At 39.7% G+C, this 121,896-nt stretch overlaps 6 protein-coding genes across 9 annotated transcripts in view; 5 read left to right on the forward strand and 1 right to left on the reverse strand.

Moving 5' to 3' along the window:
* usp43a (ubiquitin specific peptidase 43a) overlaps positions 1-27,224 on the forward strand; it is a 112,191-nt gene extending 84,967 nt beyond the window's left edge. The window contains exons 13-16 of the mRNA XM_026303761.2: positions 1,191-1,440; positions 2,016-2,174; positions 21,242-21,403; positions 21,535-27,224. Of these exons, the coding sequence (XP_026159546.1) occupies positions 1,191-1,440; positions 2,016-2,174; positions 21,242-21,403; positions 21,535-22,703 (1,740 nt within the window). The 3' untranslated portion in view covers positions 22,704-27,224. The remainder of the gene's footprint in view (positions 1-1,190; positions 1,441-2,015; positions 2,175-21,241; positions 21,404-21,534) is intronic.
* A 5,497-nt stretch (positions 27,225-32,721) lies between these two features.
* Positions 32,722-34,601, reverse strand: mchr1a (melanin-concentrating hormone receptor 1a). Its single transcript, XM_026303209.1, has 2 exons — positions 34,553-34,601; positions 32,722-33,740 (listed from the first exon to the last, which is right to left on the reverse strand). The coding sequence occupies exons 1-2, from the start codon at positions 34,599-34,601 to the stop codon at positions 32,722-32,724; spliced, it is 1,068 nt and encodes a 355-aa protein (XP_026158994.1).
* Positions 34,602-81,633: 47,032 nt separating this feature from the next.
* Positions 81,634-90,824, forward strand: gga3a (golgi associated, gamma adaptin ear containing, ARF binding protein 3a). Of its 2 annotated transcripts, XM_026304065.1 has the most exons (17): positions 81,640-81,684; positions 83,130-83,214; positions 83,396-83,471; positions 83,558-83,656; positions 83,750-83,873; positions 84,057-84,160; positions 84,809-84,889; positions 85,028-85,165; positions 85,499-85,580; positions 85,796-85,921; positions 86,275-86,487; positions 86,576-86,658; positions 86,749-87,167; positions 87,781-87,989; positions 88,592-88,761; positions 88,923-89,033; positions 89,246-90,824. In XM_026304065.1, exons 1-17 carry the CDS (start codon positions 81,648-81,650, stop codon positions 89,354-89,356), a joined length of 2,268 nt encoding a protein of 755 aa, XP_026159850.1. In that variant the 5' UTR covers positions 81,640-81,647; the 3' UTR covers positions 89,357-90,824. The 2 variants fall into 2 exon arrangements, with proteins under 2 accessions (XP_026159851.1, XP_026159850.1); XM_026304066.1 differs by lacking the exon at positions 83,130-83,214 and having other exon boundaries at positions 81,634-81,684.
* Positions 90,825-91,115: 291 nt separating this feature from the next.
* sumo2a (small ubiquitin like modifier 2a) lies at positions 91,116-95,537 on the forward strand. The gene is made up of 4 exons (XM_026303301.1): positions 91,116-91,233; positions 92,121-92,252; positions 92,455-92,526; positions 95,019-95,537. The coding sequence occupies exons 1-4, from the start codon at positions 91,213-91,215 to the stop codon at positions 95,082-95,084; spliced, it is 291 nt and encodes a 96-aa protein (XP_026159086.1). The 5' UTR covers positions 91,116-91,212; the 3' UTR covers positions 95,085-95,537.
* Positions 95,538-96,334: 797 nt separating this feature from the next.
* On the forward strand, positions 96,335-111,099 carry jpt1a (Jupiter microtubule associated homolog 1a). Its single transcript, XM_026303300.1, has 5 exons — positions 96,335-96,523; positions 98,149-98,291; positions 107,901-107,998; positions 109,034-109,061; positions 109,629-111,099. The coding sequence occupies exons 1-5, from the start codon at positions 96,468-96,470 to the stop codon at positions 109,760-109,762; spliced, it is 459 nt and encodes a 152-aa protein (XP_026159085.1). The 5' UTR covers positions 96,335-96,467; the 3' UTR covers positions 109,763-111,099.
* A 2,100-nt stretch (positions 111,100-113,199) lies between these two features.
* On the forward strand, positions 113,200-121,505 carry LOC113128829 (uncharacterized). Of its 3 annotated transcripts, none has more exons than XM_026304419.1 (9): positions 113,200-113,327; positions 116,035-116,105; positions 116,203-116,541; positions 116,887-117,213; positions 118,046-118,156; positions 118,639-118,671; positions 119,624-119,668; positions 119,780-119,821; positions 119,941-121,505. In XM_026304419.1, exons 2-8 carry the CDS (start codon positions 116,039-116,041, stop codon positions 119,812-119,814), a joined length of 957 nt encoding a protein of 318 aa, XP_026160204.1. In that variant the 5' UTR covers positions 113,200-113,327; positions 116,035-116,038; the 3' UTR covers positions 119,815-119,821; positions 119,941-121,505. The 3 variants fall into 3 exon arrangements, with proteins under 3 accessions (XP_026160204.1, XP_026160203.1, XP_026160205.1); XM_026304418.1 differs by having other exon boundaries at positions 113,201-113,327; positions 119,932-121,505; XM_026304420.1 differs by lacking the exon at positions 118,639-118,671 and having other exon boundaries at positions 113,202-113,327.
* The last annotated feature ends 391 nt before the right edge of the window (positions 121,506-121,896 follow it).

Consider the following 121,896-nt stretch of genomic DNA (forward strand, 5'->3'; position numbering starts at 1 on the left):
GGGTTTGGGCTCGGGTTTAAAATCTGCAGATTGTTCATTAGATCTCCTTTCCTCTCGCCTAATTAAGGAGCCATGTAATATACTGAACCTTTGGATTTTGGATCTTATAAATAACTGCTTAGATGACATTAAGCTAAACGTCTTCTACAGACACCAGAAAATGTATTTGCCTGTTTCTGTGACATTCTGTGACAAACCTGAATGGATAATGTTTGGCCATGTTGGCAATGACACCATTGATTTGACTGTAACTTTGACTGAATTGTTTTGTATTTATTTGCTATTTTACTCTTTTACTAGTGAAGCATTTTGTGTTCACCTCTACATTGTATGAATAAATTTGGATTCGATTTGAATATTACTACAATGATTTTTGTGCCACAGCTGCTTGTAATGAAGCTCATGGTGGCACAATAGGAAAAGTTCAGACATTGTCTGTGGGTCATGAATATCAGTGCAAAATTTCATGACAGACTGACAGTTCATAAAATATTTCAGTCTGAATCATTAATTTTGACTGGTGGTGAGCTTAATATTGTGAGACAATACCAGTACAAGTTTGAAACCTCTAAAATGTTTTGTGTTTGCAGTGACACTGTACAGTTTCTATCAGTTTGTGTACAGTTGTACTGTACAGTTTGTGGTACAGCTGGCACTTTCAGTAAAAGTATCTCAACTTTGTTAAAGGAGCACCATTTACACTTCTTTGCCACCCAGTAAGATGGTGTTCCATCTACCAAAAGTCATTTTTGCAGCCAAGATTAAATCCAGTTACACCTTCATCCACTGTTTGATTGGCAACCGTGTGCCTCTGCAGAGGGGTGCCAATCTCACATGCAGGGGGCATGAGTCATGACCATAAGGCACTAAAACTCTCACCTCAGGCCACGGTTCCCCTCCCCAGACCAATTAGATTTTTCACAGCTTTTGCATTAGAATTCAGCCAATCACACTGTCAAAGACTGTGCCAAGGACCGGTTTTCCATATGCCTTCAATAGGTAACGAAAATTTGACGTGACGCTGTCGTTTATATGATGGTTTATTTTGTTTCAGTTGTACTTGTAGCAATTTTTATTTGATAGCTGTTTATCAATTCTGTTGTGAATGGAAATTCTAATCCTCATAGATTTCCACATAAAAATAAGTGATCCACTTGAACAAATACTGTGCATACTAAATTTTGAAACAGGTAGGTGAGCGGAGGAACAAGTTGTCAACGTTGGTGCGTTTTCCCCTGACTGGATTGGACATGGCTCCCCATGTAGTGAAGAGGAGTCAGAGTATGAGGAACCTGAATGTTGGGCCCTGGCCACCCTCATGGAAGCAGCCCTCAGGGCAACACCATCAACCTGCCGACATGATCCTCCCCCACGACTATCTCTACGACCTTTATGCTGTGTGTAACCATCATGGAGGAATGCACGGAGGACATTACACAGGTATACAACTGAGTGGTATAATATGCAGTATATTTGCTACTTGATAACCGTGTCTGGCCAGTCAGGGTTTTCTTTAGCGCACTGTTATATTAATGAACATGTGCCAAAACATTTATTTGATTATTTGATTTGTTGACAGAAAATGGATCAGTATTTGACAATACTAAATAGGCTATATAGCAGTGAAAGCTACTTACAGTATGAATTCATCTTCCTAAAAAGGATTTTTGAATAATCAAAATGTGATGTGCTATTTTTTATGCCCCAAAACCAATTCTAAGCATGAGATACCTTTGTATTTGGACCATATTCCTTCATTGCAATGAGTGTTTGTTTGTGAACTTCACCAGAGCATTATGTATCTTTTAGCATTAGAGTCCATTGACATATACAACACATAAATAATTTTTGGTTTTGCTCTATTAGGGATTTGATCATAATAAAAAGGTAAAATATCGACCACATTAATTTTTATTCAAATCTTGATTTGAGCATTGAGCATTAATGTGCACATATTGAAGTGCCCCTTCCTTCCTCATACAGCCCCTTCCTCATACATTCATTTGTAAATCCAGCTTACTGTAGGAACTCAGTGGATGGCCAGTGGTATAGCTATGATGACAGCAGCGTAGACCTGGTGCCAGAGGAAGACGTATGTACCAGAGGGGCCTACATCCTTTTCTACCAGAGACGCAACACCATTCCTCCTTGGTCTGCCAGTAGCTCTGTCAGAGGTATGCTATCAAACTCATAGAAAACACAAATGCATAAATTACATGATGAATTAATGACCTTGTAGTTTTATATTAGAGGAACAAAAGTGTTAAATATTGAATTAATACATGCGCATTAGCATTAAGGAGAAATTTAGATATAGTGTGTGTTGCTTTCTTTTTCAAAGAACTATGTGCTTCTACTTCTGTTGACTCTGTATGTTTTATTCATAAGAGATGTCAAACCACACAGGAATCAGAATGACAATTCAGGTGAGCAAGGCAGGTTTTAATAGTACAAAAGTCAAAACAACCACAATAATTGAATTCATGTTTCCTTTACTTGTGTATTTTTCTTGTATCGTAGTACCACACCTGCAAAATGCAAGGAAAATATGCAAGGGCAGAGGAGCCAGAGAAACATGTTTTAAAGAGAAATGAGCTTTTCTCCAATCCATCATCTCAGACAATAACTGCTTTCAGCATCTGTTATTCACATCTAGACTACAGAGTTCATTAAACCATAATGAATGGAATTGAAGAGTGACTGCATGTAATAAACCTAACCCTAAGTATGGCCATGATTAGGCACACTGTTTTGCATAAATATTATTGCTCTTTGACATCATTTAATATAGGCTTATCTTAATTATTGCAGAAACAAATTAATGCACACACAGTCCATCAGTTCCTCCACCAACTCATTCAAACCTGTCAGATTTTATCACAGCATTCATTTTTATTCATCAGATTATTTAGTCTGTTTCCAGTTGTCATGTAATCGTGAAATTTAACATTAGGTGTATTATGTTTCCCAGTTAAGATTAAAACATAACCAAAACTTTCATCAGTGCAATACAACTAAGTAACAAAACAGCACAAAATAATAAGCAAGCACCAAAAACTGCGTCAGTGTTTTTCTTTCTTTTTCCTCCTCAATGATAAAATGCATTAATGTTTACTTGACCAGCTTTTATACTGTATTATAGAGGGAGCACATGGCATGAACACATGGCTTGTTTTGAACTGTGCCTTTCCTTAAATTCACCGACTCACTCACTTTTCCTCCTTTGTGAGTTGCAATGACACTGGCACTTTCCATAGACAGAAATGCAGTCACAACATGTTTGTATAAAGTCTAAAGACTGGCCCATAAAATGACTCACTCTCTTAATCGTTATAATGTATAAAATAAATTATACACCAGGTGATAAAATCGTTAGGTTTTAGGATTTAGCTGTAAAAGCTCAAATGAGATTCTAAGGGGCGGTTTATAACTATTCTTGCTTTTAGATCAGCATACTGTTCTTTGGTCAATATTGTACTTCTCAAAATAAAACTTAATGTCTCTTATGGTAACTGCACAGGGTAGATGGAGCTCTTCTCCACACTTTAAATCATTGCTGACAAAGATTTTTGGCTTCAATACAGAATAGTACTAGCTTAATGCAGAAATTAAAAAGCAGAATTGATAGGCCTTTGACACCACTCTAAAAATGAAAATGGCTAAAGACTGAAAGGCAACTGTAGGAAACTGTGACAAATTCAATTCAGAAGCCTCATTATTAGATCTACCTCTTTAAAAATCAAAGTCTGCTGTAAGTGTGCAGAATGTGCTAACACAGTGGCTGTTTTATTTATGCAATAATTGCAACAAGCAAGGTGTATAAATGAAAGCCCTGATTTCTTCATAACATCAGTGATGCTTAATTCCAAGCTGTGCTTCAATACCCAAATGTCTGTCAGTGCAGAAAACTCTCTTCACATAAAATGTTAAAAAAAAAAAAAAACACCTGGACATAGCCTTGTCAGCGTCAGCATGAAAGACGAATTTAAAATACATTAGATACAAAATGTTAAAATGAAACTCTTGTCAGTGGGTTGCAGGGGGGGGGGGAGCCTCTGGTCTGGCATACAACTGAAGCATTAATAAAAATGGATGCTTTCAGAATTTACTCAGCTACGTTATGGGCAGGACGACAGGACGACGACAGCAAGAACAGAGGATGCATTAGAGCTATTAGTGTGAGAGAAACATTTTGCTCAACAGTAAATCAGAAACGTGATAGTAATGTCATGTTTGCCCACCTTACTAACTAATATCTGATCTTGAAGTACAACTGTATAACTGCTGTTTCAACAGGAAAGGCTGATACAGTCAAACCAATTGTTCAGTTTTATAAATTTTAATACAATAATGTCCTACAAGTGCTGTGAATATATTTTTTTTAACTAAGTGAAATGAATAACATGCCAACTACCACTGATAAGGCTATTTATAGTACAATGGGGCAAGTCAGGTACAGTTGTCACATGGACATGAACTTAAAACCTTTTGCCAGTGCTGCTCAAAGGAGGGCACATTAATATGGACATAGTAAATGTCAGAATATCTATGAAAGGCAAAATGTGAATTTGCATTGAACCACTGTGTGTGCCCAGTTGCATCTTTTTTGCATGTGTTTGTTTTGCATGTGAACTGCAAACCCACTTTGATCCACTTAAAAGCAAACAAGTCCAAGGCTGAAACTGTCAGGTCTCAGGAATGGACTGGATACAAGTGTAAGACAGGCAGGATGAGAGAGATAGACCAGACGGACTGGTTCAGGAGAAGGGAAGCATACAGATGGAGCTGAATTTCTGGTTGGAAGTAGGGAGACAACTGGAACTGAAGGTTTGCATTCAAAAAGACAGGCTGATGATGATGCGCTGCTGACCATGAGCTAGTGGCAGAGGTGGAAAGGTTCAAGGGCAGGAGTGAGCTGGAGATTGGGTTTGAGATGGACAGGTTTGGATGTAGAGGTGAGCTGTGCGCAGGAGTTCAGAGCTGAGACAGGCTGGCTATAATACCAGGAGACAGTCAGCGAGCAGAGTAACTAGCTGGGGAAGACAGGAGGTTAGAAGCTGGGACAAACATGCTCTGGTGCCTGTTTGAAAGATTAATAGCTGAAACAAACTTATTGTCAGCAAAACCGACAGGGAAAGAGCAGTAGATTTGATCAAACACTAGCAGACCCATATTTAGGGATACAAAAGTGTTCTGGTGGCTGAAAATCTCAGGGGTATGACGAGAGACGGTCTGCCAAGGACAAGTGACATGAAGTTTTTATAATGAGCCAGCAGAGCCTAACAGGACTAGGATAATGACTGAAAAAGAGCTAGGACCTAGGACACGGACCAGAAATTCACCAAAATAAAAGCACAGGACACTCGTTACCTCAGGAGAAAGCAAGAGTATTTTGGGAACTTAATAGTCAGGGTTGTGGGGGGCTGGAGCCAATCCCAGCTGACACTGGACAAGAGGCAGGATACACCGTAGTCTATCACTAATCCATCACAGGGCTAACAAATAGAAACAAACACACTCACATTCACACCTACTGTCCGCAATTCCAGGCAATGAGGACCAATTAGATGCCAACACCAAAACTCAGTTTTAAGATGTTTATTGCTTTCTTGAGGGACTCACCAGATCTACATGAAATCACATGGGAACAAGGGAAAACTCAAAAACAAGGTTATATGACTTCGCATGGGGATCTGGGTCTCCTAATTGGGACTCAGCAGACCTACATGGTAACTATGAAACTTAACACTGGGTAACGTGGCTTGACGTGGGGATTTGGGTCTCCTAATTGGGACTCAGCAGACCTACATGGAAACTATGAAACTTAACACTGGGTAAGGTGGTTTGACGTGGGGATCTGGATCTCCTAACTGGGACTCACCAGACCTTCATGGAAACTATGGAAACCTAACACGGGGTAACGTGGCTTGACGTGGGGATTTGGGTCTCCTAATTGGGACTCACCAGACCTACATGGAAACTATGAAACTTAACACTGGGTAACGTGGCTTGACGTGGGGATCTGGATCTCCTAACTGGGACTCACCAGACCTTCATGGAAACTATGGAAACCTAACACGGGGTAACGTGGCTTGACGTGAAGATCTCGGTGTCCTAATTGGGACTCACCAGACCGACATGGAAACTATGGAAACTTAACACTGGGTAACGACAAAGAGCAGGGTGAAACGTAGAATGTTAGCTGACCAGGAGATGGAGACAAAACCAGAGGTGCTATGGAGGATGGTGGTTTCTGCCTAAGCCCACACCCGGTACCTACGAGGGGGCATAGGCAGATGGTGGATTGGATCCAGAACTTGGCCCGCAGAGCAACATCTGACGGAATGTGTTAGCCTTGGCCAAGTCCAACTCCTATAGACTCAGTGGGTGGATACTTCTTCTTTTACATAATCCAACACAAAGTTATCCCTCTACTTAGCAACATGGAAACTCAAACATTGGCTTACTTGAAACAACGTGGTCTTCCTGAACAGAATAGAGTGGGCATGAATTCTTTGATCTGGATACACAGAGTAATTTTGAGCAGTGGTGTCAGACAATCCAGCAACTTGTCTATGGCTATGGAGAGGTATATAAACCATGAGTCGAAAACAGAACACAGGTGAAAACAATCATATAATCAGGGCACAAAACCAGATCCTGTATGATCCTTCAGAACAAAAGCATAACAGGAAGTAAAGTTGCTGGTCATGACACCTACAGGCAGTTTGGAGTCACAAGCAAAGAGGTATAATACAAAAACTCATAGCTTTGCATTATTTTCTACTCTCCTACCCTTCATCGATACTCGTGTGAGTGAAAGAGTAAAACAGACATGAGGGAGGTAATGACCACAGCCTCAAGTGCTTTAATCAGTCACATCAATAATCACCTTGTGAATGCTGCAGATGCTGTGAACCAAGATTACGTATTGAAACGTCATTACAGATATGATTCATCTAATGCATATTCCATAACATTACAAATAAGGAAAATGTGACTGTAATAATATGGTTTTTGTTGTTATTTAAGTCCAAAGTGTAGTTTGACACAATCACCTTCATTTTGTTTCCATGGCAACCGACTACTTTTACAGTCCCATTAAATCAGTTCTAGTGACCAATCGATAAGAGGAGTTTTTCCTGTCAGGATAAACCTTCTCTTCCACCTTTCAGATGGAGAAACTAGGCAGAGATGATAGATTTAAGGGACTGGAACAATGATGGTAAACATCCATCTATTACAGGTTATAAAGGTACAAATAATAAAACCAAAAGCATTTATTTTTCACATTTAATGATGCAGGGAAAAAGATGTTGTCATGATAGTAAGCCTGACTCAGAACACAAAGCAAGGACCCATGTCTCTCTTTCTACATGTTCACACATTCTAACACAAAAAGCTCTCAGTGGGATAAGGCATATTGTTAGTGTTTAGCCTTTTCCTTTGGGGAAGGGTGGGTTGTTGTTTTGTTTTTTTTTTGCCCCTACCCACCTGTAGTTTGTGCAGCTGCAGACAGAAAAAGGGGAGACAGAGGCAGAGAAAAGGGGGGAGGTCTGCAACACAGGTCAGACTGCAACCGCCAGCATCACGATTTGAGCTGCACATGGAGAGCCTGCCATAACCACTGGCCTCATTCTGGCATTATAGCACAATTTTGCTGTTCAAGGTAGTGAGAGGGGCAGTTATTGGGTACATGGTGGAAAACAGCATTTTACCCCAGTAATTTCATGCACTGTATTGTAAGTCAAGGCAAATTTATTTGTATAGCACCATTCATACACTACGCAATTCAAAGTGCTTTACAAGGCATATAGTTACATTAAAAGCATGGAAAAGAGCATTTAAAAACAAAGACATTTAAAATAAAATAAATTTAAATAAAATAGTAAATTAAAATAAGATGTATAAGCACATTAAGAAAATAAGGATGAACAATTATTTGAAGGCAGCAGTAAACAACTGAGTTTTCAGTCCTGATTTGAATGAGCTGACAGTTTGAGTAGACCTCAGGTGTTCAGGAAGTTTGCTCCACAAGTGAGGAGCATAGTAACTGAATGCTGCATCACTTTGTTTGCTTCTGGTTCTGGGAACACACAGTAGACCTGTCCCAGATCACCTGAGAGGTCTGGAAACCTCATAGAGGTTTCCAATACATCTTGAATATATTTAGGTCCACAACCATTTAGTGCTTTATAAACTAGCAATAAGATTTTGAAATCTATCCTTTGACTAACGGGAAGCCAGTGTAGTGATCTGAGAACTGGTGTGATATGGTCCAGTTTCTTGGTGTTTGTAAGGACTCTGGCAGCAGCATTCTGGATTAGCTGCAGCTGCCTGATTGACTTTTTGCTAAGACCTGTAAACAAGCCATTACAATAATCTAACCTAATGAAGATAAATGCATGAACAAGTTTTTCTGCATCTTGTTTAGACAGAAAACCTTTTTATTCTAGCAATGTTTCTCAGGTGGTAATAGGAAGATTTAGTGATGGATTTTATGTGGTTGTTAAAATTCAGGTCTGAGTCAATGATTACACCAAGGTTTCTGGCTTGATTTGTAACTTTCAATGACATGGAGTCAAGCTGGGCAATGACCTTTGACCTTTCATTTTTGGGGCCAAAAACAATCACTTCTGTCTTGTCTGTATTGAGCTGGAAAAAATTCTGGCACATCCATTCTTCTCCATTCACTCACATAATGAAATTAGAGGACTATAATCATGAGATGATACTGATATATAAAGTTGGGTGTCATCTGCATAGGCATGGTAGTCAATGTTGTAGTATTCCATAATCTGAGCAAGGGGCAGCATGTAGATATTGAATAAGAGAGGACCAAGAATGGAGCCTTGAGGAACCCCACATTTAATTTTTGTTCGCTCAGACTCGAAATTACCAAGTTTGACAAAATAGTCTCTATCTTGTAAGTAAGATTTTAACCAATTTAACACTGTGCCAGCAACTCCCACCCACGTTTCTAGTCTATCAAGCAGCACATCATGATAAACTGTGTCAAATGCAGCACTGAGATCCAGTAGTACTAAAACAGAGGTTTTGGATTCATCATTATTCAAATGTAAATCATTTAAAATTTTAATAAGTGCAGTCTCAGTGCTGTGGTGTGTGCAAAATCCAGACTGAAGTGCATTAAAAAGATTGTTTTGCACCATAAATCTGCGAATTTGTTGAGAAAATACTTTTTCAATTATTTTTCCCAAAAATGGAAGATTTGATATTGGCCTGTAGTTACTTACTGCTGAAGCATCTAGATTAGGCTTTTTAAGAAGAGGTTTTATAACAGCAGTTCTTAAGGCCTGGGGAAACAGCCCTGACTGAAGATAACTATTGACAATCTGCAATACATCTGGAGCTAAGCCGTTAAAAACATTTTAAAAAAATCTGTTTGTAAAATATCAAGGCAGCATGATGTAGATTTTAATTGTAGAAGCGTTTCTGCCAGAGCTCTGTGATCAAGGAGATCAAAATGTTCTAGATTCACTGGAGAACAAGGAGGCACAGGAGATATTGTCATGTTCCTTGGACTGCAGCTAGATATAGTTTGTCTTATCATTGATATATACTGTGAAAAAAGCTGCAAAATCATTGCATGACATTTTGGACGGCCGTTCAGAAGGAAGAGAGGGTGCTGGGTTTGTGAGTCTGTCTACAACAGAAAACAATGTGCGGGCATTATTGCTGTTTCTATTGATAACCTCTGAGAAAAATGATTGCCTTGCATTTTTTAATTTTTGGTTATAGTTGTGAAGACTCTCTTTGTACAACTTACTGCACATCCGTCTCACATCTTTTATAGCAGAGTCTCCCACAATCAGAGTCTGAGGCCCTGTTAACTTTCCTCTTAGCTTTCTGTCTTCTGATGTGCTTTCAGACCTTACCCCTCTCTGTGGATGTGGGGGATTGTCCAAGTCATCAATTCAATTCAAATCAATTCAATTTTATTTGTATAGCGCCAAATCACAATACAAATCATCTCAAGGCACTTTACAAAAACTAAAACTAAAAACCCAACAATTCCCTTATGAGCAAGCACTTCGCGACAGTGGAGAGGAAAAACTCCCTTTAACGGAAGAAAAAACCTCCAGCAGAACCGGGCTCAGTTTAGGCCATCTGCCTCGACCGGTTGGGGTGAGTGGATAGAGCAGAGAGAAAAGAACAACAAATAGACACTGCAGGTTGGTGGGACCAGTAACTGCACATCAGCGATATACAGCTCCAGGACCAGGGACACCTGCAGAAGGTACAGAGAGAACAGAGAGAGAGGGAGAGAGCACAAACTAGGGGAGAGAGAGAGCACAAGGTTAGTAACATTCAATGGTGGAATATACATGTTAGGGGGGAGGAGAGAAGAGAGGGGAGGGGAAGGGAAAGGGGGGGAAGGGAAGGGAGGGGAGGGGTAGGGGAGCTCAGTCCACTGATGGTCCTCGGGCAGTCTAGGCCTATAGCAGCATAACTAAGGGATGGTTCAGGGTTGCCTGAAGCCAGCCCTAACCATATGCTTTGTCAAAGATGAAGGTTTTAAGTCTAGCCTTAAAAGTATAGAGAGTGTCTGCTTCCTTAACCCAGGCAGGGAGCTGGTTCCATAGGAGAGGAGCTTGATAACTAAAGGCTCTGCCTCCCATTCTGCTTTTGGAAACTCTGGGAACCACAAGTAGACCTGCACTCTGAGAGCGAAGTGGTCTATTGGGATAATATGGTACTATGAGGTCTTTAAGGTATGAAGGAGCTTGATTATGAAGGGATTTATATGTGAGAAGAAGGATTTTAAATTCTGTTCTATATTTTTGAGGGAGCCAATGAAGAGAAGCCAATATAGGAGAAATATGATCTCTCTTGCTAGTTCCTGTCAGGACTCTGGCTGCAGCATTCTGGATTAATTGGAGGCTTTTTATGGAGATATTGGGACATCCAGATAGTAATGAGTTACAGTAATCTAGCCTTGAGGTAACAAATGCATGGACTAGTTTTTCTGCATCATTTTGAGACAGGATGTTCCTAATTTTGGAAATGTTGCGCAGGTGAAAGAATGCAGTTCTAGAGATTTGTTTTATGTGTGAGTTAAAGGACATGTCATGGTCAAAAATAACTCCAAGGTTTTTTACAGTAGTGCTAGAGGCCAGGGTTATGCCATCTAAAGTAGCTATAATTTGAGAAAAGTTATTTCTGAGATTTTTTGGCCCAAATATAATGACTTCTGTTTTCTCCGAGTTTAAAAGTAAAAAGTCATCCAGGCCTTTATGTCAGTTAGACAGGCTTGAAGTCTGGTTAACTGGTTTGTGTTAACAGGTTTAATAGATAGATATAACTGAGTGTCATCTGCATAGCAGTGGTAATTAATAGAGTGCTTCCTAATGACATATCCTAAAGGAAGCATGTACAGGGTGAACAGAATCGGTCCTAGCACGGAGCCTTGTGGAACTCCATAACTAAGTTTTGTTCGTGTGAAAGGTTCATCATGGACATGAACAACCTGGAATCTGTCCGATAAATAGGATTGGAACCACTTTAACGCTGTTCCTCTGATACCAATCACATGCTCCAGTCTCTATAATAAGATGTTGTGGTCAATGGTGTCGAATGCTGCACTAAGGTCTAGGAGGACAAGTATTGAAACAAGTCCATTATCTGAGGCTAAGAGAAGATCGTTGGTAACTTTCAACAGTGCTGTTTCTGTACTATGATGTGCTCTAAATCCTGATTGAAAATCTTCAAATAGTTCATTTCTGTGTAAGTGGTCTGATAGCTGCTTAGCAACAGCTTTTTCTAGGATTTTACAAATAAATGGCAGGTTGGATATTGGTCTATAATTAGCCAAGACTCCTGGATCAAGACTAGGCTTTTTTAGTAAAGGTTTGATTACTGCAGTCTTAAAGGCCTGTGGTACGTAGCCTGATACTAGAGATAAATTTACCAAGTCCAATAAAGATGAGTTCATTAATGGCAGGGTGCCTTTAAGCAGTCTAGTCGGGATGGGGTCTAAGAGACATGTTGATGATTTCGATGAAGCAACTACTGATGTAAATTCAGAGAGATCTATGGGAGAGAAGCAGTCTAAACATAACTGAGGTCTTACAGATGATTCAAGAGCTACTGTAGTAGAAGATTCATTTATTGCAGGTATAGGAAGTGTAACCGCTTTTGACAGCGTGTACTCAATGTCTGTTACGCTCTTTAACTGGGTGCTATGGTGTTTCTAATTATTTTTCCCAATAAACCCAATACCAGGAAATGATTGTGGGCCCAATCAGATTTATCTAGGTTCGTGGGAGCCGAAAGGTGAGCAACTGCAATGGAACAGTCAACACACAGAGGGGATAACTGTGACTTTTACTGTTGTCATTTCAATTGACATAAAATTCCAACATTCAACAAAAATAACACTCATGAGTTAGCGCGCATGTAAACAAAAAAAAATAAAAAAATTACTAAATTCAGTCCCTTTGTTGTTTTTCTTTTTGATAGAGTCAGTTAAGTATTCTCAGTCCAATGTCCGGTAACCTGGTTAGTCATTAGCTACCACTGTGTTCTTGTCCTTGGGCTGGGCTCGCCATCCAGTACTGGAGAGATGTCCATCCTTCGCTGTGCCGCGTAGTTTCAATTTGGATCCAAACACACAAAAAAAAACCTGACCAGTGCAAGGCAAATACGTTCTAGACAGACAATGGTGTAGGTTCCAAGCTTCGGTTGGCTCACAGCCTTCCTTCAGCTCAATTTTTCCGTCCACTAAATTCTCCGGCTCGGTGTGTCTCGACCGCATGAAGCTCGTAAATGTCTGACACCACGTAAGGCACGCAAAACCGGATGTTCCGGCTCAAGGGCGGGACAATTAACCTTATTGGTTAATATGAGATCACACACTAAATAACATCATTGGTTGCTCATAATGTTGCTAAAACACAATGCAGCTACTTCACAGGTTTTTACCATATTTTAACACTATTTACTAATACTAATGTTCTAATGAACTTGTGTTTACTAGTTTTTATCTATTTCTTTTTATCACTGGGTTACACTTTCCCCCCTTAGAATCATGCAAGTCCCTTTGCATGGGGTCGGTTGCACAGAAATAACAGGAGGGCTAGACCCTTCCTGCATGAATTCATCATTAGACTCTGATAAGGCATTGGTAAAAGCTAGGCTTAGCCCATGGAACAACGACTGGGCAATGGATACCAGAGGATTTCCCAGGTGAGTGTATCGGAGTCTGTCTGGTTGGACTTTAGCTCTTGCTGAGCGCCTTATAGTGTTAGTTGCCTCCTCCTCAAGATTCAGCGGATTTCCATCGTGTTTCTGGTTCATAAGGTCATCCTCAGGTTGATTTCCTTCCAAAAGGACAGCCCCCTGACGTCCTCCTGGTACATCAGGTGAGTTGGGTTCACTGCATGAACCATCTGCATCTGTCGACCGTACCTCATCCATTGAGGATTGTATGTCCACTCCAGCAGGGGCTACAGGTTCCTCTCCAGGTAAGTCGTCATTTCCAAGTAGGTTGTTTCCAGCAGGATTGACTACGGGTAGGTGAATTTCAGCTGGGCTTTGCGTGTGACGGTGAGTTTGTGATTTTGGGATCTCATAAACTTTGGTGACAATAGTTGGCTCTTGTGGGGGTGTCTCTTTGAACCAATAGACATTTTCGCTTTCTGGTTCAGAAAGGTGATGGTCATCATTTTGTTCAGAAGAGTGACGTGTTTGTGGCCTGCGGCCATGTTTTGGCAATTCGGGCTCCTCCTTGGTGGGTGCAAGGAAACCGCATGGGAGTAGAAGGTCACGATGGACAGTTCGCACTGGACCATCTTTGTTTTCAGGTTTTATAGTGTATACTGGTAGATCACCAGCTTTCTTCACTACAACATGAATGTCCGTCTCCCACTTATCAGCCAGTTTATGTTTGCCTCTCAGACGCACTGCACGAACCAAAACTCTGTCTCCAGGTTCTAGTTTCGAAGGTTTTACACAAATATCAAATCTAGCTTTATTTTTGTCGGCCATTTTATTCACACTCTCAGTTGCTAGTTTGTAACTTTCTTCCAGCGTAGACTTGAGTTTCTGCACATACTGTGAATGTGACTTGAAGCCACTGTCTCGGAAAGGCAAACCAAATGCCAAATCAACTGGCAATCTTGGTTGGCGGCCGAACATTAATACATAGGGTGCAAATCCAGTTGTGTCATTTCTCGTACAGTTGTACGCATGGACTAAGGGCTTAACAAAATTGCGCCACTGTGATTTGTCTTTATCCTCCAAGGTTCCAAGCATGCTCAGTAGAGTTCGATTGAAGCGTTCCACTGGATTTCCCCTGGGATGATAAGGTGTGGTGCGTGTTTTGTGGATGCCCATAATATTACATAATTCTTTTATGAGGTGGGACTCGAAGTCGGGTCCTTGGTCACTATGTAACCGTTCTGGGACTCCATAGTGCACTATGAAATTATCCCAGATGGCTTTTGCTACGGTCTGAGCTCGTTGATTAGCAGTGGGGATGGCTACTGCATATTTTGTGAAGTGATCGGTTAGGACGAGCACATCCTTTGTATTGCTTCGATCGGGCTCAATGGACAGAAAATCCATGCACACTAGTTCGAGGGGCCTGGTGGACTTTATATTAACCAGTGGAGCAGCTTTTTCTGGGGGAGACTTTCTTCTGACACAGCGGCTGCATGTTCTGATCTTAGTTTCAATGTCCACCGCCATGCGAGGCCAATAAAATCTGCTCCTGGCAAGGTCTATAGTGCGCTCAATACCTAAGTGGCCCATATCACTGTGAATACTCCGAAACACTGTATCACGAAGCTGTTCAGGCAATTCGAGCTGGTAAGTGACATTCCCACCCTCTTGGCGTGTTCTGTACAGAACGCTATTGTGGATTTCAAGGCGACTGAGCTCTCTCAACAACAGGTTGATATCAGGAAGCTCTGCTCTTACTGTAGGTGGAACTTTTCCTCCAGTTTCGATTTGGGCTATGACTTCTCGCAGACAGGTGTCAGATCGCTGTTCATTTTTAAGCTGCTCTGGGGACATATGAGGGATGATTGGGAGACCACCACACTCATTTTCATTGACAAAACCATCTGGAATGACAGTTACAGACATGGCTACTAATGGGATGGTGTCATCGTAGGAGCTATTGACAAGGTGCTTATCACATATGGCAGACACTACCTCGGGACTTAAACTACTTTCTAGCGGTGACAGGTGAGTCTGGGTGAACTGCTGTATGCGGTCGCACTCTTTTTGGGACACCGCGTCATTGAGTAACTCGCCATGTGGTCGCCTCGAAAGACCGTCAGCATCTGAGTTGAGTTTGCCTGCTCGGTATTGGAGCTTAAAGTTGAAAGTAGACAGAGCAGCTAGCCATCTATAACTCATAGCATCCATTTTAGCAGTAGTTAAGACATATGTAAGGGGATTACTATCTGTTATGACAGTAAACTGGTTTCCATATAAATAATCAGCAAATTTCTCCGTCACTGCCCACTTTAGAGCTAAAACTTCTAATATATGGGCGGGGTAACGGGACTCGCTTTTGGACAAACCCCGGCTTGCATAAGCTATAACCCTAGTCTGGCCATCTTGGATTTGATAGAGTGCAGCTCCTAGCCCTGTAGTGCTGGCGTCAGTGTGGAGCGTGTATGGCAACTTAGGGTCAGCAAAACCCAGGACAGGTGCCGTACTGAGCTTTTCAATTATTGCTTTGAAAGCATCATCACATGAGGAAGTCCATCGGTCACCAAATGGTGTTCTGGGGTCATGATACTTGACAGGCTTGGCTTTAAGCTTTGCACTTTTGCGTAAAGGTGGATAGCCTGCAGTTAAGTCGGTGAGGGGCTTGACAATACTTGAATAGTCCTTAATAAATCGCCTGTAGTACCCTGAGAAGCCTAAGAATGAACGGAGTTGTTTGAGGTCACAGGGTACAGGCCAGGTGCTTAGGGCTTTCACTTTCTCAGGGTCGGTCTCTACCCCCTTGTGAGATACTATGTGCCCGAGATATCTGACAGAAGTCTGGAAAAATGTACATTTCGTGGGGGAGAGTTTTAATCCGTATTCTCTTAAGCGATTAAGAACTTTCATTAAGCGGGACTCATGTTCTTCAGGCGTTTTGGAGAACACGATAATATCATCAAGAAACACAAGCACTTCTTTAAGGTTCATGTCCCCCATACATTTTTCCATAAGGCGCTGGAATGTGCTTGGGGCGTTTGTGATGCCTTGTGGCATTCTGTTGAATTCCCAGAAGCCGATAGGACATACGAATGCGGTCTTTGGTTTGTCCAGCTCCTCTACCTCGATCTGGTAGTAGCCTGATTTCAAATCGAGGACGGAAAACCACTGCGATCCGTTCAGGGTGGAAAACGTTTCCTCCAAGTTGGGGAGAGCATAAGCATCTTTTACAGTCTGCAGGTTAAGCTTTCTGTAGTCTATACAGAGGCGGACTTCACCATTTTTTTTCCGTACGACGACAATGGGCGAAGAAAAGGGAGAAGAGGATTCTCTGATCACACCTGCTTGTTGGAGCTCTTGTAGATGCTTACGGACGGCTTCCAAGTCATTTGGGTGTATGGGACGTGCCTTGTGCTTGAAAGGAGTTTCGTCTGACATTTTGATCTGATGTTTCACTTGATCTGTTCTGCCAAAGTCTAGATCAGTTTGCGCAAAAACCTCTGACATGCTGTTGAGTTTTTGGGTTATGCGCTCTTTCCATTCAGAGCTAATTGGAGAAGTGTCAAAGTTGTAATTCAAGCTGGGCTCTTGGCTGACATGAGGTGCCTGCGGTCTCACTGAATGTTCTTGTGAAAGAACTCGCTGAAATGCACTGATTTCTCCGATTCATTTGTCAATACGACTGGTACCAGATAAGGTGATCTTTCAGGTAAGTCTACAAGACATGGCTTTACTAGGATACCACCAGGTAAAACTGACACAGAAGGGTGTTCTAAGAGGACAGATTTCTCAGTATTATTGGCTGCAACAGCTACAGAACTTTCAAGGACAACAGTGTGGCCTGCTGGTACTAACTGGGGTTCTTTGCTGTGTATGGTTACTAAGCCAAGGTTACTGTCTTTGGACTGCCTGTGCCTCAACTCAAGAACTTTTAACACTGCCCTATAGCCATGTGCTGTATTTGGCTGCACTTCAGAGCATGCTTGACTATAAAGCTCATAAAGTACATCGAGTGTATTGGTCCCAATCAAAACTAGTGATTGGGAAGGTGCGCGTATGTCAGGAACAACTAAAGCAAGTGTCTGCACTTCAGCTTCGAGGCCTAGGAAATCTTTAGGAAAAACTACATCCATCTCGATGTAGCCCAAGTAGGGTACAGATTGACCATTGGCTCCCTCAACCTCTAGCAGCTCAAAAAGTGGTTTTATCTCTTGAGCGGACAGATGATGTTGATAGAACGACTGAGGAACTGTAGTTACTTGGGAGCCAGTATCTAATAAACAGTGCACAGATTCGCCATTAATCTGAACTTGTGCAGTACTTTTAGTACCAATCAATCCTTGAGGTAGTCTAAAACTGTCAGTTTTAGTATGTGCCTTTAACATGGCACGCTTTCTGATAGGCACACTAGGCTTAGACTCAGCGAGACGGGTTGGCTCAGCTGTTGCCCCTGTTTGTCCCACAACAGAGGCTGGTTTTAGTTTAAAGGGAAAGTGCTGCTATGCTGTCTCTCCCATATCTGCTGGCGCACTCTTAGTTCTTTACGTTTGGCTGCCACAAGTTCGGGGTTTGGCTCTGCCTCACAGGTGGCAACAATGTGCCCATCCTCTCCACAGCGGAAACAATACCAAGGCTTCGGCCTTGTAGTAGGATGACCGTATGAAGGTAAGCTAACTTCAGGGTTTGCATGGTCAGGTTTTATAGCTTCACTTTTCTTTGGCAGGTTTTTCTTAGGTGTGCTTGGTTTCACTTGTTTCAGGACTGCAGCCAATTGGCTTTTTAAGTCAGCTACCTGTTTTTTTAACTCATTTAGGCTGTGTGATTCTGGATCTGTTTGACTTTTATTGGTTTCGGTGGTAGTCTGTTCATGTGAGACTGCTTTCTGATTTGTGGCAACAAAATGTTTTCTCATTCTTGTGGTTTTTATTTCGTGGCGGTTTTCTGCAGTGCGAATAAGGAGCAATAATTCTGCAAATGTGGGTGGATCATTTTTCTTCAACTCCAACTGGAGCTCTGTTAACAAATTTTCATCCCAACAGCCCCTGCAAAACTGCTTAAGGAGCTGTTGGTTCATTTCATGGTGCTCGATACCACCTCTACGGACAGTAAGGTTCAACGCCACTTGCAGGCGATGCAGGTAAGCAGAGGGTTTCTCCCCAGGGTTTTGTAGAGTGTTCATAAATCGTACAAGCAGTTCCTCACCATCGTCCACAGTGTCATAAGCAGAGTCCAACAGGCTCAGATAATTAGAAGGTGTTGCGTCGGGCCCAAGCGGTCTAACCACGTCTGAAGCTGGAGCAAGAAGACTCTCAAGGATCTTCCGAGTTTTTTCCAAGTCAGAAAGCGAAGGGTCCCCTATCATTAGCTCAACATGAGAACGCCAAGTCTCATAATCTGCTTCATTGTAGGACCTGGGAATCTTCCCAGAAAAGGGTTTCAGCTTCAGTGGGGAATGAACATTAGAAAGCCTTTCTCCACTTCTAACAACATGCTCAACAACTATTCGTTGAATGTCTGGTGGGTTAAGATCAATTGGACCCAAAGTGAGGGGATTCTGATTTGGTCTTATAGCACTTGCAAGTGGAATCTGCACGAGTTTAGGAGGTTGAGGTGCATGAGCTGGGTGCGGAGGGGAAACTGTACTTTGTGTAGGCTCTGTGAGCGGCTCAGTAAATTCAGCAGTTTCTGCTTCAGGAACTGGATTGAGTTCAGCTGCCTCAACAGCCCCAATGGACTTCTCTATTTTTGACATGACCTCCCGCAGCACATCCTCAAAACCCTTCCCACTTAACTTGGCTAAACCCTTCAGTTCGGTAAGGTAAGTGTCAGTTACACTGCCCCCTACAGTTTGTGTGTAAACATCTGTTAAGGCTCTAACACAATATTTAAGATCAGGGTTTTCACTGGACGGGAAGAGGTAAGGCAATGTGGGCGCTAATGTCTGAACAGCTACACCGGAGTTAAACTCTACAATCTGACTGTTGTTGTACTCCGACGAGTCATCCTCAATGGTCAGTATCCTACTTACAGAACCATACTGCTGTAAGTACTGAAAAACCTCCTCATCTTTCTCTGATCCGGTGATGCCGCTAACGATCACAGCATTCGGTATTTTAACACCGAATTTTTCAACAAAATCCATTCTAACAAGGTGTCCACAGTTCTTCAGTGTGTAAATGTTGCTCCACCGCAGTTACTCCAGGCTCCTGGCTGGCTCGCCACTATTTGTAACCGCTTTTGACAGCGTGTACTCAATGTCTGTTATGCTCTTTAACTGGGTGCTATGGTGTTTCTAATTAGTTTTCCCAATAAACCCAATACCAGGAAATGATTGTGGGCCCAATCAGATTTATCTAGGTTCGTGGGAGCCGAAAGGTGAGCAACTGCAATGGAACAGTCAACACACAGAGGGGATAACTGTGACTTTTACTGTTGTCATTTCAATTGACATAAAATTCCAACATTCAACAAAAATAACACTCATGAGTTAGCGCGCATGTAAACAAAAAAAAATAAAAAAATTACTAAATTCAGTCCCTTTGTTGTTTTTCTTTTTGATAGAGTCAGTTAAGTATTCTCAGTCCAATGTCCGGTAACCTGGTTAGTCATTAGCTACCACTGTGTTCTTGTCCTTGGGCTGGGCTCGCCATCCAGTACTGGAGAGATGTCCATCCTTCGCTGTGCCGCGTAGTTTCAATTTGGATCCAAACACACAAAAAAAAACCTGACCAGTGCAAGGCAAATACGTTCTAGACAGACAATGGTGTAGGTTCCAAGCTTCGGTTGGCTCACAGCCTTCCTTCAGCTCAATTTTTCCGTCCACTAAATTCTCCGGCTCGGTGTGTCTCGACCGCATGAAGCTCGTAAATGTCTGACACCACGTAAGGCACGCAAAACCGGATGTTCCGGCTCAAGGGCGGGACAATTAACCTTATTGGTTAATATGAGATCACACACTAAATAACATCATTGGTTGCTCATAATGTTGCTAAAACACAATGCAGCTACTTCACAGGTTTTTACCATATTTTAACACTATTTACTAATACTAATGTTCTAATGAACTTGTGTTTACTAGTTTTTATCTATTTCTTTTTATCACTGGGTTACAGAAGCATCTGCTGAATTTTATCTCTAATAGTTGTGATTTTATTTGTAAAGAAACTCATAAATTTATCACTGCTGAGAGCTCAGATGACGATCCAGGGTCCTGCAGTAGTGGAGCGAGTCTATTTTGTAGCTGTACAGTTGGTTCCCTAGGAGTTTTGTTGCTCTTTTTCCCTTTAGTTGTTATCCATGGCTGTGCTTTCCTCTGCACAGGAGTTGAGGAGGATGATAACGCTGGCCAGCCTGTCGCATCACAGATCTCTGGGCGCTGAGTTCTGTCTGTTGCTTGTCCTCTCATGTCAGAGGGAAGTGATTTAGTCTTTGGCTTTGCTCCGAGAGCGTTCCAGGGAGGACTGATACCAGTAGTTTTATTTACCCGGACACAACCCTCCTGTTGCTCGGTCTTGTTAATTCTAGTTAGCTGTATACTAGCATGCTCTTGTCTGCTACTATGATAGAGTGGTAGAGTAGTGTCCTCTTTCCCAAATAGTCCATTTATCTCCACGTTCATCTCTAACCTTTGCACCTTAGTTTCCAGCATAGTAATTTTCTGTAGAGTTTGCTGTAATCGTCCTCAGAGAACGGAGGCATGGTCATGGAAGGTTGATCAAAAAGAAAAATAAAATCCTCACTAAAACTCCAAGTGCAGTTAAAAAAGGGGTAAAATAATGTTAAAAAGTGTATTATAGAATCATTGGGTAAGAATAAATGAAATGAAAAGAAATAAAAGCAAAGTAAAACTGGCAGAAGCAGGAGCAAGCAGAAGAGCGTCTACACTCTTCCCCATTGTTGTTGATGCAGAAACTAGATTGGAACTAGAATAATCATCTTACTGTATGTTTGTGGTTGTGCAAAATTCATTTTGAGTTTGGATATCAGAGCCAGATCTTTCAGGTTCTCTCAGGTTTTTAATTCTGCTATGATTTGTCTCCTCTCTCCGTGTGTCTCACAGGCTCCACAAGTTCATCACTGTCAGACCACTGGCTAATCCGGCTGACAGGGGACAGTAAGAGAGGCAGTCTGGTTTCTCGATCCTTCACCACATGTCCCTCTTCCTTACCCGACTCTCCAGAGTCTCCGGTCTTCCTTGACAATGGTTCTAAAGAGGAAAGAGGTAAGAGGCCACACCCAGGATATATCTTAATCATTTCGGTGGTTTATTTATTTCTTAATGACTTATTCTGTGTAAAGGTCTTGCATTTAAATGAAAAAATAAAAACACTTCACTTTCTACATAATTCTTAGGTGGTTTTGAGAGCAGACCATTTGTAAGGGGTCTTCAGGGGCGCAGCATGAGCATGAGAACCCCCAGCAAGAAGAAGGACACCCTGGGCAAGGTGTTTCCCCTGCGGTGGTCTTTAGGTTCAAAGGACAGACGAAAACCTGATCCAGTTCCTCCACCGGTCCAAGATCCTGCCCCTGTGGAGTTGGTGCAGTACTTGGAATCTGGCCGGCGGCCCCGGTGCACAAAGGACCCAATAGTAACATTGATGAATGAACCACGCAGCACAAAGGAGGCTGCTGAGGGCCAGGCTGCTGCCAATGTCCGTTCTTCCAGTGTAGGGAGTATAGGTTGTATGGGTAAAGCAGGAGAAGAGCAGTCACTCGAGTCTCCACACTTCCCAGAGGGCCAGAGGAGGCCATCAGATAAGACAGCATTCCTAAGACGAAGCAAGGGTGGTGGGACAAGAGACGAGAACGCGTCAAATATCAGCAGCAGCTCAAGCAGTAACACTCTTACCAGACGGAAAGAGGCCAGAAAGCAGAGCTCCTCAAAAGCTTCCCAGGATACTGATATAAGAAGGAGTTCCAGTGCTGGAGTTCAGCCTAGTTACAGCACAACTAGTCTTCATGATGGGACCCTGAGAAGACAAAAAGGTGAAAGGGCTGATAGAGAACGTCAAGGTGCATATGAAGGAAACTCTAAGGCTAAGAAAGGAGAAATCCCCAAGAGCCATGAGGGGCTGCTGTCCTTCTTTAAAGGTAACTTCTTGAAGAAGGATAAGGACTCTAGGAAGTCCAAGGACAGTGAGTCAAGGACAGGAGGAGATGAGGAAGGAAGTAGAAGGGCCCTCTCAAGGTTGTCACTATCCAATGGAGCAGCAGGAGGCAGGACTGGGGTGGAAGGAGGCAAGTCTAACGGCTCAGGTCATCTGGGCGATGATCTGGCAAACGGGAAGGTGGGACGAAGCACAGGTGACATCAAACGCTCCCAAAGCTCCTCCAACATCCCTACCAAGGCAGAGCAGAGCATGCGCAGGACAGCATCTTTGCATCGCAATGGGATGTCTACGGCCCCTGTGCCGTCACGCAGTCTGACAATGGACAAACCATCTTACGGGACCCTTCAGAGGACTCGTTACAGCACAACCTCACTAGGGCGCAAAAGGGCAGTCCCTGAGTCCAGCTTCTGATGTATTGGCGTAATGCATCCACACAAAAGTACAGAGCCTTTTACCTGATCGGTAGTGAATAGTCTCTGAGATCAAAGCAATAGAGCTCAGTTCACAGTGATACTTGTTATTGTTCACCGAAAATGAACTAGCTCAAGTGGTTTGCACCACGTAGTTCAGATGCAAGGAGCAAAAGAAGGTGTTTTAATGCTGGGATATAAAGAGCAGAATGAAGAATTTCAGAAGGAGTCCATTTCTGTTCTGTTTTTTTACTTAAAACAAGTGCCTGAGCAAGTAATATGCAGTTTAGACCAATGACTTTGTTTGTTTAGTACTGGAAGCATGAACTCCTTGATGCACATACAAACATAATATCTGCATTTGTTTCTTATTACTTTAGTGTGATTTTTGGAATCGATCACTTCATTTTGAAATTCCTGTGCTTCTTCTAACAATCAAGACAAACCGATTGTGTTCATTAATACGAATGTTATGTGTCTGTGTGGTTATTGGTGGTGCTGTAGGGCTGCAGATTCTTTGTAATGTTTATTTAAGGCTCATGGTGGGGTGGAACTCAAAGCGGTATTTTCATAAAACACTCATTTGCCACCTCTGAGTCAGTCCCCCTGTTGATCATTCTTTTTTAAACATGCAAGAGTAGGACCTCTAACTGTAATAATTAATGAGTGGTGTTTTGTACAGTCACTGTCCTGAGATTCTTAATTACTATGTGGCCAAGACTATGAATCCCAACAATACAAGGCTATGATTCCTAATTGTAAAATAGCACTTTATAGCTGAATCTGACTAAACTCCCTTTGATAGAAGGGAGTTTTAAAAATACATTTGTCTACTTGACAATGTAATACTACTGCAGTATCCACCCTTAGAACATATTTACAGTTGTTTTGTTTTGGTTTTTGTTCTTCTAATCACTTTATTTTCCTCAGTTTATGATTTCCTGACACAAACACCAAATGTTGAATATGGCTGTGAGCTCTTCAGCTCCATTGAATCTGTGTTTAGTGGAAAACTTTCACCTCTTCTGTAACATTATGTGCCCAAATTGGAAGCTGTAGAATATTAGACCTTGGTCTTTGACTGTGAGAAATTTTTTATCTGACTCTGACATTCCCTCATGTTCAACTTTTGAAGTTTCACTGCAAATATTGACTATATATAATCATTTAGGTAGAGAAATAAATAACCACAAAAATGAACAACCCAAGAAATATAGAATAAACTGAAACACAACATAGAAACTGAAACAAACACAAAACAGTCTTTTTATGTACAGTATGCATTGTTTACTGTAAGCTAACATTAATGACTGTAGCTGTCTGAGAATTGGTCTAAAGCATGTCTGAGCATCGCAAACCCAACAAATTACTGTTTTTAACCAAAGACTACATTATGATTTGGAAAGTCTAGAAATTTTTATTTCATCCCGTATATGTATGCAGGTAGCCAAAAGGAGGTCAGTCAACCCAGCTCGAGTAGTCATGGTCTGTAAGCCCAAAAACACAGAAGTGTACTGAATACCCAGGTAATATTTAAGAATTTTTGGTGTGCACCATTGAGCGTATGGAGGAATGAGCAGGGTGCCAGCTTGTAATCTGATATCCAGCTCTCATTCATTCCACCACAGATAAGATCCACTCTCGCTGCCCAGAGCTCGACCACACTGAAATGTGCCACACATGTTCACATCCTCAAATAATTTAGTTGTTATGGACAAAAAACAGAATAATCTTGTCATTACAGTAAATGCATGCATAAAAAGGAAATTGGATGGAACAATGTTGATTGTATTTCAGTTTGATATATTGTAAATGTCCCTTATTATTCAGTCAGAACTCAAATTTACTTTGCAGTTCCTTTATGAATCCTTTTGAAAGTTTTCCTTTTCATGATAAATCAATTTCTTGATTGAACCATGGGACCTTTTTATTTTCTGTAACTTGCTTCATCTTCAAATGATTACTCACACGCTGCAAAGTAGAATGATGCTCATCTGCTTTTAGTCACTGCACCACGTCACACAGATCCACTGGGGATACAGCACATAACTGGTGGAAAGAAAGAGTTAATTTAATTTTTCTGGCCTCCTGGCATTTCCTGGCTACTCTCAGACACTCCATTAATTCAGTGGTCACAAGTCTGCTTCAAATTGTCATTGTACTATGAAGAATAAGCCAGCTGGATTGTCTTATTTGCTACTGCGGTGACGTTTAGATATTGACATGTGAACAGAAATTTCCCAGTGATGTCTAGTGAGAATCTACACATATAAGACCTCACTTTTTATGAAGCTCAGTGTGGAGCTTTGCATCAATGTGTCAACATATACTAGAAGCTGAAGTTGAAATCCAAAGCAGTCCAAATTTGAAGTTGATCACCAATTATGAAAAAGTAGACAAACACATATGATGTGTAAGAACATGATTCGAAGCACATGCTCAGTTTTGTTTAAAACTTGTTATGAAACCACAGATAATACTTGATGGGAACAAAGCAGGATCACAGTTCACCTCACACACCACTTCATTTTTATTATTACCAAGCAGCACCTGTGTTAATATAAAAAAACATACTGTATTATGGAAGCCAGTTTTCTATGGAGATGATTATCGTTTAATTCAAATATTGAACAATTAACCTTGTCCCATGTTTATGCCAAGGACACAAGCTGCTGTTTTTTTTATGTTAGCAAGTTATTATGAGCTGAACTTGCTCTGCTACACTAAATATCTGTGTTATTTTTCCAGTCTAGTCATACTCCTTGCTTTAATTTTATTGTGTTAAATTTTACCAATTGAACAACAAGAATTGTCCAAAAAGTAATCAATGAAGAGAAGGGGCCTGTTGAATTCTCCTACTCATTGTTTGAATTTCCTCCCACTCCTGTATGTTTTCTTAAAAAGGTGCCTGGATAGCGTCATTGTTTAATTTAGATTACATGTCATGCACTTTGAATCACTCTGCAGAAGAGAATAACTATTTTTAGTATATAATAATATTTCTAATTGGTTTTAATGTCCCAAACCCCAAAAAAGAACTATTTAGCAAGTAATTAGTCCTAATTAGTCATGGCTTTGGTTCATGGTACACTGGAACATTACAATTTAGATTTTTATGCTTTTATTGAAAAGGAATCTTTATATTTATAAGGCAAATGAATACAAAATGTTTGTGCAGAAAGTCAACTAGTAAAACAATGTATTGTGTGATATACTGTGTCTGTGTACACAGCTAAACTCAAAAACAATCCTTGCAAGAAAATAAACCACATCTATTTTTACCAACATTTTTGTCCTACGTTGTCACTTTTGAGTGACTAAGCAATAGTAGTTGTGAATGTTCCTGATGGCTCTTTGCACAAGTTTTGTCTCTTAAGAAGCTGTTAAAACATATTTTTTAACAAAATGCATAAAAAAACTGAAGCACAACAGTTTTTCAAATAAATACTTAACACTAAAATATACAATCGACCTACACAGTTTTATAACTAGTTTTCTCTGTGAAGTTCATCATTTCATTCATTCATCCTTGAATTTTTAAAATAGCACACTTCAGCTGGAGATTTGTGCTCATAATAGCCAAGCTTCCCTCAACTGACAAAAATCACAGATTTGTGTCAAACTAAATGTGCTAATGTACTAAAACTAACTATGACTACCCTAAGGCTTTGTCTACATTGAAAATGTGTCCAAAAACACTTTTTCCCAAAAGCAAGATAAATCAGTGACACAAGGCTCAGAGCTACGATATATTTGAAACTTGTTGAATGGTTTTGTGCAGCGGCTGCAGCTGAGGACCTTTATTATCAGTATAATAGAGCAGAAAATGTTACCTGGGGTATAAGTCATTGCATATGCTGGACAGAACCAGTCATGTCCATCTTTTTCTGTACGTTGACCTTAGAGCTACTACCAATATCTGGTACAAAACACCGGGTTAAACTTCTGTGTCTCTCATTTCTAGCAGATTGAAATAAACTACATTGTATCTTCATTGTCATGGAAGACAAAGCAGTAGATTACTTATTACCTTAGAGATCAATGCTGTGTTTTAAGAGGGGATAGAGTTTAAATAAGGGCACAAAGTCTGTATTGTATTATGAATTTATATGTCTGTTTTTCTTTTCATGGCTAAACACACATATGGCCACATATACACAATGTTTACTCTGCCAAACTGAGCACTTCTGTTAACATGATATTCGTAAAATGTGGTTAAAGATGTTTTTATATGCAATTTTTCTACATTTTATAAAAATAATTATGTGTATATATGCGTTGATATACACAGACAGAATAGTGTTTATGGGAAAGCGAGAGAGGAGGAGTGAATTATTATTGACATTCAAGCTGTGTGGCGCTTTGGATTTTGGGATTGAGATCCCAAGATAGCCAACTAAACTCAAATTCATTGTAATCCATGTTTTGCATAGGAGTTTAACAAATATGCTGTGCAGTCTCCTGTACATGATGGGATGTTGCTTTATTTTTCAATACATTAAATAAAAATGCTATTTATGACTATGGCCTTCACTTAACAGTTTCTAGAATATTGATTGAAAATGTGCAAAATAATCACAGGGTCAGTTCAGGAATATTTTGAGGGATCTATTTCAGGAGCCTTCTTCTTCTTTTCCTTTCGGCTGCTCCCTTCAAGGGGTCGCCACAGTGACTCATCTGCCTCCATTTAACCCTATCCTCTGTATCCTCCTCACCCACACCAACTATCCTCGTGTCCTCTTTCACTACATCCAAGAATGTATGTAGTGTAGTGTTTTTAAAACTACTTGATTCTGAGTGGTGGAGTGACAGCCAAGTGATCCTGCACCAACTTAGTCCTGAGGCGTCTGCAGAGGTCAGCCGTAAATGTTGCAGAAAAGGCTCAGGTGAATTGAAATGTCCACATACTCTATGTCGAGAGACAGCTCTGAAACACACCCACATGTGAAGTTCTGCATGTTTTGTCAGGCTTTATTTTTCAATACAATAAATAAAAATACTATTTATGACTATGGCCTGACTATGTCAGGCTTGCAGCTTACTGCAAAAAAACCATTTAGTGTGTTTATCTCTAAAAGGCCACCCAGGGATAACTAAACAACAAACAGGAATGGGTGGAGGAATGATAGGCACATATCAACTGAATAGTGTCTCTTCCAAGCAGCTCTAAAGGAATTATCACTACAAAAGAGGATGACCTTACTTTGCAAATTCTGTAGACACACCCACAACTCTCTATTGTCAACAACAACATCTATAGCTTTCAGCATGGAAGAGAGGCCTTTATTAATGCTGTGGTTTGTGGGGAATTATGCTCATGTTGTGATGGAAACTGTAAAAGGGAAAGAGTCAGCTTTCATGAAAAGGGCTAAAAAGCTTTGTTGGAGGGTGGTCTTAGTTTTGCAGGGTAGGCCTATTTTTAGTTACAGCAGAGCTGGGAAAAGTAACGTGTTACAACAGTATGATCCATCTACTCCAGCAGAGTGTACATGTTCATGGAAACAGCATCCACAACTTTTGTTGGATAGTACTAGTAATTCATTCAGGAAGGCAGCAATAAGTATTAGATTATACTGATGTGTTTTAGACATTACTTTTCAAAGCATTTCGATGTTAATTCAATCTATGTTAATCCAATGCTCTGGCAGAATAATCACTTCTGTGTGTTTTTGACTCCAGGATCAGTCACAATGAGTTCTATAAGATTTTTATTTGTGTGAACTCACAAGGCAGACAAAAACAACCACAATACGATAATTTCCAGTTTCATACTTATTTTAAATACACCATTACCGTAGTCATATTGATTTATTAAGTTATCAATGTTCACAACAGTATAGACAGACTCACAGCCTACTGGTTTGTCATCTATTCAGAAAGGTTTTATGTTTTGACATGAAGCTTTTTTCTCTCTTTTGCTTAATAATAGACAAGAGCAACAGTTACGCCAGAGTTTCTCATCCTTGGTGCTGGGACCCTAAAACTACATGATTTCAGTGTACAGTAGTTTCAAAGTACTTTATTTAGCTTGACCAATCTTATTTCTGGCTTCAAAACCTGGTCAAACATCAGTAAAGGTTGAAAAACCCTGAGTTTAATATATTATATCAACATGAATGACCCATCCCAGTATATAGTGTCACCATCATGACTGAACATACCAAAATAATTTTACAACAACATTAATAATATCTAATAAACAAAATGACACAATTTTATAGATTTCACATTTTAGCCCATTCAGATCACAGCCTTTTATTTACAACCTTGGCTCTGAATTTCAAACTGAATAGACACTGAAAATGTTAAATACACATGAAAATGATACCAATGTTCACAGCTTGACTATTTTACTTATTCAAGAGTTTCCTCAGGAGGAAACACTGCAACCTTTGGACTTTTCTATTCTTTACACTTGTAAAAATGACATTCGCTGACATATTTTAAGTTCATTTTAAGCTTTGCTTCAATATGATGACTTTTCCAAAATTGCTTGTGTTGAATGGAAGTGAGAGCTTTATAATTTGGCAATTGATGCTATTAGATCCACCAATTACTTCTCATAGCAGGTGTCATGGAACAACTTCTGGAGATATCCTGGTAAGAGATACAAAGTGAATAAGCAGAATCATAACGTGATGAATGTCAAAAGCTTTTGGAAACAAAAAAGCAAAACACACCACATCTCTGTCTGTACATCTGTAAGCCTTTTGTTTTGCTGTTAAACGGAAAGACAACTGACTGTGCGTGGATTTGTTTAAATTAATCCTCCTGGATTTGAAGCTGCCTTTCAGAGCGGGATAATGGGTGTAGTCATGGCATTTACTTATGCTATAATCTTTTTTCCAAAAGAATAGGTGAGGTCTATGGCATATTGTAGCATAACTGTTCAAAACTGTGCTGTTAATTTGTTGCATAATAACAACTTGTCCTCCAAGACATCTTCTCCAGTTTCACTCTTCATCGTCTTCACTCTTCAGCAAAGAAAAAAAAAAAAAAACAAGCTAGAATAAAATATACATTTTCAGTAATAAACATTGAATGTTCCTAAAGGTCACAGCTCATTTCATACATCTCCCTCCTCAATGCAACAGTACAGTTCTGTTTTGGACTGGGTTATGCTTCTTCATTGCACAGCTGAAGCCTTGAGGTATAATGACTGCAGACAGTGATAATATATCGTGAAGTCACAAGTTAAATCTTTTGTATTTTCTGTACTTTATGTCCTACACAGTCTCTTGATGTGTCAGTTCATGTGTGTGTTCATAACATAACACTCACTATGACTTTTAATTTTGTATCGACACCCTGAGCAGCAGTTATTTCTTTTCACTCACATATACCATGCCAGCTATGATCTCGTGGTGTTGTGTAGTGCTGTGTAGTTATTATTTTTAAACATTTTGACCTGGTGGAAGAAAAGGTTGAAAAGAGGAATTTCAATTCAAGCATTGATATGACAGAAGATATGCTCAGACTGAACATAAAGCAAAGCCAATGGACAGATTTGAGTGGACACAAAAAGATGTGGATTCACTCTAGTTGGCATGATGAATTGTAGATACAGTGGTGTGAAAAACTGTTGACCCCCTTCCTGATTTCTAATTTTTTTCAGATCATCAAATAAATTTAAATATTAGTCAAAGATAATTCAAGTAAACACATCATACAGTTTTTAAATGAAGGTTCAAATCCAAAACTACATGGCCCTGTGTTAAAAAGTGTTTGCCCCCCCCCGTTAAAACATAACTTAACTGTTAATCACATCTGAGTTCAATTCCTCTAGCCACACCCAGGCCTGATTACTGCCACACCTGTTCACAATCAAGAAATCACTTAAATAGGACCTGCCTGACAAAGTGAAGTAGACCAAAAGATCCTCAAAAGCTAGACATCACGCCAAGATACAAAGAAATTCAAAAACAAATGAGAAAGAAAGTAACTGAGATCTATCAGTCTGGAAAAGGTTATAAAGCCATTTCTAAAGTTATAAAGCCATTCCTAAAGCTTTGGGACTGCAGCGAACCACAGTGAGAGCCATTATCTACAAATGGTGAAAACATGGAACAGTGGAGAACAGTGGAGAACCTTCCCAGGAGTGGCCGGCCAACCAAAATTACCCCAAGAGCGCAGCGACGACTCATCCAAGAGGTCACAAAAGACCCAACAACATCCAAAGAACTGCAGGCCTCACTTGCCTCAGTTAAGGTCACTGTTCATGACTCCACCACAAGAAAGACACTGGGCAAAAATGGTCTGCATGGCAGAGTTCCAAGACGAAAACCGCTGCTGAGCAAAAAGAACATAGAGGCTTGTCTCAGTTTTGCCAGAAAACAAGACTCCCCAAGACTTTTGAGAAAATACTTTGTGGACTGACGAGACAAAAGTTGAACTTTTTGGAAAGTCTGGTGTAAAAGTAACACTGCATTTCAGAAAAAGAACATCATACCAGCAGTAAAATATGGTGGTGGTAGTGTGATGGTCTGGGGCTGTTTTGCTGCTTCAGGACCTAGAAGACTTGCTGTGATAAATGGAACCATGAATTCTGCTGTCTACCAAAAAATCCTGAAGGAGAATGTCCAGTCATCTGTTTGTGACCTCAAGCTGAAGCAAACTTGGGTTCTGCAGCAGGACAATGATCCAAAACACACCAGCAAGTCCACCTCTGAATGGCTGAAGACAAACAAAATGAAGACTTTGGAGTGGCCTAGTCAAAGCCCTGACCTGAATCCGATTGAGATGCTGTAGCATGACTTTAAAAAGGTGGTTCATGCTCAAAAACCCTCCAATGTGGATGAATTACACCAATTCTGCAAAGATGTGTGGGCCAAAATTCCTCCACAGTGCTGTAACAGACTCATTGCAAGTTATCACAAACGCTTGATTGCAGTTGTTGCTGCTAAGGGTGGCCCAACCAGTTATTAGGTTTAGGGGTCAAACACTTTTACACACAGGGCCATGTAGTTTCATTTAAAAACTGCATGATGCGTTTACTTGAGTTATCTTTGACTAATATTTAAATTTGTTTGATGATCTGAAACATTAAAGTGTGACAAACATGCAAAAACATAAGAAATCAGGAAGAGGGCCAACACTTTTTCACACCACTGGATTTCAGCACAGGTGGAAAATGTTTCCCCTATACCCGTGCTGTATCAATCTATTTTATTAGTAAAGAGTGAGCTGACAGGAGGCAGCCTGGAGGAACATGTGCACTCAGTACATGTTGTTAGTGAGCACCAAATGTCCATACAGTCTTATACATTGGCTGCAAAATCCATTAGTTTTGCTTTATATTCAGTCTGAGTACAGTTTAGTATGTCCCAGTGAATCCTGGCACCACTGCAATCATGAATTCAGAACTAGATTTTTAATATTTCCCTGCAATTGAATGTCTCAGAATCAGAAATAGTGATAAATATATCTTCTTGCAGTCCTAGCAATATCTCATCTAGTCTGGGTGTTTTTATCTTACTGTGCATATTTAAAAAACTGTCTTAAACCAAGGTGTTAGTTCTGGCACTGTGCAATCCTGCTTTGTCCAACTGAGTTATTTAACCAAAATGGGCACATTCTTTTCATCCATAGATCATCCATGCTTTTATCTCCTGATACAAAAGGCTGCCACCATACATCTAACACATCTTAAGATAGCCGACTGCATTACAATAATCCCTTCCCAACAAGCCCTTTACTCGTGTCTGATTTGAAGATTTTACTGCTTATTCCTAAAGGCCTGGGTCTGCTAACTCCTGATCAGCTACTTGAGATCCTGTGGCAGGACTCAGCAATTTGAACCTGTCACTAAAAATGACTGAGCTGTTGCATCGTGGGCTGTCATGTGTTAGTACTCTGTCCTCCTTACATTTCTCCTGAAAAATCAAGTTTTATACTTTTTATTAAAAGAATACATTGTGAGAATTTGAAGAGATATAACAGATAGGCCTTTTGACCAGACTGTGAGCCTCCCATTTTTCACAGATAAAAGATCTTTAATCTTATCTGCTGTTCCTTATTCACTATGGGTCCACATTGTGTGGTACCATTTCCTCAGAGGCCGGCTCCCGCTGAGCTCCTTCAGGTACCATTCTCACGCTCACGCTGCCGCCTTCAGTGGTGCTCGGGTTCACGCGGATCTTTCTATTAACTGGGCAGACAGCTCTGAGAAACTGCCTCTTAAAGGTCTCACTGAGGGTGATGTAGAGAAATGGATTGATACAACTGTTAGTGTAACCCATACTAATGGCTATGTTGTAGGCATAGGAGAAAGCCACACTTGGCTTCTGCACCCCTAGGTGGACCAACTGGAGGATGTAGTAAGGAGCCCAGCAGATGAAGAAAGCCAGGCAGATGGCCACTGCCATCCGTGTCACCTTCTTCGTGCGAACCCTCAAACTGCGTGGAGGCAGTGGTGCCACACTGGTGAACATGTGTTGGAGTATCTTGAAGAACACCAGACAGATGATAACTAATGGCACAGCAAAGGCCAAGAAGAACTGGTAAAGTGTAAACCAGTATGTGTCAGTGACTGGGTCAGGCAAGAGGAGAGCACAGGCCACCAGACCATCTGAGAGAGGCATAAGGCCTGCATACAACCACACAGGGATGATGGTGAGTAAAGACATACTCCACACCAGGCCAATAACCAGCATGGCCACACAGGGCCTGCGGATGTAGTTGAAGCGGATGGGATGAACAGTAGCCAAATAACGGTCCAGTGTCATTGCCGTGAGGATGTATGTGCTCACGATCTGACTGTTGGAGTCCAGCGCGGTGATGACCGTACACATCGAGGCTCCAAAATGCCAAGTACCATTGCCCAACAGTTGGTGGATGAGGAATGGCATCCCAAGTAGAAACAGGAGATCAACAAATGACAAATTTAAGATAAAGATGTCTGGAACAGTTTGCTTAGCACGACACTTGGTCTTCTTCATGATCGTGTAAATGACAATACAGTTCCCCATGATGCCCAGAAAGCAGACGATGCCAAAGATGACAGGGAGGATGGCACTGTAATGAAGAGAACCATCTTCAGCTAGAGACAAGAAGAGAAGAGAGCAGCAGCTGAAATAGAAATGCTTAGAAGTACCACATATTATAATCACGGTGTATGATATAAAATCTTACACTGCATCAATATGTACAGTGTGTAATACAGTCACAATGTCACAATGTACAGTGAAGTAGAATAATAACAATAATACAATACAATAATAACAACAGCACTGGTCTGTCAGATAATTATTATAGTCAGTGCTTTTGTCTGACACTGCATCCAGCACTTGTCAATGTCTTCTTATTGATTTTAGACTGTTAGATAATTTCAGTGAGAAATTATTGCTTTGTGTGTGTGTGTGTGTGTGTGTGTGTGTGTGTGTGTGAGAGAGAGAGAGAGAGAGAGAGAGAATTGCCTCTTTTAACAACACAAAAACAAGAAATATGACATCAAAGATATTTATGTGACAAAAACATCGTAAAGAATCAGTCAGTGACTTCATAGTATGTATAAGTGTATATAAATAACAGTTTTTAACAGTGGAAAATGTAAATTATGTAGTGTTTTATAGGTATTTATATATACCAGTGATATATATTTATTACTTACCTTATACTACTCGCTAAAAAGCTGTTGAGGGAACTCAAGCCCGAATTTGTGCAACAGATTATAAAAGCTAATTAAAAAGACTGATAACTATATAAGGACAGAGAATTACTTTGTGAGACAGAGGAAATAGTTGCGTTATGTTGATTTAATGCTGAGAGCCAATATTGATGCTTCTAAACAAATTGTAAACCGATGTTGGTCTCACTGGATTACATAACTGCTGCGCTGGCTGATCAACCCACCTGCTGTAGTCTCCCCGAAGGAAAAATTTGAATCGTTAAAGAAATCCATTGGCAAAATCCAAAGTACATCAATAAGTATTACCAAGATGCATCTCAAGCAGCCTACACCCAAAAAGTCTTAGTCTGTAGGAGTGAATCCAGAGAACCTAAACAGTTAAATCCTTAGCAGCGTAATTTTGCTCCAGTATGAGCAGACCAGTGCGCTCTGCGCCTTCAGTCATTACAAAGCGGCTCCTTGGTCAGTGACTGAAGAGCCTGTGTGAGCATCCAACTCAGTGACGCTCTCTGCTCTCTGTGGAGCTGCGACCGCGCTAGAAAAAGAACCTTACGACAAATCAGAACAGAGGATGAAATATAGCTGATTTTCTTTCCATTCAAAATGCAAGTTTGTGTGCGCAAAGCTTCACTGCACATACTTGTTCCAGATTGTTTTATTGTGTTATTTTATTACAAGGTTGAAGAACAATAATTATGAAACATAGCAGTAAAATATGAACGAAAGGAGGCAGAAGATGTTTATTTATTCCTGCTGTTCCAATACTTTTTGCCATTAAATGGCGCTATAACGCACCGTGTCTTGGCTGGCTGTAGCCGTGGCGAGTTCACAGGCTTATGAGCAACAAGTGTTCCCACTTTACCACAAATTAATCCATCACTTCATCTTCAAATCAAGCGAAAAGTCGCAAACAGGTTGTTATCCCACAGCAAACCACTAGATGGTCCCAGTGTCCCTCATCTGGAGTCCTCTCACGCCTCATACAAATCCGATGTGACCATGACCAGGTTTGTGGATCTTAAATGGAAGCCCAAGGCGTGTATGCACTTTTATAATGCATGGTTTGGCAAATCAGCGCAATTAATACGGTGACAGAGTCTATTATGAAAACGTGGGATTTGTTGGATGAAGGTAAAGAAGACGAAAATATACTGCGTGTGTGTATATGTGTGTGTGTGTGTGTGTGTGTGTGTGTGTGTGTGTGTGTGCACAGTCACATTTCTCTTTGGGGACAACAAACAGGACCTCTTAAGATAAATTATTCCATTTGAGTGATGATTTGTTTTAACTTAAGGCTTTAACTTAAAGATTATGGTTGCACAAATTTTGGTTATGGTTAAGGTTAGTCAGTGTGATAGCAGCACAAATGCATGCTGGTTAATTGTAAACAACAGAAAATGTTTAAGCTGATAAATAACTGAGGCAACAACATCCTGATGTTAAACTATACACTGTACATTAATATACTCACCTATTAAACACTTTTAAGTAGGTTTGTTATGTAGCCTGTATCTAGAAAAGCATGTGACTTCATCCATTGCTCTGGCAGACTACACTAAAAATGGCATTGTTTGTGTTATGATCCTCCACCTTTTATTCATCAGTGGAGTTGGAAAACTAAAACATGTCTAAGTTCACAGTCTTGTTCATGCAAATATTTATTTTTTTTCCAGGCAATCTTTCTCACATCAAAAGAGCATGCGTCACACTCTCAGGATTTTTTCAGTCAGAAACCACAACAACATAATGCTTTGTTTTAGAGGCTCTATTGAGGCTCTGGTGATAAATGACTGCCTGAGACTGTGTGACCTTTTTATAATCTCTAATGCCTACAGGCAGGCATTATCTACTTTCTCTTTCCCTCTTCTGAGATTATTGGTCATATTATAAGAGAGTGAACAATAATCAGTGATCATGTCATTGAAGTAAAATTACAAAGATTAATGCTGTATCGTACACTTGATGTGTGCATCATTACTGTAGAATCCTTTGTGTGTGTGAAGGCAAGTTAGCTCTAATGGAAGAATGACATACTTCACTAACAGTGACATCCACTATATAGAGAGAGTTACAGTAATTACAAAACCATTTTTAACTGAATGTTATTTTATTTATGGTGGACTTTTATTCTTCAAGGCATGAAAGCAAATGTAATTAAACAGTAGAGATTGTATATAATTTTGTTAATCCAGGTTCCCTCTTATTTTATGTAACACTTGATTGGATGTCAAATATTACTTTCCAAAAAGTGACAAATTTGTCTTACACACACCTCAACTGCAAAAGATACAGCACCAACTTGAATTAGTTTAGTGGGACAACAGAAGTCTGAGACAAACTTGGGTATGTTTTTGCACAGAATGAAAGTTGTGCAGTTTGTCTCTCATTGTTTACAGAGTAGTGACTTTCTGATGGGAATCATTCAGGCTCAGTGTGAAGAGTAGGAGGAGACCTATAGTTATGTACATAAAGATACTTCAGGATTGTTTTAACACCAAATTGAAAAGTCCCAAGCTATTAAGGCCAGGAGGAGTGAGGAGGCTTTTGGCTGAGGTACTGAGTAGCTTTATGCTTATCACTCAGATCAGGAGAATGATCCTGAGGAGGTCAACCTCTGCCCAGTTCTGTGCAACACGAGCACCTGAGTCTCCTCATGTCCCAGCTACCTCGCCACCCAAGTCAAAGTCTTTGAGAAAACACCACCACCAGCACCTAAGCCTCCATCCATACCTCAGTTGCCTGCACACTTCTGCCTGCCCACCGCCAAGGTCGCCTCTCAAACAGTCCAAGCTTCTTGTTCATGCACACCACAGAGATCGCCTTTCTGAATGGTCCAAGCTTTTTGTTCCTGCATGTCACCAGGGCCTTTGTCCTGAATGGCCTCAACTGATTGTCCATGGCCAAGATTGACCACAGGAATGGCGTCGTATTTTTGCCCAGGGCTGCCCTTTTGAGAGGACCTGGAGTAGTTTCACTTTCCTCTCGGCTCTCAAGGCTGGACCATCCAAACACTGGCTCTAGACAGGGAATCGTGTTTTGTTTTGAAAGTCATGGCCGCCATACCTTCAATTCATAACACCTGTTTCTCATTTGTTGCTCTGAGTATGTTTGAGTATGTAAATGTGCCTGTTACATTACCTCTTTATCATCAGATATGCACCATGTTGATAAGGATGCTCTTGGTGGATTTAGGTCTCCTGATCCAGGTTTTCAGGTTTCTTGTTTTTATTTCTGTTCTGGGTTTTACTCTTCACTGTGAGGACTCATTTGGATTTTGCCTGCTGGTTTTGTTTGGCAATTAGTTTCAGCCATCGAAATACTTCACACTTGAATCTCTCTCGTTGTATGTCTGCACTCAGGTCCTAAAGATAATCATGATAACACTGACAAAATTAGATTTTCATACACATTTGATGCATTTTCACATCTTATTGTCTTCTGTAAATGATGCAGTTGCTATGAAACAATGGATAGATCTTGGGAAAAAGAAAAATACGATTTTCCCAGTCATAATTACAACTTGGATGTTGACAAGAATGCTTCTTACAAGTTGGAAACCTGTAATTACGATTACTTTGAAATGACAAGAATTGGACATGTTGTCATGTGACTCCCACTCACAGTAAAATAGCCCTGCATGTTTTCTGGAGTCATTATGTGCTCCAGTCCCAAATCAGACCAAGAATAAACAGAAATTAAAACATTTGTCCATTTCTTTTAAAAACGTTGCTTCTAGCAAGCGTGTAATAAGCACACAGGGGAGGAAAACAAGGTCTGCAATTAATCTGCATTCTTCAGTGCCATCATTCCCTCAGATCTATGTGGAAACCTGCAATGACTTAGCCATTATACAATTTGGAAATTCACTAGCAACTGAAGTGGCCATTGCATCTGTTAAAGTGGACAACTTGCAATTGCATCTGCTGTAAACAATTAATCCAGGCTCCAGTTGGATGTAATCATAAAAAAGCACATGAGCAAAAATAGGAGGAAATTTGGGAAGCTGTGTTTTAACTTATTGACAATTTAAAAAAATAATTCATGGCACAAAAAATCCTTTGTATCTATCCAGCAGAGACAAAACAAACAGCGGGGGTTGATTCATTGGACACCTGATTGCTTAGTATTCAATTTTCCACACAAACCAACAATATACTGAGCAGGCGTCATACAGGTTTTTTCCTGGTGCATTAGAGAGGTGCCATGCACTATGTGCATAGGAAGACCTAACAAATAAGCTAAAATTGACTAAAAGCTGTGTAAAGTAAAGGGTCGGTGGTAAGATAGTAATTCAAAATACCTTCCACTGAAAATGGCACAATGCACTGGAATAAAACATTAAAATTAGTGCTCTACTGCTGCTGGCCAGTAAAATTTCAAGTGCACCCTGAGCTGGTGTGGCTGTGCTGCTGAGTCTGACGGTGAGATTAGAGGAAAAACAACAGGAAAAATGATACCTCACAATACCTTGTTTTTCTTGGTTTACCCTACAGTGATATCAGATGGTCTCAGTTCTTTATACCCCTGTGACACATGAGTGAGCGTCACTGAATGGATCAACAGTATTTCTATTTTCTCTTTCTCTTCACAATATCCACAGTCAGTCATAGGCCTATGATACTAGTAGTATTTTGCACACTATAATAGTCGAGTTGTCTACTGTGACAATAAATATACAGAAATTCAAAAAATATAAAAAAAGATGGGTATAAAAGATTCTGCAGACTACAGCATGAAATGGATGACACACTACAATAGCTGTGCAGTTTGTTTATCCAATCATTATCTCTGCTGCTTATCCTGTAGAAGCTCATGGGGGAAATGGGACCAAACAGCCGACACAGGGTCAGAGCCAGATTACACCCTGGACAGTCTATTACACAGAGACAAGCAACATGTCACGACTCACAACTATGGGCAAGTTAGAGTCACCAATCACCGTAATCTGCATGTCTTTGGACTGTGGGAGGACGTTTATGATTTAAGATTATTCTCCTTACTACAGTCAGTGAAGGATCTGACAAAGCTGGCAATAAGGATTAGACAGCAAACTATTCCCATGAGCTGTTAGATGCCTGCCACCTCTTCTTAATGCGCCAATCACTTGGTTCCCACACGTCTCCAAAGTTGTATTGTTGACTTGTGTGCACGTTAAACAGACGCGCTGCTTCCTCCGGGCTCATGTCTTTACAGGCTGACGGCCCAGTGACTTGTAGTAAAAACCTCAACGTTATCGTGTTTTATGCTCAGGGGAAAGTCGGCTTAAAGTTTTTCCACTTGCACGATGAGCCGAGTGAAGCGCGTCCGTGGACTTTCTGTGTTCGCGAAAAGTTTCTCGCAGGTTTTTATCAATGGAGGCTGTAATGAATGGGGGCTTTATCGGGACAGCAGAGCATCAAGCATGCAGCAATTATAAAGGTAAGCTGTCTATTATTTGCTTATGGGTCAACAAATGAGTTTAAATGTGGCAGTAACCACTCTGTCTCCCAGAGCTGGACAGTGTGGAATATTCATCTGAAGTGTTTGTTTGGTCTGAATACAGTGTGACTTCAACATAAAGAAATGACTTCAAGTGTAGGGGGAGTAATGTGTGTGTGTAACCTGTAGCTAAGACAAACTGCCTGCACCTGCAGTCACTAAGCTGCCACAGGTAATAAATACATTTACACAAAAACTGTAGGGTCCTGGAACTTTTGGTGGCAAATGGACTGAAGATGAACAGGAAACATTGGAGTCACATGAACTGCAGCTGACAAGAAAGATTCAGACATGTGGAACATCAGGTGGTTGAATGTGACACTAATGTTTCAGAGATATGTGTTAAAGTTGGGGACACCAATATTTATAAACCAGGCCAGGGTGAACGATGACAAATTGGAGCTGTGACTTAAAAATAAGGACCACAAAAAGTAGAGACGGCAGAAAACGGATATGAGGCAAACGAGGCAAGTAATGATCAGTGTGTCTACTCCAGGGGTTCACTCTGGTTTATTTGTAACCTTTGACTTACACAAAAACCATTTTGCATCTGATTTGTCCTGATTGACCTCAATGATTGGAGCAACAAGTGTTTGTGGGGAGTTCAACAGCTGATTATGGCCTTTGACGGTCTCTCATAACTTTTTGAATGAAGTTATCAGTCATGATAGAAAGATCAGCTTGGCAGAGTGAGCCATCTGGCTAACAAACCTTATTCAGGCTGATGAGGCTGTGGCCCGAGGACTGCTTTGCTCTCAGTTAAGTTGTTGCATTAAAATCAATTTTAAAGATATACAAATTCAGCCAGACAGCTGGAGCAGAGATTTATCAGCAGTTTGTAGGGATGGGAAATAAAAATAATAACATCACAGAAAAATATTTTGAAAGCCAGCCCTTACTGTGGCACAGACATGATGGGGAACTGGCTCTTTTAAATAATAGGAGGTTTGTGTTTGTAAAACTTTGAGTTTACCTCTCAAAGAGATGTTTTTTTTTTTTTTTTTAATCAGAGGTTCAGTACATGCACAAACAAATCATTATCAACAGAACTAAAGTGATCTGTGAATGGTGAACACTGTCCGTACATGGTGAGGCACATTCAAAAGCTAATGTGACCATTTTGTATACATTTCATTTAAGTAGTGTATATAATTCAGTTTATCTCGTTTGTTCCTGTGAATTTGATTAATAAGGGATCTATACTGTATATCTCAGCTTAGGAAGACAGTGAGCAAGCTGTCAACTGGCAGCAGGATATTCTCACAATCTGTGTAAGTGTTTGTATTTTCTTTTTATTATGGTGCAGAAGCCGCTGGCTTTAACAGATTTTCCCTTGTGTGTATAAAGGCAAGAGTACAGGTACGCTATATATGATTAGAGCCATGGCAGAAATGTTATTCATCTTGTTCCAAATTATATATGCTGCCACAGAGAACGGGATTCATTTGACATTTCTGTGCATCTTCTCAATCAAACAGTTTACAACTGAATAGCTGAGCTTGAACAACTGTAATGAAAAAGCAAAAATAAACTAAATAACATATGTAGTTATACCAGTTTGTCAGTAACTTTCTAGCCTCTTGCCATTACACGGGGGCTGTTAAATAATATTATTTTTCCCCCATAAAAGCCAAAAGTGGGAGCTGAAATTGATGTTTTCAAATTACTACAGCTTTAAAGTAAATACCTTATCAGTGCTATAATTCTGCACACAGAGGAGAGCTGTGAAGACAGTCCAGACTGCTCTGAGCTTTAAGAATGTCCACTGATTTTTATTCATAGAGACCCTTTGGAAAAGAGGTATTTCGCCCATCACATATACAAAACCACTGAAAAACAGTGGTGGTGCAGACAGTTCAGTGAAGGAAAACACTAACACTGACAATCAAAATTAGAAGAGTTTTCAGTCTAAAATATCTGGCTTTGCTAAGCAAATAAGATGTCCGAATGGGGAATGATCCAAAAGTCAGACTGTGGCTACTGATTTAATGTGAGGCACGGTAGTTTAGTGATTAACACTGTTGCCTCACAGCAAGAAGGTTCCTGGTTTGAAACCCATCAGGGACCTTTCTGTGTGGAGTCTGCATGTTCTCCCTGTGCTTGTGTGGGTTTTCTCCAGGTACTCTGGTTTCCTCCCACAGTCCAAAAACATGTATGTCAGGTTGATTGGTGACTCTAAATTGCCCATAGGAGTGAGTGTGAGTGTGTGAGGTTGTTTGTCTCTATGTGGCCCTGTGATGGACTGGTGACCTGTCCAGGGTGGACCCCTGCCTTTCACCCAAAGAGAGCTGGGATAGGCTGTGACCCTGTTTAGGAATAAGACGGTATACAGTGGTGTGAAAAAGTGTTGGCCTCCTTCCTGATTTCTTTTTTTTTTTGCATGTTTGTCACACTTTAATGTTTCAGATCATCAAACTAATTTAAATATTAGTCAAAGATAACTCAAATAAACACATCATGCAGTTTTTAAATGAAGGTTTTTATTAAGGGAAAACAAAATCCAAAACTACATGGTCATGTGTGAAATAGTGTTTGCCCCCCCCCTGTTAAAACATAACTTAACTTTTATACTCTCAGTCTGTGTGTGTGTTTCTTTTCATTATGGTGCAGGACCTGCTGGCTTTAACAGATTTTCCCCTGTGTACAGTTGTTTTCACTTTTTCGCACTAATGTTAGCCCTAAATCTAACATTAACATTCAATGCAAAATAATAAACATAAGAGATTGGCAACGACTCAGGGTAGTAAGGAACTCTGTCCCACTCCTGTGAAAGCCAACACGCAGAATGTAACAGGATATGTTTAGACTGCTTCTCTCCCATAGATCTCTCTGAATTTACATCAGTAGTTGCTTCATCTATATCATCAATGTGTCTCTTAGACCCCATCCCGACTAGACTGCTTAAAGACACCCTGCCATTAATGAACTCATCTTTATTAGACTTGGTAAATCTCTAGTATCAGGCTACGTACCACAGGCCTTTAAGACTGCAGTAATCAAACCTTTACTCAAAAGCCTAGTCTTGATCCAGGAGTCTTGGCTAATTATAGACCAATATCCAACCTGCCATTTATTTCTAAAATCCTAGAAAAAGCTGTTGCTAAGCAGCTATCAGACCACTTACACAGGAATGAACTATTTGAAGATTTTCAATCAGGATTTAGAGCACATCATAGTACAGAAACAGCACTGTTGAAAGTTACCAACGATCTTCTCTTAGCCTCAGATAATGGACTTGTTTCAATACTTGTCCTCCTAGACCTTAGTGCAGCATTCGACACCACTGACCACAACATCTTATTACAGAGACTGGAGCATGTGACTGGTATCAGAGGAACAGTGTTAAAATGGTTCCAATCCTATTTATCGGACAGATTCCAGTTTGTTCATGTCCATGATGAACCTTCCACACGAACAAAAGTTAGTTATGGAGTTTGTGAGGGACTGACCGGTTGACAAACGAGCCACAGGTAGATTCTTAAACAAAAAAAAAAAAAGATTTATTTTCCCCAAATGCACAAAATAAGACAAATTTGAAAAAAATTCTGTTCTGGGCCCATAAAAGAGGTCAACTGAACAGAACTTAACTCCGGCAAAAAGTTTAACCTAAATGTAAACTGAGCTGACTGAACAAAGAAAAAGACTGCCTCTCTAACTGAACACATAAGGCAACTTACAGTGGGTACGGAAAGTATTCAGACCCCTTTAAATTTTTCACTCTTTGTGTCATTGCAGCCATTTGCCAAAATCAAAAAAGTTCATTTTATTTCTCATTAATGTATACTCAGCACCCCATCTTGACAGAAAAAAACAGAAATGTAGAAATTTTTGCAAATTTATTAAAAAAGAAAAACTTAAATAAATTCAGGCACCACCTCAGCAACCTCATTTGCCAAACCAGGAAGAGAACAGGTAACTCAAAGACAAAGAAACATAAATTAACAAATAGACAAAAGACAAACCAATGCTAACTAAATGTGCTCACTTCATTTAGCAAACAGGGCTGTCTTGAAATAAAGTAAATTATAAACCAAACAAGGTGACTGTTATTTTCCCTTCTAAAGTGTCTGCAAATAACATGTGACAAGCTGTGGGTGAGTAGTCAAAACTTTATTTGGTGGCTGTAGATGCAGCCATCACAGAGTTCCACAAGGCTCTGTGCTAGGACCGATTCTGTTCACCCTGTACATGCTTCCTTTAGGATATGTCATTAGGAAGCACTCCATTAATTACCACAGCTATGCAGATGACACTCAGTTGTGTCTATCTATTAAACCTGATAACACAAACCAGTTAACCAGACTTCAAGCCTGTATAACTGACATAAAGGCCTGGATGACCAGTAACTTTTTACTTTTAAACTCGGAGAAAACAGAAGTCATTATATTTGGGCCAAAAAATCATTCTAGTAATAACTTTTCTCAAATTATAGCTACTCTAGATGGCATAGCCCTGGCCTCTAGCACTACTGTAAAAAACCTTGGAGTTATTTTTGACCAGGGCATGTCCTTTAACTCACACATAAAACAAATCTCTAGAACTGCATTCTTTCACCTGCGCAACATTTCCAAAATTAGGAACATCCTGTCTCAAAATGATGCAGAAAAACTAGTCCATACATTTGTTTCCTCAAGGCTAGATTACTGTAACTCATTACTATCTGGATGTCCCAATATCTCCATAAAAAGCCTCCAATTAATCCAGAATGCGGCAGCCAGAGTCCTGACAGGAACTAGCAAGAGAGATCATATTTCTCCTATATTAGCTTCTCTTCATTGGCTCCCTGTAAAATATAGAATAGAATTTAAAATCCTTCTTCTCACATACAAATCCCTTCATAATCAAGCTCCTTCATACCTTAAAGACCTCATAGTACCAGTGCAATTCAAAGTGCTTTACAAGGCATATAATTACATTAAAGGAATTAAAAGTTTGAAAAGAGCATTTAAAAATAAAGACATTTAACATAAAATAAATTTAAATCAAGTAAAGTAAATTAAAATAAAACATAAAAGCACATTAAGAAAACAAAGATGACAATTATTCGAAGGCAGCAGTAAACAACAGAGTTTTCAGTCCAGATTTGAATGAGCTGACAGTTTGAGCAGACCTCAGGTGTTCAGGAAGTTTGTTCCACAAGTGAGGAGCATAGTGACTAAATGCTGCTTCACTTTGTTTGGTTCTGGTTCTTTATACCTTAAAGACCTCATAGTACCATATAATCCCAATAGAGCACTTCGCTCTCAGAGTGCAGGTCTACTTGTGGTTCCCAGAGTTTCCAGAAGCAGAATGGGAGGCAGAGCCTTTAGCTATCAAGCTCCTCTCCTGTGGAACCAGCTCTCAGCCTGGGTTCTGGAGGCAGACACTCTCTGTATTTTAAGGCTAGACTTAAAACCTTCCTCTTTGACAAAGTGTATAGTTAGGGCTGGCTTCAGGCAACCCTGAACCATCCCTTAGTTAGTTATGCTGCTATAGTCCTAGACTGCCCGAGGACCATCGGTGCACTGAGCTCCCCTTCCCTTCCCCTCTCTTCCTCTCCATCCCCCTCACATGTATATTCCACCACTGAATGTCACTACCCTTGTGCTCTCTCTCCCCCCTAGTTTGTGCTCTCTCTCTTTCTGTCTGTACTCTCTGCAGGTGTCCCCGATCAGAAAACTGAATGAATCAATCCAGCGTTGGCTGTAGTCGTCATCATACATCAGAATTACTCAACTTCCCTTCATAATCACGAGGGGGGATGAGCTTATGCACAAAGTATTCAAGTATGATATACCTGTTAAAACCTATGACATATAAAAGTATACCCCTTACATTTGTTACGCCTGTAGCGTCTGACAAATGCGGCCACACAAAATTAAACAAAATGGATATGGATCACCCTTCATCTCTGTGGCGCATACAAAATTGGCCTCATGCTTGCCATCATGTGTTTCAAAGTCATACAGAATATAATTATCATGGGGTTCCTCAGCTTCTTCTTTAGGGATGAAACACTGGTGTACCTCGCCTCCTCTGAGTGCCCCACAGTGCTCACAGCGCGGTGCTGCACATTTGTTTTTAAGTGACTGCTTACAGCTCCTGTAAATTTTACCACACTCCTCACAGTATTTCATAGTATCACGAGGTATCATATGGTGTTCTGGGCCCTCTAATTTGTGATTCTGGAAACAGTGCGTGGTTTTACAAATACGTTTGCACTTGCCATATTTGACAGTGGGGCCGGAGTGCTGCTCACACATTGTGAAGCAAACTTTACACTGGCGTTTACAATTATGTAACAGCGGGGTCTCATATGTGTACATATACAGTACTCACAGACATACGAGGCCCCAAAAAAACCCTTAAACAAAACAGAGCGGCCGTTTTCTACCTCCACTCTGATGAAAAATGATCATTTTTACCACTAATTCTCTTTCGAATCTAGTAACATCACTAAAACCCACCTGCTGTGTGTGGTGGAGACCTACAGATTCATGTAGTTCTTTAGCACAGAGTAATATTTCCAGATCCCCCATTGAGGGGTTTCTCGACCGGATAACACACATACTGAAACATACATTATTGTCTGAGGTATCATTATTAGGATTGTACAAATGCTTTCCCTTTCTTGACAAAATCTCGCCATAAGGAACGTGACCCAGCTTCTCTTGTGCTACACTGACCACAAACTCAAGATCCCCATCTGACAACGAGTCATCATTACTCTGGATCACTTGTTCAACCTCATCCGTAAAAGCATCCACATCATACCCATCATTCTGCATTAAAACAACTTGCACATTGCTAACCAAGGATGGCCCTCTCAACACAACATTCATTCACTGCAATGGCCCTGTTTATGAGCACAGGTACCTGTTTGGAGTTATTATCAATGTTGATATCTTTAAAATTAATAGGCTGCGTCAGCTCTAGGGCATCAAAGATAGGGATGTCCCTGACAGTGATTGTACCTGCCCCATGCTGCACAGCGTCGGCATTGGGGGCATTGCTATCTGCAGAACTAGTAGATGTCTGTTTCTGCGGCTGCTGAGGAGGTTCTGAAGTCACTGAATCAACAACAACAACATCACACAACATGCTCTGATCAGCTGTGTGCTCATCGACAGGGTCCTCCTGACTCTGTTCCACAGTTGCTAAGACACCACGTTTAGCCCCAGCAGCCCGTGGGAGAGGGTTAATTTTTCTCTTGAGCTGTTCTGACTTCAGACATGCCGTGGTCCTGCACGATGGGGTCTCTCTCACCCTCTTAGCAGGTTGATAATTGTCTAGATATACAACCCCGTACCATTTAAAAACACAGTATTTATATATAGTTATCTATCAAACAAAGTATTTAATTAGTAATGAGATGCATTTTTCTCATACCCTCACTGTCATAACACCCCTGTTGACCTATATACAGTAGTTAGGTCCTGATGCACATGGATATAATGTTTATTCAATAGTAAGACAACAGTCAAATCACCTGAACATCACATGCTAGCATAGATAATTGGTGCAGCCGATAATACTGACAAATTTTACTGCAGAAAAAGTACTTTTTACTTTTGATACTCACTCATGTTGTTGCTAATATGTCTGTATTTGTGCTGAAGTAAAAGTCTGAATGCAGGAGTTAAACCTGCAGTGAAATATTTATATTTTAATGTATGTTACGCTTTTATTTATTAGTCTTTTATCTTAACTCTTCACTCAAGCTTCATAATGTTTACACTGAATAAAAAAATATTCCAAGTGACGTTTTGGTTTTTGGCTGCACGTTTTATTCACTTTATTTGCACACACATATTTGACATATTTTGGTGTCTTTAGATATTTGGGATCCATTAATATTCACTGTAAAGTTTAGAGGCTTTGAACAACATTTGGCTACATAGCAGGGGTTTAAAATTACTGACCCTCAAACAGATTAGTGGGGTTTAAAACTTTAAAGAGAGACGTTCGCTTTATTTATAAGAGAACTGACTATTTCTTACAAGAAGAAAGCATAACAGATAGCAGATTTTAGCAGTTTTTTCTCTTAAATGGGACTCACTGGATTTTGTTTGCTGTCAGCTGTCATCCTCCTCCATTACAGATGGCTTAAACAAAAACATGGATACTGTTTGCATTACATAAATGTTTTATATTGAAACTATTAAATAATTGTGTTTTAACCAAATTAAATGTATGTACTTATTTAGCCTTGTCAACTGGTTCCACAAAAGTTGGTTGAAAAAAAAAAAAAAAAGAAAGAAAATACGAGTAAAGTGTTGAATTAAGCCTAATTTATTGAAGGGATGTTGAATTAACTTGATACAGTTGTTTACTAAACACAGAACAGCTGTGTAAATGATTTTGTACTGCGCATGATAGAATCATACTTTATCAGACCACTGACATAACATTAGGTAAAGCAACCACCATTTAATTTCCTATAAGGTGTGCAGGACAATACAAAATCAAGGATCTGCTGCTTCTCTGTCTGGGTCCATTCATGAAGAAACATAAATTTAAAATATTAGTCAAGTAACAAGCCAAATTAAAAATAAACTACCACAGTTTGAATCAGCTTCGCAGTGGGGGCCAGACGTTGTTTTACAATTTGGTCGGTGACGATGAAAATGTTTTGCACATGAATATGCACAATGTGGTTACTGAATAATAGAACAGCCCCAAACATTGTTTGTGGTTGCTCAGCAAGAGCTCATTAGCACTGAATGTCAGTCCAGGACTCTGCTGTGTTCATTATAAAATACCTTTTACGTCTATGAAATGTAAGGTTTATAAAAGCTATTTGGCAACCAGTGGGGCAAATAATGAATACAAATGAACACAATAAAAATGTAAGGGTTCAGATAAAATAAGGAACTTTAGTAGTATTAGCCCAACTCTCAAAATGTAAATAGTAACAATTGAAATACAACCTGATTGATTTGGAGATTTCATTTGGAGGGAAAGAAACATGGCATTTACAGAGTCTATTTAATGCTTTGTAATAAGTTATTAGATAAAATGATTAAAATGATTCTAATCACAATAAATCCATCCATTTTCTATACCCACTTATTCCTAACCAGGGTCACAGGGACCTGCTGGAGCCTATCCCAGCTCTCTTTGGGTGAAAGGCAGGGGTACACCCTGGACAGGTCACCAGTCCATCACAGGGCCACATAGAGACAAACAACCTCACACACTCACACTCACTCCTATGGGCAATTTAGAGTCACCAATCAACCTGACATACATGTTTTTGGACTGTGGGAGGAAACCAGAGTACCTGGAGAAAACCCACACAAGCACAGGGAGAACATGCAGACTCCACACAGAAAGGTCCCTGATGGGTTTCAAACCAGGAACCTTCTTGCTTTGAGGCAACAGTGCTAACCACTAATCCACCGTGCTGCCTCACATTAAATGAGTAGCCACAATCTGACTTTTGGATCATTCCCCATTCGGACATCTCAAATATAGTTCAGGCAAACAGTTTAATACGTGTTCTATATTGGGGCTGGCATCACTATCAGAAATACTTCAATAATCCCTTGTGGGAAACTGTTTCACAGAAACAATTGCAGCTGGTGAGATGCTGAGACAGGGGACATCCAGTCACCTGACCCCAGCAGCTGACTGCTGATCAGGCTCTAGGAGTATGACAGATGAGGTTGGAGGGGTTCCTACTATGCCTGTATGATACGTTCATGTCTTGACTTAAAGTGAGGAAGTCAACATTTTAAAAATAAAAGAGAAAAAAATGACTGGATTGATACTTGATATTGGCTGTGAGTTTTGGTATCAATGGGAGGAAAAGTGTCACTGGAGCGTCACTACTATGAAGTGCATAAAATGAGGTTCAGACTTTGAGACAATTAAATATCCAGATAAAATGAGTGAAGCTTATGTAATTTGATGTTACTACGGCTATGACAGCTAGAGAAATGAACTGATACAACCATTCAAAGAATAGTGACCTTAAAGACCTTTTTCCTGAAAAGATTATATATTTCATCATGGTGGAACAAACAGAATGACAGTACTTCACCAGCTCATGTGGGCAGCCAGGTTTGACAGTCAGTTTGGTGCATTTAAAGAAGGTTACGTCAACTGATGGGGTCACATCATTTCACTGCTTTTAAAGAGGGACTGTGTTATTGGTTTTCAGCACAGTGTAACATCTTTTCCGAAGCAAATGGTCAAAACAACTCTGGTGTGAAGAGCTGTACAGGACTGTCATCTGTCCTCTCCAGTGTTTCTGCTACAAATGTTTTCTGGATGGAACACAAATAGAATTGCCCTGTTATGGGCAGCTGTGTTCAGGCTGCATGCTGCGTTCTCTTTGTCCGTAATAGAAAGGCTCATTTTGCCTGTTGAGAACACAAAACAATCACACTAACAATGGATGGTCTTGAGCAGAATCTTCTGGCAAACACCGGTCTGGTCCCCCTGGTGAGAAAGCATGCTGTACTATAACAGGGTTTGAGGGCTTTGAGGATTAATGCACACCACCTCATTTATTGTCCTGGGGACCTCAATGTATGATTTTCCTAAAGCAGTAACTCCAGACAATAGAATAAACAATAACCAGGGTGACGACTGACTTGTGCAGATTAACCTCCATTGTGAAATTTTTTCTCCCATGTCACAGAAAGATGAAGTATTTACTTTTCTTTGTCCCTGTGGCAGACACATCTGACCCATAAGGGACGTTCTTATGTGGATTTTGATACGTGTGTAAAGAAACCAAACCAAGAGGAGAATGCAACAAGTTTACAGTACAAACTCAAGTGAGTTGCACCAGAGCAAATGAAATAAGGTATGGAAACACCTGAAGTTAAGCCTTTGCACATCCAACTCCCAAGACACAACTACACTGTGGCAGGGAGGTCTGCCCAATGTGCAGTCAGGTGGCAGCTGGCAGGGAACAGGCCACAAAAAATCCGCCAGCCAAGTGATGGTGGGTGGGTCAACACGATCGAGTGCCTGCTTGAAGGCCAGGGATGGCAGGCACCGACGACTACAAAGTGCCAGAAGGGACGAAGCAGGTGGCAGTGGAAACGGACCAGAAGGGTCTCCGTGTTGGGCAGAGAAAGCATCTGTGGATACCGCTCCCAGGGAACCAGAGAAAGAGAAGCAGGGAGGACTTCAAGGACATGAGGGTGTTGACTGCTGACTGGACAGGGACCAGAGGAAGAGAAAGTGGCTGCAAAAGGTGGTGGCTGGAGGAGGGGCTGCCAGCTCAATGTCAGGGCAGTAAAAAATAAATAAATAAATAAAATAAAATTATAAATAAAATCATTGAACTGTTGCTCTGTCAGTGTATAGGTGTCAGCAGGGATGGAATTCACTACATAGACCAATGCAAATTGTAAAAACAAGATGTGATTGTTCAGTTTCTCAAAACATGCTTTTTCAAATGGTAGTTTCAAAACTTTAAAAATATCTCCTGAAAAAGCTCTAGGGAAAAAAAAAAAAAGAAACAAGATAAACTTTGTTCATCCCTGAAGGAAAATGTATTATTTAACAAATCTTATCATTTAAAGCATGAACGCTAAAAGACTCGGCTAATCTAATCGTTGTGTGAGGGGTGCAATCCAAACAAGCATTGCATCAATGCACAGACGTTTGTGACAACACCTTTTTCCACTTAAACGCTGCACTTGAAACCAGAGAGAAGGCCAGAGAAAACAGCGTTACATTTTATGGGCACAGGCCTTTGGTTTCAGGTCTTACTCTGCCAAGTTAAAAGAACTAACAAGATAATAATAACTTCTTTTCACCAAACATGAAATAAGGCACTTGTTTTGTACTGGCTTTATGGTTTTCATTGCTTTTTTTCCCAAAATCTACAGACATTTATACAGACATGACACAAATGGAGGCAACAGCATTGTGTGTGTGTTTTGTGTGCTTGCAGATAAAAACTACCAGAAGAGGAGGAGTGTTGAGAGGCTGGGCGTAAAAATAAATGGACAGGCAGAAAATATCTAGATAGGTCTAGCAGAGACAAGCAGGCAGGCAGTCACCTGGTGTGACACGAATTGATCAAGTCAGTATTTTATTCTGCTGATCTTTCCCTTCTGTTCTGTTATTCCATCAGCAAGTGTGGGGTTTTACACAGCATGGAACAGGTGGTCAAAGGGTCACTTAAAGAATGCATGGTTTTAGTGTTTTAGGGATTTAGAGGCCTGTAAATAACTGCCAACAATTTGTTTTAGTACTGGTAAAGGCCGGAGGATAGAGGACACCTGAACAAACATATGGGGTCTTTTCAAATATGAGTCCACCCCTTCTTGTCAAGCTATATAAACCTAAATTCCGCAGAGAAAAGACTGTTACACTTCTCTCCTCATTAAACCTGAGATGATTCATCACACTTGTGTTTCTATCTAAGACTTAGCAACTCTCAAACTTAAAGAAATTTCCACGACACAGCCAAGTCTTTATATTTCGGGTATGGGAATGCATTACCTTCTCACCTTTTTTTGCTCTCGCCTAAGGAAAAGGAAGCACAGTGCAGCTAAAAGTGAGGCTGTCAGAGTAGAGGATTAAATTAATTGCTATATCTGAGATCCACACGGTATATGCCCAAATTTGATTTGGATATTTTTCCTCCTCCTACACAAAACCAACTGCTTGAGAGAGCACATCAAAATACACCAGATGTGAGATTTGATAAAGTGCTGCAGCAACAACACACTAATAATACACAGAGGTACAGGAACCAGTCTAAACCTCTATGTGGTTAAAGGTCTTAACATTTATTTCTGTACTGTCTCTAAAGCTCGAATAGAGATTGGGAAGAAAGCTGTCAAGATTTAAGAGGGCACATTTGAAACCCAGTGTTCAGTGACTTGAAGCTGTATTTTTTTGCTTATAGAAAATAACTATTAGTCTCACAAGCCTAATCAGGTGCCTTTAAGACCTTTAGGCAAATGAGTTGTTCTACAAAAGCTTCTATGTGCCATTCATGTCAAGACGACAGCACTGCACCAAAAAAATGTAGCCTATTTATTCATCTTAATGAGGCCTCTTCACTGGCAAAGCTGGACTCCTGACACAGACGCCATATTTTTACAAAAGAAAAAATGCAGGATTGTCAGGCAACTTTTGCCATGAAATAATGTAACATCAGCAGGAATCCATAGAGATTCTTGTTGGATGGCAATAGCATCAAAAGTCCCATCCCTCAAACACATTTCTTACAACTTCTGTAACTTTCTGAAACTGTCAATCCCACAGTCTCACACACTTCATGTAGGACAAATATGAGATGAAAAACTAGGATTTGAATTTCTCTCTCTCTAGCTCTATTTAGCTGTCGGTCAACTCTCATTTTGTGTGTCAAAAATTGATCTTCTGCTGGCAACAAATGGAAAGTCAGGGGAAGTGTTTAGGTTTCATTCCCTGGAGAGCATGTATATCTGTCCCAACCTTTACAGCAGTTTGTTCAACAGCACATGAGAGAGGTTTCAGACTAACATTGCCATGTCTACAAAGTAATGCACAAACAGTACTTCACACTTTAAGTTATACCTGAAGCTTAGCCAGCTGTCATCTCATCCCCATGGAAAGGCAGAACAAAGATTAATGCAATATTTTGAGGAAAAAAAAATCACATATTGTATATGAAGGTGAGACTAGAAAAGCTTTTGCTGGCTATATCAGACTCAACTTTCACAGAAGTAAAAGTTCACCACCATTTGTACAATTTCAGACCAGTTACATGATTTTACCATAGACTAAATGACTTCAAGAACTCAGATTCTTCAGAGCAAGTGGTAACTGCACAGGCTCAGAGTCCATGGAGAAGGTCCTACTATCTTTCACCTGTTACACACAATGTTGTATGAGCCAGTTTTATTCATTTACTGCCACTCCTTTCTCTACTGCAATAAAGTATCTGTTTCTTTCCTTCTCGCTTCTCTCTAAATATTGCAGATTTGTGATGACACAGATAACTTCAGTCTCTACAACCATCCATCATCTACAATGGTGTGAAAAGTGTTGGCCCTCTTCCTGATTTCTTATTTTTTTGCATGTTTGTCACACTTTGTTTCAGATCATCAAACTAATTTAAATATTAGTCAAAGATAACAAGTAAACACATCATGCAGTTTTTAAATGAAGGTTTTTATTATTAAGGGAAAACAAAATCCAAAGCTACATGGCCCTGTGTGAAAAAGTGTTTGCCCCCGTTAAAACATAACTTAACTGTTAATCACATCTGAGTTCAATTCCTCTAGCCACACCCAGGCCTGATTACTGCCACACCTGTTCACAATCAAGAAATCACTTAAATAGGACCTGCCTGACAAAGTGAAGTAGACCAAAAGATCCTCAAAAGCTAGACATCACGCCAAGATACAAAGAAATTCAAAAACAAATGAGAAAGAAAGTAACTGAGATCTATCAGTCTGGAAAAGGTTATAAAGCCATTTCTAAAGTTATAAAGCCATTCCTAAAGCTTTGGGACTGCAGCGAACCACAGTGAGAGCCATTATCTACAAATGGTGAAAACATGGAACAGTGGAGAACAGTGGAGAACCTTCCCAGGAGTGGCCGGCCGACCAAAATTACCCCAAGAGCGCAGCGACGACTCATCCAAGAGGTCACAAAAGACCCAACAACATCCAAAGAACTGCAGGCCTCATTTGCCTCAGTTAAGGTCACTGTTCATGACTCCACCACAAGAAAGACACTGGGCAAAAATGGTCTGCATGGCATTTTTTCGTTCCAAGATGAAAACCGCTGCTGAGCAAAAAGAACATAGAGGCTTGTCTCAGTTTTGCCAGAAAACATTTTGATGATCCCCAAGACTTTTGAGAAAATACTCTGTGGACTGACGAGACAAAAGGTGAACTTTTTGTTTTGCTGCTTCAGGACCTGGAAGACTTGCCACCTAGATGTCTGTACCATCCTGTTCTGTCATACAGGTGTCATCATAAGCTCATGTTTCCCCCTGCCGGACATGTGCTGATGAACTGAATATTGTCAGTGAGTTCAAGCACAGTGACTGTGAGAGACAGCTGACCAGCACATGGCACATGTAATGTAGCAAATGTAAACAAGAGGCATTGGGTTACCCCAAACACATCAAAACAGAGGAACAGCAAAAATATGTCGAAGACTATTTTATCCATGAAGGCACCAGGCTAAACCCTGATAGAGACATAAATTTTGTCAATGTGCTGCCAGAGTCGCTGTGTGATGATGCTCTCTTGCCACCAGACAACAACCTTCTGATTATAGATGATCTGATGAATGATGCCAGTGGTAATTTGAAGGTTCAAAATGTTTTCACAAAATATGTACACCATAGGAATTTGAGCTGTATTTATCTAGTCCAGAATTTGTTCATAAAGGGGAAGGCCAGTCGTGCCATTAGTTTAAACACAAATTATCTTGTTTTATTCAAAAACCCCAGAGATAAATACCAGGTGACACTGAGATGTTCCCCAGTAATACCAAATACTTTTTAAAAGCATTTAATGATGCAACAAGCACTCCATATGGGTACTTGCTTATTGATTATAAAGTCAAAACGCCTGATTATCTGCGACTTAGAACAAATTTGCTGTCTGACCAACTGGTCTTGTACATTCCCAGAAAGTTGAAGTAACGATGTCACCCCCTATGCAGAGAAATTTGGCATTGCTGGAGCTCTTGCATAAATCAGCACCGAGGCAGAGGCACATCATCATAAGCAACAGCAGTGACAACTGTATAAAAGCTCTGTGTGAAAAAGCACTCAATGTGTTGAGTAGTAATATTCCTCTGAGTGACCAACAGCACAAACAGCTGAAAAAGCGCAAATCTGTAATCAGACTTGTAGCATATAGGAAACTAGCCAGTTAAGGAATCTCATCAACCAGTCAGGTGGCTTCCTACTTCCCCTACTAGGAGCTGCTATACCGTTCATCATTAGTCTTATTAATAATAGGAGATAGATATGGAGCACACACAAAAAATGTGTCTGGTCCCACACCATCACCTGGAAATGTTAAAGCAATGTCAGAACAATGAAACCATAAGACAGACTGTGCAGAATGAGCTCGACTGGAAAATGACAGAGGTTTTACAATTACCAGATATTGATGTTCATGAGAAGGCTCAAAAGTATGCTACAGATTCTACAGAGATATCTCATACTTGTGAGACAGGGTGAACGTGATAAGGATGTGTTGACCCTGTTTCTACCACCCAAGCAGGGGCTGCTGCTGCTGCTGAGGGCGGGGTCTCATCTGGTAATGTGAAAGATTTGGTCGTGGATGATGTGTTGAGACATGTACCCAAAAAGACAGAAAATATGCGGAGCACATCATGTCTGCACTATCCAGAGCAGCAAATGTGATATCATGGTCAGACAAGGGGGAGGTCAGTATCACCACCCAAACGATCAGAGGCACACATCTGTAAGATTTGATTAAAAGAGTCACTGCACCACACTGTGTTTCAGGGTCTTTGATACCTCATGGATGGAGTCAGTTTTTAAAAATACTGGCAGACCTGAATGTACCATTGTCAGCTGTGGCAAACACTCATGCCCATAGAGTTATTGAAGAGTATAAATCAGGGAAAGACTGTGATTCTAGCTCATCACTCCCCCCATTCTCCACTGAAAAGGAAAACATAATTTTTTATTTGAAATAATTTTGAGGTAATGAATGTATTTTCTATTTGAAATAATTTTGAGGTAATGAATGTATTTTCTATTTGAAATAATTTTGAGGTAATGAATGTATTTTCTATTTGAAATAATTTTTAACGAATGTATTTTTATTTGAAATAATTAACGAATGTATTTTTTATTTGAAATATTTATGACATAGTAATTGTATTTTTATATGAAATAATTATTGTGTACAAAATGCTTATTTTCTTTCTTTCATTGTAAATAAAAACATGCTGTGAAACATGTTGCATTTTATTATTATCTTAATCATCTCAGAAATGCACATTGAACACGTCAAGTTGTGGTATACAGCCCTCGGTTTAATTTTATCAACAAAGCACGACACCCGGTCATCATTGTTCCTTTCTGTATATGCCATAGGAAAAACAGACAGTGCTGCCCACACATTACCGAGAGGTCAGTCTGCACCTGGGTGTTGGAATAAAGCACCCTGACTGCATTTTTCAGGAGAAACTTGACTATATAAGGGTTGAAACTATCTGGCACGTCCCCATAACTGTCAAAGAACAATGCTTGGCGATCACCTGTGAAATATATTGCCAGCCAGTGCTGCCCCGGCAGGTACGAAGGATCAGTGTTTACAATCAACGCTGCAGGACATCGCGATACCTTAGAAACTTCTCGCCATTGTGTGTGTGAGCCACGCGTATCATCTTTTCTATTTTAGAATCTGTGTCTCACAGGGTGGAAATGTAATTTTACAATAACCTTGCTGTAGAGAAATGGGATATGCTCGTTCTGATCGTTCTTAAATGCTATTTCAATATTGTCTATAGCGGTTTTCGAAAGATATGTATAGTGAGGCTTGTCAAAACACAAAGTGTGTATTTTTCCTCTGCTCTCGCTTGATATATTAATGCATCTGAGTAAGGGACGTGAGCATCACCCACCAGCTGATAATCCACAATGTCTGAGTATATGAAAATATTATGCAATCCTGCATGGATGTCTGCTGTGTAACTTTGTTCCAGGGCAGGATACTTGCTTCTCTATCTGGGTCAAAACCTAGTATTGTAGCAAGTTGCCCTTTAAATTTCACAATCCGGCCCTCTGCTGCTAATTTGTGAACTCTGTGTGAAATATGGCTGTAGCCATATTTAAGGTCATCTGTGTAGGTCTGGCTATCTGTGTTCTGTAATTCCATATCTTATTATTGGGATATAAGCGTATTGAAGCGTGCTGGTGCCATGTGCACTGATGGACACCCTTATGCTTGAACATGGTGTTTGTTATGGACAAACTGTGACTAACACAGAAGTCCAACAACAGAACACCACTCGGGTTCAGATTGGGGAGGTCATTCCTCCCAATCACGCCCCTCCAGGTTTCACTGTCGCTGCCCACGTGAGCATTGAAGTCCCCCAACAGAATGATGGAGTCCCCAGTAAGAGCACCTTTTACCACCTCCCCAAGAGACTCCAAAAAGGCCGGGTACCCATAGGCGAAACAACAGTGAGAGACCTGTCCCCAACCCGAAGGTGCAGGGAAATGACCCTTTCATTCAGGGGGGAAAACTCCAACACATGGCAGCTGAGCTGGGGAGCTATGAGCAAGCCCACACCAGCTCGTCGCCTCTCGCTGCAAGCAACTCTAGAGCAGAAGAAAGTCCAGCCTGTTACGACCTCCCCTAAACACAACAAGAGGCCAACATTAAACACATCACAAAAACTCAAAACCATCATTTATTGATGAAATAAAGCTTTCCGACAACAGAAGGAGCACACAATTGTAGCTATTAAGTCACCAAACAAAAGACATAAGACGGTGATGGGTCGGCCAAACCAAACAAAAGAAGGAAACAAGCCAGGCCAGCCCGCATTAGGACCGTCGTACCGGACTAGCCTCCTCTGTCCCTACCTAACATAATCTAACACCTAACATAAAATAATAATGTAAAAAAACAAACCACCGCGCCCAACACCTTAACAAATCTAACTCAGCAAATACAGACAGGAGCCGAAAGCCACAGGACTGCTGCGTCGCAACAGGAATCTAGACCAACGGGAGGCGGAGTCACGTTCTTCCTTGGCTTCCAGGTTTGCCAGGCCGCCGTATAGGACGCCCCCGAGCTAAGGTCCCACTCTCCTTTTTAAAGGGCACCAATCCACCAAGGGTTGACCCGCAGACGCACCTCCTCTTCCTGCAAAAAAAAGTCACACACAATCAATACATGGCAGATGTAACACAGCCCTTCTCAAGGAGTTGGGTTCCAGAGCCCAGGCTGTGCATGGAAAGGAGCCTGAGTATCTCTAGTTAGTACCTCTCACACAAGCTCAGCTCAGTTCCCACAGAAGAGCGGCCCCACGCCACTCTTTCGGGCTTTGTCTGGCTGGACCCCATGGGGAGAGACCTAGCCACCAGGCGTTCACCAACGGGCCCCAATCCCAGGCCTGGCTCAAGGGTGGGACCCGGCTTCACCGTACCGGGCAATGTCACAGTTCTTGCTGTTCTCTCCATAGGGGGTGTTTGAACCGCTCTTGGTCTGGTCCGTCACCTAGGACCTGTTTGCCTTGGGAGACCCTGCCAGGGGCATACACTGTAGCTCCGGACAACATAGCTCCTAGGATCATTCGGGCACTCAAATCCCTCCACCACGATAAGGTGGTGGTTCAGGGAGGGGATTGTTAATGTCTTTGGTAAAAAAAAAAAAAAAAAAAGTAATAAGGAAAGAAAATTCACAGGCTTTGGTTGTTTTGTAAGTGTTCTGTTTTATATGAGCTGAGCTTGTGTAAGTGTTCTGTTTTATATCATTGTCAGTAATGAGTAGGTGTAGAAACTTTTTTAAAATGCTCGCCATGACCTGAGGTTTGTCATGATGTTAGCATTCATCATGTAGCTGTGTGGGGGTGGGAGACTGTAACCTATACCAGTGACATTTTGAGACCTGTACAATTCAGCTGGACAAACATACTTATCGTGACTCTTCAGTATCCTCAGACTGACATTTTATATCTTACTAGATTGTCTCTCCAGCAGCCTCCAATTATAGTATTTTCATGTTTGTCCCAATGGAAAGAAGCTGCAGACCATCAACAAAAAGCAGTGTGGAAATTGTTGTTGAGTCACCCTAAATTGAAACACACAAAGAAACACTAGGCTCACAAGATCATAATGGATTCACACCAATCACACTGTATTTACAGCAAACCATATTCACACACACTCCTACCTCTTTGCTACTCTCTCTTCATCATTACCAGCAGCAGGCTGCTTACAGACGTAAGTTGTTTTTTCAGTCTCCAAAATCAACCTCCAAACCTTTTTACTTTTTCTTTAGCTCATTTTGTGCATGGTTGATTGCACCTGTAATGAACTGTGTGTGTGTTTCTGGCCCTCCTTTAAGACAAATCACAATGATCAGTCTGTCCCTGCTCTCTTGATTTCACAATTGACCCTAGAATTAAAGAACAAAACAATTTTATTAAAAAAAAATACTATCTATCTTTTTTTCTGAAGTGCTTTGGTATATAACTGGTGTAACACATCTGTCTAATTCAATGGCCCTTTACAAAAACAATTTCTACTGTATGTTATGCTCCTGTATGCTGGCTTTGAAACCACAGGTAAACTGTGGATTTTTTTTTAATTCAGCTCTAAACTTATGTTTCATTGTGCAGATATAAGTAGAGCTGTTTACTTTTGCCATAAACATTTTCCTGAGAACACATAATAATTCCCCTTTTCCATTATACAGTTTTAGTACTACTACTAAAATCAAGTTTTAGTTCTCCTTGGCTCTCGGCCGCACCCGAGTGTGAGCTCCCAATAGCGTCCAATCTTGAAAGCTAAGCAGGGCCGTGTCTGGTTAGTACTTGGATGAAAGACCATCTTGGAAGACCAGAGGCTGGTAGCCTCAGCTACTGAGGTTGTGTCAGGAAAAACTTGTGCCAAATCAATCACATAGACAAATTGATCCACTGTGGTGACCCCGAATGGGAGCAGCCGAAAAAAAAAAGTACTACTCAGCCCTACTCTACTTTGGTCATTTTCTTTAACAACTGAGTATCACCTCCTCAATGTGGGTGGGCCTGTCATAGCAAGGCGACGTAAAACTGCCATGACAGCACCAAGTACAGGAACATACTTACCTCCTCATACGACACTGTGTTGTTTTGTGAGTAGCTTTAGACATTTGCCTCGCTAAAGATTATAAACATGGAAAACAATCGCATTATATTAATAATAGGAGATGGTCGCTGTTATTGGTTTTGAAAATGGTGGTTTGATTCTTGTGTCGGATGTCGTGCTCATGACTCCTCTAATGACGCCACTCTCTGTCCAATCAGTGGCCCACAGTCTGATGTCACCTCGTCTGAGGAGGTACTAAAAAAGTACCTGATACCAGGAACTAGTCTTTTAATGGAAAACCAAAAAATGTGAACTAACAGCATTTAGCCTTCAGTGGCATGTTTGGCTAAGCTTAGAGGTCATTTGTTTCACAGGAGAAATTGTTAGAGACTAGACTTAATATTTCCACCATGTTCAATGAACAGATGATGCACTGTTTTTCATTCTCCTTTTTCTATTAAATTTGATCAGTGATTTGAGATATGTTGTAGAGAAAATAACCCATTTCATCTGACAGCAGTGTCACTTATGTTTTCGCTGTAATTCCCCCAGAGAAGAATATTAGTTGAACAAGGTTAACAATTTACAAAGCACAAAGAAACTAAATTAAATTTTAATGATTACTGTGCAAGAAAAGATCATTTAATGTTTTAGCCACTCTATAAAAAAAAAAGAGTAAATATCAACAAAACCTTGTGAATATTCAGTTGCTGTTGATTTTGATGGATTCTGAACATCCAGTGGGCTGTTTAAAGCTAAATTTGAAAGTTTAAGAGGTAAAAGAAACTCAAATTCCAAACCAATTAGTGCTTTTAATTTCTTACCCTTCGCCACAAATGACAGATACTCTATACCCTGTGGAAACTAACTTGTACAACATGAATTACTGAAGGAATCCTGATGGCAATTAAACATTAAGGCATTAAAGCAGCAGGTCAGTTAATTTTGATGTACTTTATGAAAAGAGAGGTCAACCAAACTAAGAGTTGTGAGCTAAAGTGATGTGTTCTTTGCAGCTTTTACTTTACTTTTGGTGTTTATTTAACACAGAAAACTGTTGATCCAGTGTGATCTGTATATGCATGTACATACGTACAGGTACAGCCATTTAATCCTCATGCTGCATCTTCAGCCAGTAATTGCTGTTAATTGAGAAAGTGCCTCAGAGAAAGTGTTGATTTAAACACCATTGTAATGGTTTCAACCCATTATGTTTTATGCACTCAAAAAAAAAAGTTTGAGCAAAACATGAAAGTTAAAGCTTGTGTAGCCAATGTATTAAATGTTGTTTTTTTGGTGACTAAATTTTTAATCACATATTTTCAGTCTAGATTCATGGGCAATAAACACTGTTGGAAACTTAGGGGAGCTCTGAAAATGTTTTAAATTCTGATGAGTTTCAGAGTAATTTTCCATTTGAATGAGCTGAAGAAAAGCTTCTGCTGATTATCCTAAAAATGAGAACCAGACCTCATAGGGGTATTTTGGTGCAGTTAGGATCAATTTTCCACTTTCATATACTGAGACATATTTTCAAGGTGCCTTCCTTTTTGACAGTTCTATTTAACCACACAGTGTTCTTGTCAGTCAAAAGCACAACAGCACAGGTGCACAGGTAAGGTTATACAGTATCCAGATTGCATCCATTAGTTTCATTTCCTGTTGACGTCATTATGATTGAAGTGCAAAGTCTTCATTTGCATCAAGATTGTGTCACTCCACTCTTTAGATGAGAAGTAGTTTGCCCGCCTACGTCTCCTCTTGAACTCCTCATTCCTCTCACAATACAAATCAGGCACTGTGGTGTGTAGACCCCTGACATTTATTTCCTGCAGAGATAACACCTGTATATTTAACCATTTCATGTCACACAAAATAGTTTTCATTTGTCTCATTTTGTCACTGTCTTCTCTCTAATATCTCAGTAAAAATGGTTGAGTCCATCTCTTTTATACAACTCTCCTTTTTTTCTTCGTGTTATCTTTTCTCCTCAGTTTTCATCTTTAAACATGTCACAGTTGTACAAGTTGTGGTTTTATTAGCGTCTCGCTGAGTGTGAGGAGACACTCTTTCCAATTACAAAATATAAAAATGCTGAAATCTCAAACTAGCTTTATTGTATTTTTTGTAAAAGCTGCATTTTTAAGTCTCTTTGGATATTTCTTTCTCATTAATTCATGCCAAAGATCCCATTAGCAGTCGTTTTATATAAAGTGGTTTTAAATCAATCCATGGTAGCACCCTTGAGTGTAGTAACAAATCCCTTTCTTTCTTTGGGCTCCTTTCTTCTTCCATTTCCATCTTCTTCTCTCACTCCTTGTTCAAAGGAAAAGCCTATCTGTAGTGGAGAGGGCAAAAATGATTATATATATATTTAAGTGGAACATCTTGGTTTTGATTCTTGTATAAAATCACCTCCCCGACAGTCACTGTGTTTTCAGACAACTGTAGAGGAAAAAAAGGGTCTAAACGAGCATTTGTTCATCTTCCTTTAAACGAAATTGTATTGCACCATTACTGAAATAGCTGATCTCCAGATTTGATAGATATGTCTCAGATTTTGCAGTAGAAAAAATAGCTAGACAGTATTTATTCTATTTTTTTTTTAAAATGATAATCTTTTTGCTGATGTTTTTGGAAGGGCCAACTCGCACTACAGTCTTTCTCACTCCTAACGGCACCTTGTACAGCCAAGTGTTGCTGCTTCAAGTTCCAGTTTTACTTAGTGATTGTGGGTCTCACTGAATCTCTGCGTCAGTTCTTGGATAATTATTGGAGTAAAAAAATTACTGACTTTGAAGGTCAATATGTAGGTCCCTGAAATGCCACCAGCAGTTTTCATGATTGTATCCTACTATCCCACTGTCCAATCCATCCAATATTCATGGATGCCAGACAATGTAACCCAATTCATGTGGTGATTCTAAAAAACTTTATTTTTGCTGCTATCTAATATTATTACTAATAAGCTAAACTAAAATGGTGAACATTATAATGCTCTCTTATAATGAACAGTCTCTGGCAAGGCCACCAGCATGGATTTAGTCTTTGAAGAGACACTCCACATTATAGACACTAGAGGCTTGTTTTTACATGGTAACACTGGCTCAGTCTGTGGCTTTATAACTAGGACATTGATTTTCTGCTACTTTTTCACTTACAGGAGCAGCAGGCTAAGCAAGGGAGTCCACACATCCTTTTTAATATCTGTCACTCAAATTCCAAAAAATGTATTAGCACAAATCTTACTGATTTGGTGAAGCTCAACTTCAGTTTCCTCAGAACAAAGCTCCTGTAAGCCCCGAATTTCAGATCTCATTCTCTCCCTCTTGTCTCAAAACACACCTGATAAATCCTTGGATCTCTACGGACGACACACAGACCCAAGACCTGCTGCAGCATCTGACCCAATTAGACAACCTGAATTTTTTCACTTCCTCAGACCAAAGTGGACTTGTGAGTAGGAAACTCATTTTGGCGACCTGTACCCACAATCTTTTGATTACTACCCAAAGCGTATGCCCATATCTGAAGGCTTTTAGATCAACAGATACTGTAAGTCTGAGCGCTTTGCCTTCTCGCTAAACTCCCTCTCCACAGCAGCAATCCAGTACACCTCCTGCATATTGTTGCTTATACTGTATCCCTTCAACTCTTGACCTTGCAGTCTATCTTGACTCCAAGGCAATTAAACTTCTGCTTTCTGATTCCTGCCTTGCTCAAAGCTATTTGCACAGTGTTTTCTGTATGTGCTTCCTTCGATTGAACTAACATACACCGATCAACTGACGTTACAACCACTGTCCTAATACTGTGTGCATGTGTGGCAGTTGGTTGACAGTGTTGTCACTGTGCAGCTTCTGTAAATCTTTTTGTTTCCATCGTTATACTGTCAGGAAGAGCACACATTCATCTAATTCTCAGTGGAAAAACAGGTGTAAAAGGAGTGAAAACTGTGGTTGTGAGGACAATTTAGAGATAATTATTTTTAAGATGACTACAACACTATAGTTGTATCATCACTATAGACGCTGAATGTTTTTCTTCATTGAGACCAATGTATAGTATTTTTCATTTTCAACCATTTTAACAAAGATTCAAACTGTTCAATTCAATTCAATTCAATTTATTTGTATAGCGCCAAATCACAATACAAATCATCTCAAGGCACTTTACAAAAACTAAAACTAAGAACCCAACAATTCCCTTATGAGCAAGCACTTGGCGACAGTGGAGAGGAAAAAACTCCCTTTAACGGAAGAAAAAAAAACCTCCAGCAGAACCGGGCTCAGTTTGGGCGGCCATCTGCCTCGACCGGTTGGGGTGAGTGGATAGAGCAGAGAGAAAAGAACAGCAACAATAAACAACAAATAGACACTGCAGGTTGGTGGGACCAGTAACTGCACATCAGCGATAAACAGCTCCAGGACCAGGGACACCTGCAGAAGGTACAGAGAGAACAGAGAGAGAGGGAGAGAGCACAAACTAGGGGAGAGAGAGAGCACAAGGTTAGTAACATTCAAGCTAGCCTTAAAAGTACAGAGAGTGCCTGCCTCCTGAACCCAGGCTGAGAGCTGGTTCCACAGGAGAGGAGCTTGATAGCTAAAGGCTCTGCCTCCCATTCTGCTTTTGAGAACTCTGGGAACCACAAGTAGGCCTGCACTCTGAGAGCGAAGTGGTCTATTGGGATAATATGGTACTATGAGGTCTTTAAGGTATGAAGGAGCTTGATTATGAAGGGATTTGTATGTGAGAAGAAGGATTTTAAATTCTATTCTATATTTTACAGGGAGCCAATGAAGAGAAGCCAATATAGGAGAAATATGATCTCTCTTGCTAGTTCCTGTCAGGACTCTGGCTGCGGCATTCTGGATTAATTGGAGGCTTTTTATTAAGATATTAGGACATCCAGTTAGTAATGAGTTACAGTAATCTAGCCTTGAGGTAACAAATGCATGGACTAGTTTTTCTGCATCATTTTGAGACAGGATGTTCCTAATTTTGGAAATGTTGCGCAGGTGAAAGAATGCAGTTCTAGAAATTTGTTTTATGTGTGAGTTAAAGGACATGTCCTGGTCAAAAATAACTCCAAGGTTTTTTACAGTAGTGCTGGAGGCCAGGGCTATGCCATCTAGAGTAGCTATAATTTTAGAAAAGTTATTTCTGAGATTTTTAGGCCCAAATATAATGACTTCTGTTTTCTCCGAGTTTAAAAGTAAAAAGTTACTGGTCATCCAGTGGTTCCAATCCTATTTATCGGACAGATTCCAGTTTGTTCATGTCCATGATGAACCTTCCACACGAACAAAAGTTAGTTATGGAGTTCCACAAGGTTCTGTGCTAGGACCGATTCTGTTCACCCTGTACATGCTTCCTTTAGGATATATCATTAGGAAGCACTCTATTAATTACCACCGCTATGCGGACGACACTCAGTTATATCTATCTATTAAACCTGTTAACACAAACCAGTTAACCAGACTTCAAGCCTGTCTAACTGACATAAAGGCCTGGATGACCAGTAACTTATGGGAAAATTGTTATTCACGTCGGCAGCAATGACACCCGATTACGCCAATCGGAGGTCACTAAAATTAATGTTGAGTCGGTGTGTAACTTTGCTAAACTGTTGAATCTTTTGAAAAGGATAAATGAAATCTAAAAGTTTCATCTAGTACGTCATCCTGTCAACAGTCCACTGTCCTTACTTGGGCCATTTTAGGTAAGCAGGTAACCACCAGTGGTGAAGCTTTTGAGGCTTAAGCCCCAAATGTTTTTTCCAAAGCCCCAAACAGGGAAGGTTTTAGGATTTCATCCTTAGAGGGGCTTAGCCATCACTATCATTGCTGATAACACTGCCTAGTATTGTGGCTGTGTATTGAAGCATGTCGATAGTACAAATATAAATACAAACAATCACATATGTGAAGAACCAACATGATCTCTGCTCATTACATGCTGCAGTTACAATATAAATGCAGTCAGTAATTAATGAAGCATTTTAAAAAATAAAAATATTACTTTCAATGAATTTTAGTCGATCGTTTCAGGGTGGCTGAAATGACAGACAGGGGAGCTAAAGCCCCCCTAAAAAAGGTCTAGAACCGTCCCTGGCCCGAATCTTTTTAAGCTTTGAGAATGATGATCATTGCATTTCTAATTGAATATTCCCATTGGTTTCTATAGTGAGACCAAGGTTCTGTGGAAACATCACCATCTAGACTAGAGTCCAGGTCACTGTGTTCATGAATATTCATGAGTTTATACACTCTTTTGATAGGCACATCGAACATCTTTTGTGATCCAAAAACCCACTGACCCATGTATCAGAAGTCAGCTGGTATTAGAGTAGGCTTTTCAAGAAGATGACCAATATGGATATTAGACAATTTTTTAAGAAGACAGTACCATCCAATGTTGTTTCAGGTTGGTAATTTGATTTCACAGCTGAGTTGGGATACAATGAGTCTATTTCATCACCACTTCCAAAGTGAAAAAAATCTGATATCCTCCTATAAGCCCATCTACAGCCAGCCAAGGTCTTTCACTGCTCCTCGATTTAGATATGTAGAGTCTGTTAAGGGTTAGTCTATTTAGATATGTAGAGTCTGTTAAGGGTTAGTCTATTTAGATATGTAGAGTCTGTGAAGGGTTAGTCTATTTAGATATGTGGAGTCTGTTAAGGATTAGTCTCACATTTTTTTCAATTTCAATTCATCCATTAGAAACCATAAAGTTCACCAGAGGTCAATATTTATATTTAAAATTTTTTTTTTTCAGAAATTTCGTCTTTGAGAGAATGGTCCTGGACCCCCCCTAGTATCACTGGCCTAAGTCCCAGATTTTCATAATGTCTCGCTCCGCTGCTGGTAACCACTGAAGAACAGTACCATCAGTATCTCTGATCCAGTCTACTACCCATCACAATCTGGTCTTTGTCAAAGTCACTCAGATCGTTACACATCCATGTTTTGCTTCCAACACATCAACTTTGAGGACTGGATGTTCACTTGCTGCCTAATATGCCCCACAAACTGCCAGGTGTCATTGTAATGAGGTGTTGTTACTCACTTTACCTGTCAGTGGTCAAAATGTTACAGCTGATCGGTCTATGACCAGGCTTTGTTCTCAGGAATCAAAAGTCATGTTTCTGAACAAATCCTTGGTTCTTAACCTTTGGAGGTAGCTCCAAGCCAGAATGTGTTATCAAATCCTAATCTTCCTACAGACTCCCCTGCTGGGTCTTGCTTTATCTTTGTGTTTAAAAGAGTGCTTCTTCTTCTTCTTCTTCTTCTTCTTCTTCTTCTTCTTCTTCTTCTTCTTCTTCTTCTTCTTCTTCTTCTTCTTCTTCTTCTTCTTCTTCTTCTTCTTCTTCTTCTTCTTCTTCTTCTTCTTTCTTCTCTAATCGCTTTTAGGAGTTTGGAGCTGAGTGCAGCCATTATCCTCTTTGATTCTCTCTCCACAAATGTGCCACAACTCCACTCTCACACGTGTATTAAATTCATTAATGGTCATATCTGAGCTAGAGTGACTCACATCCCTGCAGCACGAAGTTGTACACAGCTCTCGCCCACTGATTTGAATGTGTGTGTCAGGCTAAGACAAAAGACCAGCTTGATGACCTTTTTAAATCTTTGGTGTCTTTGTTGGGCTGCGTCTCTTCAAAGACCACATTCAGCTCATTTGAGATCCCTAAGAGAAAATTATTATGGGATAGGTGTGTTACTGTGTTGAGAGGTGTGTGTGTATGTGTGTACACACTTCTATCTTTTTGAGTATATTGTTATGGGAGTGAGGATATTATGGGAGAGTGGAGACTTTTTGGCTGGTCCTCATTTTTTCACTGTTCAGGATTGCAGTTAGAAATAGGGTTTTGGTTCAGGTTAATTAGGGTTATATCATCAGCAGCATTCAAATATAAATTGTCACAAGGCTGTTGTGTTCTGCTCAGTCACATCAATCCTTGGGAAGCTGAAGATGGATCGATGCAGATTCACTCTACAAAAATGCTCATGGACACAGAAAAGCACTCATGAATTCTACACCGCATCATTAGGAAACCTAAAAGGATATGACCCATTTTAAGAAATGTATTCATCATTTCTTGGTGCCAGCCTTTGGAACCATGGCTACTCATTATTATAAGATCAGTGTCATAAATAATATCTGTCTGTGAGTAGTTCAATGTCAACCTTTTTTTTTTTTTCAGAAGGGGACAGCCTTTCATGTTTACTGCAAAGGAGGAGGAAGGCAAAGCTGAGGAGTGATACAACTATAGGCAGCACAGTAAAACATTTTCCCGATATGTAATCCACATTAACAGACAATACATATTGTCTAAATTAGAACTATGCATTAAATGTTTACAGTTCTGCTTAGTAGAAGATATTTGCAATAGAGGCATTTTTAACTGTAGATGTTTTTTCCTTCTCCTGAGCTATGATGTTTTTAATCCTTTGTCGTGATCTGCTGCCACATTCTTTTCAGATTATTTGTGCCACAGCTTTTGAAAGAAACTAGTCTTTTGTTCATAATTATAATTTTTTGGGTGTCATGTAAAATATTAGGACTATTGAGAGCACACTTTGTGGTTCAATTAACAGATAAACTTATGAATTAACTTTCTCTGCAATGTTCTGGCAGCCTTCCTCTCTGCCTTTATTTGCAACTGCAGTTTTGCTTTTGTGATTATAATGGTTTTAAACTCCTCACAATAATTACTTGCTCCTCTGACTAAAGTGTATGGCAGGCAAGTAGTCCTTTTTTTTGTTTGGCAGAGATAGGTGAAATGATTTGTCATACTCCCCCTTTCGTGGGAACGTGCTTCAAGTCTAAAGCAGAAAGCTAGGCCTAACAAATTTAGTTGATGATCTCTGAGTGCGTCTTTAGTTTTTGTCGAGCCAGATCTCAAGAAGAAAGCCTGGGTATGTCGAGCTGCCTTAGTAGTATACCACACTGGTCTGCAAAAACAACTTTGAGTTTCAGAAGATAGATAAACTGTAATGTGGGATTGTAACACTGAGCTGAAGAAATTATACTCATGGCCAAAACAACATCCTAAAGCTTGTCTTATCAACAAGGTGAAAAAACGTGAAATCCCTACCCTAAACACAAGAAACCAATATTAATTGGCATTTCACCCCTACGTCTTCTGTCTATATTACAAGTAGTCACAAATCAACAATGCTGCAGTTTCAGTCTACACAAGAGATTACATTTCTTATCTCAATGTGAGCCTAAATGATTAAACTCCTGGAGGAAACTGCTATGAAGACACAGGGAATAATGCTGCAGGAGAGGAGGTTTCTTTTTTCACTGTGTATTATATGTTTTTAATAAGAGTCAGAAAAGAGGAATATTCTGTTAATTAAAGCTTATATAAATTATCATTTTATTTATCATCATTATACTTTGCATTTCTGCCAGTGTAAGAACTTCATGAGACATGTCTGGGTTTTTACCAAATTAATGACTTTAATTTACATCTTGTGTGGCAGCAGATCACTCACCCTGTACAAGAGGTTCCCTGCCAAGTGTGAATGCATTGAAATGACTAATCTGGATCCATATTGTTTGTAAATGTCGCCTCCTGCTATAAGGTTGGTTCTGGCCAGGATCTGAGTTCAAATCCTTTTTGACTCCAGGGTCTTTCCGTGTGGAGCTTGCATGTTTTCCCTGTCTCTGCATGGGTTTTCTCCAGTACACCAGCTTACTCCCACTACAGACGCTTCTTTTTATGTTTATAGTGAATATGAATGGAAGAATAATCAATACATGCATTTTATTATTATGTTATTCAGTGGTCAACATAGTGGGTTCAGTGTTTCTCCTGAGCTTCTATGGTTTAATTAGCTGAATTTTCCAAATTGTAAGCTGTGAGTCAGTAGCTGCTTAGTCCAGCAGTGAGGGATACTGGACACCCTTTGTTTTTTCTGCAAGCACCAAACTCCACATCTCTGCAGTAAGAAAAGGCTTGTTCTTGGACACAAATGACTGCAGTCTTCTGTGCGTGAGCTGAGGCTTTTTTATGTTAGAGTGAATTTGAATATAAGAAGACTTACATGCAATTTATTTTCATTTTCATATACTAAAGTAAGACCACTGACATATATACTTTATTTTCATGTTCAGACTGTAAAAGAAATGCACTTTAATAAATTGTAACATGAAAATTCATTAAAATAATTTAGCTTAGTTAGGCTATTTTTCAGTGGTAGTGCAGTTTTTAAGGTGAGTCTGTCATCTTGTCAGTGTGTTTTCATTCTCCTGTAATTTCAGTATTTTTTTTTGTCTGTCTGCAGATTCTGAGTAAAGAACTGGCACACAGGTGAAGAAAACGAAGAGCGCTTCATTCCAGAGTATGTCATAATTGAACCAGAGTGGTAAGTCATGATTGCAGAAAATGATTTCCTGTAGCGTTGCATGAACTGAACTGCTCATTTACATTATTGTTCATTTGGCTGTTTTTTTTTTAATTATTTGTTTAGTCAGATTGCGAAGAAATAAAAACAAAAAAAGTTTCTCTGAATCTAACCCCAACAACAATCCAAAACCCAATAAATTCAGTTTCTATTTTTGTTTGCTAATTTGCCCAAAATTTTAATTAACCAAAGGACAAATTATTTAATCAACTAAGAGAAGACCATTTTTACATCAATTAGTTTGACATAACCTACCCAGACATGTTGTGCTGCACACTATGATGACGTTGTATAAAGGAATGAAAAGCCTTTCTCTCTCTGACTTCAGGATTTGTTTTGATAGTTGTAGCGTAATCACGCTTCCTGATCTGACATCAAAACAAGCCCAATCCCTCATTTGTTAGTGCAGGAGCTTAAAAGTTCATTTAGTTTAAAAAATATACATTTTATTGCTGTATTAAGGTATTAATTGTGCCATTAGTAACTACTGAGAAGGTGAATTGTTAACCATGTGCTAGTATGTTGGTAAGTTTTTGAAAGTTCTCCAGTATGGAGAAGATGCAGACAATTGTCAGCCAACATTCACTCAGTTGCCTTCTGTCAGCAGGCCTGCACTAGAAATCCATCACACTACCTCTGTGCACTCTCTCACATATCAGCTGCTTGGAATTGTGAAATAATGGCCTCAGAGCAAGAAGCTGTGTTATGCAGGGTGGAGGTACCAGGCTGATGTGCTGCCAGTACAAACAGTGCCGATGAATTAATGAGCTGACTTTCTGAGCAGATGGTTTTTGCCTGTCTGTGCCCAAAATGATCATTAAAGTGGATTTCTGTACCTAGTTGACGCATCTGTTACAGACAGACGTTTATTTATTTATTTTTTAATGTGTAGACTGATAATGCTCTTGTTAGTGGGGAAAGTTTTTATTGTTTTTGCTTTGCCTTCTTGCACATGTAGGCCTGAATTATAGAATTATAGAGTGGAATTACTATTCATCCCCAAAGGGAAATTCAGGTAGTCTTATAGTAAAATCAGTCAATAGTGAGAGTAGTCAGTTGTCATCTGCCATTGGCTAAAGTGTTGTAGAGTCTTATGGCAGGGGGGATGAAGAATCTCCTGTATCGCTCAGTCCTGTAGCTCAGTGAGGTGAGTTGTCCACTGCAGCTGCTCCATCAGGATGTTGTGAAGGGGATGGTCAGTGTATTCCAGGATGGATTCTACCTTTGTGTGCATGTCTCCACCACAACCTCCAGTGAATCCAGCCTCATTCCAGTCACTGAACCAGCTTTTTGCACCAGTTTGTCAGCTGCCTTGTATCGTTCTGTTTCATGCTGCCTCCCCAGCAGACTGCAGCATTAAAAACAAGCATACATAAAAAGTATACATAAAAAAAGTCTGGAGGGTTACACATGAATCACAAGTTCAATCATAAATGTTAAACTGTATTTTCCCAAAGAAACAACTAGCATAATATCAGATATTTTTAAAGTGGATCATGGACACACACAGGAGAGGAAAAACATCCTTAGAGCGGAGATGGAAATGAAGTTGAGGGAGATAAGACAGACATGCCTATTTGGGACTTTTGGGACTTAATGTCTATTTTTTATTTTTCAGTCTATTTTACTGTGCATAATTATTGGGCATAAAATGATAAAATATTTAATTTCATTATCTGTCTCCTTCAGATTATTTTGGGAAATATTCTAGAGACACTAGCATTCTGTCTCAGGAATAATAGTGCTACCCTTCAAATTCCACATTTTTATGCTACATGGAAAATATGAGATCAAGGAGGTTGTCCCCCTCTGAACTCCACAGATTCACAACACACAACAAGAAGTTTTTTAGGATTTTTCCAAAATTGTTCAGTTGTCTCTTTAACCATTTATGACCTACCATAGAACAAGTCCACCAGAGCATATCTGTACATTTTTACATTCATGCTCATAATGTGATGGAACATAGAAAATGCTGTAAGATCAGATCTACAGCAAAGCATTGTAGTCTGCATTATAGTAGTTTTGTCTGCGCATTTTTACGAGATTTGTTGTCAATTCATTTGCAGTAGGAAACAGTGCTGGTAAATGCATGATATGAAAGTGTAACTCCTCTGCTTTTATATGCAAAAGAATTATTTCTCTCTTATTTGATTCTAATTCTACAGGCATTTAAAAATAGATAGGCCAATGAGATCGCAGATCGCTCCAGTAGGCTTAAAAGGGTTTAAGGCCTCTTCAAATATCAGTCTAACACATCCCAGCTTCATGCTGATTTGATCTTTATATTTCTATGCCAAACTGCTCCTTCCTCTGAATCATCTCCTACTTGTCTAGATACTGTTAAAAAAAATTTCATTAAAATTAGCAATCCCAAGTACATGGAACAAACATGATGAACTGCCATTTTTTTCTCTGTCTAGTCTGCACACACTTTAAGTTGTTGCACTCTTCACTTGTGACAGAGAAAGAAAGAGCTAATTAAACACCTGAAAACACATTTTTGGCATAAAGCACTTACAGCTTTAAAACTCATCATTAATACCTCCATAAAAACAATTAGCCGGGGCAAAATCCTTAAAGCTACAATGAGCTATAAAAGCTCTGTGCTTTTGGAGTAATCTGAAACCTGAAATAACATCCTGCATCCCTATGTCATTTTCATTACAGTTTTTGTTACAGTATTTATACGCACAGAATAAAGATGGTATATATAACAATTACAGTTGTCATTTCTTTTGGTATGGATGACTAGATTTACTGATGTGAAACTGATTTTAGTTTTCAACTTTACAAGCTCACTTAAGTGCAAACTAACAATATAATTCACACTTCAACTTCACAAACTTCACAAATCCGTTAAAACAGATAAATACAATCATGTTATCCATGATCTGTGAAAAGGAACTACCCAGAATCTAGCCAGAGCTTGTAAATAGGTCCCAGACAGCAATTAACATGCAATCACAATTATAGCATTAACCTAATGCTAATCTAAAATACCTACTAACCTAAAATATTGAATAAATCCTAAGAACATAAATCTTAAATCAAAAATAAGACATAGATACATATAGACACTGGCACCTGAAAATAAACCATGACAGCATAATCAAAATACCACAATAATAGGAGTAACAGTGATGCCACTTGACTTTGTTTTAAAATGGGTACCATTATAATTCCAATATATAACATTTAACACTGAAACAGTGTGTGAACAGGCTGCCACTGAAATTGAAAAAAATGAATAGCTTACCAGCTTCCCAGACATTACTGCTGCACACACCAAAAGTCTTGTGGACTTGAGCTCTACTGCTGTGAAATCACAAATGCTTATAGACAATATATACTAGCATCATAGTGAGTATTGGAAACATTTTGGGTCTACAATTTTGAGCTCATGATTTTAATTAATGAATCTGATGAAAAGCCATTCCTGAGAACTGTGAATATACCACTGCTGTTGATCTTTTGCTCACTCTTCCATATGTCTGCCCCTAAAGTTAAGACCTACTGAAGACCTAAACTGATCATTGGTTTATTTTTTAATATAGCCTATATTCTGCACAATGTATATGATTAATGACATATTGACCTTCATGCCAATATCATACTCTTTCTACTGCAAATTTATGCCTGGCATATCACTGTTTACTGTCAAGCAGTTGTCTGAGGCCTTTAATTACCGCTTTCTATCTGCGTCTGTAGCTCCCCCTGCTGGCCTGGAAACACAGCTACTGCTCAGTCCATTCAGTACTGCTCATAAACTATACTGAAGTACGCTTAGTTTACTGTGAGAAAGCTGAAGTTAATCTGCTTTATATTAACAAATCCTTCACAGAGCTTATAGTAGGAAAAAAGACAACCTGCAGGTGTCATATCAATATCTTAAAAACTGCATGGGCAAATATTAGCTTGCCATAAAGGCTGAAAGAACAAAATGTTAATTTTCAAAAATTCACACACAATTTTAATCCATCCATCCATTATCTATACCTGCTTATCCTAAACAGGGTCACAGGGACAATTTTATTCAATCCAGTAAATTCAGTTCTCTTGAACTCCTGAAACACATGGAAATATCCTGATATTCTTTAGCAAGTAGGTTTATATTTCATAGTAAAAATTATAAAATATTCCATCTTGCCCAATTTCAGTGATTTTCCTGAGTTAGTTTGAGCATTTTATTTAACTTATTTAACTCCACTGCTCTCTGGCTATAACCCCACCTCTCATTTTTAACCAAGTACTTGATACACTTGGGTCTAGTATTTCATCCATAATAAACATGCTAATGCTCCCGGCTTCTTATATTATTCATCTGTAAATCAATTAAAAGAACTTGGATCCAATGATACTTTAAATGACCTTCTGTCCGATCTCAGTCTTTTCTTCCTAAAGCTTTGGAAAGAAATTGTCTTAGTACATTGTGTACCCGTTTTTTTTTAAAGCTCAGGAATATTTTAGACAAATTTTAGTCGGGCTTTAAGATGAACTACACACAGTCTTTAGTAGCTCTCAACTAGTTCTGAGGATATTAAATACTGTATGGCCAGAAGGTTCCTTCAGCTAAATTTAATGAAACAGAAGTTTTTGTTTTTAGTAAAATTTGTGTTGGATATTGTCAATTTCCAGGTGTTTCTATCCAGAAATCTGTTTGCCATCTTTGAAGAATTATATTCAAATCTGACAAACAAAACTAAAACATTTCTGTTGTAGAGCTGCATTTTTGTGGGTGTCTGTCAGGCTGCTCTCACTCACAAGCATCCAAAGCGTAGTAATGTTTCTCTGACTTACTGACTGACCTATGTTGTCCAAAGTGACTTCTGTATGAAAACAGTTCTGCCAGTCTGACAGCATGATCACTGATGTTTTAATGTTTTCTCAAAGGGGCCTTTCACTTTCTCCTGTATGAGATTCTGGTGACAGAACATTTTAAAAAGATTAATTTTACTTGAGCTCTGATTTCACTGGGTCTGACTGTCACTTATGATGCAACTTGATGAAATATTTATATGTAACTTTCTGGAGCTCATTTTCACCAAGTTTGAACAGCTCACTTCTGCCTTTTAATGGTAATAAATTAACTTTGTGCCTTTATTGTTGTAATCCTTTCTGTTTTGTGTGGTAGTTTAAATGTTCAAATTAACATCCACCCATCTATTATCTACTGCTTATCCCTCAAGGGCTACTTTCATATTTTCAAATATGAAAGAGTCAAGCTAAGCATTGTATTAAAATTGTAGCATTTATTTCTGCTTGTTGTTTACATCTCTTATTATTGTTTCAGAATAAGCTTGCTAAAACACGTGTCACTTCTCTGGAAAAGCCTGTTTATTCAGCATGAGAAAGTAAATGAATACATTTAGCAGATGACTAGGTAAAGTCATTTTACTTCCCAGTGAACAAAAGCAGTGTTCCCATTTCACTGCTGAATATGGCACATCCTCTTTGAGTTGTTAGCACCACCACATGAACACAGAAACTTAGGTGTGAGATGCGTGTTTGAAATGAGTGCATCAGTAATTACATCAAGCAGGGACAGAAATGTGACATGTAGAAACATCAGCTACAGGAGGAGGAAGAGGGATGTCACAGTGAATAGTGTTGCATTTGGTTGCCTGCAATCAAAGCTCTGCATTATGTCCATAGCAATCAATATGAGAGGACAAGATCAGTCCTGCTGTTTAATAACAATCAATCCGTCTCAGCATCGTCAGTTGCATCAATCGGTCTCAGCATCGTCAGTTGCATCAATCGGTCTCAGCATCGTCAGTTGTATCAATCGGTCTCAGCATCGTCAGTTGCATCAATCGGTCTCAGCATCGTCAGTTGCATCAATCGGTCTCAGCATCGTCAGTTGCATCAATCGGTCTCAGCATCGTCAGTTGCATCAATCGGTCTCAGCATCGTCAGTTGCATCAATCGGTCTCAGCATCGTCAGTTGCATCAATCGGTCTCAGCATCGTCAGTTGCATCAATCGGTCAGTGCATCAATCGGTCTCAGCATCGTCAGTTGTATCAATCGGTCTCAGCATCGTCAGTTGCATCAATCGGTCTCAGCATCGTCAATTGCATCACTGCCAGGGCCTTTTGAGCCTCAGAGAGAGGTTGAAGAGTTTCTGAAAAACCTCTGCAATCTGTCCAGCACACACCTTAAGTACTCTGGGACTGATCTCATCTGGTCCTTTTGCTTTGTTGGTCTTTAGTTTAGCTAGTTCCTTCCTCACCTGTTCTGTGGCAAAGGCTGGGCCTGTGTATTGTGTTGATGAGGAGTCAGATGGTGAGGACAGGGGAGGAGGTATTGGAGGTGAGGTATATTTCAATGTTGCTGATAGAGGAGATGGCATTAGTGGGCAATGGGGAGCCAGCATTGGCAGAAGTGTTAGGTGGAGGGATGTGAAGAGATGCCAAGGCATCAGCTGAGGTGGTGGAGGGAGGAGGGATGGTGTGTGAGGACACTGGGTTGGAGTAAGAAGCAGAGGTGGTGTCAAATCGGCAGGTAGTATGGCCTCTGTCCAACCACCAACAGCTCAATGTCTGGAGTGCAGTTAACAAAAACAAAGAGACCACCTCCTCTTTTCTTGCTGCTCCGTTTCCCTCTGTCCGCTCGCACTAGTGAGAACCCAGACAGTTCAAGTGAGCTGTCCGGTATATTTTCAAGCAGCCAGGTCTTGGTGTAGCAAAGCAAGTTACACTCTCGCTGGCTGCTAGCTAAAGCTGTAAGTTCATCCACTTTGTTGCAGAGTGACCTCACATTCCCCATAATAATTTTTGGGAGAAATGGTTTAAATCTCCTACGTTTTTCTCGATGCTTCACTCCTGCTCTACAGCCCCTCCTACGCCTCCTCAGGTCTTGGGGGATTTCAGGTTTTATACCAAGAAGCAGACTTGATCCTCTGAGAGCTAACAGTTGCTCCCTTGTATAGATGCCGTTGCCACAGAAACGTATTTTTCAGTATTCACACTATTGTTATCTTGTGTCTTTATTATTGTTAGGATTGCTGTGCAAACAGCAAGCCCAATATATGTTTTTCGTTTTTTCTCTTTATTAGTGTAGCATTCACACTATTGTTATCCTGTGTCTTTATTATTAGTGTGAATGCTGATTCAGCACTCACAGTATTGTTATCCTAATATTTATTCTTTCATCTTCTTTCACCCCCACCCTCATCGGACTCATCTTGGATGAAGACAAGTCTGCCTACTGGAGGGAGGTGGACCGTCTGGAATCCTGGTGCAGCAACAACAACCTGAAGCTGAACGCCCAGAAGACAGTGGAGATGATCATTGACTCTCGGAAAGTCTCAGTTCCTCTGACATCCCTCACCCTGACAGACACCCCAGTATCCACTGTGGACTCCTTCCACTTCCTGGGCACTACCATCACCCACGATCTCAAGTGGGAGCCAACCATCAGCTCCCTCATCAAGAAGGCCCAGCAGAGGATGTTCTTCTTGCGGCAGCTGAGAACACTCAAGCTGCCAGCCAAGATGATGGTTCAGTTCTACACGGCCATCATCGAATCCATTCTCACCTCCTCCATCACTGTGTGGTACTCTGGAGCCACAACCAGGGACAAGCACAGACTGCAGCATGTTGTGCGCTCTGCTGAGAAGGTGATCGGCTGCAACCCCCCATGTATTGCTGACCTGTACCTCTCCTGAACTCTGCGGCGTGCAGGCAGAATCACAGCTGATCCCTCCCACCCTGGACATGGACTCTTTGTGCCACTTCCCTCAGGCAGAAGGTTACGGTCCACTCGGACTAGAACCTTACGCCATAAAAACAGCTTCTTCCCATCTGCCATCAGACTCATTAACGCCAAACAACACTGCTCTGCTCTGTCATTTTAGCACAGTCACCTTACCTTGTTCCGTCATCCACCTGATGACCTTTGCACTGTTTATCCCACTGCAATAGTCATATTGTGCTGCTCTTTCTGTAAATTCACCTCATAAATAAGAAAAGTATACATACAGTATTTTTTATTTCACTGCACCTTACTTATTTTGTTTTGTTTTACTTGTCATGTCTATGCTCTATGTATGCACCATCTCACCAAAACAAATTCCTTATAATGTGAACCCCTCACTTATTTGGCAATAAACCTGTTTCTGATTCTGATTCTGACCTTATTCTTCCGTACGTTTTTCGGTCGCTAACTTGTTCCGCATACTTTGTGCTAGAAAGACCGTTCAGGTATCAAAATGTTCAGCTTCTTAAGGACATTTATGCTTGTATTCAACTTTTTTATACCTTTTATAGTTTTTGAAATATTCAGCTTTTTTCAATTTGTTTGTACCCATTGAAATAAATGGAGAGAATGTTCAAATCCCCTTCAACTTTGTCCTCTTTCAGCTTTAACTGTATCAGCATACTTTCAGCTATGATGTCATCTACCAGGAGGACATGTTTGGACTTTCACAATAAAAGTCTACAGGTATTTGTAGGAAGTTCATGCACCTTTCTAAACTATGACAAATATTCAAAATTAACATTAAGATTTTAATTCAAGGTCATATGACTGTCCTGCAACATTACCCACTTTGAATGGTACAGCTCTCATCTCTAGAAATTTGGCCGAGTTTCTTAGCCGACCTAAAGCCTGACAATCCAGGGTGGGGACCGGGATGCAGAGACTCAGTCTAAAACGCCTCTCTGCAGTTTCCTTAGAGCCGCCACCCCCCTCAAACCACATAGAGACTGTGTCTGCCCCTCGAACATATAAATCAAATAAATCAGAAGTTAACAGAAGAGGAGTTATTCATAAAAACTTAATAAAAATTAAGACCACTCCTCTTATTGAGCAGAAAAACAGAACTGTCAAATGTGGATTATTAAATATCAGGTCTCTTTCATCTAAATCTCTGTTAGTAAATGATTTGATAACTGATCACCAAATTGACCTACTTTATCTTACTGAAACCTGGTTACAGCAGGATGAATATGTCAGTCTGAATGAATCAACCCCCCTCAGTCATAAAAATTATCATGTTCCTCGAAGCACAGGTCGAGGTGAAGGAGTAGCTACAATCTTCCAGTCAAACTTATTAAACTTTCAGAAGTTTAACACTTCTTTCTTTAGCAATTTCTACATCATATCATTCTCTTTCCACCCTTTTCAGCAATGTTGAATAATTTTTTAGCTAACCAAGTTAAGCTTCCAACTCCAGTTTTATATTACAGCTTCCAGGATTCTTCAACATTGTCTTTCAGCTTATTCAGCAATGCATTTCAACCATTTTCAGCATTGTTGGGCAGCTTCATTCAGCCTGCAGCATTCAAACGCATCTTCCGCAAGAAATGCAATTTTCTACTTTCTGTTGCAGTTTCCATAATTTCCATATGTTTTCTCCACAGGAATTAGAAGTCATCAACTCATCCACTTATTTTTAATGTATAATAATGTAAAAGAAACAAAACATCAATCAAAAATGTGTTAAAACACAAATTACAACAACTGTATAAATTAGTAAAATTACAATAATCAACTTAAATATTTGTTTCTAAGTGAAAGTCCATGAAACCAAAAAGCTGCGCTTTCTTTTTGCCTCATAGTCTGATTTTTCAGAAGTTTCCGCTTTGTGCTAGTCTGCTTTTCTTTGGCTGTCACTTCTTCACCCTGACCTGTCTTATTTGGCTCAGCAGAACTAAAATACTTGCGCAAATCCATGTGCCGCTTATTTTTACACACGCACACACATAACGCTCAGCGGTTTTTGAAATTCTCTCCACCTCTATCACACGTTTAAGCTTGCGGGGGAAGTTTTCACTTGTCACTTGAGGATAGGCTAATAACTGACAGGACGATGTCAGAGGAATTGGTGCGCAACTATTCCGTCACTGACCGATCAGTACTGCAGTTCGCGCGATCGCAAAGTGAAAGTAAAAGTAAAAAAAACAAGCACGAATTCAAACGTAATTTCAATACTTCACATATTGACAGTGGCTCCCCGATATCCGAATATTATATAATTACCCAACTATATTTAAGAAAGAATGCAGAAGCATTGAAATATATTTTTGCTCCCCACATGATAGCCCGACGGGCAGGGCTGAGAAAGATTTTGGTAGCCCGACTGGAAGACACAATAGCCCCGGGACGTCGGGCTAGCGAGTTGTGAGCCCTGCACTTTAATCCGTTCAAGAAAGCATAGATCTTGACTTGACTTGGATTAACTGATGATAATTCAGTAAAAAACAAAAAACAAACAGAGGAGCTGCTGTAACTGGCTGCCACCTAACAGGCGCCATTCTAGAATTTCTAAGAGGTATCAATTGATCCTTATTGGTTTATAATGTTATTCTAATTGGGTATTGGGTTGCTTAGTACAATATCACTCGTTCTCAGTCGAACCTGGTTGTTTGCTTTGAGAAATAAAACGCATATCCATCTATGGAAGGACAGATTTCCATTGTAAATGCACTTTCTTGTGTAGTTGCATAGTGTAGCTGTGTAGTTGAATATGTGTAATTTGATCATGAAAAATAATTTCTAGTGTTTTGCTAATTAGCCATGTGGAACAAAGATACCGTCACGTTTTATGTAAACATTAAACTGAAATATATTTTTAATTTAATAATGAGTAAGTGAATATTTCTCAACTCTCCTATGTCTGACGGGACCTGAAGGCCACAGGAATCACGTGTTGTTTGCCTCAGAAGTCAAACATGGCGGATGATAGCGAGTCGCTGGAGTCCAGGCTTAGTAAGTTCATGCTCAAACTGTTTTTCTGTGAGATTTACTCATATCAGAGATAGCTTTTTTGTGCCGTATAACAGTAGGTGTCCGACACCATTTATTTACACATGACATCACTGTATCTGAAAAATATGGTGCTGCTTGCTAATTTGTTGTTGTCAGAAAGTGGCTAACACAGCTGATGGCGCTCCTTAGCCACGTTTGTTTTATTTATGTCAGGCTTTAGTTACAGACAGTATGTTGAATTTCAAAATAGATTATGATGATGATGATGATGATGCAGATATTCTTTAACTCCATACTAGTGGTGACTCCACAGTACAGTACACTTCAGCATTTATTACTGTGGCTGAGATGTAAACATCTCCAGGCATTAACTTATCCAAGTTCAAACAGGACTGGCGACAACAAAGTGGAAAAGTAAAGTGTCTGCAGGCTGTTTAAAGGCGTTTATAACGTGGGATAGACTGAAAACTGTGAATAACAGCTGCTCGGATCGTTTCTAAGCTGCTCTCAATAAGGGTAGATACAGGACTGACTCAAATCATGACTTCTTAATTATTAACAAAATAGACTCAGAGTTTAAATCCCTTTTAGTTGCACAAGGAGTAAAGATAAGATGAGCTTTATTAATCCCAGTAGTGGGGAAATTCACTTTGTTATGACAGAGATGACATAAAGTGCAAAGGCAGAAAACAAGTGTTCATGCAGAAATATCAAAAAGTGCAAATTTAAAGTATTTACCAAAGTTTATAGCTGAAGCAGAAATGTATAATGTGACAAAGTTCAAATTAGCAATATAAGATAAGAAAACCATTATTTGTCTCAATGGAGAAATTGCATTGTTGCAACAGCAAAGTACAAGTACACAGCAGAGTGCCAAAAATAGCAAAGACGTAAGATAAATCATAAATATAATACAGGCTATAGTATATACATATTTACAAAGTAGTGGTGGGAATGATTATCTCGGAATATTGATGCACATTAACTGAGTTTTAGAGAGAGAGATCACTGACTAGGTACAGCCAGGCTGAGCATTTTATACCTCAGTACGACCAAAGTTACATATGAAGAAAGAGAAAACACTTTAAGGGTGAGGGCAGCTTCAATCAAGTGTCAAATTGAGATAAGGCCCAACATGGGTTAAACAGCAATCAAACATCTTAAAGATTAATATAAAACAGAGAACATATTTAAGATAAGACACAGAATTGGGTTAAAAATGGTAAACCGACTTGTCTTTGTTTTCCCCCAGCACACAGATAGCAGCTCAGCAATTCTTATAGGAAAATAGGTCTGGGATTATATGTAAACTAAATAAAACATTTTTCTAACAAGACTGAATGCACAGATCCTTAACTTTCCCTGCCTACCATTGAAACGTCTATTGGCAGGATTTGAAATATGCTCTCACAGCTGCTTTTTCATGAGATTTGTCTTGTTTTTAGACAAAGCCACCAACCCCTCCAACAAACACGAAGACTGGGAGTATATAATGGGATTCTGTGACCAAATCAATAAGGAGCTTGAAGGGTATTGTCATGTTAATTCAATAAACTCCTTGTCTCCCATACGGGATCACACATATCTGATGTTGCTGGTTTGTTTGTTCATTGTGGCAAACAAATTATAAAGCATATTATAACCCACATTCTGTTTTGCTTTTATTATTGAGCTTGTATTGAATTGTCTCTTTTTCTGTCATATTTCTCAGCCCACAAATATCTGTCAGGCTGTTGGCTCACAAGATTCAGTCTCCTCAGGAGTGGGAGGCGATGCAGGCATTAATGGTCAGCGGTATAGTCATTGCATTGTGTTTCTCATTTGATGACGTATGTTTCTAAGATATGTTTCTAAGCTCGTTTTCCTTTTGTAGGTTCTTGAGGCTTGCATGAAAAACTGTGGGCAAAGGTTTCACAGTGAAGTTGGGAAATTTAAGTTTTTAAATGAATTAATTAAAGTGATTTCACCCAAAGTAAGTAACATGTTCAAACCTCGTCTAATGGGAGAGATGATTGTTTGAATTGATTTTTGATATTCTAAATTGTACATCTGTGGTTGTTTTCAGTACTTTGGAGATAAAGTGTCAGAAAAGGTGAAGACAAAAGTGATCGAGATGCTGTATAGCTGGACACTGTCTCTGCCAGATGAAGCAAAGATCTGTGAAGCATATCGGATGCTGAAGTCACAAGGTAAGGCAGCCACTTAAAACTCATGGCTGTTAAATTATGCTGATAAGAGAAAATAACACAATAAAAAAACATGGATACATAAAGATGACATTCTGACACAAACTGTGTTTTAAATTTGATCCTCTCAGGGTCCTAAAACTGTCATTTGCAGAGTACGGTATTGGTCGTCTGTTTTTATTTTAGGTATTGTTTTAGCTGACCCACAAATCCCTTTTGATGTCTCATTAACACCGTCACCTTCTCCACGACCCAAGAATCCTGTGTTTGATGATGAGAAGAAGAGCAAGGTGGGAATTACTGTTTTGTGATTTGATTGTTGTTTGATTTGATTGATTGTTTGAACACTGCGGCGCTCTGACTCCAGACTATTTCATAGGATTAAACATAAGATGTGTTAGTCATGTTTAGTGGTCAGTGTAACCAGGCTGGCTTTTTTCCTCTGTCTTCATGCTGAGCTGACTGTAGCTTTTAATGGACAGATATGAGTGATATCAGTCTTGTTTCATGTGTCTTGGGAAACAAGCAATTTAGCATCTTTTCCAAAATATTGAAACATTGCTTTAATTTACCTGTATGAATGTCCTAAAAAGAAAACACATACATGAACAGTAACAGGATCTCTCTCCTTCTTCTTCCTCTGTCCCCAGAATGACTAACTAAAGATTTTGCAGGTTAATGTGTTTGATGTCACTGAAATTGTTGTTTTTCTTCGCTACCTCATGGATTACAGTCCACCAATACAACATGGATGTTTGTGTTTTCAGCAGTGGATTCATGGATGGAGTTCTGTTTTCCCAGAGCGTGGGGCACAACATGATGACAGACAGATGTTGTTTATGTTATGTTTTTATGTTATGTTTATTTCCCAGACATGTTGTGTATGTGTGCTTGATCTGTGGGAAATGGGCTCGATTGTTTACTCACTGTCTTTGCAGAGATTAGCGGAGCTGCTGAAGAGCAAAAAGTCTGAAGATCTTCAAGAAGCTAATCATCTCATCAAGAACATGGTCAAAGAGGTCTGTCAGTGTCAAAATGAATATCTTCTGATTATTTTTGTCTTTTGATTAAGCATTAAAAAGAAATTGGAAGTCAGTTACTGTACACAGTTGAATGTGTTCTATTGATAAATGCAAGTAAACTTTTTTCCATCTCAGGACGAAGTGAGAACACAGAAAGCTGCAAAGCAAAAAAGCACACTGGAGGCAGTCAGAAACAGTGTCAAAGTCCTTAATGACATGCTTGCTCACTTCAGCCCAGAAGACTCCACAGATGGGGACAAAGAGCTCATTAGGGTTTGTTCTTCATTACATAAGCCTCAAATGACCATTTGAAACATATTTACTTATTCCTTTGACATTAATTGGCCTTTCTGGATACACTGTTCTAAAAGTCCAATCACTATAATATACTGCTGTTTAAACTAACCACGCTGAAAGTAAAAAAAGAGATGAACTCTCAGGAAATTAATCCTTCCAGCCATCACTGACCACTTATCCTGGAATATCCAGGGTCGCAGGGGGCCAATCTTAGCTGACATTTGGCTCAGAGACGGGGTACCTGAAGTAATTTTATGAATTAGATTAAAGATGTAAGCATTCAATTATTTATTTATTTATTTTTCACAGGAGTTGTATGGTGATTGTGACAAGCTTAGGCAAACAGTGTTTCAGCTCGCTACTGAGGCTGAGGATAATGACAGTACTTTGGGTAAGAAATCATGTAATTTGGCCTTATTGATTATGATGTCGTGCTGTACCTGATCACAAGTCGTGATTGGCCTTGCGCTAACTGGAGAGCAACATCCTGAGATAATGTGAAACCAGAATGCTTAATGAGACTCATAAATTTAAAAAAAAAACAAAACCTTTTTGTTGTTGTTTCATCCTCACCTTAATTTAACCTTTTGAAAATGTATTTATCAGGAGATATCCTGCAAGCCAACGATGACCTCTGCCATGCCATTAATTTGTATAGGAAGATTGTGGAAGGACAGACAATCGAAGGAGAAAGTAAAGTGACACAACAAATACGATCGTCAGTCAGACAAGGTAAATTTAATCTAGTCGAACTGGAAATTAGTATGGTAGCAATTTTGCTATTTGGCCTTGTAGCTTTATTTATATATATACTTTCAATTTTCTCAAATGTCATAATATATATGTCATGATTTATTTAAGCATTGATTTTGTGTGTAATACAACTGAAGAATACAAACCGGACACCCATGTGACTCTCATAGGGGAACCATCTGTCTTGGCTGCAGCATTTTGTCATCCCCACCACCTGCTCTTGTCTGCTTTCCAGGAAATGTGAAGCTCAATTTGAACAAGCACTGCATTACCTGCTTGAAAATGAATATTTCTTTGCTTTCATGCAGCTAATGCTTTTGTCCATGTGACAGGCACCGACCACACAAACCAATCAGAGATACTGATTGACCTGGTGGGTCTGGATGTTCAGAACCCCGTTCCATCAGCACAACAACCTCCAGCACCATCTCTGTTTTTTCCCAATGGTCTGCTGAGTGGGTCTGCTGCCATTGACCCTCAGTCTCCAAGCCCGAGTGCACCTTCTGCAGCATGTTCTCTGCTGGACAAAGAGCTGCTATCTTTAGGTGAGGACATCTCAAAATGGAATTTGAGAATATCATGCTTACATACAGGCTGACATTTTTTTGTTTGCACATTTGTGTTCATTTACAGGCCTCAGTGAACCCTTTCCTGTTCCTAGTAAATCCACTGTAACAACACATGCAAACCTGAACAATAATTTGCCGTTTTCTCAGGTACTTTAATTGCTTGTAATTCATTATATGTTCATATGTCAAATATTATTATACTGGCGATAGCAGTGCTTTTATTACAATGTTTTCCAGGATTCCAGTCAGGATTTGGGTCTTTTAGACACTGCTTCAACTTCAGGTCCTACATTTTCTACATCTTTAGTTTTTCCAGAAGGTCCTTGTGCAACAGTAATCCCCGTTACCTCCACTGTGTCCTGGACAACCGCCTCAGCCATGAGCTTCTCTTGCCCTGCCTTCTCCATACCTGCGCTTTCCACAGAATCTCGCTCAGCAAAACCAGTGTTACTCCCACAGCCAGTCAGTTCAGTGCTAACCACCTCAACACCGGCTGTTGTCTCTCGGTCATTCAACATGGCTGTGGCTGCTCCCTCGGCCACCCTTGTCACTCCGCAGCAGGTCTCCACTTCACCTGGAGATTATCAGTCTCCTTCAGCTTCTCTCAGTCACAATTTGCAAGACCTTGCCTTGCTGGATCTGGGCAGTCCTAAGAAGTGAGTAGTACTTGTGTCTTGATGTGAAACTGGGGAGAGAATATGGATCAGCACCAGTTTGTTCATCTGTCACATAATATTCTGGATGCCTGATCACATTAAAATGCATGCCCTTGCTCTGTTCCATTGATTGGTCCAAGTGGGTGTCAAAGTTTAAAGGCACTTCTGCAAACTACAATGCATAGTAGTGTTTTGTTTGTTCTGCCAAATGAAACGTCAGGTCGATCTCAATCACTAGTTATTAAATGGCCAATTGATCTTTCTTAACCCTTGATACAAAGTGATCCTTGGGTAACCCTCCAGCCACTTAATGAGCACTGTTTTGAGCAGCATCAGTAAAACGCATTGAGTCTTCTGAAGACTACCTTTTATAATACTTTAATCTGAATGTGACATATCACTTTAAGGTGGCTGTGCTAAATGTCTTGCTAATGTTGTGATCTTATCACATTGTTTTTGTCAATGTTTATATCTGTCAGAAGTTTAAACATTGCAAGTCCTATTATGTCTTTGCTAAGACACAAACAATGTGAATTACACCTAGTTTGATGGACTTTGGTAGCTTTCTGGTCAAGAGTGATGATGTCCACGCTCCTGCCACCCTGTCTTCCAGGAATGGTGTATTATCCACCACATCCACCTCACTGCTCATAGGTGGGGCGCTAGGAGGTCCCGCACCTTCTCCTGTCCGAAGTCAGGAGGTTGATAACCCTCTGTTACATTCTCTGTCCCCCATCCTCCATGTGAGCCAGGCCAGTCCATATGGGGGACAAGAAGTGTCTTTGGCTAGTGTTTCTGTCCCTTTGGATTCCATCAGGCCAAGTGAGTTCTGTGAAATTCCATAGCCTTGTCTTGTCTGATCGAGATATTTGCTGTCAAATCTTCACATCTGGGAAACTGAGATGTGCAAGTTAGTTATACAATTATCCAATTCACTTTCTGGTGATCAGCTGAGAGATATTTTGACATTACAGCTCTGTAGCAATTCAATTTTGTATTAAGATTATGTAGTTAGTTCAGTTCAGTTCAGTGTGAGAGGAGGAGGACAGTCTAGTTAGGAAATAACAGCGTCCTCCTTATTTAGAACTGACAAGTGGTCGGAAAACTCACCTTTACATATTGCTGCCACTTAATGGCAACAGTGGCAAACTTAAAAAAAAAAGCTGGGTGATATATTCCCCAATTATCCTAACTGTATATGTTTGTTGTGGGCTGAAAATTATTCCATGTTCAAAAGGAAGGGCATATATAAAAAACTTTTTCAGTACAGTCTCAGGTGGGGGCAGTAAGACACCACATGTGTGAAAAGACTGAAATAACACTAGTTGACTCATGGATGATTGCATGCATTGCATTGAGTTTCCAGTCTGCCCCATCAGTCACTGCAGTAGTCATATTCAGATTTTTCCACTTTTGTTTTTTAGGTAAAGTGTGTCCTGTGACAGCATATGACAAAAATGGAGTTCGACTTCTGCTCCATTTTGCCACTGATTGCCCACCAGGCAGACCTGACGTACTGGTGATTGTGGCATCCATGCTGAACACAGCCCCTCAGCCTGTCAGGAGTCTTGTCCTGCAGGCTGCTGTGCCCAAGGTATAAATTGCTGTGCATTTGTCATATCACTGCTATTGCACAGGAAGCTATACACTGTGCATTTTTATTTAAAAATATTCTTTTAGCAAAATGGTGAGCTTATTAAATAAAATCTTTGCCTGAAAATGGTCTGCTTAACATCTATTCTGCCAACTGTCCAGACGATGAAAGTGAAATTACAGCCACCTTCAGGGACTGAGCTGGCTCCGTTTAACCCAGTACTTCCCCCTGCTGCCATCACTCAGGTCATGCTGCTTGCCAATCCTCTCAAGGTGCAGTTCATGGATGTTATTTGATGTTCATATATTTATTAAACAAGTAATCTATTCATTGAGATAGCACCTGCCCGTGTTTGAGGTTATATAGTACAGCACAATATTACCAGTTTTTATAGTCTTGCTTTCCAACCAGTATGCTTTGAGAATTTACTGATCTATGACATTGTCAGTGCTCAACATGTTGTCTGTCTGTGTACCTTTTGCAGGAGAAGGTTCGGATGAGATACAAACTGACATTCACGCTTGGTGAGCAGCCATTCACAGAAGTGGGGGAGGTCCATGAATTTCCACCTGCTGACAGATGGGGAGCTCTATAGCCCTGTATCAGGCTTCAGGATGGCCAGACACTACAAAACAATTTAGGTGGTCACTGCAGCACAGAGGTCCAAAGAACGGGCAGTATCGGAAGTCTTTTAAGGAAAATTTGAAGAATATGAAGGTTAACGGATCCTGAAGGAGTTTTCTTCTGCTTGAGCTGACCCACCTAAAGTAGCCTAAGTCCTGTAGCATACATCGAACTTAAACTTCACTACAGTGCCACAGGTACTTTGTATAGGGCAGTCGCAAATGATGTGAAGTGATTGAAGTGGATAATGGTTATGTGAAAACATACAGATAAATTACTATTAAATTATAATATATGCTTTTATGTTGATGTTCACACCTGTCCATCATTGATGGCAGAGCTGAAAGGAGAATATTTGAACGTTTAGACACCAGGAAGTTTGTAGAGTAATAACAAAGTTAAAAGGGTTTGTGAAACCAAAGGCACATGACCATAGAACCCCAGCCTGTAATTCACATGATTTGTTGCTGACGAATGTGGGCAGGAGCAGACAAGAGCTGCTCTGTTGATAAATAAAAGGCATCACAGATTTGCTCTTTAAGAGTCAGTTATGCTCAGTTAACTTCTTCCATTGTGGCTCACAGTCACAACTGAACAGTCACAGTCACTCTTGTCTGCATTTTCTGTTGACTCAGCTCAGACAATGAAAAAGCTCAGATTTTTTGGTGTTTGAAAGTGTTTATTGTTATAATTGTATTATTTATTTCAGTTTGGGGGGGGGGCTGTCAGATCTGTTACCTTGATTTTTTGATAGGCACTTTCAGTATTGCAGTAAAGCAGGCACAAATCAGTAGCGGCCTAAGTAAAAGGCTTTAATGTTACCAAATATTCAGAAAGACAATTTATAATATGTTATAATACAGTATGTAGTACCAGTGGAGTGAGCTCTGGATAATATTTTCATACAAAATGATGCAAGATGAAACAGCAGTCTTTTTCCCAGAGACATTACCCCTCTTTCCTTGGCTGGTACAACATAACTTATTAGGGAGAAAAGATCAGCTACATACACTAATGGATTTGGTTGAGAAAGTGCATACAACCATGGTAGACATAAGGCTGTATTTCTTTAATGAATGCCTTGTGTATCTTTGCCCTTGTTATTACCAAGTTGTGGAAACCAAGATAAAGGGTATGTTGGTTTCCCTGAGCCACCGGTTAATACTTAGCTTGTGTGGGATTTTCCTATATCCGCATAGAAAAACATATCTTTTTGAGTAAACAGAAAGAATAACAGGTAAATCATTGAACTCACCATGTGTTTATCAAAAACTGTGACTCGTCTTCTGTCTTTTTCAGGGGCTATTAGTGCTGTGTAGATCCTCTACATATTTCTTATATGAATATTTATTTGTCTTAGATGTTAAATGAACATGTCCTTGTATATTTTTGAAAAGCTGCTACTCTGCATGAAAAAAATAAATGGGTTTGTTTGTGTTTACAGATTTACAGATTTTTGCCTTATTTCTCCAGTGTCAGTGCAGTCCCATATTAACGTGGCTGACACCCATGATAAGTGTAAAAATAGTCTTTTACAAATGAAGTTAATGCACTAAAAACAAAACTTACCCAGTAGAGTGATTCTTTTTTATATCATGCGTAAAGCTGCACTGGTATTGCTGATGCATTAAGGGGGAAATAGAAATTTTCCATTTGAAATGTGGAGAAGTATAAAATTATATGTCGTAGCAGCAAAATTACTTAGTGCAGTACTTTTATGAGCGCTCTGCTGAAGTGGCGCAGCTGTGTGCGCCGCGGCTGACGCAAAGTGGCGCGCCGGATAGCGCAGCCGCAGCAGAATCAGCGCAGACAGACACCGCAGGAGCCATGGCAGATGAAAAACCCAAGGTGAGGAGCGTGTGTTGTACGAGGGTTTATTGACAGTGGGTACGTAATTCGTGCGCGGTAATCGTGGAGATGGCACCATGAAAGGCTGGCTGTCAGGTCACTTCGTCAGCGGGCGCGTAAATAAAACCGAATGCTAACAACCTGAGCTAGCGCGTTAGCGGCTAACGGGTGAAGTTAGCATAATAAGCTAACGTGGCTAACTCGAGCAAAAATGAAAGAAATCCTCATTAATGGTCTTTATAAACGTGTTTAGCCAACACATCTTAAACTGTGCTCTCAGTATTAGTGGTACTTTTATGCCGTGGAGTGATATTGATATCCAGGTAGAAAAAACCGAGGAAAAGTGCAACGTTAACTGTACAGACCGCAGTAACGTACAAAACAGCAACGGGCCGCAATAAATAGTGTGAGGAAACCGGTTAACTGCTGACGGTAATCATATGAAATAGAAACCTGCTCATCACCAGCTCGCTCTCAGGACTGTAAATAAAGCTGTGATCTCCATCCTGGCTAGGACGATGGGCATTGTAAGTTGTAGGCCATTGTGAATGGACGTGCTAAATGCTAACGGTGTAGCTGTTCACTAACCATACCGGTCCCCAGGTCTGTGCCCAGCAGGTGCAGCCAGGCACCTATAACCGGCATTGCAACCTGATGCACATACGTTTTCTATTGTCTTCAGTGTAAAGAAGAAATATATATTTATTATTGCTTTTGTCCAAAGTCATAGGGCTTGTTGCATCTGAATTGCTGTCAACCCAATTGGTGTTTTTGAATTTGGGGGCACATGCATTACACTTGCTGGAGGTCACATACTAACAAGGTTCTTGTGTATCATCATTTTTTGTTGAATTAATTTAGTAATTGTTTGTTTTTCCTTCTTCCAGGAGGGAGTGAAGACGGAGAACAATGAGCACATCAACCTGAAGGTGGCAGGGCAGGATGGCTCAGTGGTGCAGTTCAAGATCAAAAGGCACACTCCTCTCAGCAAACTGATGAAAGCTTATTGTGAACGGCAGGTGAGGCTGCTGCACAGTAACAATGCTACTTGAAAGAAATAATTCTTTAAAGTTCAGGTGGTTCTTAAAACTGAGACTTATGTCTTGGAATTTAAATTGATCATCTCTCACTAACAGTCACACAAACTTTTGGTCACCGGAATACCCTGGAGAGTTGATTATCAATATTTTAATCGTAAGATTTCACTGTTTGTCCACACAGGGGCTGTCAATGAGGCAAATACGATTTCGGTTTGACGGACAACCAATCAATGAAACAGACACTCCCTCGCAGGTAATGTTATACCCTTTAACGTGCATATCAGCGCCCTTTCTGTTATCTTGAACTTTTGTTGAATGAGAAAACAAACGCACACCTTACAGTTAGCACTGCCAGTAATCAATCTGATGAATAGTTTACATATTAGTTGACTAATCTAGATGATTCATTTTCCTCCAAGAAAAAAATGGACTATTAATGTGTTTTATTTTGACACTATAATTCAGCCCTAAACAAAATGAAAACATACGATCACATATTAAAATGCAACACTGCAGGTTTAAACTGGTGATGTTCAAGATGTCTGTTTTAAGGAGTTGACTCTGTAAACTTATAAATCAAACGCAGATAACACATAAGGAAACAAAGCATTAATAAAAAAAACAATTATGTTGATGAAAAATATTGATGATGCATTTTTAGCTTCAACGGCGACTAATATTTACAGAATTGCTAACTTAGGCATTGTGCATGACATCCATAATTTTATGCTGTGTTGTCAGTTTCTATGTTACATGCTCTTCCAGTATTTAAAAAAAAAAAAAAGCATATGGTGACACAACAGCATTTGTGAAAGCATAAAATCAAAAAAAGCTTTCTTACATGGAGAACTCTAGCAGTAAATATATGTTTATGTTTACATGTTTAATTATTTGATATTCAATTTACTAAGTATGTAATGTGATGAAAAAAATATAAATGTTACTACAGCCTTATTCTACAGAAATGCTATACAAATGTCAGCAGGTGGATGCTGTTTTAAGGGTCCTAGGATCGTCATATTGCATTTTAGGACACTGTTGATTTAAACATGTTTATCATTATTATAGTGAAACAAGGGTAGGGGAGCTCAGTGCACCGATGGTCCTCGGGCAGTCTAGGCCTATAGCAGCATAACTAAGGGATGGTTCAGGGTTGCCTGAAGCTAGCCCTAACTATATGCTTTGTCAAAGAGGAAGGTTTTAAGTCTAGCCTTAAAAGTATAGAGAGTTTCTGCCTCCTGAACCCAGGCTGGGAGCTGGTTCCATAGGAGAGGAGCTTGATAACTAAAGGCTCTGCCTCCCATTCTGCTTTTGGAAACTCTGGGAACCCCAAGTAGACCTGCACTCTGAGAGCGAAGTGGTCTATTGGGATAATATGGTACTATGAGGTCTTTAAGGTATGAAGGAGCTTGATTATGAAGGGATTTGTATGTGAGAAGAAGGATTTTAAATTCTACTCTATATTTTACAGGGAGCCAGTGAAGAGAAGCCAATATAGGAGAAATATGATCTCTCTTGCTAGTTCCTGTCAGGACTCTGGCTGCGGCATTCTGGATTAATTGGAGGCTTTTTATGGAGATATTGGGACATCCAGATAGTAATGAGTTACAGTAATCTAGTCTTGAGGTAACAAATGCATGGACTGGTTTTTCTGCATCATTTTGAGACAGGATGTTCCTAATTTTGGCAATGTTACGCAGGTCAAAGAATGCAGTTCTAGGGTGAACAGAATCGGTCCTAGCACGGAGCCTTGTGGAACTCCATAACTAACTTTTGTTCGTGTGGAAGGTTCATCATGGACATGAACAAACTGGAATCTGTCCGATAAATAGGATTGGAACCACTTTAACGCTATTCCTCTGATACCAATCACATGCTCCAGTCTCTATAATAAGATGTTGTGGTCAATGGTGTCGAATGCTGCACTAAGGTCTAGGAGGACAAGTATAGAAACAAGTCCATTATCTGAGGCTAAGAGAAGATCGTTGGTAACTTTCAACAGTGCTGTTTCTGTACTATGATGTGCTTTAAATCCTGATTGAAAATCTTCAAATAGTTCATTCCTTTGTAAGTGGTCTGATAGCTGCTTAGCAACAGCTTTTTCTAGGATTTTAGAAATAAATGGCAGGTTGGATATTGGTCTATAATTAGCCAAGACTCCTGGATCAAGACTAGGCTTTTTGAGTAAAGGTTTGATTACTGCAGTCTTAAAGGCCCGTGGTACGTAGCCTGATACTGGAGATAAATTTACCAAGTCCAATAAAGATGAGTTCATTAATGGCAGGTGCCTTTAAGCAGTCTAGTCGGGATGGGGTCTAAGAGACACGTTGATGATTTCGATGAAGCAACTACTGATGTAAATTCAGAGAGATCTATGGGAGAGAAGCAGTCTAAACATAACTGAGGTCCTACAGATGATTCAAGAGCTACTGTAGTAGAAGATTCATTTATTGCAAGTACAGGAAGCAAAAATGTAGTTACTGAGAAGCTCATACAGTAAGTATTGAGATTAGTAGGAACAAATCAAGAGGAAAAAGTAGAACATCATTAACAAGGGCTTTTCCACAGCAGCAGTCATTCTGATACTTAGTGAATAAGGCAATATTTATACATAGGGTATTGCTGAGGTGGTGAAAATTCAGGAAATATGTTTCTCCACTCCCAGATAAATGTAGTAAAGTCACCGAAATAATGCCAATTTCTTTTACACAATCTAACAACCACTCTGAACTCTTTTTCTTACAGTTAGAAATGGAGGATGAAGATACAATTGATGTGTTCCAGCAGCAGACCGGAGGTTCTTCACTTTAAAGACTGTTTCCTACGAACATCCCTACCTCCCCTTTTCGTCCCTTGGCGTTTGTTATGCCCAGTCTTCAAATGCTCATGACCAGTGTTGATATCATCCAGTGGAATACTTTTACAAAATGCTTGAAAGCAGCAGCACAGGTGTTGTAGATAGATTTTATCACACTGTCATTCATGTGTTAACATGTCTGAACCTCGCAGTATAGACAACTTGTAAGCTGCAGCATCTCTAATGTGCTGAAGAAATTAAAAGCTTGTCTTGATAATTTTCTTTTAGAGTGTTGGGAAAATTCCTTGGTCCTTGTTTCTGTTTTTATACTTATGTCATTGAGGTTTTGATTCAGGTGGAATTTTGTTATTGTGGTCAAGTAAGCCTGCGTTTTAAATTCACTGACATCTGTTGCTGTTTTAAAAATGTATTATTGGAATAAATTGATTTTTTTTTTTTTTAATTAAGTACGTCTTTGTCATTTGTGTTAAGGAAACGTAAGTTGTTTATTTCAGTAGAATTAAAAGAATGAGCAGGTAAAATACTAATTCAAACTGTGCATTTGGTTTCTTAGCCTGCAGCAGTAAAGTGCTTAACCAGAGATGAAATGCTAAAATGATGCAGTTTTAGTTACTATTTGGTATTTTTTGTCTCAGCTTTTGTTTGTATGTTTTTCTTATGTTGAAATCGCACGATCAAATTATCCTCACTTTAGATGAAAATGGTTACTGCGGGACCACTGCAATTTATCCCTCTGATAGTCTCCATCATGCACATACGATTAATCTGATAACAGCTTCACTTTAAAAAAAATCAAACGTTTCTGAAAACATTTTCTTGTGCAAGATTATGATTAACAGTGCTATACAAACACTTTCAATACACGAGAATTGACTGAGGCGACATCACATTATTGAATGTGTATGCCATGTAAATATTTTATCCAATCATAAGCTTGATTAATTTGGCTGGATCCAATCAAAGACGGAGCTGTCGTCTTTTGTGGGCGGTACTTAGACTGTAGAAACTTCCTTTCCACAATAATGGTTTCAGAGACAGGCCGGCGGTACCGTTTTTTCCGTTTGACATATACACTTCATATATATGAAGTAGAATGAAGAAAAAACCTTTAAGTCATGTACTCCTTAATAAATAATTAAAATATGATTAAATGTAATTCAATTTATCCGTAACCTTTATTTGTCAGGTTAATATCTATATTATTTTGAAATTCTGATCGGAAATCCAGTATCTACCTGTGGCAGTTTGACGTTGGTCCAGACAGACAGGTTGATCACTGGGCTCTAGGTGGATAGACAATGATAAGGCGGTGAAGTACTGCTATTTAATTCGCGTGTATCCTGTCAGATTCATTGATCTTTTGAAGACGTGCAAAAATGACGACGACCACAACATTTCAAGGGATGGAGCCCGGTACTAAAAGCAGTTCCAGGTAAACGGCACCGTTAAGGCCGCTGTGTCGCCCGTTAGCCACCATGATGAAGCCAACAAGTCCGGCATCATTGGAGCTTTAACTTTAACGCCGTTTAGGTTGGCGTCACATTTTTAAACGTTTTCTTTTTGACCCTCGTCTGTAATTGTTGATTAACAGCCTCGAAATGGTTGGAAACGAAGCCTGGGGTGACGATGCGGAGATAAAACCGGGTACCACACCTTCCCGTTTTTGTCCGTTAAGATGGACCATTGCCATTTTTAACGTTAGCTAGCATGATAGCACACATGTACGTTAGCCTGCCTTTTGTAGTGAAGCCGCTTTCCGAGGCGGCTCTGTAGCAAATGTAACGTTCGGTCTGTAGCCATTTGCTCTGACCCGTGTGTTTATTTCCTCGTTAATTTTTCGTATTTATTGTCTGAAGATGAAACAGGCATCGGTTGGGTGGGGCCCAGCGGCTGTCAGATCCGGAAGCAAGATGAACATGGATGTACAATGAGGCACCATCAGTCTGCCCTGCGTATTGGCCTCATTCAGGCGATCAAGGGTTCCTGTTACGGCTGGCCACACCTGTCATTAACGCTAACGTTATATACAGATAGCCTGTAGGTTATTTGTCATCGTAGCAATGTAGCTAGTTAAAACTGGAATAATGCTTATTAATTCATTGCAGTAAGAGTGAGTAGTAAGTGGTAAGTTTCCATTTTAGAGAAAAATACATAATCAGTATTAGTATATAACAATATAGTACAAATCTTATAGGATGCACATAGTTGCCAGTTCATTAGGTTAAAAGGTCACTTTTAACACAATAGCCCTGCAGTAAATCCAGCCCTCAGGAAGGTAATTTTGGAGGCTGTATTTAGTAGTGCTGTTGAACTCTACTACGTTATACAGAAAGGTGTATTTGATTTACCTAAATATTAACACATTAAATAATAATATGGGGGAAGCACTGGTGGTTAGCACTGTAGGTTCCTGGTCTGAAACCCATCAGGGACCTTTCTGTGTGGAGTTTGCATGTTCTCCCTGTGCTTGTGTGGGTTTTCTCCAGGTACTCTGGTTTCCTCCCACAGTCCAAAAACATGTATGTCAGGTTGATTGGTGACTCTAAATTGCCCATAGGAGTGAGTGTGAGTGTGTGAGGTTGTTTGTCTCTATGTGGCCCTGTGATGGACTGGTGACCTGTCCAGGGTGTACCCCTGCCTTTCACCCAAAGAGAGCTGGGATAGGCTCCAGCAGATCCCTGTGACCCTGGTTAAGGAATAAGAAGGTATAGATAATGGATTGATGGAAATAATATTATATAATTATTGTTAAAGGTAACCAGTTATATCTTATGCTCACCAACTGAGCCAGCGCAGCAGCACAAGCATGCATTGCAGCAGCCAACATATTAAGTCCACACAGGCACATTATAGGGATTGTTTTCATGAATCTTCAGCAATTTAAAGTTCAGTGTGAAACATGCATTTCACGTGACCTCGGCTGGGACCAACTCGTCTTTGCTCGCCTCTTGAATATATCTGCAAAAATTTTTTTACAGCCACATTAATTAGCTGTAATAAAACCTCCCTGCTAGTTTAAGTCAAAACAGTAACGGTGCTGACCATGTCTCTTTCCAGGGTTTTGCGCCCTCCTGGAGGTGGCTCGAACATTTCACTTGGTGCAGATGAGGAGAAACCACCTGTCCGGAAAAATAAGATGGCCTCCAGTGTTTTTGCAGAGCCAGAGGACCCCTATGCTAATCGAAGGAACAACCCACCAGGTACATATTACCTTATCGTAAAAAATGTGTTATATTAGTGTCGGAGCTTATTATTCAGCCTCTCATATTCATCTTATTTATGGATGCTGGAGTAAACATAAAACCAAAATAGATCACAAGCCAGAAGTTCTTTGTCTCTCCCTCTACATCCTCAGGCTCCTGTCTTAGACAGCTGAATGTACAAAATGCATTTAGGTGCCTAAATAAAGATTTGATTTCTCTATCAGGCTATCTTTAACCTGTCTTCAGATATTCAGTCATTCTCTAGTAGTCAGGATGTTTCTCAAGGTTGCGGAGATCGGAATTATTTATAAAGAACTGAATTTAAGTTCTAATTAGATCACAGGGTTTATTGTAGAACTCTAAAAATGATTTTCAAGTTTCCTTGTGGCAGATTCATCCTAATTCATTGGTAAAAGATCACTGAGGTTTTCTTAGAATGGCTTTATACTATGGCTGCTCATTGTTATATAAGGCTGGCATTTCAAAAAAGTCCCCCTCAACAGTAAAATGATAAAGTAAATGCTACTGAAAGAGGAAATATCTAAGAGGAAGTATGTCATTTATGTTCCCAGTTTGCTAGAACATTTTTTTTCCTGTAGCTCTTCAACAGCATTTAAGCTAAAAATATGTATTCTAGCCCCTCCCCTTTTAAAATCTTTTCTAGTACTGTGCAAAAAATAATGTTGGAAAATCCCGATCTCCGAGTGCAACTCTGGAGAAAATCATTGGCTTGTGTTTCACTCTTTTCATGTTTATTTTTCAAAGCATATATATATATATATATATATATATTGTCTTTTTCTATACTACTGTCAGCCTATAGGCGTCAGTGTCTAATTGGGCTATTTGTATTTCAGTTAATTCAATTCAATTCAATTTTATTTGTATAGCGCCAAATCACAATACAAATCATCTCAAGGCACTTTACAAAAACTAAAACTAAGAACCCAACAATTCCCTTATGAGCAAGCACTTGGCGACAGTGGAGAGGAAAAAACTCCCTTTAACGGAAGAAAAAACCTCCAGCAGAACCGGGCTCAGTTTGGGCGGCCATCTGCCTCGACTGGTTGGGGTGAGTGGATAGAGCAGAGAGAAAAGAACAGCAACAATAAACAACAAATAGACACTGCAGGTTGGTGGGACCAGTAACTGCACATCAGCGATAAACAGCTCCAGGACCAGGGACACCTGCAGAAGGTACAGAGAGAACAGAGAGAGAGGGAGAGAGCACAAACTAGGGGAGAGAGAGAGCACAAGGTTAGTAACATTCAATGGTGAAATATACATGTGAGGGGGGAGGAGAGGAAGAGAGGAGAGGGGAGCTCAGTGCACCGATGGTCCTCGGGCAGTCTAGGCCTATAGCAGCATAACTAAGGGATGGTTCAGGGTTACCTGAAGCCAGCCCTAACTATACGCTTTGTCAAAGAGGAAGGTTTTAAGTCTAGCCTTAAAAGTACAGAGAGTGTCTGCCTCCTGAACCCAGACTGGGAGCTGGTTCCACAGGAGAGGAGCTTGATAGCTAAAGGCTCTGCCTCCCATTCTGCTTTTGAGAACTCTGGGAACCACAAGTAGGCCTTCACTCTGAGAGCGAAGTGGTCTATTGGGATAATATGGTACTATGAGGTCTTTAAGGTATGAAGGAGCTTGATTATGAAGGGATTTGTATGTGAGAAGAAGGATTTTAAATTCTATTCTATATTTTACAGGGAGCCAATGAAGAAAAGCCAATATAGGAGAAATATGATCTCTCTTGCTAGTTCCTGTCAGGACTCTGGCTGCGGCATTCTGGATTAATTGGAGGCTTTTTATTAAGATATTAGGACATCCAGATAGTAATGAGTTACAGTAATCTAGCCTTGAGGAAACAAATGCATAGACTAGTTTTTCTGCATCATTTTGAGACGGGATGTTCCTAATTTTGGAAATGTTGCGCAGGTGAAAGAATGCAGTTCTAGAAATTTGTTTTATGTGTGAGTTAAAGGACATGTCCTGGTCAAAAATAACTCCAAGGTTTTTTACAGTAGTGCTTTATCATCAGTTAAAGGTATAATGTGTAATATTTAGAGCAATCTGTTAGTAGAAATGGAATATAGTATTTATAAATATGTTGTCATTAGTATGTAATTATTAGAACATATCAACTGCTTCATTTTCTTAATCTTAGAATGAGCATTTTAAATCTCCATAGGGAACAGGTTCAAAAGGACAAACCAGAGACTGGCTCTAGACATTTTGTTTTAAAGATGACAGCCATCGCACCCTCCCTCATATCTGGAAATGGTTGGGATGGGGAGTGATGGAGGTGCTCAGAAGGTTGCATTCTGCAATTTCACTACTAAATATTGCTAAATATTTCACAGTTTACACATTGCACCTTTATTGTAGTAGTAGTAGTGTGCTATTGGTACTGTTTTGGACACATACATCTTTGCAGTAAACGCCAGACGAAACTGAGTTTGTTGAATCTTATGCCTCTCTTGGCCAAGTAATTGGTACTGTATTTCCATTCTTCACAACAAGATGTCCAGTTTCAACAACTCTATAGAAATACTATAGATGAATCAGTCTAGTATCGTAGTTGGTATTATGTCTACAGGGAGCAGTGCTGGTTGAACAGTCTGATGGCTGCAGGAAGGAAGGGCCTGCTGTATGTCTCTTTCATGCACCTGGGATTACAATACCCAAGTGCTGTCTCCCACCAGCAGCACTGGTCCAAGGAAATTCCCAGGACACAGCCATCTTGATCAGTGTGTCCACTCCCTTCCTGTTGAAATGCTGCCGTCCCAGCAAACCATTCTACAAAATATGGCTGATGATGTCACTGTGTCAAAGTAACTTGAATTTAAAAATGAAACTAAGTTTAGCTTAATTTTAAATTATTAGACCTATACATTTATGCATACATATGAAATTTGACAAGCAGACTCTTAAAGGTTTGGGAGGGATGAGGGGAAATTTGTTTTCATGCGGAGACAAAATGGAGACTGCATAGGACATAAATGAATAGGCTGGGTCTCAGGACGATATATGAATTCATTCTGCTTAGCATTTGGTAGTAATCACCAAAGTAATTTCCTGTGAAAAAACAAAACAAATGCGTGATAGTGAAGTTGTACACCCCAAGAGGACATAATTTCACTAATACAAGTCGTCACAATGTGTCGAAATGCTTCCTGAGTATTACTCCAGTGGGTGGAAAATAGGGGATTCTTTGAATGTTTTGGCCGCAGTACATGACCTGAGGATAAAACGACTGTGCTGAGGAAAGGGATGCAACAGTTTTTACAGCTATTGAGAATGTCGTCTTTTGAGGATTCAGTAGTCCACACTGATTTGATGTAAGTGAAAACTGCATGTGTTGAATTAGAGTATTGATGGATTTAACCATATTTGTATTTCCTGGAAATTCTTCTTGATGTTATCCAGTTGCAAAACAATAATTATTTTGGGAGTAGTGTTACTTCTAAAGTGAATCTGGTAAGAGACTTTGCACTGTAGAACACCCTAAATAAAAGAAATTGTTTTCTTTACAAAAAATCCTGCTTTTGTCAGTCAGAAACACAATAATGCCTACAGAGGATATTATCCAAAAAATCCTTTGTGACATGCACAAACAATCGCACTGTTTCCTTCCAGCATTTCCTTCTTCCTTCTTTTAGTTCTCACATTCAGTGAAAGTTATTGTTGTGGCCCTCTCAACTGAACGAAGTCAGCTCACATACACTATTCCTCTTTTTACTTCTCACATTTGTAAACAGAAATGAACTTTTAGTCCTGGTTGTGTTTTCTTTGGATAGGAATCTTGTAAGCATTTTGTAACTCTTCTTTCCATTTTTGGTGTCACTGCAGACTGTGTTGTGCAATATAGGTAGTTGGAGTAACTTGACATTAAACTTTAATATGAGACCATTCTCAGGAATTGATTTCTCTCAATTTTATTCTTTATCAATAAAATCAAATATTGTGTTCAGATAAGATAAACCTAATAGACTTTGTTCTTCTTTGCCAAAACATGACTTTACTGTAGCATATAAAAGTAGTACTAAGAAATAGAAATAAATATATAGATTTTAAGAACAGTACTTGAATAAATGTACTTATTTACTTTGTACCTTTATGTTTCTCTTCCATTCACTTTACTGTTGTTCTTGCAAACAGAAAGTCTAATTGACAAATTTGCAGGATAAAAAAAAAAAACTCAATACCAGACTGATCACTTATTCATGACCCATGAAAATTCCACTAGTCAGACAGCAGCACCTCATGGTATCCATTCAAAATACGATTCTTTATGTCATAAACAAAAAATGTAAACAGAAGATAAACTAATTGGGTGCATGTGATGTACCAATTCAACATACACAAATTAACTAAAAAGGTACATTTACAATAGAAACATTCACTGGCAAGGGATGAAGTTAAATGGCACATATTGCACTGTGGAACAAGTAAGGCATCATATCAAACAGCTGTAAATGGATAAACTAGAAACATTACTACCCACTGCTGATTACCTGGATCACCTGTGTTCAGCCAATCAGAAGCTGTAAGGGGAGGGATAGTTTGAAAACCTGCGGGACGGAAGCACTTGAGGACCAGGGTTAGAGACCTCTGGCCATATCCTCTTTCAAAGATATGTTGTGATGATCAAAAAAACTGACTTCTTTTAAATGCCAGAACTTTCCCCAAAGTGCCCCAGAGTCCTGCTCCTGTGATGACATTAAGCCTGTCAATAAGGGTATTGAAAAGACATACAAAACACTCTTAGTTCACATGGAGAAAAGCCTACACAGCAGACCGTGATTGCGTTTTTCTTTTTATTAAAAATAAACATTTTGGAAGTGAAACTTCTGTGACCTGAAATTTCCCCACAGGGAAAAAGGAAGTTTGTAGGAAGTCTGTAGGAGCAGTTTACAAAGGAATGGAAAATGTAATGTGGGCCATAATTTCTAGTGAGTGAGTTCAGAAATGTAATTTCCCCCTGTTATGTTCCAGTTTTGGTGTAATGAGGTGAAATCATTTCACGGACAGTCCCTTCTTTGATAAGGTCTTGCATGTTGTTATAATATTTACTTTCTTATTATCTTAGAGCCAGTTATAGCATCTGTGCTTCCTGTGAGCCCCTGATTGCTTCTGGAAACAACACTTAAATGTAAATGTTTTGTCTTTGCTAGCAACTCAATTTTCCCACAGAGCAGGTTGATACAATAATCCTCATATACTTTTGTTCAGTGATGTATATTCGAGCTGACACTGGAGACTTTTCAAACAACGTCTATTGTTCAACACATTAGCATTGTCAAGGAATGTCTATTTCCAATACTTTGGTCCAGACTGAAATAAAATAACTATTAGACACATTGCCATGAAATTTGATACAGATATTCATGACACCCAGAGGATGAAGCCTAATGTCTTTGTTTATCCCCTGATCTTTTGTGCAGTCCAACCATGAAGTTCACTTTTCTGAGTTTTGATTGAGAATGTATGACTATTTCATGTCCATTGTCAGGATTAATTTTAGACACTTAAATGTATGTTGGTGAAAAATTTAATCTGTTCATTTAACTGAAGACGCCACATGGATGAGTGGTGAAACATTTCGACTCAACAAAGTGCAGTTGCCATGATTGATTTTTAAAATGATGGATCATGCAGCGTTTGGAAGAAAATTCCACTACAGCAGATGTTTATCCGACAACGCTGTTAATAAATTTAAGAAAATTATTCCATCTTTATTTACATCTATGCCAAGTATAAACATAGTGGAGGGCAGCTGCTTCAATCCCACTCCCTACCAAATTGATCATGTTGTTGACAGCGCTGTAACCTCACTGCGTGAAATGCTTGATTCTGTAGCCCCTCTGAAAAAGAAGTTAGTGAATCAGAGAAGACTAGCCCCATGGTATAATTTACATATTCGTACCTTAAAGCAGGCATCACGAAGGCTGGAAAGGAAGTGGCGTTCCACAAACTTAGAGGAAATTTTTCTAGCCTGGAAAAACAGTCTATTAACATATAAAAAAGCTCTCCGTAAAACCAGAACTGCATACTATTCATCACTAATAGAGGAAAATAAGAACAATCCCAGGTTTCTTTTCAGCACTGCAGCCAGGCTGACAAAAAGTCACAGCTCTGTTGAGCCCAGTGTTCCCTTAGCTCTCAGCAGTGATGACTTTGAGTTTCTTTACAAATAAAATCACAACTATTAGAGATAAAATTCAGCAGATGCTTCCTATACCTGCAATAAATGAATCTTCTACTACAGTAGCTCTTGAATCATCTGTAGGACCTCAGTTATGTTTAGACTGCTTCTCTCCCATAGATCTCTCTGAATTTACATCAGTAGTTGCTTCATCGAAATCATCAACGTGTCTCTTAGACCCCATCCCGACTAGACTGCTTAAAGGCACCCTGCCTTTAAGCATCCATCCAAAGTGGGATGGATGCCGTCTCTCGCTACCAGACCAGGTTTTCCCCAGAAAGTGGCCCAATTGTCTATGAAGCCCACGTCGTTTGCTGGACACCACCTAGACAGCCAGCGACGGAACGACGACATGCGGCTAAACATGTCATCGCTGGTCAGATTGGGGAGGGGTCCAGAGAAAACTACGGAGTCCGACATTAATTTAGCAAAGTTACACACTGACTCAACTTTAATTTTAGTGACCTCCGATTGGCGTAATCGGGTGTCATTGCTGCCGACGTGAATAACAATTTTCCCATATTTACGATTAGCCTTAGCCAGCAGCTTCAGATTTGACTTGATGTCGCTCTGGCCCCAGGAAACATTTGACTATGGTCGCTGGAGTCTCTAGCTTCACGTTTCTGACTATGGAATCGCCAATTATCAGAGTCGGTTTCTCAGTGGGTGTGTCGCTGAGCGGGGAAAATCTATTAGAAACGTGAACAGGCAGGTGATGAGCCGTGGGCTTCTGCTTAGGAGTACGTTTCCGTCGGACCGTCGCCCAGGCTAATTCTCCGGGCTGAACCGGAGCTGCCCTTGGACCGCTAACAGACCATAAGTTCGGTGGCTCCACACCAGCTAACGGGGCTAGGCTTGCTGGCTTTTGTTCGAAGGTGTGGAGCCGCACTTCCAAATCAGTGATCCTCGCCTCCAAGGCTAACAGAACCTTACACTTATTACAGGAATCATTATCACTAAAGGAGGCAGAGGAATAACTAAACATGTGGCACACCGAGCAAGAAAGAGAGAGAGAGGGAGAGGCCATGTTAGCTAAGCTAACTAGCTAGTTAAGCTAACCGGTAGGCTAACGAGCGCTAAGTCAGGAAATAGCAATAAATACCGGTCAAAATTAAAAGGTACTTGACTAGTACCGGAATGTAGCAGTTAATGGATTGTTTAGAGTTTAGCTAGTTAGTTTTTAGGTGTGTTAAACTATAGCTAGTCTGTTGCTAGTCTGTAGACGAACTATACAACACACACAACACGACACGCTTGCAATACAAAAGTGATTCGCTTACCCGGAGAGCAACACCAACAGGGGGCGCCACCCAAACTCACCCAAATAGGCAATTTGGATAGGATAGAGCAGAGAGAAAAGAACAGCAACAATAAACAACAGATAGACACTGCTGGTTGGTGGGACCAGTAACTGCACATCAGCGATATACAGCTCCAGGACCAGGGACACCTGCAGAAGGTACAGAGAGAACAGAGAGAGAGGGAGAGAGCACAAACTAGGGGAGAGAGAGAGCACAAGGTTAGTGACATTTAATGGTGGAATATACATGTGAGGGGAGGGGTAGGGTAGGGAAGCTCAGTGCACCGATGGTCCTCGGGCAGTCTAGGCCTATAGCAGCATAACTAAGGGATGGTTCAGGGTTGCCTGAAGCCAGCCCTAACTATATGCTTTGTCAAAGGTTTTAAATCTAGACCTAAAAGTAGAGTGTCTGCCTCCTGAACCCAGACTGGGAGCTGGTTCCACAGGAGAGGAGCTTGATAGCTAAAGACTCTGCCTCCCATTCGGCTTTTGTCTAGAGGTCGAGTCATGGCAACTGGACTTTCAGTTCTTTAAAGGTGAAACATTTCACCACCCATCCAAGTGGCTTCATCAGTCTGAGAGAGGCTGGACAGAAACCTCCAAATATATTACCCAGGTTGGTTTCACTCCACCTTGGGCCCAATAGGCTCACTAAGTGATCTAAGCACAACAGGTGAGAGTCGTTAGTCCACGCCCCTGAGTTGGTTTCACTTCACACCTGGTCTGAATAGGCTCGTTAAGTGACCAAAGGGGGAGCTCAGAAGAGGGCGTTAAGGTCTAATGATGGACTCATTCTGATTCCCCAACAGTCTGCAGAACCTGCAGAGTCTGTCGTTCCTGAGAAACATTAGGTTTGTTCCTTAATTTCCTGGGAACAGTTGAAAGAGCAGCCAGGTAGATTGAAGACAGATTATGTCTGAGTCCTCCACCCCTGTTGAGAGAGGGTTTTTCCACTTGGACATGGATATGGACATGACACCTCTTTCAAACCATCTATCTTCTCTGTCCAAAATGTGTACTTCACTGGTTTCAAAAGAGTGTCCTGATTCTTCTAAATGGAGGTGCACAGCTGAGTGTGGTCCTGAGGAGCAATGAAGAGAAGCTAGTATAGGAGAAATATGATCTCTCTTCAGCTTCTAGATTTGTTTGTAGCAATTTCAACTGTCTTTAGTCAAAGATTTAAGATTATGGAAATGGTATGTATTACATCTGATTAAGAGCAGCATGTTAGCATTGTCATGTTTGAACATGCCCAGGAAGAACCTCCCAAAGCTGTGGGCGTGGTTGTATGCACTTAAACTGCTTAAAATAGTTGACGTCATGAAAATTTCCCTGAGATGTAAAATCCTATGTGTGATCATAACAAACTACTGTGCTCTGTTTTGGCGTCTAATGAGCATTTAAAGATATGAACGTGTTCTTCCAGTTAGAATTGTACCAGACTGTATTTCATGTTCTGCTGGCACATGAAACGATACACCTCCACCAACAGCCTTTTGTGTTCCTTTAACACACTGGTAATCTTGGCCTGTGTGAATACAACCTGCAGGAGCATTCTGACAATGAGCAATTGTCTCTGCAGCCTCCATAGCTGCTGCCTTCCTTGCCATCTTAGAGCAGCGTCAGTCTAGTTTTTAGCAGCAAATACAAATGATACTTAAACAATGGGTTTAATGCTGTTCTATACAGTGACAGAGATTGTTGGCCCTTTCTGTGACCCCTGACTCTTGTCGGTCTGTATGACGAGCACCTTTCTGAAACAAATCTGCTTTTTGGCATTTTTATTTCAGCTAATGACACTGCCATTCAAGTAATTAGTTAATCATACAACTTTGTGAAGAACTCCTACACCTAGTGTAGTTTACAACTAAAGACTATTACCAGCTTTTCTAGTGCACTCAGTTTTGTTGTGTTTTGCTTATTTACAGCCTGTACAATAATCAGGCAGCTTGATTTTTTTTTTTTTTTTTTTTGCCTCATCAGACTATTTATGTTACCATGATCTGACATACTGTGTATCACAGTATAAACATTTCTAGGATGCTGTCTTTGCATGTGAAAGCTGATCTGTTTCAGCCAGTATGTTGTATGGTTTTTCCAGGTGGGAAGCCGACAGGTGTGCTGTGTGGTGAGCCGTCAGCGCCTTTAAGGAGAGGAGGGAACCACAGCACCAATCACTCCACAGATGGCCAGGCCACAGTAAGATCTCGTTTCTGATCATGAGTCCTGGAGAGAGATGAAGTGAAACCTGAGTACAGGAAAACATATGAGGAAGTAACTGAAGTCCAACCGAATTAAAAACTTCTTTTTTCCCCTTTATGTTCCCCTAATGTCTCAGAGAATGTCTCCTTTATTTGCCAGACTATAAGTTGCAGCTGAATATTACTCGCTGTTAGCAAAAACAGTAGTCTAGGCATAACAACAAGCAGAGTGCATTATGAAATTCATTCATCTGTGTCAAGTAACATTAAGCAACTCCGCCAACAACAGGAAGAAAGTGAAATGGGTGTTCCTCCTCCCCCTCTCTGTTTGTGTGAACGCCAAGACTCACTCCCAACTTTGATTCAGCTGCAGACTTTACCTGCACTTTGAAGTCTGCAGTACAGCTCTTTGTTTTGGATAGTGTTTTCATTGGTGTTGTTCTAGGAGTTGTAGATTAGCATGAACATAAGCCTTTTGGTGGTACAGCATTATCTTTAAGAGTACCAAAAGTGCCATCTAACGCAGATAAGTCGCTTTGCTGTATTTGCTCATTAAGAACTCTTTTCATCTTTTTATCTTTCTGTCTGCCCCACAAAGACGGTAAGGGTTGGGCATTTTTATTGATAATGAGTCCCCCGAAAGTAAATAAGATAAAAACACTAAATGTAGGCAGGCCAAAATTACCACGCAATTGGCCACCAGGCCTGGTCACTTACCAGTAAACTTGTCATTTCACTGGATCATAATCGAAACAAAATCACAAAAAGTTAGCTGACCCACCATAAGAAAAATAAGTTAAAGAAGAAAAAAACTTCAGGTCAGTGGGTACTTTGATGGCAAACTCTTAAAGGACTGACCATCAGCCAAACCTGGTACACCTCAGATGAAAGCATAACACCATTAGATAAACAATGAGCAAAGAAAACCACACAACACATTTATCAAGATTTTATCAATCGGTACATGTGCGTTTTTCCCATCAGTGTGAAGTGTAGGCTGTTGGCCTAATGATTTTCTTTTCTGCTTTTTTAGGATGGAGAAAATTCTGTACGTGATAATGGTAAGCACATATAGCACATATAACACTTGCATCTCCCTGTGCCCTACATGTTGGAGGATTTCTACACCATTTAACATAAACACATCAAGCAGGAAAAACTGTTTGTACAGTAGATCCTGACCCAGTTGTCAAAACAAAGGACAGAGCAGTGGAATGTCATCATAAATATATATAATCTTGTATGTATACAGGGTATGTGCACATATACATACCCACGTACTGTATATATGCTCACACACAGGTGACCTCCTTTTACAAAAAAAAAAAAAAAAAAAGAAATCATAGCGAAATGTATCTGTAATCTTAAATGTGCATTTATAATTCTACATATAGCAAATTATATTGTGCTATAAAAATGAGGGTAAAATGGTGTATCCCAGGCAAAAAGTTCCTGCACCCTGACCAGCTGATGAAACATGCATAGGACATGTTGATAAAACAGTATTGTTCTTGCATTCTTATATTGTAGTGTAGAGATAGTTAGTCCTGATATGTAAGAATGTTGAGTCAGACTGATATCACTTCCACAAGCCTTTGGTCATTTCCTTGTGTTCATTTTGTTTCCAGTCAACAGTGCTGCTGAGCCTGAAGCAGTCCCAGAGCAACAGGAGGAGGTCCCTGCAGCTGAGGAGCCCGCTACAGGGCTACCATCCAGCCGCAGGAATCCTCCTGGGGGCAAGTCCAGCCTCATCCTGGGCTGAATCCCGTTTAGTTGCCCCTCTTTACCTCTACTATTCTCTGAACTCATCTTTTTATTTTGCACAAGGAACCCCACCCATTTGTCTGTACCACAGGAATCCTGGTGTCTAACAGACAGCGTTCTTCTCCACACCCCCAAGTGCATTGTTTTGATACCTCTTTTCTGGAAACCATTTTGTACTGTTTTTATTGTTTGTTTATTTTGACAGAAGCACTTTATGTATTTGTATGTATATGGTTCAAAGTTTGCCTTTGTCCCTGTAATGCATTAGATCTGCCAGAACGGGTACAAGGATCACATTTACTGTTTAATGTCAACCAATGATAATTCTCCCCTAAATTTATTGCGGTGATGTAGGTGATTATACAAACAGCTTCTGGAACACAAGCAAAAAAGAAAATTGTCACATTTGCACTGTGTTCAGTTTTGACCGATCTTGCATGCACGTCTGGTCTGTAACGTATGAATGTGAGAAGAATTGTTTCTGTGAAGATTTTTTTTTTTTTTTTTTTTAATTCTACCAATTTCTTAGTTGTTTATTTTTTTGTGGATAGATTGTTGTATAATTGTTGCATGAAGTTAGATTCCTACTGATTATAGTATTACTGTCGACATAGGAGGCACATAAATTACTGTCATCTAAAGAATGCAGAGTTGTCTTCAGTTCAGTACTGTAGGTCACGTGTCAGGTAACAGAATTGGAAAAAGGCCTTTTTTTATATTGTAGCCAATAGGTTGGGAGTCTAGAAACATCAGTGCCATGTTTTATAGGGAGAACTTACTCTAAAATAAAGCGTACTTGTTTGCATGCATTTGGCTACCACGTCAAAAGAGGTGTTTTCCCTGTTTGCATCCTACCAGTATCACCAAGAACTTGTTTGGTTTTTTCCATTGCGAGTCAGTGGAATGTTGTTAATCCTGACTACTTAAGTGTTTCTGGTAAACTGATCCTAGGTTTGACAAGTGACCTTATGACAGCTCAGCCTTTTTTATACGTTTCACACCACAGTTGTTACTGTTCCTGCTCGCTGGAAATGCAGAGCTGTGTACATTTCATGTGGCGTTTTTCAAACCAAGATTTAATCTTCTTCCTGCTTCTGTCTCGTTGAGTCATGTGTGTGACTGCTGTGTCAGCCAGCCGCCATGTAAGAGACACCTTTGAAGTACATCTCCTTCCTGTGGTGTCTATTTTAACTTAATGTGTTTTGATGCCAGACATGTCTGTTTGCATCCTGTACCAATTCCTGTTGCTGGATGTAAGTCACTGCAGAAATTTGAATTCAAGAAAGGGCACAAGTGGAAATGAACATTAAAAATCAGTTTTGATCATGGGCTTTATTTCCTGTGTGTATTACCTGACTCAGTAAAAGAGTTACTCTTTACTTTGTGCTGCACCGAAAATAGACACAGGCCACTGAATAGCTGGAAACATCTGTTAGGTGATACACAAGTCCCAGTGTTCCCAGTGGTAAACATGAACCTGACAGTAATTAAACCAAAATGCTGCAATCACCATAACTTTATTGCAAAGTTGTAGTGTTGTTGGTATTTTACTGAGAACATTCCACTTTAGTGACGTGTGACTCCACAGTTAAACCAAAATGTTACAATACTAATAATTCTGGGTAGATTACTGCAAAACTATGGTGGTAGTTTTCTTAAAACTACCTCATGTAGCAAACTTGTGCTGAGCATAATGACAAAACACATTGAAAGTTTAAAATGAGGCTGTGATTAAAAATATAATACCTTCTACCTTTAAACCATCATCTTATTTTTTCATGTAGGTAAATGTCAAAACATGTCAACAACTAGATTTAAAGCACCAGCCTACAAAACATGGCAGTTTTTATGTGTTGACAGATTTCAGCGTCATGTGTAAATACTGGATTCTGATGCTGTATTTTATGTCTGAAGAAATATTCAAGGATTTTGTGCTTGTTGGTAAAAATAAACGTTAATATTGGACTGATCGCGCTGCGACGTTCAAAGGAAATAACTTCACGGCAACAATTCAGTGAGTTAAAATAAAAATACTGAAAGAGCTATAATGTATGACTATAACAAATCACATTTATCACATATGTAAATACAAAGGACTAATTATATGTACAAGATATATTAGTCTAGACAAAGTTACAAGCACAATTATAAGGAGAAAGAAAAAACAAAAATGTTAAGGAAAGCAGAATAGGTTAAAGGTAAAAGGAAAAAATAAGAGTATATGGACAATAGAGTACAAGCCCTGTCCAAAACAACTGTCCAAAGACATATTAAAGGTCCAGTGTATAATATTTAGAACAATTTATTAGTAGAAATGCAATATAGTTTTCAGAAATACACTCTCATCTGTATGTAACCACCAGAGAAAACCAACCACTGCATTTTCTATGATCTTAGAAAGAACCTTTAAAGCTACATTAGAGGTGCGTCTCCTTTCATGGAGGCTGCCTTCCTGAGTTGCAATGTTTCTACAGTAGCCCAGATTGGACAAGCCAAACACTGTCTCTGTACAGGGAATCACATTTTGCTTTAGAGATGACAACTACAGTACCTGGAAACTGGGGGAATGGAATTGGGTGCGAGGTCTACCCAGACGGTTGCATTCTGTAATCTCACCATTAGGTGCCGCTAAATCTTTCAAACTTTACACATTGCACCTTTAAGGTAAGATAATTGTGAGCAAAGCATGTTATGTTCTGATTATTTGCTAAAAAAAAACAACTATATTCCAGCTTGTAACTCAGTTTCATGTAATCCCTTTTTTTCATTTTACCAGTGATTTGGATGTAACTTCTATGCTGACTCCAAATAGTTTCTAGAAATGTTTATGAGCAGCTGTCTGATAAAAACATGATTCAACTCTGAAGAGACGCTCAACTTTACATCAGCTCATCCAATAAAATGATACACAACATAATGTTGTATTTGTAGTTTTCTTCACCTGTGGATGACCTCTAGTGTCCAGAAAGAAATGAGGATACGATGAAAGCAGTTCACTGTGTGTTGCTCCAATTTAAAAAATCTGTGACAGATTTTGGCGCAAGTGAAAGCATCTGTGAGTCACTTTGCCATGTATTTTGTTTTTATAACTTGTCTCCAATCTCACTGACCTTCCTAACCACAGCCTCAGAGCCTAAAATCAGCACTTAATCTCAGACCTTGACCCAAATGTGTTTGTTTTATTCACATTTATTTCTTTGCCTTCAGCAGCAGAGATTTAACAACCCTGATACGGATTATATCTGCATTCCCAAGTCCAAACATATAAAATGCAACATCACACATTGGTGAAAATCTATTTCATAGAACGGGGATAAAAACTGATATGCCGCCGTGTTGACTGTGACCATCTGTTGAGCTTTGGTCTAAAACAAAAAGTCTCCTGCTGCGCCCATGAATGAATGTCAGCTCATGCAAACGCAATTAACCACTGGTCCGATAAGTCATACTGAAACTGAAAGCAAACCAGCAAACACGCAAAAAAAGCGAGTGCTGCGCTCATCTGAACTCAGTCGACAGTTCACCCTCCAACAGACCCGTATCCCTGCAGAGGAGCGTGTGCGGTGAGTCTGAAATCACATTATTGCTCTTGATATTAGAGCGTCTTTCATTTGATGCGACACGTTTTCTGACACAGAGCGTCATGGTGAGGCAGCGTGTGTGTGTGACAGACATGTGTCATGTCTAAACACCGGACTCTGATGTTGTATTTCATGTCAGATAAGAAATAATCGAGGATTTTGTGCTTGTTGGTAAAAAAATTAACGCAAATATCAGACTCATCGCGCTGTGACGTTCAAAGAGCTTCGGTAAAACGCAGCTTTGCCTCGATTTGTGTTTTTGTGATTTTTGTTTTTGCTCGACTGTTTTGACATTCAAAACCTTGAACAAAATCTAGAAAGGATGTGTATTCCCGATGCTTTGACCGCGTTTCCTACAAGTAGCCTACCTAATAAGATCCACCTGTGTGCTGCATTGCTTCTTGAAAAAGGTGTTTCTCATTGGTAAATAATTCAGCTTTGTCAACAAGAGGTGTTTAGGTGACATTTAAATTTAATGCAAACGCAATTAAAAGACATCATGAGGACGTTTTGGCTGAAGGAAGTTTGCATGTGCTCAAATAACAACTGCAGATAGTGTTAATAAATCAGGTGACTTCTTCTAAGGCTGAGGCCTGTAGTTGTGGTACAGTTTAGTTAGTGTGGTGACCAGGAACTACACTAAAACAAAACTACAACCCTCAAACTTGTCCCTCATCTTTATTAGAAAAGCAATCACGACAGGACAAAGGAGCAGTGGGTTAGTTCATAGCTCCATTTCATCTGTTGTCAGTTTTCGTGGCTAAGCAGGATGTGGATGTTCAGTGTGTGAGAGTACAGTGGGAGATGAAATCTTGGCATGGGGTGTATGTGGGGAGCACAGATCTATTACCAAAGATTTAGTCAAGTATCCTCCACAGCACAGCTGCACAGGCTTGGTTAGTGTATTGGGAAAGTAACTTGCATTTGTCCAGCTTGGTTATAAAAGAATTTGAAGTTACACCCACAGCCACCAGTTGCCTAAGGAAGTGCTGGCTCTTTTGTGTTGGTATAAAAGGAAAAAACCCTTTGGCAAATCTTATTTGATTTCCTTTCAATCACGTGGCTGAAAAAGCTGCACTCAAGGAGGTAGATCACATATTATTGGGTTCAAATTGTGACAAACCAAATCATTTACAAAAAGGCAACAGAGTGTGGCAACAAGTACAGATAAAGGAACGTAGCCAGGAATGAATGCAGACATAAATACAAAAACAACAATCAAACAATAAGGCGTCAGCAGGTCAGCATCAAAGACTCATGTACAACAAGCTCACGTGAACATCTTCTGACTTTACTTTGTGTAGAGGAAGAAAACCATTCAAGTTGTGTGGAAAAAAAGTTTTGAATGGACTTTCTCTTTCAGTATGACTGTCTCTGTATTGTGCAGTGTAAAATACAAACAAGTTAGTACACAGCAGGTCAAGCAGGTTTTGGGCTTTTTGTTAAGACAGAATCATTTCTACTTTTTGTTTTGTCTTCAGTGTGTGTCTGTTTAAAAAAAAAAAAAAAAAAGGGGACAAGAGCATATAATTCAATCTGTTTGACAGTGAGTATCTGGTTCATGTGTGTGTTCCAGCAAAAATAAACATACTGTAAATAAACACACCCACCCACACACAGACAGACAAATGTAATCTTGTTTTTTTTCTGCTCAGCTGTGACTGTGGAACAAATGATGCTTCTTAGAAAGACATTTATTCTGCCACTTTCAAAGTGCGATGACAAATCTGTACATGCTTTTGTCATGAAACATATCTATGCAATCTCTTTATATTATACTGTACATTACTGTACATGTACTGCATATTATACTGGTTATACTGTACTCTTTATGTTATACTCCAGTCCTCGATAGCTCCTGCCAACTAATGCTCCCCCTTCCAGCTTCTGATTGGCTGAACACACCTGGTCCAGGTAATCAGCACTGAGTAGGGTAGGGATAGCTGTAGCTCTCCAGGATCGGAGTTGGCCCCCCCTGCAGGACTCCACCCACCGTTTTGTTGTTGTTTTCAGGAAGAATGAAAAATAGGTGTGAGAACTGTGTGAGCGTTAAAAGGTTTAATGAGTTTAGGCCAATGTTTACATGAGGTCGGGCACTAGAACACAAGTCTTCTCAAAGCTGATCAAAAACTGAAATAACAAAAAGCAAGATTTAGTAGATAACACAGGTAGACGGTGCATTCAGCTTCAGTGATGGTTTATCTGTGTTTCATCTTTTCCAGATGAGGGTAGTCCAACCTCTCTGGTAAGCAAAGTGCACAAACACACAGTTTTTACCCACTAGATATGATCATATCAAGCTACAGAAAAGAACAAAAGTGAAAACAGACACATGGAGACAGAGATATAAGAATCTTTACAGTTGCTGGAGAAAAATAAGGAAACAGGTCATTTGCTGGTGAGCACAAGCTAAACCACCAAACAGCTCTGTACTGGGACTTCACAAAACACTGACTGCTCTTAGAGCAAACCAGTTTCATTCAAATGATTCTCACAAGAATTAGTGTGTAGTTATTCTAAAAGCCTTATATTCTAAAAGACCAAGTGGTTTTGTTTCTTTTTTTTCCAGTGTACTCCTAAACCAGTGAGCTTCACCCAAATCATTTTTTCTGTTTATTTGAGTCATCATTCTGTAAAAACACTGCAGGTACACCTAACAGCTCCATTATTATTATTGTTGTTGTCTTAGGTAAATGAACATGGCCTCCATTGGGATTCTATGCTCGATTATATTTGTCATCTTAATCCGTGCAAATGCAGGTAAAATCTACTATAATCGGAGAATTTCTAGTGTGAAATGCTGATGTCACAGATGTTCTCTCTTATCCATTTACCATCCTTTTTTTTTTTTCTACAGCATTTGTAAAAGTACAATGCACAACTGAAAGCGTGGGACAGTATGGCCAGCAGTCTTTGTTGGACTGTAATGTCAAACACTCAGAAGAAGTATCAGACTTTCAGATCCGGGTGGTTGTTTGGAAGAAAGAGGGAGTTGATGAACCCGTCCTGATGTTTAACAAAGAAGAAATTACATCACAGCCAGGCTTTCAGTTTGCTGAACCATCCTGGAACAACAGGAACATGAATGTATCTCTGCTCATCACCAACACTAAGGTGGTGGACAGTGGAGCTTATGGATGCATGGTGATCGGAAACAGTGGTGATGACATGAGTGACACCAACCTTAAGGTCACAGGTCAGATCCTCCAGCCATGGCTGATCAGTGAAACATTTTATTCGGTACAGAGAGAAAAAAGATATTTTAAGAACCAACCCTGTAAACTCATTTGAAATTCTGCTAATTTTCATGGAATGAAAATTGTTTAGAGGTCAGGGGATTTTCCAGTGTCAGTTCACTGTCTTTACTTACTTCCAGTTTCTGTATGACAAATAATCACATCCAGAAATAATTACATTAGCCTGTGTCTTGATCATTTATCTTACTTAACACATGTTGTACTTCATAGTGCTTGTCAAATACCATCCTCAACAAATAATTTGTTCAGCCTGTTGATATTTGCTTTCCATTTTCCTGTTTCAGCCAAATACAAAGTGCCAACTATAAGCTCCATTCCTGAGAAAATCACTTTAAACACAGGTGGTTCCCTGATCTGTAAATCTGATGGTGGTTACCCAAAAGGTGAAATTCGCTGGTTTGATGAGTACAACACAGATTGGACAAAAAGCGCTAAAATGGAGGCCAAGCAGACAACAAGTGGTCTGGTTCAACTCTCTAGCGAGCTGACTTTGCTGCAAGGATCCGTCTTCTCCAAGTACATCTGCCAGGTGTTCAACGCCAGTGGAGGCAAAGAGGCTGAGACCACATTTAACATACCGGTGACAAGTGAAAAGCATGAAAGAAAGGAAGGTATGTGTCCTTGCTTGAGCACCAATCACTCAGTCCTGCTGCACAGCATGAAATGTCCTTTAGTAGTTTCAGCCACAGTTACATATAAAGTCATGATTTACCCAGAATTTGAAGCAACACAACTATTACATAAACACTAGGATTGCTCAACTTGGAGGAAGCAGAGCCAACTAGTGCATGTTTCTTGTTTGCACTGTGGGGGGTCATAAAGGGCTGAAAGGAGCTTTGTTGGCCTAGAAGGTAAAACAGACAGACCTGACTGTTGAACCACTAAAATAACAGTAGCTGGATATAGATTTCTTCAGAAAACTTGGAGGATTTGTAGACTAGCAGCAATTTAGTTCCTCCACAATACTAAAGTATGTTTGTTTTGTGCTTAGATAGACAACCAACATTTGTGCAGCAGATGGTTGATACACACTTCACAATAAAAACATGTGTCTATATTGGACAAAGTAAGGACACTATGCATGAATGTCCAGATCTGATAAGACACGGCATCTCAAGTCAAATGTAGTTTTTATTTTTTTATTTTTTTACTGTTCACTTGGGACCTTCAAAATAAGCTATGTATTGATTCAGCTGTCACACTGTTGCAACAATACTGTAATCCAAGTAAAAGTCTGTCTGCTTCATGTTTACTTTGTCTACAAAGATAAAATGTTCACTGTGTGATAATGTGCAGACCCCTCTGTGGGAAAGGGAAAGTGAATGTATGTTGATGAAGTATTACACAGGGAAATTCCCACTATGCAAACCTCATTTTGACCAGCACTTTTATTTTCATTTTTATCAGAACAATAAATATTTATTATTCTGTTTGATTTCTTAGAAAAGAAAGAAAATGCAGGACTTGCCACCAAAGTTATCCCTCCTCTGTTGGTCATCGGCGCGCTGATCCTAGTGTTGTTGGCAGTGTTCTTTCATAAAAGGCGATCTCAACGTAAGTATCCACAGCCTCTAATTAGGTTTTTGTGTCAAAATAAGTGTCTTCACATAATTATGACACTATAGAATCAGACATTTACAGCTCTTGCTGGTGTAATGTGGTGTAATGCTCCTAGAGGCAGGTTTTGAACTCAGACTACTCTTAGACACCCAGTGCTGATGTGGATTTTAGTATTCCTGGAAGTGTATAGTGTGAATTCATTTCGGTTTGTAATGTGTATCATGGGATTTCACTGTTCTGTAAACAATTAGAGCTAAAAGAAAGTAATACAGGTTGTAAAATCTGAAACCAACAGTAACTGGAGGTGGAAAAACCCAAATAACGCCTGGCAAGTGGCCTCGTTATTCAGGATGAGAAAGTATTTTATTTGTTACTGCCAGGTCGGTTTAGGCAGTGTAGCTACTATCAACATTTCATCAGTTTACAACAACAGAGTGAGTGTGAACTTTGTGAATTTTCTGTCATTGTCTTGACAGAACCCCGCAGGCAGTCTACAACACCCCTTATGGGTACGTCCGTCTTTGAACAAACTATTACTGCTCTTTCTGTTCATTTCTAATTTAGCATGAAGGGATAACTTCCAAAACACCTACAGAGGTTTACCTAAGGGCTCTATCTACTCATTTCTTTTAAACTTTGAACACTAATTATCTGCTGCAGACCTGCTGACATTTCGATGTATGGTGTTTGGTGATTTATTTGTATTTAGCTGTTCAAAATGAGTAAAGGTCTTTTAGAGGTACAATTGTTAAATATGAAAGATTTAGCATCATTTGGTAGAAAGATTGCAGAATACATCCTTCTGAGCTCCCCTCAAACCTCAATCCCCCATTTCCAGGGAGGGTACAGTGGCTATTACTTTTAAAACCAAAACGAGATTTCTTCCTTAGAGTCGGTGTTTGCTTTTTCCACTTTGGGCTACTGTAGAAACATGGTGGCACAGCATGGCTGCCTACATAAAGGAGACCTGCTCCCTGTGCAGATTTCAAAAGCTCGTTCTAAGATTCAGAAAATGCAGTGATTGATTACAGACTAATGACAACACATTTATCAATACCATATGTCACTCTAAATATTATACATTGCACCTTTAAGTCATTCTCTGCACTGGAGCACTTGAAACTTCACTGTCCCTGCACTAACTTGGCATCAGAGTATGTTGACCTTTCTCTGCTTGTGTCCTGGGAAGTACAGTCACATGGTTTTGGTGGATGTTTCTTCCATTAAAGGGAATTTTTCCTCTCCACTGTCGCCAAGTGCTGTTCATAAGGATTTTCTTGGGTTTCTTCTTTTTTTGTAAAGTGCCTATTGAATGTTTTACACTGGGCATTTTGTATTTCTCCATGACTTGTGGAAAACTGGGCTTGGTTACTTCTCACTTGTAATTAATAATGAACTTGCTCAATATGTTGATGGTTTAGATTTTTATATTTATTATTTATTTATATGTATTTGTTTCAGGAGACCATCACCAGGCTTGTAGATGCGAACTAGATGCTGAGCAAGGTACGTTTAAATCTCAGCATGTTGACTCACTAACTAATACAGGTCTGTTTTATTACTGTTTTCACATGCACACATGCATTTAATTTAACGTTTGGTATTAACTGATTTCAGGTGATCTGGGAACAAATGAAACCGAAAACAGCTAAATCTGAGGTAATTGTAGTGCTCGAACAAACAGTTGAAATGAGTTTTGCTTCTATTTTGTGTGTGTACTGGCAGTAAAATAGACAGTATTAAAAACCTAATGTCTCGTTCTCTCTGTGTTTCTGCAGGAGGCACCACGTCTCAAACCGCTGAGCACTTCCAACTTGTTTGCTAAACACTGCTCTACTTTTTTCTATTGCAAACGATATACTAAGGACTAACTTGTATTACTGTGATTTGTTGGAGAAGCTGTGAACTCTTTAACAACTTACCATCCTAAGTAAACATCTTTAAATCAGGTCTGAATCTATAAAGAAAAGGTTTTGCCTGATTTTGAATCAGTGATAGGCTCAGGTCCAATGACCTGAAAACAAAAGCAAAATATAACATTGCTATAAACAAGTATGGGTATTGTTTTAAATTCAGGGTGACACTTTGTTGTTTCTAGCATGACATAGGTTGTTTAGATATGTTTTTGACAGCACTGGCCTTCCTTTGTGTTTCCTCTTAATATGTCAATATTATGAGTAAATCATGACATTGGGACAGGAGCTGGTAGTGAGCCTCTGTATCTGCTGTACATCGATTGAACTTTGCACATAACTCAGTAATGTGTGTTTATTGTATGTCTTTCTAACCATGCCTTTGGCGCTCAAATCTAAGCCAGTGCTTTTGTACTGACAATGTTCTAGATCACCAGTGTATAGGGCCATTTAGAAAAGCTTCAATAATAGATGTTGAAGTAAATAGCGTATTTGCTGAAGACTGTTCAGCTGCAGGTTTATCATTCCTCACTTAAAGTAAATAGAAAGTTTCTGTAATAGAAAAATTTTTCAGGTTTTATTTTTTTATATGCAGGGTTTCCTACAGTATATTATAGCAGTACTTCCACTAACATCAGGAGAAATGATTAAGCTTTCATAAAATATTTTAGCTTCAGAAAAAACAAACAGAGCTGCTAATTCACATAACAAATATGAATTTAAGAAGTGAACAGACATTTTAGAATATTATCAGGGACTTGACAATATTGGAAGTGAGAGGCATCAGAGTCTGTGTGACTAGGAATGAATAAGCTATGTTTGGCTTTAGACACAAAGGTTGTCAGTGGAATTCATTTGTGGTTTATAATCCGAAGCCAGTGGTATCTCTTCCTGCCTGAGAACAGTTTAACCCTGCAAATTTCATATCCCTGTTTCTGACCACTGCAAAGATTTCACAGCTAAATATTAGTGGTTCATGTGTCACATGATCTCCAGCCACCTGTAAATATTGAAAAGTTTTCTGTGATGTATAAAAGACGAAAACATGTTTGTGTTCCTCAGGCTGATTTTGTGAGATTGTACTTATGAAAGATTTAGCTGCAGATTGTAGATTCATTGCCACATTATCTCTTATCACCACCTAAAACTGGTTTTAGGTTTTATTCAGTTTCATCTGAGACCAGCTCTGTTATTTTTATTTTTTAGACTTTCAGGAGCTTGATTTTGATACAGGATATGCTTGGTAGTGGGACAGGCCTCAACAGAATACTCTGTTCTTCAAAAACATATGATTAATCTTGATACTGTAACACAAAGTTATGGGTGTTAATCATTGACCTTTGGGAATGAAAACAGCAGTAGAAATAATGAAATGTTGTAAATAATTAAGCTTCTTCTGATCATTTAAAAAGAGATGCCTGTAAGGACAGTTTTTTGTGTCTGTGAAGTTTTATGCTATGTGTGAATTTAAATCATTAGTCCTGTTTATGTATTTCTTATGTGTTTTATGATTAGCATACACTAGAAACCAGGAACTGATCTTATGTTATTAAAACTGTTTTGAATTAAATAAGCAAAATGTGTGAATGGTGTATTATTATTATTTGCACACTCATGAAGAATTTTTTTTTTTCAGCAATGTCCAGAAGTGCATATTGTCCAGACATGATGACTGTAATGTCACTTTCTTGGCCATTCCCTGCCTGTTTCACAATAACAGACATGACCAAGATGTTGTCACACACTGGCTGGGTTCTATTTTTTCTTCTTCCTGATATTTGATAATATCATTTGATAATGGTGCACTACTTAAAATGTTTC

This window comes from Mastacembelus armatus, chromosome 1, assembly GCF_900324485.2.
Source record: "Mastacembelus armatus chromosome 1, fMasArm1.2, whole genome shotgun sequence".
Lineage (NCBI taxonomy): Eukaryota > Metazoa > Chordata > Actinopteri > Synbranchiformes > Mastacembelidae > Mastacembelus > Mastacembelus armatus.

What these genes read in the sequence shown, in the direction of transcription:
- mchr1a (XM_026303209.1), bottom strand. Translation starts at nt 34,601, where the DNA reads ATGGATTTCTTTAACGATTCAAATTTTTCCTTCGGGGAGACTACAGCA. An exon ending in CTTCGGGGAGACTACAGCAG is followed by an intron (nt 33,741 to 34,552) that starts GTGGGTTGATCA and finishes TCTTGTCTCTAG; the next exon opens with CTGAAGATGGTTCTCTTCAT.
- jpt1a (XM_026303300.1), top strand. Translation starts at nt 96,468, where the DNA reads ATGACGACGACCACAACATTTCAAGGGATGGAGCCCGGTACTAAAAGC. An exon ending in TCGAAGGAACAACCCACCAG is followed by an intron (nt 98,292 to 107,900) that starts GTACATATTACC and finishes TGGTTTTTCCAG; the next exon opens with GTGGGAAGCCGACAGGTGTG. An exon ending in CCACAGATGGCCAGGCCACA is followed by an intron (nt 107,999 to 109,033) that starts GTAAGATCTCGT and finishes CTGCTTTTTTAG; the next exon opens with GATGGAGAAAATTCTGTACG.
- LOC113128829 (XM_026304419.1), top strand. Translation starts at nt 116,039, where the DNA reads ATGAACATGGCCTCCATTGGGATTCTATGCTCGATTATATTTGTCATC. An exon ending in AAAGCATGAAAGAAAGGAAG is followed by an intron (nt 117,214 to 118,045) that starts GTATGTGTCCTT and finishes TTGATTTCTTAG; the next exon opens with AAAAGAAAGAAAATGCAGGA. An exon ending in TCATAAAAGGCGATCTCAAC is followed by an intron (nt 118,157 to 118,638) that starts GTAAGTATCCAC and finishes TTGTCTTGACAG; the next exon opens with AACCCCGCAGGCAGTCTACA.
- gga3a (XM_026304065.1), top strand. Translation starts at nt 81,648, where the DNA reads ATGGCGGATGATAGCGAGTCGCTGGAGTCCAGGCTTA. An exon ending in TTAAAGTGATTTCACCCAAA is followed by an intron (nt 83,657 to 83,749) that starts GTAAGTAACATG and finishes GGTTGTTTTCAG; the next exon opens with TACTTTGGAGATAAAGTGTC. An exon ending in GATCTGGGCAGTCCTAAGAA is followed by an intron (nt 87,168 to 87,780) that starts GTGAGTAGTACT and finishes CCTGTCTTCCAG; the next exon opens with GAATGGTGTATTATCCACCA.
- sumo2a (XM_026303301.1), top strand. Translation starts at nt 91,213, where the DNA reads ATGGCAGATGAAAAACCCAAG. An exon ending in TGGCAGATGAAAAACCCAAG is followed by an intron (nt 91,234 to 92,120) that starts GTGAGGAGCGTG and finishes TCCTTCTTCCAG; the next exon opens with GAGGGAGTGAAGACGGAGAA. An exon ending in AAACAGACACTCCCTCGCAG is followed by an intron (nt 92,527 to 95,018) that starts GTAATGTTATAC and finishes TTTTTCTTACAG; the next exon opens with TTAGAAATGGAGGATGAAGA.